The 121,896-nt window shown below is 40.7% G+C and overlaps 2 protein-coding genes across 5 annotated transcripts; one reads left to right on the top strand and one right to left on the bottom strand.

Moving 5' to 3' along the window:
• Window positions 1-55,809: 55,809 nt before the first annotated feature.
• Window positions 55,810-62,283, bottom strand: OXSM (3-oxoacyl-ACP synthase, mitochondrial). 2 transcript variants are annotated; one of them, XM_032488413.1, is made up of 3 exons: window positions 62,130-62,283; window positions 59,480-60,592; window positions 55,810-57,656 (listed from the first exon to the last, which is right to left on the bottom strand). In XM_032488413.1, the coding sequence occupies exons 2-3, from the start codon at window positions 60,457-60,459 to the stop codon at window positions 57,254-57,256; spliced, it is 1,383 nt and encodes a 460-aa protein (XP_032344304.1). In that variant the 5' UTR covers window positions 60,460-60,592; window positions 62,130-62,283; the 3' UTR covers window positions 55,810-57,253. The 2 variants fall into 2 exon arrangements, with proteins under 2 accessions (XP_032344304.1, XP_032344299.1); XM_032488408.1 differs by lacking the exon at window positions 62,130-62,283 and adding an exon at window positions 61,126-61,259.
• A 5,752-nt stretch (window positions 62,284-68,035) lies between these two features.
• Window positions 68,036-116,209, top strand: NGLY1 (N-glycanase 1). 3 transcript variants are annotated; one of them, XM_032488392.1, is made up of 12 exons: window positions 68,040-68,222; window positions 74,665-74,779; window positions 79,207-79,452; window positions 88,121-88,286; window positions 96,818-97,040; window positions 99,147-99,268; window positions 100,263-100,408; window positions 102,024-102,134; window positions 103,334-103,498; window positions 107,704-107,889; window positions 114,711-114,888; window positions 115,268-116,209. In XM_032488392.1, exons 1-12 carry the CDS (start codon window positions 68,092-68,094, stop codon window positions 115,441-115,443), a joined length of 1,965 nt encoding a protein of 654 aa, XP_032344283.1. In that variant the 5' UTR covers window positions 68,040-68,091; the 3' UTR covers window positions 115,444-116,209. The 3 variants fall into 3 exon arrangements, with proteins under 3 accessions (XP_032344293.1, XP_032344287.1, XP_032344283.1); XM_032488402.1 differs by lacking the exon at window positions 114,711-114,888 and having other exon boundaries at window positions 68,036-68,222; window positions 115,268-115,333; XM_032488396.1 differs by lacking the exon at window positions 107,704-107,889 and having other exon boundaries at window positions 68,038-68,222.
• Window positions 116,210-121,896: the final 5,687 nt, after the last annotated feature.

Genomic DNA, 121,896 nt, shown 5'->3' on the forward strand with positions numbered 1-121,896 from the left:
TGAGGTTTAGCCTCTCCCTCCATGGGTTTTTCTGTGGGCATCATGGATAAAGACATTTGCAAAAGGGGACAAGCATGACTAGGCATTCCAGGGGCAAGAGCTGTCAATCAAGAGACCACCTCTGAGACAGGGGACCAAACACATTGCTAGCCACCCTTGGATCCGCCTGCCTCCCATTCTTGGAGGTGCACATTCCCTTTGCTAATTAAAACCTTTAAAATCTTTTGCTACACAATGCTCTGTCTCCCGTTTGAATTCTTATCTTCCAGGTAAGACAAAGAAAATGGGGTCTTTTCCCTTCCCCTTTTGGAGTAACATGATCATGGGGGGCAAACCCAAGTTGGACATGTTCTTTTCTGTGTACAAATGGTTCTATTTGGTTTTAGAAAAATCATTGTCAATGGAGAGAGCAGTTTGTAGAGAATGAGAGAAAGAGAAATTCTATTCAGGAATCGCAACGTGGAGCGCTCACAGAAGCCTGAGATGAAGTCTCACCAAGTAGCATGTATTTGAGCTAAAAGAGAAAAAGATAAAGGTCTCCTTAGCCGCATATGAAGGAAGCTAATTAAAGCTAGATTAAGAAAAATGAGAATGTGTCATAAAATGAGGAGATAGCTCATGAACTCCAGGTGCAGAAATACAATCTGGCCTCCGAAAGGGACTGAGACCCAGGCCTCACGGTCCTCACAGCTGCTGTCTTCTGGGTTTTGCTCCAACCTCCCTCTCTCTCTCGCTCGCTCAGTCTCCCCAGAATTCCCATTTTGCTGTTTCTCAGGCCACAGCCATGCATGATGGGCACCTCACCTGAGTTTATTTTCCCTCATGAAAGGACAGATTAGAGGAGGCTAGGAGCCCTTAGTTGCAGTTCTTAGCTCCGTGAGATATTGCCTTGCTGGCCCCCTCTGCTGCAGTCAGCAGTGGCCCAGCGCGCAGGAATCCTATCAGTGCAAACATGGTGCCACTTCTTCCCCAAGACTCGGCTCACCCCTTGGTGGGTGTTGAGCCAAAAGACACAGCCAAGTCAAAGATGGCGAGAAAGAAGGATTTATTACCTGCAGCAAGTAAGGAGAACATAGAGGATCTTTCCCAAAGCAGTGTCTCCCCGGACAGCAAAATCGGGGAGGTTTCTAAACTAAGCACACATGCACATTCACGGAGGGGCTTGAGCAGAGGAGAATTCAGCTTAGAATTGGGGCCCAGGTGGACAGAGGGCAGGTGTTGGTTGACTGAAGTCAGGAGGGTCAACAACATCATCCCATTGTGGGGGCCTTAGCTCCTGCAGATCTCAAAGACCATATCAGATTGTGATCTATATTCCTGAGGAGGAACTAGGTCTCTGTTTCATCACTGAGCTATTGTTTCTTGACTGCTTTTCCTTTGCTCCTGCATTCTCTTCCCTTAAGATCACTGATGACTGAGACCTGTTCAAGGGCAAGCACTGTGGCCAGGCTTATGGCTTCTTTTATGTCAGGAAAGCCGTGCCTGGTTATCTTTCCCTGGGGACCCCTACCCTATCGCTTACACCAGGGCCTCTCTATGGGTCAAGGAGGCAGCTAAGGAGCCATCTGTGAGTTGAGAAGCTGCCCCAGAATGTGGTTCTGATACCACTCCATTTATTTAGTTTAGGGAAAAATAGTAGTTGCCCTGGATAAATGACAATATCTAAGAACATCTCTCCAGGCTATGTGATAGTTTCTAAATTTAATATTTTAATAAATTATGTGAAGAGTGAATGCTCAAAAAAAACCTCACATTTGCAGATAAATGAAAATCTCTGGAGTATAAGTAAGCCAAGGTGATAGAGATAAAATGCCAAGAGATGAACTCCAATAGATGTTAAGACTCTAAGCAGGACCCATGGGGCCCTCCTGGGTACAAAAGACTTTCCATGTTCCTGTTTTCTTGTTTGTAGGGAAAAGGTTTCAACCTCCTGGACCTTCCCTGAATTCCAAAATGCAGGTTCAAATAGATACTAATCAGGAAAGTAAGGGGAGGCAGAAAGAAACAACAATGCATTGAGGGGGCAGGGTCCTGGTTCCTCCTCAAGGGACCTCCATCTCTGAGTTCTTCTGCAGGAGCTAAACCCCTACCCAGCTGGAGGATGGTAACTTCAGGCTGAGCACAAGAGTCCTGGAGCTCGGCCCTGTTACCTCCCCACCACCCAGTCAGAAGGAAGCCACACCCCCTGCAGCCCTCACTCCAAATTTTGCCTATAAAACTTCTCCTCAAAAACCATCTGGGGAGTTTGAGTCTTTCGAGCACGAGCCACACATTCTCCTTGCTCGGCCCCGCAATAAATCTTTCTCTGCTCCAAACTGACATTTCAGTTTGTTTGGCCTCACTGTGCATCGAGCACACAAACTTGGCATTTAACAACGTAAGAGAAAAGTAATAAACTCAGGGCAGAGTAAATCCAAATTATCTAAATCCATTGATTCTAAGAAACCAAAGGAACATAATCTCAGATGAACTGAAGAGAATTTCCAGTAGATAAAGACCTCAGGTATTCCTATGACCTAAAAGATTAATGGGAACTTTTATTTATTGAATAACTTCAAAGTCACAAACGTTAGTTTGTGTTAGTAGTTAGTACTCCTTTACTAATCTTCCTATTCATTAGCATATGAAATTGCTGAGCCCATAAAACCTAACAACCCACACCTCATGGTCATGGTCGCTCTCTCTCTTACCTTCTGAGACAGCCTGTACTGTCTTTGCAATGTGGATCTACTTTTACTGTAAACTAAACCCCCCCCCACGCCTCTCAGTCTCTCTCCCTCTCACCTTTCTGAGATGGTCCACATTCTGCCAATGGAGTGTCTTTCTCCTGAGCCATTTTCCCTTCTGAGTTCTGTCCAGAAGTGTGTGTCTCTCTAAATAAACTTGCTTTCACTTTACCATGCCTCGCTCTTGAATTCTTTCCTGTGTGAGGCAAGAACCTATTCTCACAACACAAAGACAGCAACTGCTTAACGAAAGTTGATCCCTCCACAGGTTAAAATTCTTTGCAACCACTAGAAAGTTCAGCTTTAACAGAAAATCAGTGTTCTGAATAATTAAGTGGAAAGGGAAAATTATGAGATTGTCTATACATTCCTATACAATTTTTGATGTATAAACATTACATATAATATATTATTATCTATAAATTATAGATATATAGATAATTTTTAAATACTCATCAGGTTACACCAAAATATTCACAGCAGCTCTTTCTGGGTAGTAGGGTTCCAGGAGACCTTCACTTTGTATCTCTATCTTGTTCTCTGTTTTTCAGTTTCCATTATAAATTAAGTTGCATTATTTTTATCATCAGAAAACAATTACTTTTACATTAAAATGCCAATTCTTCAAAGAGGGAGACACTAGTTCTGTCCATCTTGCCTGTGTGAAGGGCCAATTCAAACAAGTTTCAACCCTGTCAGAGGAAGTCAAACGGTAAGCAGCATACCTTGGGTGGCTGGAAGTAGGCTCTGCCTTCTTCACAAAGTCACAGAGCCTTTCATATATTCCTTCCCAAAGCAAAACACAACAGGACATTTCTAATAAGAGTAATTTGCTTGCACAGGTGATGTCCTACCCAAATAATCAAGACATTATTCAGAATCTTCAAAAGCAACAATACGAACAATAACAACAGCATAAAGTGCACAATAAAAAGCTTAAAATGCAAAATCAAAACAAGGTCATTTCATTAAAAACAAGAGATTCTTGTTAAAAATGTCTAGGCTTTCATTTGAGGGAATTTACTTCCTTTAATAATAGTTTTGACTTGGGAACCTCAACGCCAAAAGGACTTAATTTTCCTGTCTCCACGGTGCTTCCACGGTCGTGTTTGGGTGTCTCTAAGAGTGCTCACCAGGGGTCTGCCAAGAAGAGTGTGATTGGTGGGAGAGGAAATGTACTATTTGCACTATTCAAAAACAAACCAAACCAAAACAAACTATATGCTTATAATTTAACACATATTATATGTTTTATTTCCTACCCACATAGTATGAACTGACTTTAGGCAAGGTTAAGCAAGTCTGGCCCCTCTCTCCCTCTCTCTCATAGCCTCTCCTTCCCAAATATTTCTCCCCTTCATGCCAAAGTGGCTAAAATACACCACTATCAAGTCATTCCAGAGAGTCCTGAAAGCAGTTACCTTATCAAGAATGCTTCATTATTTAAAAGCAAAAACTCCCTAAGCCGAATTTAGCTCGGTCCTTGGTTAGGTGCAGTCATCGGAGAGGAAGAAAGTAACCAGAAAGAATGTACTTACAGTGAGGGGGCTGTGTACCATGGATAGACAAATGGGAAGGACTACTATGGAAGCAAATGGCAAAGTGAAAGGATTATAAAAGCAAGCACTGCTAGTTATCCATACACAGAAGACAAACATAATCATCAAATTCCAGGGGAAAAAAAGAGATGTATTTTTAAAATCAAGGAAGCATCCATGTTGTCCTCTCCTATTAAGGAATAGAAAGCAAAACACTCACTCCTGCAAATCAAAACTACAATGAGGTATCACCTCACACCAATCAGAATGGCCATCATTCAGAACTCCCCAAATGACAAATGCAGGAGAGGCTGTGGAGAAAGGGGAACCCTCCTACACTGCTGGTGGGAATGCAGTTTGGTGCAGCCACTGTGGAAAACAGTATGGAGATTCCTCAAAAAACTAGGAATAGACTTACCATATGACCCAGGAATCCCACTCCTGGGCATATATCCAGAAGGAACCCTACTTCAGGATGACACCTGCACCCCTATGTTCATAGCAGCACTATTTACAATAGCCAAGACATGGAGACAGCCTAAATGTCCATCAACAGGTGACTGGATAAAGAAGAAGTGGTATATTTATACCATGGAATACTATTCAGCCATAAAAACAGACAACATAACACCATTTGCAGCAACATGGATGCTCCTGGAGAATGTCATTCTAAATGAAGTAAGCCAGAAAGAGAAAGAAAAATACCATATGAGATCGCTCACATGTGGAATCTAAAAAAACAAACAAACAAACAAAAAACACAAAGCATAAATACAAAACAGAAATAGACATAGAATACAAATTTGTGGTTGCCAAGGGGGTGGAGGGTGGGAAGGGATAGATGGGATTTCAAAATTGTAGAATAGATAAACAAGATTATACTGTATAGCACAGGGAAATACATACAAGATCTTATGGTAGCTCACAGCAAAAAAAAATGTGACAATGAATATATATATGTTCATGTATAACTGAAAAATTGTGCTGAACACTGGAATTAGACACAACATTATAAAATGATTATAAATCAATAAAAAATGTTTAAAAAAGTTTTAATAAAAAATGAAATTAAAAAAAAAAAAAGCAAAACACTCACTCCTGAGATGAGTCCTTCCTCTTCTAACCACAAGGTGGGGCTCTCCTTGGGATCTCCAAGCTCAGATTCAATACTCAGCTGACACAGTGGGGAGCTTGCATTGGAAATCCCACTTATAAACCATGTTCCTCCAGTTCAGTTCAGCTTTACATAGAACTTGCTGCTATTGAAACGTTAGACTCTGTCCAATTACTGATGCTGTACTTCAATGGGCAAAGCCACCTCTAAATTTTAGCATCAGTAGTCAAGAAAGGACTCGAAGCCAGCTGTGGAGAGTGCAATCACCAGGTCGTGTGCTGCTGGCAGCTCTGTCACAGTCTTGGCTACAGAGGACACCTCACTCAAGCCCATGCCTTCCCAGAGCAGCCGGCATCAGGTGACGATGGAGACCCCATCACTTCCACTCAGTGTGGGACGACTCTAACAGACAGCATATGCTCTACAGCCTCTCTGGTCTCCACTGCATGTCAGCTTTTTCCTCTGGTTAACTCTGCTTCTTAGCTGTTTCCTTTCAGAGGTCCTAATCCTTCATAAATATCCTGCACCATAAGCTACATCTCTGTGTCTACTTCCAGAGAACACAACCTGAAACAATGCAAAAATAAATTGCTCAGATCCCCTGACAATAGTTGGCCGTTAAATACTTTGGAACACTAAGCTTTTGCTTTTTACTTTTGTAGTTCAAATGTTTCCACTGAATCACCATTTTACTCATTTATTCAATAAGTATTTATTTGTTCTGGAAACATACAGTCCACTAAGACTGAATCAAGAAGAAATAGACCACTGAAACAGACTGATCATTAGATACGAAATAGAGTCAGCAATTTAAAAAAAAAAAAAACTCCCTACAAACAAAAGTCCAGGACCAGATGGCTTCACCAAGGAACTCTATTAAACATACAAAGAAGAACTCATACTGGTCCTTCTCTAACTCTTCCAAAAGATTGAAAAAGAAGGAGTACTCCCAAACTCATTCTATGAAGCCACCATCACCCTGCTACCAAGACCAGACAAAGACACTACTGTAAAAGGAAATTACAGGCCAATATCACTGATGAACACACATGCAAAAGTCCCCACAAAATATTAGCAAACAGAATTCAACAGCACATAAAAAAGATCATACACCACGATCAAGTTAGATTCATCTCAGGGACACAAGGATGGTTCAACATACACAAATAAGCCAACATGATACACCACATCCACAAAAGAAAGGACAAAAATCACACGATCATCTCAATAGATGCAGAAAAAGCATTTGATAAAATTCAACACCTACTTATTATAAAAACTCTTACCAAAGTGGATATAGAGGGAACATATCTCAACATATTAAAGCTATTTAGGACAAATTCATAGCCAGCATAATACTCAATGGTGAAAAACTGAAAGCATCCCCACTAAAATCTGGAAGAAGACAAGGATGCCCACTCTCACCACTTCTACTCAACACACTCTTGGAAGTCCTAGCCACAGCAGTCAGGCAAGAAAAAAGAAAAAAAGGGATCCAAATTGGAAGAGAAGAGGTAAAATTGTCACTATATGCAGATGACATGATACTATATATCGAAAACCCCTAAAGCTCCACACAAAAACTACTAGAGCTGACAAAAGAATTTGGCAAGGTAGCAGGATACAAGATTAACATGAAAAAATCAGTTGCATTTCTTTACACTAAAAGTGAATTATCAGGAAAAGAAAGTAAAGAAACAATCCCTTCTTAAATCACATCCAAAACAATAAATACTTAGGAATAAATCTGACTAAGGAGGTGAAAGACTTATACATGGAGAACTACAAAATATTGATTAAGGACATTAAAGATGACTTAAAGAAATGGAAAGATATCCCATGCTCTTGGATTGTAAGAATCATTATCATTAAAAATGGCCATACTGCCCAAGGCAATCTACAGATTTAATGTGATCCATATCAAATTACCCAGGACATTTTTCACAGAACTTGAACAAGCAATCCTAAAATTTATATGGAATCACAAAAGACTCAAAACTGCCAAAGCAATATTGAAGAAAAAGAATGAAGCTAAAGAAGTAACCATCCCAGACTTCAGACAATTCTACAGAGCTACAGTAATCAAAACAGCATAGCACTGGCATAAAAAAACAGATATATGCATCAATGGAACCGAATAGAGAGCCCAGAAATAAATCCACATACCTATGGTCAATTAATCTTCAACAAAGGAGGCAAGATATACAATGGAAAAAAGGCAGTCTCTTCAGCAAGTGGTGTTGGGAAAACTGGACAGCTGCATGTTAATCAGTGAAGTTAGAACACTCCCTCACAACACACACAAAAATTAACTCAAAATGGCTTAAAGACTTAAATATAAGACAAGACACAATAAGTTTCCTAGAAGAAAACATAGGTAAAACATTATCTCACATACTTCTCAGCAATGTTCTCCTAGGGCAGTCTACCCAGGCAATAGAAATAAAAGCAAGAATAAACAAATGGGACCTAATTAAACTTGTAAGCTTTTGCACAGCAAATGAAACCATAGGCAAAACAAAACAACAACCTATGGAATGGGAGAAAATATTTGCAAATGATGTGACTGAGAAAGGCTTAATTTCCAGAATATATGAACAGCTTATACAACTTAATAACAATAAAACAAAAAAAAAACTCAATGCAAAAAATGTGCAAAGGACCTAAACAAACACTCCTCCAATGAAGACATAACAAATGGCCAATAGGCACATGAAAAAATGCTCAATATTGCTAATTATCAAACAAATGCAAATCAAAACTACAATGAGGTATCACCTCACACCAGTCAGAATGGCCATCATTCAAAAGTCCATGAACAATAAATTATGGAGAGGGTGTGGAGAAAAGGGAACCCTCCTACACTGCTGGTGGGAATGTAGTTTGGTGCAACCATTATGGAAAACAGTATAGAGATTCCTCAAAAAACTAAAAAGAGACTTATCATGTGATCCAACAATCTCACTTCAGGGCATATATCTAGAGGGAACTCTAATTCGAAAAGACACATGCACCCCAGTGTTCACAGCAGTGCTATTTACAACAGCCAAGACAGGGAAACAACCTAAATGTCCATTGACAGATGACTGGATGAAGAAGCTGTGATGTGTTTATACAATGTAATACTACTCAGCCATAAAAAAGAATAAAATAATGTCATTTGCAGCAACATGGATGGACCTAGAGATCATCATTCTAAGTGAAGTAAGCCAGAAAGGGAGAAATACCATATAATATCACTCATATGTGGAATCTAAAAAAAGAAAAAAAGAGAAGAAAAAAGAGGACACCAAAGAACTCATCTACAAAACAGAAACAGACTCGCAGACACAGTAAACAACCTTATGGTTACCAGGGAAAGGGGCTGGGAGGGATAAATTTGAGTGTTGGAGATTTGCAAATTTTAGCCGCTATATATAAAAATAAAATTTTTAAAAAAACAAGTTTCTTCTATAACTATTTTCAATATCTTGTAATAACCTGCAATGAAAAACTATATGAAAACAAATATACATATGTATATGCATGACTGGGACATTGTGCTGTACACCAGAAACTGACACATTGTAACTGACTGTACTTCAATTAAAAAAAAGATTTAAATAAATAAATAAATAAATATCTGAATGCCTCCCATCAGCTGAGCACTGTGCTTGGTAGAGGATACATGAAAAAAGTCTGGAACACAGACCCAGTGCTGGAGGTGAAGCAGCCCTCTTGCAACCATGAAAATGAAAATGCCAGTCTAAGGGAGGGCTGCAGAGAGAGCCCGAAATAGCCTCCACGAAGCAGCAATCACTGCCCAGGATTGCCTTTTGCTGGCCTTCCCATCATCAGAAATGTAACGTCCACCTGGGTTTTCTGTTACCTGTGTTGGAGAATAAATCCTAGCTGATGGAATTCTCCCAGTTGGCACCAGGTGTCTGCTACTGTTTGTTAATTTATTGATTGACTAATGAACAAAGGAAGGGGTAGTTCTTCATATTATTCTACCCTACGTTTCCTAGCCAAATACAGAAAGCCAGACAGCAGTAAGGAATAAAGCCCTGCGAGGAGTCTGGTCCCTGCCTGCTCTCCCCTTGGCTCAAATCTGCTTACCTTAATCTTCCTTTTTTCACTGCAGAAACATTTCATGTTATTCCTTTTTTGGTATTATCGCATGAAAATGAACAACAGGTGAAGCATTTCTGCAGTAAGATGAGTTTTGACTCTTTTTTCTCCTATATCTCATATCCAGAAGAGAGGAAAATTTGACACATGGGATGTGGGGCTGCATAAACATATAGCATATTGTTTAAGTGCTTCAGTTTCAGAGGAGCTGAGAGATAAATGGCATGTCTGTAATTATCCCTCCACCATCAATATGCTTCGAATTACTATCTGTTCTCAAAGGTAGAGAAAAATGTAAAGTATCTTTCTTATGAAATTTCAGAAGTTGCATCATATTCAGTAATTTTCTATTTCATGGACTTCTAGATATAGAAGGTGCCTTGAAATTCTATTTACCTGAAGGGAAGTTTTCAATCAATCTAATTTGACAGGAACATAAGAAGACCACCAAGGAAAAGCATGACCACCAAGCAAACCCAAGGTCTTTGAGGTCCGCGAATGCTTTCCACCAAAATCACAAATCATGGATGGTATTAACACTTAATTCAGCTTATCTCCCTATTAATTTCCTTCTTCCCAACAATCTTTCTTCTTAATATATTGATTTATATTTCTATTCAACAGATACTCATTAAACACCAAATATGTACAAACATGGTGCCAGGCTCTAGAAAGAAATAAGGCAATGGTCTTAGGGGGAGGGTATAGCTCAAGCAGTAGAGTGCATGCTTAGCATGCACAAGGTCCTAGGTTCAATCCCCAGTACCTCCTCTAAAAAATTATAAAACCTAATTACCTCCTCCTAACAAAAAAAAAAAAATTAAAAAAATAATAATAATAAGGCAATGGTCTTGGATCTTGAAAAAAGAATTCACAGACAGATAGGTACAGACACATAATAAAGCATTTCAATAAAATATCAAGGGAGCATGGGTTGCTTGGGGAAATCACAGAAAAGGGAAACCCAACCTAGCATGGAAGAACAACTCAAGAAATATTTCTCAGAGAAAATGGCTTCTGAGTCATCTCGCACAGTGCACAGAAGTTATCTCTACCGACTAGAAGAACAGTCAAATCCAACTGCTTCCCAGCACATCCACCTCTACCAGCCTAGTCCATTATCCATCCACCTGGATCAATGCAATAACCTCCTAAAGGTCTCCTTGCTGCAAATTCCCACTGGTACAGCAACCAGAGGGAGCCTCTTAAAGGGTAAATCAGATGATGTCACCCCTCCAATCCCTTTCCTACATTCTTAAAGTAAAAGTCTTCACCAGATCCATAAGAACCCATATGATCTGGTATCTGAGTCCTATTGGATTTCATTTCCTATTATACTCTTCCCCTGCCTGACTGCTCTCCACCTATACTTTCACCATAGACAGTCTTCAAACACAACAAGAAATCTACCTCAGGGCCTTTGTACTTGCTGTTCTCTCCATCTAGAAATATTCTAATGGCTTACTCACTTCATTTGGGTGTCTGCTCAAATGTCACCTCCTTGGAAAGGCTCTCCACAACCATACCATTAAAAATAATACTTTTTCTTCCCTTACTTGGCTTCATTTTTTTCCTAGCAAGTGTCACTATCTAACATTACATATATTTATCTTTTGTCTTTCTCCCACCCTAGAATGTAAATCCTACAAGAGCGAAATTTTATTTCATTCACTGTGGTATCCCCAGCCCCTGCAGCAATTCCTACAGATAACAGGCATGCATTAGACATCTGCTGAATAAATACATCCATCCCCTGTCCCCACAACCTAGGAGGAAGAGGGAATAAGAGTTGTGTGCAGAAGTTGTTTACATTTAAGGTCCTGGCTCTTTACTCCCATTCTGATCGAGCTAAACAGGCTATTCTAGCTAACATCATAAAGCCAAAGAAAAGGTAAACTTCAAAGTGAGACAAGGGTTGGCAGGACTACGTGTCTAGAAAGCTTTGGAAATAGTATTGTCGAGACTCAGAGCCATGATACTAAAAGCTTTTTTTACATCCTTCACGTTCTAAGTGACGGTAAGGCCCTAGTCCATCTGGAGACACATGTTCAGACAGCTCTGCTTGATGTCAGACTCCAAAGTAGGGATTTTCCCGTAGACGAAGGTTCCTGGAGAACCTCTGTTCAGCCTCAGTAGGGGGCTATGTCAGAATCTCCTACACGCAGACATAAGAGTTCTTAAAATGGCAACCCAGAGGCCCATTCTGTACGTAGGGACTGGGGTGAGGGTGGGTTACATTTTCTTTTCTAATTTTTAATCAGTTGCCTGCATTCAACATTAGAAGATTTCATATCAAAATCCATATTTTCTATTATCTCTTGAGAATATGATCTAGTGGCATGTGACGGTCAGCAGGAGCCCAGTCGCAGCTGCTCCCTTCCGATGGGGAGAGGTGGCAGCCCGCCACCCGCCTCCCACGACTTCTGCATCAGCTCAGATGGGATCTCTCGTGTATTTGTCATCTCCGGGCCATGTAGGCAGTTAAGTTTTGACTCCTGGCCTTCAACATGATTGGTTACTTTTCCCAGGCAGAGTAAGGAAGATCATAAAAGTGAGATAGGAGTGAACAGGACAGGGCACAGCCATTAAAAAAAATGACACAGCAATTAGCACCAAGATGGCAGAAGATTCAACGCCCAGTAGACCTTGAGTTTCAGTGTATGCTCATTGTAATACAAGGGCTGCTGAATGACACTCCCACAGGCGCCAGGACAGTTTCAAGGCTGACCATGAAAGGTCAAAGGGTGAGTGATGGCCCAGGTCCTGGGAATCCCAGCCCCTCCCCCAAAGTAGTTGGAATAATCTTCCCACTTGTTAGCCTATGAAGTCACCAAGCCCATAAAAACGCACAACCCAGCACTTCACGGCCTCTCTCTTGCCGTTTGAGATGGCCCGCACTTTGTCTATGGAGTGTGCATCTCTGAATAATTACTTTTACTCTACTCTGGCTCACTCTTGACTTCTCTCCTGCACAAAACCAAGGACCCCGCCTTGATGGGGTGCATCCCAGGGACTTGTCCGGGACCTGGGACATGGCCGTCCTCTTGTGCCCCATTTTTCCAATATCAAAAGGAGCAAAAATATTCATAACGCCATGAAGACCCACAAGCTATTAAAACGACATATCGCTTTAGAAAAGGGGAGCTGGACGGGACCTCGGAAATCATCCAGTCAGCTTCAGTATTACAGACAAGGGTACAGAGGCCCAGGTGGGTCACACTTTGAATAGATCAAAGATGCCTCCCACTGAATGACTGCCAGAATATGTGTTTGCATGTTAACGAACATTGCCGTGTAACCCTGGTCAGTGTCATGGCCTTTTAACGGCCCCCATCCCTAATGTTTTGAAAACATTTTTCTAAATCTAAACGTTAAGAAAAGGCAGCGTTTCTAACCATTTAAGGACAATTGAGAAAAATCTGTGAAAGCAAATTCTCATGAGGCCAGGACAAGATTTGGAGAACCGAGTTGACCTACATCAGAGGTGAGTGAATTCTTTTGGTAAAAGATCAGATAGTGAACATTTGCAGCTTTGTGAGCCAAGTGGTCTCTATGGCAACAATTCAACTCTGCTACTGCTTCCGGAAAGCAGCCATGGATAGTAAGTAACAGGCATTGCTGTGTCCCCATAATACAGCCATTACTATGGACACAGAAAGTTGAATTTCATGTAATTTTCCTGTGTCATGAAATAATATCTTTCTTTCTTTTTTTTTTTTTTTTTTTTTTTTGAACGACTTAAAGCTGTAAAAATCATTCTTAGCTCACAGGCCATACAAAATGGCAGGCAGGATTTGGCCCGTGGGCCCTAGTTTGCAGGCCTCTGGACCAGATGGTGAGAGTGGATAAAAAGAGCCGCCAAACCTGTTTGTCCTAGTAACCCAGGGTTCCTCTTGGTTCAAATGCAAGAGCTCTACTCCTAGGTAGACCAGCCTGACTCTTGAATGGGAGGGTTTGAATTCTCTTACAGTTTATCCAGTTTACACAGTCTCTTATTTGATCTTCACAATGATTCTGAGACAGGAAGGGAGGGGGCAGGGCACGGCCATTCAAGGACTGACACGGCAATTAACACCAAAATGGTGGGAGACTCAACTTCGAGTAGACCTTGAGGCCTAAGACAGCGGGAGATTTGACTTCCAGTAGACCTTGAGCTTCATTATACGCTCGTTGGATTATATTAGCATGGTAAATGGCACTCCCACAGGTGCCGGGAGAGTTCCAAGAGTGACCATAAAATGTCAAAAAGTGGGCTGTGGACCAATTCCTAGGAAACTCAGTCCCTTTCTTCAAAGTAGTTGAAATAATCCTGCCACTTGTTAGCATATGAAGTTACTGGAACCTATAAAAATTATCAAGCCCACACCTCGTAGCCATTCTCCCTTCTGAGTGAGACGGCCTGAACTCTGTCTACGGAGTATGTATGTCTCTGAGTAAATCTACTTTTACTCAACTGTGGCTCCCTCTTGAACTCTTTTCTGTGCAAAGCCAAGGACCCACACTTGGCGGTGTATGTCCCAGGGGCTCACCCAAGACCTGGGATACAGCTGTCCTCTCTCCCCACATTCATTTTCCTGTATCAGTTCTATGAGTTACACAGGCAGGTGTATATAGGTAAAATTTCAAACTTATTCATTTTTCATACAGATTATAATGACAATAATGGAAGAAAAATTCACCCAAAATATCACCCCCTCAGGAAAAAATATTTGACATTTTTATTTGTATCGCTCTACTCTTTTCTCATATGCAAAATTGTACAGAATTAGCATCATATGTTGATAAAATGGTAAATTCCAGTTTTTCACATAATGAGTGAATTATGTGAAAATTATACTCCATTACTAAATAGGCCTCATGGTGAATATTTAAGATTCTGTGTCCTCTCTCGTTATTTATTTACTCTTGTCTCATTTGTTGGACATTTAGGAAGTCTCCAATAATTTACCAGGAGAAATAATGCTGCAATGAATGTTTTTATCTGCTTTTATAGGCGTATTTTCTTATAATATTCCCAGAAGTGAGATTACCAGATAAAAAGATAGTAACACTCTGTAATTATTAATATGCTTTGGAAATTTCTTTCTGAAAAGTTACAGAAACAGAGTTTTCATTAGCACAGGGTTAAAACAATGGGCCATGGAGCAGCCCAGTTCAGTCATTGCCTTCTGCATGAGCTCGGGAAAGTCAGTTCTACTTTAAGCTTCAATTTCCCCATCTGTCAAAAGAGGAAACTAATCTTTGCTTTCTGTGAGGATTAAAAGAGATAATCTAGGCAAAGGTGACCCATAATAAGCAGCTTCCCAGTACTAGTGAGGATGCTGTGATGAGGATGATGATGGTGATAATGGAGGTGGTGATGGTGATGACGGTGATGAGCTTCAGTTTTTTTATGAAAAACTGAGGTTCAGACTTAAGCATCTTGCCCAATGACACACAATTGGGGACTAGCACTTCAGACTCTAATTCATGCCTTTTGCTGGTTTTTTTGTTTTTGTTTTTGTTTTTGTTTTTTTTTTGATGACACCCAAGGATCTCCTGAGATTCTGAATACAGAAATAGTTTTGATTTTGCGTTCACTCCCAGGGGCATTTCATCTGCAGATGGACTTCTAAGTCTCAGATATCAACTAATCTGTTCACCCCAGATCTGAGTATGCTGTTGGTCCATCTCTAATCTGCTCCACAAATCCAGAGGTGACCATTTTTTCCTTTTTAGCTTTTAAATTAAACAAGTAACAAATGAGTGTTAGATGACATAATATTTGTGCCTTCAAACCCTCACATCAGCCTAGTCACCAAACCTGCCACAACAGCCCCTTCCCATCTGACAGATTTAGATTGCTCTTTAAAGTAGATGTCGACAAGTTCTAACTCTGAGTTCATTTATATTCATAATCCTTTACCTACACTCTGATTTTCCAAGGTTAATGAAATCAGTACTCCTGAAACTGAGAATTAATATCCAAGAAGAGTTCACATATAAAAAATATATTACTTCCTCCTCTCCTCTTTATTTCTTCTTTTACAAAAATTATGTCCCTAAGAAAGGTCAAAAATTATAGTCAATAACAACATGAGAATTTTGATAAAACCTATCATTTTTGTCTATTTAATATTCCATACAAAAGGCAAAGATGGAGTCTAGAAACCCTCTTGGCAACTTTTGCCAGTGCTCAATCACTCCTCTCAGATGTTTTCTGTAAGTTTACTCATTGACCCAGTTGCACTTCTCAATGTTGGTTGGACTTGGTAGCAACTTTGATTTAAAATATTTGAGGCAAATCTAATTCTAGGAATTAATGACACTTGTGATTATAGACTGGGAGCAACTGGGGGTCTAGAGCAAATGTCAGCAAACATTTTCCTTAAGCAGTCAGATGGTAAAGATTTTTAGGCTTCATAGACAAAAGGTCATTGGTGTAACTAGTCAATTCTGCTGTTATTGCACTAAAGCAGTCATAGATGGTGTGTCCATGAGTAGGTGTCATATGGTCCAATAAAACTTCATTTACTAGAGCACACAGTAGGCCTGCAGGCCACAGTTTGCTGACTTCTGGTCTAGAAACTGGTAGAACTTGCACTTCTAGATGTCGGTGACACTAGCAGTGTCTTGACACTTCATGGCAGTCCATAACACTTTAAAGGCACATACAATTCTAGGTTTTGGTGTTTTCTGGCACTTTGTGGAACCAGCACTTGGAGAAGGCCTCTGGGGTCTTGGTGGAGTTTGCGATTCTAGATCTTGTTAGCACGTGAGAGCTTATGCCTGGTAATTCTTGTGCCTATGGCTCTTGGTGGCATTTACACTTCTAGAAGGTGGTTATGTAATGGCATTAAGGGTCACTTGCCAACCCTAAAATTATAGCCCTGATAGTAAACTCTCAGAGAATGTTTGTTCAGGGAATAAATGACCCCCTTCTTGGGTCTCCAAGGTGTGCTAAAAATTACATCTCTAACATTTCCAAGTCTCTATACTCCATGATTTTTCATTCGATAAAAACTGGCTACTTAATTTGGAAAAAGTGACAGACTCTGGCCAACAGGTGGTTCCGGTTTTCATTAATTCATATTTGCTGTCACCATGTCAGCAAATATTAATTTAGAGTCTCCTATACACAGGGTACAGAATGTCCTCTAACTAACCATTTCAAATGCTGTCCGGAGCTAACTGGGTTCATGAGCGTCACAAATATCTTTTATTGAAGCTTAGTATGCCTTCTAAAGTATTATGGACAAATTTCTGCATTCTCTAATAAATGAGGCCAGCATTCTTAAATTAAAAAATATAGACTTTCATCCCTGCTCTGCACAACTCTGAGAATGTACTAGTCTGGGTTAGAAAACTCCAATTTTACAAGAATAAAATAACAAGAACTAAGTCAGGTCTACCTATTGATTTAAGAACATGATTAGAAAGAAAATGCTATTTTGAAAAATACAAAAAAAATTTATTTATGCTCAATGAATTTGTTTGTTTTTTAAAATAAAATAATTAAGCCAAGGTGGCAACATTTCTGTAGAAGGGATTTGCAAGCTGGTCTGAAAAGCCATATTGACTACCAAGGTTTTGGCACCATCATGTGGCCGTTTGATTTACCCATTAAAACCTGAAGTTCTGTCCTAACCAGTATATTCTCACGACCCCACGCCAAGCATAACCGACCTCTGGAAATAAAGAAGAAACTCTTCAAAACAGTGTTTCAGTCAAACCTGTTTTCTGTCTGGTAGGGAATAAAAGATTATTATAATTAAATCATTATCTGACTTATAAAGTTATCTTGTCTATTTTGCATCGAACTGTTGTCAAGCCTTGTGGAATTTACTGGCTGAATGTCCCCTGAATCTTCTGTCTTCAGTCTTTCCCTGCTGCCAACACCCTGGTCCAGGCACTTCCGTCTGTCTCTCAGTTGATCTGTCTCCCAGGCTCCTCAAGCAATTCCCCTTCGTGCTCTCTCCAGTCCCTCCCCTGGTTCTCCACTCTGCTGCTGTTAGAGCAGGCAGATAGTTAAATACGAGCAGAGAAAGAGGGGCACAGGCCAAACGGCAGGAACTGGCCAAAAAGGAGGGGCACGGGGCCAAATGTGGGAAACCCTACACCATGTAAACAACAGGGGTCCCTGGGCAGACAAAGAAAAGCAGGAATCTTTGGCCTGATAAACGGCCACACATTTGGGGGTGACAAGTGCCCTGGAAGCCAACAAAGAAAGGTGGGAAAAGGCAGGACTCTCCAGTGTCCAAAGGTAACCTTTTGCTTATTATGTCCAAATTTCAATAAAACTAGCCTTGCAGATCAGAAGTACCCATCATGCGCCGACACCATGACACTTCTGATCCAGACTACACAAGGACAAAAATCCCTCCTCCCTTAGGAAAGTGGAAGCTGGTATGAAAATCAGGGACTAGGACTCCAAACCCTTCCCTCCCCAGTGAATATTCTGCCCATTCATTTTTACACTCTGTGTAAACAACTTATCAAAGAAACTCAGGGCAGCTGCTCACCTGAGCCTGCCCGCTCTCCCCGTGAGAGTGTCCCATCCATCCCTTAATAAATCCTCACTTTACTTTCTTAATCTCTGTGTCTCGTCTCTGAATTCTTTCTGCAACGGGACACGAACCTAGTCACCGGCAACACTGTCACTGTGACTTGTGCTAAAGCAAAGCTGACCATGTCACTCCTAAACACTACCTAAAACCCTTCAATAACGTCCCACTTCTCCCAAGAAAAATGTCCCAGTTTTAGCTTAGCCTGCAGGACACACAGCACTGCCCAGTACGGGGGGGACCTCCAGCCACCTGTGGTTACTGTGCACTGGAAATGTGGCTTGTGCAAACTAAATATTCTGTGAGTGTAGAACACACCCCAGACTTTGAAGACTTAAAACATAAAAAACAATGTCAACTATCTCATTAATAATTTTATAGTGAAATGATAATACTTCGGATATAATGGGCTAAATATAGTATATTATTAAACTTATTTTCACCTGTTTCTTTTTTTATTGACGTATAGTCAATTCACAATCTGTTAATTTCTGGTGTACAGCATCAGGATTCATTTATACATATATAAATTATACATATATATATATATATATTCCTTTGCATATTCTTTTTCATTATAGACTATTACAAGGTACCGAATACAGTTCCCTGTGCTATACAGTAGGACCTTGTTTATCTAGTTTATATATAGTAGTTAATATCTGCAATCACCTGTTTCTTATTACTTTTATAATGTGTACCTAGAACAAATAGGAAAAATTCCTTTCCCTATGGCGTTTACAGTCCGAAGAGAGAAACGGGAGATGGAAATTAGAGTCTGTCAGATAGAACATGTAAGATAGTGACTCATGCTGAGGAGAAGGGAGGTACAAGGTGCCCACACAGGTGGCTGGATTCTAGGTAAGCAATTTTAGGCAAGGTGCCATTGAGTAGTGATTTTGAGTCCCGGAGAAAGTGAGAAGAGACACTCAGGAAAATCACTGGAGGCAGAGGCGTAAGGGTGAAGCCAGTCAGGCAGGAGCAGCCCTTGCTTTACTTAACAAGGAGCAAAGGGCGTGTGGCTTAAGCTCACTGAACAAGGACAGAAGGGGGAAGTGGAAGTCAGGGAGATAACGAGGCGGATCATTGAGACTCTTACAGGATGTAGTGAGGACTTCAGCTGAGGAAGAGAGGAGCTCACCAGAGACCTTAAATAACACAGGTCTGCTGGCTGAGAAATTTTTAGTTTCCAGCCTCAGCTCTTTCCCTAACTCAAACCCATACAGCCAACCACTCCATACCTTTGTCTAAAAGCCCTTTTGAACATGACTGATTCCTATCTCTGCTGTATGTCAGAAACTAACACAACATTGTAAATCAACTATACTTCCGTTTAAAAAAAAATAAATTTTGAGTGAAGGAAATACCAAATTAGATAATGTATATGAAAGTAGTTTGAAGACAATAAAATAATGTAGAAATAAAGGTACTGTTAAAATGAAAAATAAATAAGTAAATAAAAAGAAAGAGGGGTAGAAGACGAGGGAAAAGAAGGAGAAAGAAGAGTGAAGGAGAAGAGAGGAGGAGGAGGAGGAAGAGAAGGGTGGGAAGAGAGAGATGGAAATGAGTTAGTCCAAATAGGTCATCTCTGGTTAGTAAGATTGTTGAGAACTTTATCTTTATTCTTTGTAAATTTCCACTAAAATCTTTTATACAATGTTAATTTTATAACTACTAAGGAAGGGAAGGTATTTTTAAAATGACTGAATTTCTGATATGCCACCCCCAAGAGCTGCTCCTCACCCAGGATTCCTTCTCTTACTAAATTACATTTACACAAATTTACTTAGCACTTAAATAAAAGTAATTTACAGTAAATGTGTTCTCATGTCAGTCCCAATATATAAGATTAAAAGCCATCACTCTCTTCCTGCAAAAAGCAACAGCTGAACAAACTGAAAGTCAGTGATTTTTCTTGGAGCTGTCTGAGAACAGAGGAAGGGAGGCAACTAGCACTCTGAAATCTGGAGACAGGTGCACCCAGAGGGTCACAGCCAAAGCCAGCTGACTGCAGGCAGGGGCCCCTGAAGTTGTAAACCGCAGTTTCCACACACTGGCTATGATTAGATGGAGAATTTGACTCCTAGGCACCTGCCAGGTGCCAATGGCTTTCCGAGCAAGAAATGAAAACCCAAAGTAAAATGTTTACACAAGCCATGAAACCTAAAAGACAGGTTTTTGATTATGTACATAAAAATGAAGAAGTTCTGTACAACAAAATGGGAGACATTTTTTGAAATGACTAGGAAACTGGAGGAAGCTATTTGCAGCATAGGTAACAAAAGATCAATGTCCATGACATATGAACAGCATCGACAAATCATTTTTTAAGTATGAGCAAGTTCTTGAAACGTTTCCAATTCAGAAAACCTGGAATATATTCACCACAGGCAGGGTATAGCCATCTGGGAAAGTTCTATGCAACTGATAAAAGGACTTCGGTAACTCATCTTCTATCTTAGAAAAATCTCCACGATTTGTATTTAAATGACAAAAACATGATAAACAGTGACAGTCTTATCTCAAAACAAAGTAGTATTTAACTTGTGTGTTCAAGACTTCTTTTATAAAACACCTGCACCCCAATGTTCACAGCAGCACTATTTACAACAGCCAAGACATGGAAACGGCCTAAATGTCCATCAACAGATGACTGGATAAAGAAGATGTGGTATATATTTATACAATGGAATACTACTCAGCCATAAAAAAAAGAATGAAATAATGCCATTTGTAGCAACATGGATGGACCTAGAGATGATCATACTAAGTGAAGAAAGTCAGACAAAGAAAGATAAATATCATATGACATCACTTCTATGTGGAATCTAAAAAAAATGACACAAATGAAATCATTTACAAAATAGAAACAGACTCACAGATGTAGAAAACAAACCCATGGTAGCCAAAGGGGAAAAAGGGTGGGGAAGGGATAAATTGGGAGTTTGGGATTAGCAGATACAACCTTCAATATATACTATATATAAAATGGATTAAAAAGGTCCTACTGTTTAGCACAAGGAACTATACTCAATATCATGTAATAACCTGTAATGGAAAAGAATATGAAAAAAAGAATATCTATGGTTACATATAACTGAATCGATTTGCTGTACACCAGAAACTAACACAACATTGCAAACCAAGTATATTTCAACAACTACAACCAAAAAGACTTCTTTTATGGCTTCACAATGGAGTTCTACAGTTTTCTCCCAAAAGGTCCTTTACCCATTTTGTTAGGTTTATTTCTGGGTATTTTATGTTCTGTGATGCCAATAAGAATAGAATATATTCTTCCATTATATTTCCTATATAAATTCCTGTACAGCCTATATAAAACTTGTTCATATTTTTATATAAGAAATCTGCTGGGTTTGGCATATTAATTTATAATTGGACTCCTTGATGAATTATCTTATTGTTTCTAGTAATTTAATAACTGTACCTATATATTCTATTTCTTATGTTTCCTTCTCCAAAAGGAGTTGTTAAATTGGACTGTAAGTCAGGGGAATTTCACTGCTAAACATCTGGGAGAAGAGAGGGGGGAATGGTAAAATTAAACATATTTAAAAAGAAAACAGTTTTGCAAAATCAAGTAAGTCAGTCTGTGATTCCTGAACTAAGGTTCCTGAAGTCATTCTCAGGCGAGGTGATGGTGGTCACACTCTTCAGGCAAACAGCTCTTTCTCTGAATGAAACCTTAAGCAAGAGCACAGTATCTAAAACTGCGCTTGTCTGATTGACACTGGGAGGCTGGGGAGGGGCTGCAGCATCCTGGGTAGAAGAAGAAACCTCCTTTAAGTGAGAGACTCCCCCAGAATAATGCACTGAGTGCAGCCTGAAGGCCCTTCCAGCCTCCCTGCCTTTTCATACCTGAGGATTGCACTCAAAATTATCATCTTTCCTAGTCCCCTACTATTCTCTCAAATTTATATTCCCCTTCTGCCAAAAAATCACTCTTTTTCAATGCATGGGGCCCCAAGATAACTTTTGGACACAAAAATAGGGCATTTGTTCACAGTCCCAATGATCCAAGATCATTGTATTCTGAGATTTGACTCAACTTCAAGGAACCAGAAAACAAAAAACTGCATGATGACTTTTTGCTTTAAAATGTATTTAACCAATTCTCTAGAATGCCTGCCTGCTGACCTTAAAAACGTGCCAAGTGAGCGATTAAAATTCCATTGTTTCTGCTGATTTTATGTCTTTATGAAGGTTATCATCCATTTAACCAAGGTCTGACTCTGCATATCCACAACTGCTTGAGGAGAGAGAACCTCTCCACACATCAGGAAAATCAGATCAAAACAAAACTGGAAAGGAGGCAAAGAACTTTTAAAACATTCTAGACCCAGGATGGGGCTTTAAATAGCCGGGCTTTCCTATGCCTGGTACAAATCATCCTCCCGTTCCATTTGCAAGACTGGCAAACCGAGAGGGGTCTGCTGTCCAGCAGGCACCCACAATCACCCACTTGGGCATTTGGTTCTTCCAGTGCCGCGCTCAGAAGAGCTGGCAGCTGTACCTGGAAGCTCCTTTTACTGTCCTGGCACGCCTCTCTGTGTGCTTACATAAAATCCCCATCTGGTGCTCTACGGGTGATTTTAATTACAAGAGTGAATTTGGCGAGTAGATGAGATAAAGCATCAAAAGTTTTCCACATGATGAAATTGCATCTCCTGGCAATTTACTTTTTGATTAACTGACTCGGCTAAACTACGTTGTTTTTGAGCTAAAGCCTTTCCACTGAAATCATGTCTTGGGGCAGAAGGAGCTATCTAGAGCTGAGCAATCCCACTGACCAGCAGGCTTTCTCTAAAGTAAACCCTGTCGGCTGCCAGAGGCTCTCTCATAAGTACAGTGTAGCACAGGGATTAAATGAATAGCTCTGCCACAGGTGATGTAAAAAGAACATATACACAGTTGAGGAAAATCCTAAGTGTCCAGATTCACAGTATTTAAGTAGCTTAGCCAAAACTGGATACACTATTTCCAATTCTCTTTCGTAAAAGCTTATTGTAATCCCATCTCCAGGCTTCGGTTGAATATTTAGTTTTCTGTCTCAGTTAAAGTCAAGACTTGCAAGCTGAAGGGTGCAATGCATGTCTCTTCTAGTAGCCAAATGATGCATACATGACTTCTATTGGTGTCCATCTCTTTCTGTCTGCAGAGCTGTCCCACTGATTCTGGATATACTGCACATTGGTTTTATGTATCAAGCATTGCTGATGAAAAGTCTGATATCATTCTGATTTTCTTTCTTTTGTAAGTAATTTGTTTTTTATCCTTTAAGCTCTCCTTTATATTTCAAGTGTTTTGAAGTTTCACTATAACGTGTTAATTTTTGTGAAAGGTATAAGATCTGGGTCTAGGTTCTTTTTTTTTTTTTTTTTTTTTTTTTTGCATCTGGACTTCCAATTGTTCCAGTACCGTTTGTTGAAAAGAGTATCCTTTTTCTATTGAATTGCCTTTGCTCCTTTGTCAAAGATCCGTGAGGGTTTATTTCTGAGCTCCTTTATCTGTGTCATTGATCTCTATCAGTCTACGTATCTGTTGCCAGTACCATGCTATCAGCTTGCCCTGCAAGAAAGGGTCACCAATATACTCTCCAACTAACACTGTTTTATCTTTTCTCCATATTCCCATCAATACCTGTCTTTTAAATTTTGTTTTCTATTTGCTGGACTCTTCTCCCCACCCCAAATCTTTATTTTTGCAAAATGCCTAATATATTATTTTTTTAATGATTTGTCGGTACTATTTACATATTATAGATATTGACCTTTTGTTACTGATATTGCAAATAGTTCCCTCCAATTTCCTAGTAATCTTTTAACTTTGTTTCCCTTTTATTACACAGAAGTTCTTCGTTTCTGTGTAGTCAAACCCATCTTTTAAATTGCATGGCTTCTGTAAATGTTTTACTTCTCGGTTTCATTTCTTACTTAGAAAAGTCTTGACACCTGCCAGGTACCTAGGAATCAAATTCTCAATCTAATTGTAGCCATTGTGTGGAACTTGCGTTTTATGTATATTTTGCTTTCTCGTATCATGAATCTACTTTTCTTAATGTGGTCTAACATCCAATTTAGCTAATATATCTAATGCCACCTCAGAAAAAGTTTGTGTCTTACGGGAAGTAAACTTAGAATAAAGTGGATAAAAATAAATGTACACTTCACTCTTAGATATAGACCCCAAAGAATTGAAACCAATTGTCCAAACGGAAACTTGTATACAAATGTTCATACAGCACTATTCACAAAATCCAAAAGGTAGAAACAAGCCAAAAGTCCATCCAATAATGAATGGATAAACAAAAGGTGGTATACTATCCAATGGAACAGTATTCAGCCACTACTAGGAGTGAAATGCTAATCCACGCTACAACCTAATGAACCTGGAAAACGTCGTGCTGTGTGAAAAGAAGCCGGCACAGCAGTTCTCATAGGGTGTGACCCCATTTACATGAAACACCGAGAATAAGTAAATCCAGAGAGATGGAACGCGAATTAGTGGTTGCTAGGGATTGTGGGGAGCGGGTAATGGAGATTGACCGGGTAATGAGTAAAGGGTTTCCTTAAGGATGATGAAAATGCTTTGGAACTAGATAAAGGCCATGGTACAACATTTGTGAATATACTCAATGCCACTGAATTGTGCACTTTAAATGGTGAAGTTTCTATTATGTGAATTTTACTTAAGCATTTTTTTAAAAAGTAAAAATATATCTATAAACATTTCTTCCTAAGGTGGGGATCTTAATCTCTTCCCACTGCAAATGATTGTTACAATGCAGGCATGATACTCAGGAATTTAAAGCACCATACAACTGTATCATGAGCAAATACATCACAATTACAATTGTTTTCCTCCCTGGGACAGATTTTTGCCTTTTTTTCAAAGCCTCTCAGCTGTGGTATGTCATTGGTCAATCTGTTAGGACAACAAATTGCTTGGTTTTTTACCACTGCTCCACTTGCATTTCGATATTAGGAAGGTCATGGTTAAAATTCTAGCCCATCGCTGTCCAGACTCCAGGGAGGAGCTGGCAGCTGGTGTTCCTATTGACTGGAGCCCACGGAAGCACAAAAGGGAGAACGTGAGCCCTTCCCTCAGGGCAGAGCTCACTGCAGGGTTCCCACTGCATAGTGTTGCTGTTTCATTTTCTTATTCCAAATGTCAACATCTTTTGAGCACTTCTCATTTGCCAGCCACTGTTTTAGGTACTTGGAATACAGTCACCAACAAACCAGTGAAAGATGCCAGCCCTTGTGGAGCTTGCCTTCTGTAGACAAAGACAGAAAAATAAGTGATAAACTTAATAAGGAAGGAAATTGTTTAGAGTGTGTTAGAAGTGATGAAATGCTACGGGAAGAAGGACCGGTAAGGAGCAGTAGGAGAGCCTTTCTAGTAGGTGATCAGGCTAAGCCTCTTTGGAAGAGTGATGCATGAACAAATCTGTGAAGGAAGAAAGAGTTAGGCCCCTAGGAATCTAACACTCATCCTCGATGAGTGATTCCGGCAGAGCCCAGGCAGGTGACCTGGGGCAGGAGCACGTCGCAGCCTCAGTGAGGAGACCAGTGCAGTGGGAAAGGAGTGACCGATGGGAGTGAGGCCAGACAGGCAAAGTGGGAGGCAGATCACATCAGGTCCTTGTGGCCAATTGTGAGGAGTCTGGTTCTTACAAATGGGTACAGTGGGGGCCGTGGCAAGGTTCTGAGCAGAGGCATTGACTGTGTCCGGCTTGACTTCTCATGTCTCTCAGGTGGTTCTCCCTCGATGACTCTTGGCTCAGCACATCATCTCCTGAATCAGATGCTTCTAGTGCACATTTCAGAATCTTCTTAACCCTGCCTCTTACTTTATCCAATGCTGCAGTTACTAGTTCTATGCAGGCTTTGACCTCCTTTGTCCCTGGGAGACCAGGCTCTACCTTGCCTTAAGTTGCACTGTATCTGTCTTGATTTCTGCCCAGGGATTCCTTTGAGGCTCACCCAGGATGCCTTCCAAGTCACCTGGAATTCATGCATTCATGCATTCTTGATCCAGATGTATAGGGAAGTTACCATCAGTGAGACCACTCTTGACCATGGGGAATAGATGTCGATGAGTAAATGCTCCCCTCTTGAATTCCCTACCATGTGCCCAAGAAAACAGTTGTTAGATGCATTTCATAAGGCTCCTCAGGAAGTCTCACCGGATCCAACACAAGATGCCTCCAGCTCTGGTCCAGCTCAGCGATGCATCGTTGTGTTGACTTCCCTCCTTTCCTGTTTCATTCCGCCATCCTGTACCCGTTTCCTGGGATCACATTTTCAAATAAACTGACTTCACACAAACTTATATCTCAAGTTCTGCTTTAGGAGAAACCCAGCCTAAGATACCTTCCTCCACCTTCAAATCTTATTCCTGCAGAGTGGAGCCCCCTGGAACAGGGTGCCTTCCTGGAGTCTCACAAACTGTCACGCTCCCCTGGCCTTGATGGACAGCCAGTTCTACCCTGGCTGCCCCTTCAGCTCCTTCGAGTTCCCAGTCACCTTCCCATCCCTCCCTGCCTCCTCTGTTCCCCACAGCTAGAGGCAGAAATGAACCTGGAAAATAGGTGCCCACCAGATTATGAAAGACTTTGGATGCCATGCCCAAAATTTACAGGCAGAAGAGATCCACTGGATGCTTTAATCAGGGGAGCAATGTGATCACATGTGAGAAGAATAACTAATGACAGTAGAGAAGGTAGCCGAGAAGAAGAAAGTCTGGAGTCTGGATTAAGAACCAAGAAAGTGGAGGAATATCCACTCTGATGATGGCCATCTTCTCTTCCACACTGGTCGTCTGCCAATAATTCTGGGCTGGTGGAGTGGAGCCAGGGCCCAAGGGGATGGTAGATGTGCCCCTCCCTGAGGTCCACCTGTGGAGGGCTGGGTTGCCCTGAGCTGGGTTGGCATGGAGGGATAAACAGATAAGGGAACTGCTGATGTGAGAAATGTGGTTGAAGGGATGGACCAGGGGACTCTGACTGGACAGGGAAGGTAAAGCAGCCAAGAGGCAAGGCTGACGGTCTGAATCAAGCAGTCAAACAGTGATGGGTTTGAGAAAGAGCAAGGAGGTGGAACTTTAAAATGTCCATTTTACACCTTTAGTACAATTCTGGGTGGAAGGCTTGGTGTGGACTCCATGGACACTAATCACTCAATAGGGCTTGGGGATTATCAGTAGATTACAAGGATAATTGGGCTGAATATGCAGTGAAATTCAATCCTGTTTAACTTACGGGAACTGATTATCTCATTTCAAAGTCTAAAGTAAGACAGGACAAAAAAACTTTCCATGAGTTCAGCATAAACACTAACATGGGGCCGTGGGCACAGGGCTAGAAAAATGCCACAGTCATGTTCCAAAATTTATTTAGAAAAATGCCCACTGTGGTCAGAAACTAATCACATAGCATTTGGAAGTGTTGATAAGACTGATAAAAATATAAGTAAATTAATAATCTTTTAATCCAACTTTAAGAATAAATTTGATTCACCAATTTGGCAATTTTTCCCTGTTCTGAATAATTAAAATTTTTCCTTTTCTTTCTGTAATTGAACAACTGATTATTCATTATCCCTTTTACTATTGAAAATATTTTCATATATATGGAATTAAACAGCCAAGATAAATGCAATAGGCCAAGATAGGAATGAGGTCTAGAAACTATCAAGGAGGTTTTCGTTGCTTGTTTGTTTTGTCCTTTTACTTGTAAATAGTTGTAATGGACCAACATTATCACCTCATCTAAACTTCATTTACTACTTTGAAAAAATACAGAAAGATATATCAAGGCTTTAAAAAAAGGCAAATCAATATACGTACCAATAGAAAAATAAATAGTCAAATCCCACTGCGTCCATTGTGTATTGCCACGCTAATGCTGAGTAACAAACAGCCACAGATCCTCACTGGCATACAAAACCCAGCATTTGGTGTTCACGTATCCGTGCGTGGGCTGTGTGGTTCTGCTGATCTTGCTGGGTTCACTCACGTGTCTCTGAGTTGGGTGGGTGGCTCGGATGTACTCAGAGCTTTATTGAATCAGCTTAACTGGGGAAGTTCTGCACTCACTGTCCTTCTGGAACCAGTAGGCTAGCTAGAAATATCCTTCTTATGCCAATGGCAGAAGCTCGATTGCAAAGTCCCTTCTCAAGACTCTCCTTGCATCACATTTCTAACATCCCATTGGCCAAAGGCAGCCTACTGAGCCCAGGGGTGGACATTACACACTGTCCACAGTGGGACAGTGCTGAAAAGTGGTGTGGCAAAAGGCACTCCTGCAAGGAGGAGGAAATGCAGCCAGTGGCACAATCCACTCTACCCACTTTTAAGAATTTATCCAAGGAAATGTTTTAACAAGATAAAAATAAAGTTATGCACAGGAATGTTCAGCAACATAGCAATTACAATATGGAAAAATTAGAAACTTAAATATCTATGAAAAGAGACCTGTTTAAGCACCTCATGATATAAGAAAATAAAAATGTATATGCCTGTTAAAATTGAAGTAGATCCTTTCTTTTTTAAATGGGAAGATGTCTACTACATATTGTAAAGTGGGAAGGATAAAAGAAACAGAGTGAATGATATGAACCCATTCATATAAAATGTGTATATATTTCCACATGTGTTACATGGATAAGAAATATCTGAAACAATGTCATTGGAGGTTTTCTCTCAATTGTCAAGTTTTCAGTGCTTGTTTTTCCCTGTATCATTTTATTTTAAAAATGTACAAGTATTTTTACAGAAGCAGTAAAGTGCTAAAAATAAATAAATAAATAAATTAGTCATCTTTAAAATCCAAATATAGGGGAACAGGTGAATGACTAAGGAAGATGTGGTATATATGCACATGCAATGGAATACTACTTGGCCATGAAAAAGAATAAACTTTTGCCATTTGCAAGAACATGGATGGACTTGGGGGGTATTATGTTAAGTGAAATAAGTAAGACAGAAAAAAACAAATATTGTATGATATCACTTATATGTGGAATCTAAAAAATATAGCAAACTGGTTAATATAACAAAAAAGTAGCAAAACAAACTAGTGGTTACCAGTGGAGAGAGGGAAGGGGTAGGGGCAATATAAGGGTATGGAATAAAGCAGTACAAACTACTATGTATAAAATAAGCTATAAGGATAGCTGTCTGTCTGTTAACATAGACTGCGAGAGCTTTGCATCATTACCAAGCAGCCAGACTTCCTAGGTGAGTACTGAATTGGTGATACATTCACTTAAACTTTGAATCCCAAAAACCAGCTAGAGGTAGTATTTGTTTCTTTACTCTAAACTCTTGTAGTTCATTTTTCCAGTACGACAGCACTTATGTATTACTGATTTACATTTGAAGCATTTTCCTTTGGGACCGGCTTTCCTTCACTGATTGTATATCCCTTAAAGGCAAGAACAGCATCTGTTCATCACTGAAGCCCCAGAACATCTGCTACACTGTCTGGTAAAGAGTAGACTCTCAATAAATGGTTTCTTAATAAATGAATAAATTGGAGTTCTGCTTCTCATTCTGAGCAATCAAAATTAATCTGATGAGATCAAATTAAAAGAGCACTGGACTTTGAATACGGAGATGTAGTAGACACTGTTGGTTATCAACTCCACGTTCACTTTGCAATGCTGTCATCCCTTACAGCAAAACCTGCCTCCGGTGTTGGATACTAGAAGTGCTAGATATTTACTTTCTCTGTCCTCCTTGCAATTAGAGATAAAAATGTAACCAAGTTCTAGCCAATATGATCCATGAAGAAACCTTTGGAGAATTATTTCTTGGAAAAACACACCTCCTAATTAAAGAGGGGGAGAAGGAAAGAATGTGAAAGAGAAGGAAGAGATAGAGGTGGAGAGGGAAGGAGGGAGAGAGAGATGAACTTACAGAAGAAACAGAGAAGGGGAGAGGGAGAAACAGAGTGGGAGAGGTGGGCAGGAAAAGAGGAAGGGAAAAAGGAAAAGGGAGGGGGAGAGGGAAGGGAAAGAGAGAAAGAGAGATCTCCCATCTTTTTCCTCCTGCTTTGGATTGATTCTATAATGTGAATATATGATGGCTGGAGCTGTTGCAATCATCTTGTGACTTTGAGAGACATGTCAAGAGAATCAAAGAGACACAAGTCTAGCTCCTTGAACTAACCTGGAACCACTTGCTTCCAGTCTTCTGTTTTTGTGAGATTACTAATGGTATTTTGTGTTTAAGCCACTATTAGCCAATTATTTTGTCACATGTGGCCAAAAGCCTCCTATTTAATATGGAAGATGCAGGTTTTAAGTCCCAGCTCTGCCACTTACTATCTGTTTGAACTTAGAAATTTTCTTAATATCTCTGATTCTCCATTTCTCTATCACGACTTCCTCACAGAAATAGTATAATGAATGACTACAAAAATTAATTTAAATTACAGGTTGAAGCTAAAGATATCCTCACATTTTGTCAATAATTGTTGACAGATCATGTCCTCAAATCCCAAAATCAACAGGTAAAGAAAAATATACCACAGAAACAAAATCAAAATCTGCCAACGAGCAGAAGCAATTAAAATTTTCATCTCTCAATTAAAATTTTCGTCTCTCTAGATCATCTTCTTTCAAAGAGAATTCCCAGAGATTCACTTGACCAAGTCCAAGAATTCTTTTTTCTTCATGCAATATTATACCATGATTTTAAATAATAGGAGTTTCAGTTTTTTTTAAATACTTGTTGAAAGTGGACCAGGAAATATTTTTCTGGAATATAGTTATAGCAAATATGGACAAATGACAGGATAAATCTAAGCTGTTTTCCTATCACAGGTTACACAGTAACTTACGGTGAGTAGTGGCTCAGGCAATTTGAGTATGGGGTAGAATTTCCTGATTTTCATCCCAACTCACCTTTCCAAGGGGAGGACGGATTCTTGACCATATTTAGTCTGGATCAGATGTGTCATGGTGTCAGTGCATGATGGGAACTTATAATCTGCAAGGCTAATTTTATTGTAATGAGGGTGTAATGAGCAAAAGGTTACATTTGGACACTGGAGATTCCTACCTTTTCCCCCCTTTCTTTGCCGGCCTCCAGGCCACTTGTCACCCCAAAATGTGTGATCTCTTATCAGTCTGGAGTTTCCTGCCTTTCTCTGTCTGCTCAAGGACTCCTGCTGTTCACGAGATGTATGATTTCCTGCCATTTGGCCCGGACCCCCCTTTCTCTGCTCATGTCTAGCCGTCTGCCTGCTCTAACAAAGATGCCTCTTCCTGGAAAATCCAAAAGAGCTTGTTCTATCTTTGTTGTTGTTTCTCAGTACCATTTGACCAAGTTGAACATGGCCCCTGTCTTGAAAATCTTTCGACCATTAACTCCAAGACACAATAACTCTCCTGATTTCTTCCATTTCTGGCTACTTTCAACAATCTCTTTGAGATTTTTTTCCCTTGGACTATTATTTAAATATTGTTGTTCCTTGAGTCTCAACTACCTGCCTCCTTGGTTTTCCAGGTGTGGTCTGTGCTCTAGTAGCATCGCCAGGATCTGGAGCGTGATGGAAATTCAGAATCTTGCCCCAAACCTTCTGAATCAGAATCTCCATTTTAACAAGATTCCCAGGTGATTTATGTGCACATTCAAGTTTGAGAAGTGCTTCTCTACCCCTGCCTCCTCTTATTCCACACATTTCTCCATGAGTGATCTCATCTCTCTGTGACTTCCATCACTACCCATAGACCGATGACTCAAAGGTGCTCCTCTGACCCAGCTCTCTTGTCTGAGCTCCACCCACATTTATTCAATTGCCGACAGGATATCTTCACTTGTTTGCACAACAGGCATATCAAATTTAGTATGTTCCCATGGGCAAGTCTGATCCCACATATTCAGATAAAGGGGAGATCATGAGAGAGGAATAATCATAAAAGACCCCATGTTGGAGTTGGGGTTGAACTTGGCCTGAGCCTCTGGAAAGGGAGAGTGGGGATTCAGATAAAGGGAAAGTGAAAGAAGGTATAATACATGTTCATCTTTATAACTGATATGTGACGCTTTCTCCCAAGGCAGTGGTTTCCTGCCAGGGACTCTAAGGAGGAGGTAGCAGTTCAGGGTTTCTTCAGCAGGTGTAAGAATTCACCTAGATCTCTTGGTTTCTACCTCTTCAAATTTCTTTTTGAGACAGGAGGGAGTGGGACAGGGTACAACCACTGAAGGAATGACACAGCAACTGAGGACAGGACGGACTGGGTAGAACCAAGACAGCAGAAGATTTGACTTCCAGTTGACCTTGAGCCTCATGGCACAGCCACAGGGACAGGACAGTTCCCAGGCTGACCATAAAGGTCCAAAAGTGGGTGGGGCCGAATTCTTGGAAATCCCCGCCCCTTCCCCAAATGGTTGGAATAATCCTCCTACTCGTTAGCATATGGAATTACTGAGCCCATGAAAACTAACAACCCCACACCTCATGGTCACTCTCTCTCTTGCCTTCTGAGACAGCCCGCACTCTGTCTGTGGAGTGTGGATCGGGTTTTACTATAAACTAAACCCCCACACCTCTCGGTCTCTCTTCTTCTTGCCTTTTGAAATGGCCCCACTTCTGTCTGTGGAACGTGTATCTCCTAAGACGCCCTCCCTTCTGAGCAAGTTGGATCACGCTCCATCAGTGGAGTGTGTATCTCTGTAAATACACTTGTTTTCACTTCACTATGCCTGGCTCTCAAATTCTTTCCTGCAGGAGACAAGAAGCTATTCTCCAGCAAGATCTTCATTCAGTGAACAGATGTTTATTGAGTTCCCACTATGTGTCAGGTACTGTTCTAGGTGCTGGATATAAAGTAATGAACAAAACACAAAAATTGATGCACTCACGTTCTTGGTAGAAGTATTTATTTTCAGCCCTTTAAATTAAGGGGAGTCATTTAAAAAGAGACCCTCATGCTAATCGAGTCCTTCGATCAACTTCCTGTCAAGCTCCAGGGCTCGGGAAGAATTCCAACACATCACATGAAATACTTTAAGGCAAAGGCTCTATATTGGTGAAACTTACAAGAAAGGGTCACTAGGCAAAAGGACCTGGATCTTTCACGTTCCATTGGCCCTACAGAAAGGTTTGCTGGAAGCTGACCCCCCGGAACCCCCAAATGACTGACCTCATATCTCCTAGACCCTGATTTTCAAAGAAGAATAAGATCTCTGCCCTCCAGCACGGATGCAAGGTGAGGTGTGAAGGGAACAGTGCAAATCTACCACCACCTCTGAGAAACTTTTTCCCAAGTAGATTAATAAGTGTATCAGTGTAAATAAAAACAGTGTGAAACAGTCTGTTGTGTCTCTTACTTGATGCAGACTTCACTTTGAAACATTCCCCATGGCTTTGATAGACTAAAACCAGCACTCGAGCCCGACCACAGTAGTACACCATGAAATACAAACGTGAAGCTTAGTCTATTAGAATTCAGTTAGGAGCAGAAAACATATTGCTAACAAAACACTAAACCACAGAAAATTTACAGTGGGATTTTAGATTAACTGCAAAAACGGAGCAACCCCCGACTCTTTCCTAAAGTGGCATTTTCCTCAAACCTCAAAGATCATGCACTTAAATGTTTGATAATTGTAAAAATTTGCACTGTGAGTCACCACACTTATAACTTTACTCTTCTCTTTCTATATAGCATTTTGGTGCTGATAAAATAAGATAGGGAAGAAAAAAGTAAAACTTTGATATCAGGGCCCTTCCTTTTTTATTTGACTTCAATCTCATTATGACATATTTCCAGAAATACACAACAGTGCCAAATATCTTTCTCGATTTTGGGTTGGTTTTTCTGTATATTAGCTGTTGTTGTAAAATTATTGTGCCTCCTACCTGGAAAGTAAAATTCCAGACAACGGTTACTGACAAATTTCTCTATAGTTCACGGATTCCTCAAAGAAAATGGATTTTCTACCCAGCTAAAATTAATTATCATTGTTACAGAAATCAGAATGCGTCTGACAGACAGCTTGAACAGAAAACACTGTGTGCTTTATATTCCTTTTTATCACATCAGTAATCACATTCTCCAAAATCAATTTGTATCTTATAATCTTCCTAAAGAAATAGATACCCACTATATATGCTTACTGTGGAAGAGTCAGGCACAAAAATCACCTGAACTGTGGGGTCTCAGGTTTGGGCAATGAGAGAAGGCATCAGGGAGTGTTTTATCACCTCTTGCCTGCCCCCAAGAATATGTAGGATGTGGAAAAAAATGATCCTCTGGTACAAAACAGCCAGAGATGGGAAGTTCCAGGGTGTTTAAGTTAGTAATTCTGCCTAACAAGCCCCTCAAAACAGCAGCCATGTATTATTTCCCACACTTGTATGGGCCAGCCGGGCCATCTGTGTTCTGAGCCCGCCCCCGTGGCTGCAGTCAGGGGGCGGGTGGGCTGTGCACTGGCCCATCCGGCAGTGGCTTCAGCACAGACACCTAGGAGGCCTCAGCTCTCCTCCATAGGGCCTTCTCACCCTTCAGCAAGCAAGCCTAGGCTCGCTCTTGTGGTGCTGGCAAGGGGAGAACAGAGCACGCAAAGCTGCTTGATGACTGGGGTGGACCAGAGCCAGTCACCAGTCAGCCCGGATTCTAAGGACAGGGAAACGGACTCTACCTCTTGATGAGAGGATCTTCCAAGTCACATGGCAAAGGGCTAAAATACAGGGATGGAGAAATCTTCAAGTGCTTTAGCCATAAGTCTAACATCCATGAGAAGTCCCTGGCTAGCCTCCATAGGTATTACTTTTCTACCTGGCACATCCTTGGGGACCATGTTCTTGCTGAGACTTTATCTCACTGCGACCCTCTCTTGCTGTTACTGTTACACTCTAAAGGGCAGGTCGGAGGAGATGAGCTAAGAGGGAAAGAGGAAGATGCTGCCTGTGTCTGCAGGACTTCATTGTCTCTCAGGTCCCACCATGAATGCATCCAAACCCTTGCTGCGGCCTCTTGGTGGGAGGAGTAAGCTTCCCTGCCTTCCAACTTTGGGACAGCCATGTGCCTTGCTTTGGCCAATGAAACAAGCCACCAGCAAAGATTTAAAATGTGCTTATGTTATTTACAAGAGTCAAGACATGGAAATAACCTAAATGTCCATCACAGATGACTGGATAAAGAAGTTGTGGTATATTTATACAATGGAATACTACTCAGCCATCAAAAAAGAATAAAATAATGCCATTTGCAGCAACATGAATGGACCTGAAGATCATTATTCTAGGTGAAGTAAGCCAGAAAGAGAAAGAAAAAGACCATATGGTATCACTTTTGTGTAGAATCTGAAAAAAATAAATAAATGGACTTATTTACAAAACAGAAACAAACTCACAGTCATAGAAAACAAACTTATAGTGACCAGGAGGGGAAGGAAGTGGGAAGGGATAAATTGGGAGTTCCAAATTTGCAGATTCCAACTACTACATATAAAATAGATAAACAAGTTTATACTGTAAAGCATAGAGAACTATATCCAATATCTTGTAGCCTATAATGAAAATAAATACATGTATGTATATGTATGACTGAAACATTATGCTGTACACCAGAAATTGATACAATGTAACTTGTAAGCTGAGTATAATTCAATTTTTAAAATGTTCTTCTGCATTAAGCTTATGCTATTGCACTTAGGCTTTTGCCATGAGAAAAACATACCCTGGGTAGACATCACCCCTTCAGCATGGAGCAAACCAGCCCAGATAACCCACAGCTACACGAGCCAAAGATAAATGCTTATAGTTGTATGCAACTGATGCTGTGAGGTCGTTACACAGCAAACATTGGCTGAATTACTGAGACACTGAATTAGGAGTAGATGAAGAAGACAAGAAGGAGAATGGGAATTCTGAAGGCAGGGAACCAGCAAAAAGGTGATGGAATCACCATCTTTGATCTGGGTTTATTCAACACATGAATTTTCTGGAGAGAAATCATGCAGAGTTGTTTTTGTTCGTTGAATATTACAAACATTAATCCAAGAGGATCTTTTCTTTCCGTGTGTGGGTGTGTGTGTGCGCACGTGTGTATACTTCTTGTTTAATAGTAGATGTTGGTTGTGGCCAATCCCTAAGGGAGAACATTGTATTATTTTTGTAAGCATAACACGACACATTGGTGTTGGCTAAAGAACTGTCTCATATTCCCCCATCTGTGGAATGGAGATTAACATGCTAAGATGCCTCAAAGGGTATTGTTTTCTTGGGGTTTTTTTCCCCAAAGAATAATGGAAAAGATAATTGAAAAAATGTAAGAAATACAAAGTGATATAAACTCTAAATAATAATTACTTGTGAGAATTGAAGTGAGAATTGTTTTACCAAGAATCTTGAGTTAGATTTTAACTCCATTATTTGTAAGAAACAGCTAATGACAATCCTCATTAAAATTTCTAATTTTCTACTGACTGATTCTTTGCCAGGTCAAAATTATTAGCGAATGCCTATCAGGCATCGTGAAACAGAAAGATATTCAGGGCAACCAGCTTAATTTCCTTCTGGGATACTGTTGACGAGGGTTGTCAGAAGTCACATGGCCACTGCAGACAGACGTGGTACTTCCAGTCGGAGAGGAAAACATCATCCCCCTGGCAGATACCGCTTCACAAGGATGCTAGGCTGGGGCCTTTAGTTAGTTAGTTGGAAGGCTAACTGATGTAATATTTGTACTCTCACCATTCTAGAAGACATTGCTGATTTATTTATGCAATTAGTAATAATGATAATAATATCTATTAGTTGTTGAACAACAACTGTAAGCCAGGAACTTTATATAAATTATCTTATCCCAACACCTATCATGTACAGTTCTTTATAATAGATGTCAATAAATGCTTAATAAATGAATGAATATTTACAAGGTAAGTATTGATAGCTCCTTGACTCCTCACAGATACGGAATGTAAATAACTTGGGTAGGAACTGACAGAGCCACAATGTAAAAATACTTTTTCTGAATCCAAAGCCTAGACTCTTTCTATTACATCTGGCTCCCTCTCCAATGCAGACATGAAGAACAGAATGTAAACTAATAGAATCCTTGCTCTTAGACATTTCTGGTCTAAACCAGGGGGAGACGTTACCTGCTGCATCCTGAGCCCAGCTGAGTCCAGCCGGCCTGCAAGGTGAGGTGGAAGGCTGTGGCCCAGATCAAGTGACTTTCTCTGCACCCATCTCTGATTCCTCTGAGGCTATGCCCTCTGGAAATCAGTATGAAGAAAGATATCCTGATGCTTCCAAGCAGAGAGTCCCCCGAGCAGGGCTCCCAGCATGGCCCCTGCTCTAGCTCTTCTAATTGGCTGACTGCCCTGCAGAAGTACTGACCTGCCCTTGTACCTCCTCTTCTACAAAGACGCCCCCCTTACCGAGCTGCCGAAAACACACAGGCAAGTCAGGGCTCCCAGGATCCCTCATTTTCTTGTTTAATGTTCCTCTCATCTACCACGCTGCCCAAACACTCCCCCCACCCCACATCCCTTAGCTCACCATGTGCCTCTCTAGTGGCTGCTAGGGTGTCATGAACATAAAATTTGAAGCCAGAAACCCCAGCTCTGCCATTTACTAATTGACTTTGAGACAGTCTCAAAATCATCTCAGGCTTGGTTTTCTCATCTATAAAGTGGGGACAAATCTAGACAGAAAAAAATAGAAAGTACCTGAAAGTAGGCCTTTCAAAACTCACCCAGACGGAATACCATAACAAGCTGGGGTGAAGGAGGGTGACGTTACATGAGGGAGCGTTCTCTATGACCTAAATCAGGGCCCCCAGGACCATGCCGGATCCCCCTTCCTCATTAGCCTGGAATCATGGCTCTGAAAAGAGGTAGATGTAATGAAAGGTCAGAGGGCACAGATTTTCATTTGGTTCTCTGATATATCCCAAGGACTTGGCACACAGTTGGAGCTCAATAAATATTTGTTAAATGAACAAACAGAGAAATAGCCCATAAATGACCAAACTCAGAGCAGTTCCACCCACTGGGGAAGTGGCGGACCTAGCGGTTTAAAGCCGTGGTGCAGGTGTCTGATGGATGTGAGCTCCAGCTCTCGCGCTGCATCTTACTAACTGTGTGATTTTGGCCAAGAGCTGAGTTTCCCCAGGCCTGAGTTTCATCACCTGAAAATGGAAATAATAATAGCACTTATTTTCCTAAGGGTTGTTTGAAGGATTAAAGGAGATACTACTGGAAAATATTTCACACAGTGCCTGATACACAGACTAATCTCCAAGAGGAAGAAAAGCAAAACATTGTGGGAGGGGGTGGTCACGTGAGTCAGAGGCCTTTTGGTCCATGGGGTACATTTGTTTTCTCTCTATAGGTAGAAGTGACAGAAATTCAGTTGCTCATTCAGCAAGTATAGTTTAGGCACTTTCTCTGTGCCAGACATTGACTTGGGCACGAGATGCTTCAGTCAACAAAACAAAGAACCCTGCCATCAGGAAACTTAACTCCTGGCAGGGACAAATATGTAGGCAATAGAAAAATAAGTAAATTATAAGGCATGTTAGAAGGCAACTAATACTTTGGAAAATTAAAAGGTAGAGCAGGGTGACAGTGATCGGTAGTGTGGAGGTGGGAGGCAGGATGCAATATTTAAAAAGAGGGTTCAGGCTAGGGATTCTTGAGCAGGTGGACATTTGAGCAAAGACCTGAAGGCAAGAGAACTGGTCATGTGGGCATCTGGGAGAAGAGCTCTAAAGACAAAAAGAACAGCCAGTGCAAAGACCCTCTGAAGAGATAGGAATGGTGCTCTTAAGGGTCTGCAAAGAGACAACTGAGGAGTAGGGTGAGCAGAAGTGGTGTAGATTATTTAGAAGCTTGTGAACCATTGCAATGACTTCAATATTTATCCAGAAGGGTTTGAACAAAGGAGTCATGTGACAGGGCTTAGGTTTTAAAAGGGTTATTCTGGCTGTTGAGTTGGGGACAAGCTGCAGGAAAGCAAGCACAGAAGCAGGGAGACTTATTAAAAGGCTACTACGGTGACGTAGACAGGAGATGAGGGCGATGTGGACCAGGGGGGCGGGGGCCTGAGAGATGGCAAGACACGGATAGATTCCAGATATATTTTAAGGTGATTAGAAGAGTCAGAAGTCCGAGGTGTGCCCCCAGTGAAGATCTGCTAATCTCCGCCTAGTTATAGCTGCCATGGTGCCCAGTTAATAAGGGTAAATTTGAAAAATTTCACAATACTGTTGTGGGTGGATATTCCCATATTCAAAGAAGCATCTCCTCCACTGCTGATTTTTATTCAGAATTAGCAATTTGTAAAACTCAGCCTGTCTGCTAACATCACGAAAAGAGCCATTATGTCCTATCTCATGAAAGTACGTATACTACCCTTGAACAGGGTGTGTTCTTGTACACTTGGATCAAGTTAAGTCTACAGTTCAAATGGCCAAGTTCTAGGCAATAGAGAGGATAGAGGAACATGTTAAATGACATCATAGATTTCAACAAGCAAAATACAGATGTGGGAACTCTATAGGACAAATGGCATGTTTCTTTAACAGATAAACTACAAGAGGAAAGAGAGAAAAGAGGACTGCCTCTTTTGGATTAAAAAGGACTTCAGAGATACCAATGTGTTGACCTCATTTGGATCCTGTTTTTCTCTCTTTCTTTTTTTTTAATATACCCCCCTTTTTTTTTTAATTTAAGAGACATTTGTGAAATGTGAATACCAGTTGGATAGTTGGTAATATGAATGCATTATTATTAATGTTTCTAGGTGTGAAAATGAACTGTATTTATGTTTTTTAAAAAGAAAGTCTCCTTATCTTTTACAGCAAGAGCTGACATTTTCTTTCTATAAAGGACCAGACAGTAAAATATTTACTGTCTGTCACAATCACTCAACTCCACCATTGTAGCACAAAAGCAGTTATACACAATAAGCAAATGAATGGGCATAGCTGGTGTCGAGGAAGAAAACGTTTCCTCTATCCTCTTAGATTCAGTTACTGAGGCCTGTGAATTAAAACAATTAAAAAACAGATTAGGAAGAGGAAAGACAAATTTTTATCCACATACATACACAAGAGTTCACAGAAAAACATGATTCAAAAAGCTGATTAAAATTTGAGAATCACAAATTATCTTAGTAGGGGGAAGAGGAGGGGAAGAAAGGGTACTTATGAGAAAATAAATGACTTTTAGGGAAAATGAATGGGCCCTTAGGAAGCTAGAAGACAGACATAGTCTTGTAAAATTGTTTTATTTAGATGTAGTCCCAACTTCTCATATCTGTAACAAGAGTCAGTTTTCCCTGGTTGTCAAATTCCTGGGGAGAAGATTTATGACAATTGAGTTTTTCCAGGAGGCCCTGCTCTTAAGCAGATAAAAGAGTTCAGAGAAAAAAATGAAAAAGACTATTCTCAAATGACTTCAGTTCAAAATAATTTTTATGCCACAATTGCAAATTCTGGACCCCTTCACTGTGTTCCAATAAGACTTTATTTGTAAAACAGACATTGGGCCATAATTTGCTACCTTTATTTTAGAGATATGTACTAGAATATTTATAAATGAAATATGTGATACATGAGATCTGTTTCAAAATAATCAAATAGAAGCAGGGAAGTGAGGGGCATTTAAGTAAAACAAGATTACCCATGAATGGAGAACTGCTGATGAATACCTGGAGGTTTCTTATACTAATATTTTTAAAATTTTTTAAATTTTTCTTCATGAAAGTAAAGAAGCAAAAACAAAAAGGAAACAAAGTAAAACACAATAATACTTGAGGCTATGAATTAATTGCTATTATTGAACACACTGTATTGTAGGCACCATGCTAACCACTTGACATTTATTAACTCATCTCACCTTCACGAGAACCCTAAGTAAGTACCATTATCAACTCCATTTTACAGACGAGGAACAGAAGGGACAAATAGGTTAAGTACATTGCCAAGACCACAGAGTGCATAAGAGGTCAGAACCAATATCTGAACCCCAGTAGGCTGGCTGCAGAGCCCATTCTCCCAAAGCACTGTAAGAGTTACTTAGTAGATACATGCTTACAGATTTGGAGAACTCTTTCTGTTCTCTGCTTCAAAGACGCTTTCCTAGTTAATATGCTGCTCCGTGGATAGCTTGGCTGGGGGTTACCTCCTGGGTCTTTGCATTCTACATTATTATTCATTCATCTTTCTCACCCACAATATAAAAGCTGAGCTTAGTTATTAAAATAAGCTAAATCTTCTCTATCTGAATGCATTTTTACCAACTTTCTCCCTCTTGCTTTAATCCAAAATAACAATAACAAAAAATCTCTTTGAGGAGGAAAAAAGACCCCATGGCTTGTATAAAACATGAGCATTTGAGTCCTGTTAATCTCAAATATACAATTTTAACCAGACAGGCATAGATTCAGGTCAGGGAGCCAGTATTTTTAACCATCATTGTGTACAAAGGATTTTACATCAGCAGTATTAGCATAATCTTTAAACAGACATCAAAAAACAAAACCAAAGCTACAAGGAATCTTCAGAGGTCATCTAATCCCCTGCTGCTGCGAGGACGGGGTGGGCCTGCGCCAGCCAAGAGAGGCAGCTTTCTAATCTTTCATCTCTTCAGAAGGAATGTCATAAGCTTCTTTGTTAACGTTTCTATGCTCCACAGCACTTATTTTAGGGGAAATTCCTAAAGTCTGGATATGGGGCTTTTTATCTTGACAAAGCTTTTCCCCTATTTAATAAAGGGTCGCATGGATGACACTATAATAAAAATAAATCTATATAGATACAGAATTATGAAAATAATCATAAAATCCAAAACTAATTCAATTTTCTGGACTGAGTAACCAAGCTCCCAGAGAATTCATTAATATGGAAAAGCCCACACTCAAGCTCTTAACAAAATAGCCATTCATCACACAGAGGGTATGCTTAGTGTATAGATAACCTTATTTGAGGCTCAAAACCATTGTTGCATGGGTATATTACTGACTCTGAAACCAAGCGGCACCTCCTGGGGCCCTCCTGGCTACAAAAGCTCCCCCATGTCCCTCCTTCTTGTTTGTAGAAAAATGCTGTATTCTCCTAGGCCTTCCCTGAGTTCCAAAGAGAAGGCACAAGGAGTTACTAATTCGGGAAGTGAGGGAATTCAGAAACAAAGGAAAAGCAGTTAAACAAGAAAAGTAGTGATAATAGTTCATCAATAAAACAGTCCCATTTCCTCCTCAAGGGGCATATATAACAATCTGATGCATATCTTTGAGTTGCTCTGCAGGAACTAAGACCCCCCTCCCAGGGAGAGGATGGTGACTACATGCTGAGCACAAGCACTAGACCCCAGGTGGGCTGGAACCAGAAGGCTGATGATTAAGGTTCTTAAAACACCACTCTGTTACCTCCCCACCAAACGATCAGAAGAAAGTCATGCATCCTGCAGCCCTCCCCCCAAATGTTACCTTTAAAAACTCTTCCTTGGAGATCATCAGGGAGCAGGGTTCTTTTGAGTGTGAGCTGCCCGTACTCCTTGCTTGGTGCCCTGCAATAAATGCTGAACTCGCCTTCACCACAACCGGGTGTCAGTTAATTGGCTTTGCTGTGCTGCAGGTGAGCAGACCCAGGCTGGGTCCAGTAACAACTCCATTTGCAGATGAGCAAAGTGAAGCCCAGTGATAGTGATAGAAATTTAAGTCTTTTGAGTCCAAAGCACCCACTCTTCCTGCCACATCCCTCTGGAAAGCAAGGAGATCTTCAGGCAGGTTAACCACCACCAGACCATCTTTAACAGAGCTTGGCTAGGGTGGAATTAAGCAGTGAAAGTGAAACTGAGTCCCTCTAAAACTGAGTTCCCCTGCTGAGTTTATGATAAATCTCTCTATCCAAAATGTTATCCTTTTATTGTTCCACCCCAGATCCCCTCAAGATTGAGGAGCATCAAAGAAAAGGAGACACTGAAACGAGCAGGACCTTGCAGGGCCCTCCCAGATACAAGAGCCTTTCCATGTCTCCCACTTCTTCTTTTAGGAAAGACTTCCATTTCCTAGATATTCCCTGAGTTCCAAAGTGCAGGCTCAAGAAGCTAATGATTGGGACAACAGTGTCACAGGATTCCTAGTTCCTCCTGAAGGGAGATGCATAACAAGCTGACACATCTCTTTTGTCACTGAATCCAAGTTCATGCAACTCATAACACCATGAGGCCAAACAAACGGAAACATCAGATTTTGGAGCAGAGAAAGGCCTACTGAAGGGCCAACCAAGGAGGACAGGATGGCTTGTGCCCAACAAAATCTGGAACTCCCTGAAAGGTTTCAGCAAAGCATATTTACATGTCAGGTGAGGGAAGGGAGTGGCAGGTACGAGATCAGCTCATGCACAATTCTCTGATTGGTTGATGTTGAAGTAACAGGGCGGCCAACACTATCAACTCCTAGGCACCAGAAGGTCTTGGCCATCAAGTAGTTAATTTCTTCCCTTTGAGTTGCAGAAACTAAGACTCCCACCCAGAGGGAGGATGGTGACTACAGGCTCACCACAAGCACACAGACCCCCAGACTGGTTGGAACCAGAAGGCTGAGATTTCCAAAACATCACCCTGTTACCTCACTACCAACCAATCAGAAGGTCCATGAGGTGATCACACATCCCACCACTCTCTCCCCTGACACTGTCTTTAAAACCCTTACCTGAAAGCCAGTGGGGAGTTCCGGTCTTTTGAGCATGAGCGTCCTTGCATGCCACCTGCGAATAACCCGTACTCCACTGCAAACACCTGCAGTCAGAGTCTGGCTTTCTGCACAATGGGCACAAAAGCCCTTGCTCAGTAACAAAATGATAAAGGAAATTCTCATGTGCTGTTTACTAAAGTCAGGCCAGACCAAAATGGCAACACATGTTTCAGTTACTTTGAGGTTATAAACTGTTACTGAAACCAAGAAGGACCCTTGGGGCCCTCCTGGACCCCGAAGCCTTTTGGTGTAGTTTCTTATTTGCAGGATGAAGTTTTCAGTCTCCTAGACCTTCCTAAATACCAAAAAGCAGATTCAAAGAGTTGCTAATCAGGCAAGTAAGGGAATGCAGAAACAGAAGAGGAGCAATCAAGAAACTATAGTGCAGTGATTAAAGCAGGGTCCTGGTTCCTTCTCAAAGGACACACAGAACAATACCTTTGGGTTTTCTGCAGGAACTAAGCCCCCAACCAGGTGGAGGATGGTAACTTCAGGCTGAGCACGAGATTCCTGGAACACCGCCCTGTTACCTCCCCACCAGCCAATCAGAAGAAGGTCACACACCCTGCAGCCCTCACTCTAAATTTTGCGTATAAAAACTTCTCCCTGACAGCCTACACGTTGAGAGTTATGTTTTATTTGGCGGGAGGACTAGAGCCAGGATGACAGCCTCCCAGATTGCTCTCAGGGACTGCTCCAAAGAGGTAGGGGAGGAGCTAGGACATATAGGAGTTTTACAACAAAGACCAGGTAGTTGGAACATTAAAAAATTACTTGTTGACTAAAGAAAACCAGGCATCTCAAGTTAAAGAATTTAGTGCCTTTCTATGTATGGGAGGGAGCAAACACTTGGGCTCATTGAATTCATTCCTTTGACAAGCACCCAGCTATCTAGGGCCAGTATCCTGTCCTTTCTTATTCTGAGTCCCCTCAGGGTGCACCGTTGTGAGTGGCTGCAGAGGCCGGGCTGCAGGCTTGTCTTCACTGGGGGGGGGTGACGGCAGCCTCTGACTTGATGGCTTCAGCATTTTTTGTTTACTGATACGGTTTACAGTATTTTTCATTCACAGGGCACATGAACTTTTGTTCAGTAACATTATCAGGCAGTGGTGAGGAGTGTGGAGAGAGGGCTGGCCTATACTCTTCTGCGCTGCTTTAATTTTTTAAAATGAGCATATATCACATACCATGTGATGGCATATGAAAAATGTACCATCATCATCATCAGAGGTCCTTCCTTTAAAATACTATGATGATTTTTTTAAATTATAAAGATACACTTAGATTAAATCTGGAAAGCGTAGAATAGATACACTTAGGAAAGAATCATTCTGATTTTCAAGTTGGGGGTTGGTTATCAGTCTTTATATATTGAATTTAATTTGTCAGGACCTGTAAAAATAATAATAATAATAAGTCACATCTTTCCAAATAAAGAAAAGGAGACCGTCAAGAAACAAAAGGAGATGTTCAGAAAAGTTTGCATTATTCCTTCTCTGAAATGGGAACAAGGCCCAAAAGAGGTAGGTAGCTCTGGTAGACTCTCAGCCCTTGCTCTTGTAATAGAGAATAACCTTTGTTTTGTTGGAGGTTTACGGGGACACCATGACCTGGCCCACGGGGATGCGGCTGGCTGCAAGAACAAAGAATGCCTGCAGGAAGAAGTTTGCAACCATCAACCACACCCGTCCCTCGTTATTTGCATAAAAGCCTGTATTCTGACTAGAGGATGGTTCTCCAAGACGTTAGTCTGCCATCCTGTCTGTCTGCCGGCTTTCCGAATAAAGTCGCCATTCCTTGCCCCAGCACCTCATCTCCCGATTTATTGGCCTGTCATGCAGCGAGCAGAACGAGTCTGGACTCAGCAACACTCTTTGGGCAGGTGGTATATTCATGAGGTTAAAAGCCTACTCCTTAAGAGGCAGAAGACACTCTTGTGTCCCCACTCTGTCACTTTTTTTTTTTTTGATTGTGTGACTTCGCACATGCTTTTTAACTTCACTAAATTTCAGATTCTTTATCCATACAATGCAGACATCAGTGTTACCTAAATTACATAGTTGTGACTGAGCAGGACCCGGTACCTCCCCTGTACCCTCTGCTGTGGCTCTTCTCTGCAGCACCCAGATAACAGTGTCCAATGCACATTCCAGAGCTGTTTTACAGATGTGAAAACCCCCCACCAAATGGAAGAAGTTAACTACTTGATGACCCTGAGCTTGTAGTCCCCGGGCCTTCTGGATCCTTAGCATTACTAATGTTAACCCCTGTGACACCGCCCCATTACCTCACCACCAACCAATCAGAGAACTGTGCACAAGCTGATCACACACTCTGCAATCCCCTCCCTCACCTGGCCTTTAAAAATGCTTTGCTGAAACCCAACCAGGAGTTCAGGCTTTTAGGGTATTAGCTGCCCCAGACTCCTTGTCTGACACCCTGCAATAAACACTGCACTTTCCTTCACCACAACCCAGTGTCAGTAGGTTGGGTTTACTGCTTACCTGCGAGTGGACATAAATTGTGAGGATTAAATGAGAAGATATCAAGAAAGGTGCTTGAAACACTGCCTGACATATTACATAAGCATTAGCTATTGTTATTATAATTATTGGTATTATTCCATTACTGAAATCCAGCTTTCTGATTTTATGTTGCAAAATTTCTGGATACACCACTGGTATAGAAAGACTAGCTGGCTGAACATTTCAGAGAATATGCTTCCTTAAAGAATTAGAGCAGTGGTTGTGACACCACCGCCCATCGGCCAGTCTGCCTTCCCACCACCAACGCCCTCTCCGGGCCAAGTCCTGCCACGCCCACTTGTTTCAGTTTGATTACAGCTGCCTTTGCACTACAAGGGCAGAATTGAGAAGTAGCAACTGAAACCATATGGCTCATAAAGCCAAAAATATTAACTATCCAGCCCTTTATAGAAAAAAACTGGCTGAACCCTGAGCTAAAGGCATTTTTGTTCAAGACAACATAATTAGACTTTCATAATTCAAGATGCATTGCTTTTAAGAAGTTCTAAAGAAACCAAGATAACCATGACCATTCCTCTTTGGTCCCAAAGATCAAAGCTGAGTCTCTAGGAACCAGACAGAAAAAAAGCATTACACTATGAGGTCTGCCCCTTGTACTTAGACTCTTGACGTTAATAACAACTCTCTCGGTTTTCCAAGACCATGAATGACCTGGTCTTTCCCTGTCTTCCTGAAACAGAGGCATTTTCAGTTACTGTTAGGACGGACATTTCTCTGTTTGTGTTGGTGTGTGTGTGCACATGCATGCATGCAACACAATGCTGGATTCTGGGGATATGATTTTTGTTCCCAAGATCAGCAAGATTTCTCTTCTCACAAAGTTCACATTCTAACAGGAATTTAAAAAGCCTAGAAAAAATACGTTTAAAAGGAGGTCATTTCTGATAGCGATAAGCAATGTGAAGAATCAGTGGGGAGGGCATAGCTCAGTGGTAGAGCACATGCCTAGAATGCACAAGGTCCCCAGTACCTCCATTAAAAAATTAATTAATTAAAACCTAATTTCCTCTCCCCTCAAAAAATAAAATAATAAATTAATCAATTTTTTTAAAAAAATAAACAAAACAGGGTTCTGGGATAAAGAGAGATTAGCAGGAAAAGGGGGGCTACTTTAGATTGGGTGACCAGGGAAGGCTTCTCCAAAAAGAGACACCAGAGCTGAAACCTGAGTAACAGGAGGAAGCCAATTTGCACATAAATGAAAAAGGACAAGAGAAGAGCAAGAACAGAGGTAGAACCATATACTTGAGGAAGAAAAAGAACATCAGTGTGGCTGGAATGCAAGCAGTAGGAGGTAGGGTTGGGGCGGGGCCAGATCACAGGCCTTGGGAAGGCGTTTGCATGTCACCCAATGTCAAAAGGAAAGCCATTGGAAGCTGTTCATTCAGCAGAGAAATGACATGACTTAATTTACATTAAAAAAAAAAAGATCAATTTGGCAGCTAGGACTAAAATGAATGGTGTTTGGAAAGCAGTGCAAAGCGGAGGCAGGAAGACCAAAAAGTTGGCTCTGGCAGTGACTCAGGGAGAGCTGAAAGCAGCAGCGGGGGTGAAGAGCGGCGCTCGGCAGGGGGAGGTTCAGAGCCACAACCAGGCGGAGCTTCAGAAGGAGGAGATGTGGGAAAGTGGGGACGGGTGGTCCGTGCGAGACAGGAGGGAGGGGCAGGACACAACCACTGAAAGAATGACACAGCCATTGAGAAAAACAAGATACAACAGAAACTGGTTAGTACCAACTAGGCCCAAGATGATGAAGGAGTCAACGTCCAGTGGACCCTGGGCCTCACTGCATGCTCACTGTAATACCTTAGCTGCTAAGTGGCACACCCACAGGCACCTTGAGAGTCCCCAGGCTGACCCAAAAGCCCAAAAAGTGGGCAGTGGACCAATTCCTGGAAATCCCGGCCCCTCCCCCCAACAGTGGACTAATGCTCTCACTCATTAGCATATGAAATTGCCCAGCCCATAAAAACTAAGCACCCCCACACCCCGAGGGCCCCTCTTGCCTTCTGAGATGGCCTGCACTCTGTCTGTGGAGTACGTATCTCTCTAAATAAACTTGTTTTCACTTTACTATGGCCCGCTCTGGAATTCTTCCCTGCATGAAGTTAAGGACCCTCATTTGGCAGGGCATGTCCCGGGGACTGGCTGGAGGCCTGGGATACGGCCATCCTCTCATGCCCCATTATCCTGCAATAGGTGGAGCAGTTTTCTGAGATTCACCCATGTGTTCATCCAATGAAAGTTTATTGGCAACATACTTTGTGCCAGGTACTGTTCTAGGCACCGGACATACACAGCAAAAATCCCTGCTCTAGTGGAATTTATATTCTAGGTGGGGATAGGAAATACAGAAGACTAAGGGAGAAGCAAAGAACCTGTGGAGGAAGAGGGAGGGGGTCATGTGCCAGATCCTCTGGTTCTGTCTCCTACATATTTCTTGCAGTAGTTCAAATTGAAAATAGAGGGCAGCTGCATCAAAGCCGCATTTGGGGAGTTAAATTAACTGAACGGGAGGCTGTTAGAGTGAGGTGACCCCGACGTCCTGGCGGCCTAGGTCAGCAAACCAAAATCGAAGCCTGAAATGCTCAAGGTTGTTGAACCAAAACCAAGGAAGACCAATGACAAGCAGCCCCCCAAGGCTTTCAGCTGGAGCCAGTCAGTCACGGCCTCACTTGGCTTGCCTTCCTTTTCTCTAGAAGTCTGTCCCTGAGCTCCCGTCAGTGGAGCCGCATAACCACTTGGGGTTTGGCATTGACCAGTTCGAATAAAAGATGTTCAAATAAATTTGTAAGATCAGTTTATCTTTCAACAAGGAGCAAACTTGAAAGATCCTGGTGAGGGAAAATCCTTGCAATGAGCAGAGCTGCAAACAGTGCATCTGGTCAACCACTTTGTATAGGCAAAGTAGCCCAAGAAGTAAGAATATACAAACATTCCTGGACAGTGGCCAAAGGTCTGGACTTCAGCTCGGGGTCTGGAAAGAACAAAACTGGGAGATCAGAGATAAGACTGTCTGGAGCAGCGGAACGCAGATGAACGTGTGGACAGTCCACAAAGAGTAAAGACATTTGTGTCACTCCTTTATACCCGCCAGAAAGCATCCACGTGGTGGAGGGACTGAACAACCAAGAAGGCAAAATAACTCTGTCAGTGGACACTATCAGCTTTTGCCACTGGCCACCCAGAACTTACACAAAAGGCACATGAAGGAAGTAGTCACAATGGCAGAGATGGAAGGTACATATGGGCCCAACAATATGGACTCCCACTTCCCAATGGATCTAGCTACTGCTGCCTCCACTTACTTAGCACAGTCTAGCGACTGCTGCCTCTGAATATCCAACCAAGCTCAAAAAGAAGTACCTGTGATTCATACTCAGAGGTATAGACACCAATTTCAAGGTATGGGTTTGCCTCTCCTGACAGACAGCCTCAGCCAGCACCACTAGCTGCAGGCTTATGGACTACCTGGTCTACCGGCATGGATTCCCTTACAACTTAGCCTCAGTGTTGGCTCAGAAATTCAGGAGCTTCCCGGGGGCGATCTGAAACTGGCTGGCAGGTGGCAGTTTTAATAAGCGGGGGAGCTTACATATAGGAAGCCTGTCTTGTGTACCACAAAATGAGCAGATCTCCCCACCTGACTGCCTAATCTTAATGTTTGTAAGAGACTTTAACCAGTTTGTCACGTATCCAGCCTAGATGGTCTCAACACCCCACTGCTCTCTCAAGGCTGCATCCTTGAAAACAACTCCCACTGTGGGAATGGTGGGAGGAGGTACATTTCAAGGACAGGGGAGGGGGTGAAGAGCCTCTGATCGCCCAGGGCCAGCTTGAGGGTCAACCAGTGGCCCCGTCCTCTTGACGACCTCCCCAACACTCCAGCCCTTGTGACCGGCTCTTACAACCTCACATGCACCCCCTCTTCCACAATGGGAGGTCAGCAAGGGGTTTCACTAGCATGGAGGTGGCTCATCTGGCAGCTGTCTGGCGGCATGGGAGGCAGATGCCACAGCAGCAGTACAGGCACAAGCCAGAGAAAACACAGATCAAAACAATGATGCCCCAAACAAGAAACGACTCTAAGAGTCCCATGATCCAAACCATTGATTTACTAAATCTCCTGCTCTGGGGGAGATGAACACAGTGTTCACCTGTGTCCCCATGTGATTTAATAAAGAAGACACATTAACAGACTCATTAGGTGTGATTACATGACACTCTGGTCAATGTACAGATGTCTCCTTGGGAGGCAGTAACAATGGCCAAGGCCATTTTATTTTAGAGGACAGCTTTTCTCACCAAGGACATTTCAGTATTCAGTAAGGGCCGGCTTTGCCAGCTATCATGTAAGTCTTGCTGGGTGAATTTACTGAGGGCTTCTATTTGTGCTGTAATAACCTCCAGGCCAATGGAGGGAACAAAGATGGTGGCCAAATGACTGTACCAGGGGAAAACAGAATGTGCCCCCCACTGGCCTCAAGGAGATGGAGGTTGGCAGCTTTAGGAACTTGACCTGGTTGTGCATACCATGCATGACCAGGAAGACAGCACTGTCAGGCATGGGGAGATAGACTAGGGGTGGGATATGCCAGAACAGGACGCCCACCTTCTCCCCTCTCTCAATGGTGCACGTTCCAATCCAGGAAGAGTGTGTTTCCACAGGCCCAGCTGGCAGCAGACAACAGGATCCCATGGAGACTGCATAGTTCCCCCTCACGCAGGGGGAGGAAGCAACTCTCCTGTCCTGGTGGGACATCCCATTGCAAATTCCAGTCGAGGACACTTGTCCCAAGCGTGATGGGGCTGGGGGTTCTCAGCAGCACAGCAGGTTTATCCAAGGTGAGAGTCAGGGCATGGCTGTCTCCCAAAACTTCCACGTTGATTGTCTTGACAGGGGTCCCCAGTCTGGCATATGGTCCCTACTGGTTGGTTATTTAAATGCATAAAGTCTGGGACAGTGTCTTAGCCCACCCAGCCAAGGTGGTTTTACCTGCTAGTAATTTAATCTGCTGCTTGCAGGTTATACAGGAGGTGGAACCTCCATTCAGTGTCATGTTCTTCTGCCTAATCTTGCACACCACGGCCTTTGAAATGTGATCCTTGACCACTATTGATGAGGGTTATCAGTATATGGCACTCAATTTCTCTAATCACCTAATAGTGGCAGCTTGGTTTGTGTGGTGACAGGGAAAGCTTGGGTTAGGGCAGCTGCAGTGTCCACGTGAACCGGGGCATATTTAAAACTCTCACTCAGAGGGAGGGGGCCAACACAATAAATTTGCCAACCTCCCAATGGTTGGGAACTCCAGTGGATAGCCCCAGAAGGCTTCTTTGGCAGCTGCCTTGGGCACTGTTTAGAACACACAGGGCATGTTCTTGCTGCATTAACTGACTCACTGTATCTCAAGGGCAATCCAGGATTGTTGGCAGAGTACAATCCCATCCAGGTGCTACAGTGGCCACTCTTCCTATGCACTCCACCTACTCGTGTATCTACTGAAGGGTCAGTTACTAGGGCTCATACCAGAGCCAGGGCATCAGCATCCTTATTGCAGGTGGTGGGGGTCAGCACCTCATGAGCTGGGAGGTGGAAACAGCGAAGACTGACTCAGGCTTTTGCGGGTGAATCCACACGTCCCTCCACACATCCTGACCCGACAAAGGCTTATTCATGACCACCCACCTCTTGGCTTCCCATTGTCCAAGCCATAGAATTAATTCCTTTAGAACAGCCCAACTGTCAGTGCAAAGGGTTAATGGCCAGGACGCACCGGTGAGCTGAATTTAGTCCACAGGCTGCTGAAGTTTATTCCTGTTACAAGAAGAACAGAGTCTTATTGAACCTATGCAAGTAACTAGATTGCCCTGAAAATGAGAATACTCGTTCTAAGACTTCTGCATTCAGGAGGGATCAGGTACGGAGAAAAAGATAAATGTTTCATCTTTGTTCACAATGGTGTATGTTAGCAAACTGCTGATAGTTTAGGAGGGGGAAAAAGGTTTTCTTAAATGTGGAAAAATAAAACGTAAAAGAACCACCAACATTTCCAATTTAAAAAATCATAAAAATTATAGTCATCTTGAACAGTGTTTTTCATTAGAGTTCTGTAAATTCTTATTCATTTTAGTGGTATGATTTTAGTTATCTGAAACCTATATTTTTCCATGAATCTCCTTGAAGATGAAGCATTCTTGGAGGAACACTTTTGCAAAAGCATCAGAGCATGACAAATGTCTGTAAATGACAAAAGACTTGAAAATGGGCATGGTTAAAGATCTGATGCGAGTTCATTATAATGCAGTTGGCAAGGAAAGTTGGTTATTTCTCTGACACACATCCTCTTGGTGAGCTCCGCCACTGAGCAGGGGAGCTCCTTCACAGCAAAGACAGGCTGTGGGCATATGGCATGGGTTGTATGACATCACACCACGCAGAAGCACCAGCCTCCTAGAAGGCTGAACTGCCTTCCAAAGACACACCTGAATCACCAGCTCGGAGGATGCGGTGTCATCCTCAAGATGCAGCGTATGCTTAAATCAAAGACTTCTACATGGGGCTAAGTCTCCAATAAGAAGAACACAGAGGTCCAGAGACAAAGAGGGGTGGGGAACAGGAGTGGCCCCACTTACCATCACTCTCGCTGATCCAGTCACAATGAGGAATTTCATGCTTTCCATCCTTGCAACTCTGGACTCTGCAGCGTTCAAAGTCCTGATCTCCAAAGGGCACACACACTCTTGCCAGGGGACACATCAAGTGTCTCGTTGAACAAGCTGTAGTTACCACCAGGACACTTTGGACTTTTTGTGCCCGGAAACCAGAAAGTCAACATACTGGTTGTAGTATTTGACCCTAACCAGCTAGAGGTGGGCGCGCTGCTCTGTAGTCAGGACAGGGAGAGTGTGTGTGGAATCTGGGCGGTCTACTTGGGTGCCTCCTGGCATTCCCTGGCTTCTTGTCCCGGTGCCCTAGGACACAGCTGCAAGTGCTCTCTGAAAGGGAGTGGTGTGACTGCCAAGGGCTCCCACTCCCAGGAAGAAAGGCTTGAGCCACACGACTGGGGAAGCCCCAAGGCCTGCCAAGCTAATAGCTGGGGGCCAGGGGAACTTAGAAAGAATAGTGGCTTAGGGAGAGGATGGGTACCAGTGCGAACCTAAAACCAAATGCAGCATCAGGGGCTACTGCTTGTCCCCCTTTCTCTTCTAAATGCTCCTTCAGAAAGAGGGGCCCACAGGAACCACAGGAGAGCTGCCCCCTAAACTTGCCTGGTGAAGCAGCTGTCTGTGGTACAAGGGCGGCTCCTCTCTCCTGCGGGGTCCAGGCAGCACTGTGGCCAGGGGTGGGGGCACTAATGCACGTCCACTCCTGAGAGTTTTGCAGCCCCTTCGATAAGAGATTTTAGGTCAAGATTGGGCACGTCAGCCTGGCCAAAACTTTCTTAGAGTGAGACTTCAATCTGAGACCCTTCTACCTAATCCTTCATTCCCATTCTCCCACTCTTTACAGATGCCAGACTCTTACCACAGCCTGAAGCTGCTCCCTGCCTTCTCATCCTCTTCAGCCTTCACAGGCATCTCCCCCAGTAAATTTCCTTCACAGAAAATCCTGCCTTGGTGCCTGCTTCTCAGAGCAGAACTGAATTAAAATAAGAGCTAACTATTATGACTTTTATTATCCTAAGTTGTCCACTTTTTAAACATAAAGACCCAGAGGGAGGGGAGGATATATGGCTCTTGGCACTAGACCACTGAAAATAATTCTCAAATTTCTAGCAGTTCTGTATTCTCAATGGCGTTGTATAACTTGTTATACACACATCTACCTTTCTCTATACACCGTACACACACACACACACACACACAGTTGACCCTTGAACAATGCAGGAGAGGTGCTGACACCCATTCTCCAGTGTGCAGTCAAAAATCTGTATAACTTCATAGCCAACCCTCCATATCTGTGGTTCTGTATTATTACTATTGAAAATATCCATGCATAAGTGCACCTGCTCAGTTCAAATCCATGTTGTTCAAGGATCAACTCTGAACAATTGTATCCCTGTACATTTGTGATTTTCACAGAAAGGATTCTTTGCTTCAGAAGCTATCCCAGTTCTAGAAAAAAATTTTAAATGCTTGTCTTCTGTTCAAAAGGCAATACATATCCATTTAAAAAATAACAGTAAGATAAAGTAAAATATAAAATAAGCTGAGTAGGGATTAGGAAAAGATTAAAAGTCAAAGGTATCCATACTGATTAAAAAATTTTTTTTAATCAGTAATAAAAGAGGAATGAACTACTGATACACTCAATAATATGGATAAATCTCAAAAAAATTGAGTGAAAGAAGCCAGGCACCAAAGAGTATATTCTGTATGACTCCATTTACATAAAATTCTAGAAAAGGCAACTTTTATCTGTAGTGACAGAAGGTTCCTCTGGAGCTGGGAGGATTGACTGCAAAGGAGCAAGAGGAAATTTTTCCAGTGATAGAAACGTTCTATATTTTGATGGAGGTAGTTCCACAAGTCTGTGTACACCTTTATCAAACTCACTTAACTGTACACTAGAAACGTGTGCAATTTACTATATATAAAGTATGCCTTAGTAAAACTGACTAAACAAACATGATTTTCAACTTTAGAATAACCTTGGGTCAAAACATCCTCCTTGCTATCCCTTCTGATTGGATCCCCTCCATAGGAATCTGGCCTCACCCCAACTTGTTCTCCAGTCTACAGCCAGAGTGGTATTTGTAAAAAGAAATGTGATCTTCTGCTGACAACTCCCATTCATCTTCACGTGTACCAGTCAGGGTTCAGAGAGAGAACCACCAAGACAGATACAGATTTAGACATTTGTTACAGGGACTTGACCTACAGTTATGAGAACTGGCTAAATAGTCTCTCTAAGGCTGTTAGTCAATCTATTACCGTCTGCTACTGGCAACTGCAGTCCACCGCGCAGGCAGTCGGGAAGGGAAAGTGGATGTAAACTTCTAATAACCAGCTAGAAAGCACAACCGTAAGGATGAACTGAAGTCTATCAGTTCTTGCTGCCTCTGATCTTGGTGGCACGGGGCAGAAGCTGGGCCATTCATGAAGCTCAACACAAACCTGGCCCAGGAGTCAGGGAAACTGAAGAAGGATCCAGGGCCAGGTGAAGCAGCTGGAGGTCCAGCCACTGTCTCACCTCAAGGAAGTCAGCCAGCAGAGCCAGGACATGTATGAGCTACAGAACGCTTGCTGCTTCACAACCGCTGTGCAAGTATCCCACAGGAATCTCTTGTGGTCGGCCCTAACCAAAAGCACAGTGAAGAGAATTCCGGGAAATGCAGTTCAGCCTAGCCAACTTGATACATTACAAAACCATTGTAACACCCCAAATCTTAAATGGCTTCCCATGACACTTACTGCATTAACAAAACTTTGATGTATCACTTTACCGTTGGTGGCCAGAACAAAACCAGGTCCATAGTTAGCACCCAATAAATTTTAGTGGAACAAACTGTATGCCAGTGGGATTTAAAACTGATTATAACAGAATGAATATGGCTGGAGTCTTAGGCATATAGCAAAGTCAGTGGGCAGACAATGTTGGCAGCCTATTAGTACGTGGGGAATGCTGTTCACTTTGGCAGAAATACACACATTCCATCTACCCAGTTATTAACTTTATCCCTTTGATATATAAACCGCCATTCCAACACAGACTTCCCGTCTTAGTCTGAGTTCCCCAGAAAGCAGAAATGAGAACAAAGTGGTTTGTTTAGGAAGTGATTCCTGAGCAGGATTAAAAATCAGAGCAGGAACAGGGAAGGGAAAAAAAGCCAATAAAAAGGGTGTTACTGAGCTGGTTAATGTTGGGGGCACTGAAGCTTTATCTCACTGGAAACCCCAGGAACTATACAGAACCTTAGGTATCATTCTGAAAGGAGGCCAAGGTGCTTATCCACCTCCCACCCTAGCTGGTTAAGTGCTGCCTTTAGGGAAATTGCCCCCCTCCCCCTCCCAAAAATTCCAGCCAGAGGGAGAACCCCCAAGGTGGAAGAGGTGGAGGCCCCACCAGCACTTGTGGTGAGATGGTGGAGGCACACAAAACCATCTACCACAGCAGCAACAAAGCTAGAGGTGGGCGAGGTGATGTGGCTTGTGTCCCCAAGCTCTGCTCCACTTCCCAAAGACCTTCATCTCCACTGCTCACTAGGTGTCACCATTCATACAAAAAGAATAAGAAGTGCCAAACCAATTTCACTTCCTTCTTTCAGAGCACTGATAGCTTGGAAATTTAAGGAAATTCTGTTACTTTGCTTAATTCCAGTACAGACAATAGGAATAAGAGAGCTAACAGGTAAGGGGTAAACAGATCCCTGCTGGCTGACAGCTATATTCAAAGAGTGCTGACGAGTGATAAGAAACTCACGGTTGTATTTGTACTCCTTCCCTATACGCTGGCTGGGAATGGTGTGCCTGGAGTTGGAATACCTAGCACAGAGCAGCTATTTGCCAAATGTTTGCAAAAGGGACAAGAGTGGGTGAAATGTTGTGAAGAGTCGTTTGACCTAGAGCATCAGGAAAACACAGATCAGTGCTTCTCATGTGGGGCTCCTTCCCCCCACCTCCTGGAAACATGTGGCAGTGTCTAGAGACATTTTTGGTTGTCACAATTGGGGAAGGAGGTGCTATTAGAATCTAGTGGGTAAAGACTAGGATGCTGTTAATATAACACAGCTCCCCTCCCCTTTCCCCAACAAAAAATTCTCCTGCTCAACATATCAACAGCACCAAGGTTGAGAAACCTTGACAAAGGTAAAGGATATCTGGGTATGGATATATAAGGATATTGATTTATATAAACATATTATTTCTCCACTGAATGCAGTTTATAACATTAAAAAAAAATCAACATTTAATTACAAATGATTTGACCTACATGCCAGCAATACAAAGTGTCGCATTAGTACCACCAAAGCCAAATGAATTGGTGAGTCCAATACATCTTTTCTCAGTTTTCCATTCCTGTGCCTTGAGTGGCACATAATTGAGATCAAACTGTGGTTCTGTACAATCCAGATTTAAGGTGGGTGGCAATTTTCGATGGTAACAAGCCAGGGCGGTAAAAGCTGCTTCAGCAGCACCCGCAGCCCCCAGCAGATGTCCCGTGGCTCCCTTGGTAGAGGAAACTGCGAGGGCCTGTGCATGATCTTTGAAAAGACGTTTGATGGCTTTGTTTTCAGCAGCGTCTCCCAACGGTGTAGAAGTAGCATGTGCGTTGATGTAGGATACCTCTTCGGGTCGTACACCTGCATCTTTTACAGCAGCAGCCATACATCTAACAAGATCGGAAAGGAAATTGGATGTATCAGAACCACATTTAATTTTAACAAGAAATTCATTATCTGCATGGCTTATGTAAAAGCAATAGCCAAGTACACTGGATGAAAAGAATTTTTTATGCTCTAACAACAGCTCTAGTAATAGAACAGCATCTTGGATCAACATGTGAGCAAGAATGCCACCTGCATGGGAATAAAGTCACCCCCAGAACCTGGGACTGATTCATCACACGTGAGAAACATACAAGCCTGTGGATTTTATAATCTGTAACTTTTCATTGTATTTGAAATGCCCTTTTGTCCTTGAGGAAAAATCCATGAAAATTAAGAATTTTTTATCAGTGGGGTATGTAAGTAGAGTTAAAATGGGGAGAAGAAAATTTATAACTATATTTTAATTTTTTCTTTCATATTTAAATGTAAAACTTGGCCAATAAACTAAAAAATTTCCCAGTAAGCTAAAAAATGTCTGTACCATTACTTTAGTGCTTCAAATAACCTTTCAAAATCCTCTTATTCAGGCTATAAGAATCTAAATAAATGAAGTATAACGCTAAACCAAAAAAACAAATCCAAAAATAAAACATTTCTCTGGGAAAACCCTTGAAAAATCCCACGGATGTTAACACCTTCTCTTTTAGTTCTTGATCTCTGGGCTGCATATACTTCCTTCAGAGGCAGCTCAGAGTATAATTTGAAGTGTGCTGAAAGGATTCACCTAAACATAACTGTTTCCTCATCTAGCTGGCTACTATGTTTGACATTTCCAGCACCAGCAACTACTCACTAAAACTAAAAAGTATAATTCAGGGGTCGGTGAACTATGACATTGGCTAGATTCCTGTTTTTGCAAATACATTTGGCCCTTCAACCACACAGGGGTTAGGGGTGCTGCCCCCTCCCCTCAGCACAGTGGACAATTCTCTGTAACTTGACAGTTGGCCGTCCACATCCCCAATTCCACATCCACGGATTTAGTGCAGATCACGCAGTACTGCTGTATGTATTTAGTGAAATAAGTGGCATGTAAGTGGAACCAAGCAGTTCAAACCCGTGTTGTTCAAGGGTCAGAGACTATGGCTCACAAAGCAAAAATATTTATTTTTTATTCCTTTAGAGAAAAGGCTTGCCAACCCGTGGCTAATTTAACTGATTAAAACACAATATGATCTAAGTAAGCTAAACTATTAACTAACATATTAACATACTATCAGAGGGATTTTGGGGGCTTGGGGTTTTTTGTTTGTTTTGTTTTTTTTACTTAACTCACTATGTCTTCTACAATGATAGCAACTTGCTTTTCTAAGTGTGGTCCATAGACCAGCAGCAGGACCTAGGGGCTTGTGAGAAATGCAGAATCTCAAGCACCACCATAGACCTATAGTCAGACTCTGCATTTTAATAAGAGCGATTAAAAGTTGAGACGCACCAATTTAATAACAGCAGAACCCTGCTGAAATGGAGCAGAGACCAGATGCATCTAGATCAAAGGGTTAACCTTCCTGTCTAAGTCTGATGAAAGGCTTGTGGGAGGGAGCACCCTGACAGCTGTTAAGCACAACTGAAGGTATGTGAACATGGCCTTCTTCACAACTTCACTGTCCTTAACTAAAAATTCAGTTTTCTTAAGGATAATCAAATGTTTTCAAATATATCGAACACAGTAAAGCAAAGAATTCAAAAAAAACTGTTTGGCCTAACATGGAAAAACAACAGAGATACAGTACACTAAGGCCAAATACTACAATTTTTCCTAAGTTGAAACTCCAATAAAGGGTTTTATCTGAAGAAATATTTGGAACAAACCACCAGTCTTTACCTGAAGGCACCTTCTCCTCCAGGATCAGGGGCGGTTATGTGACCAGCATCACCTGAGAGTCCGTAGCCCAAAATTTCTGCGTAGATCCGGGCCCCTCTTTGAACAGCATGCTCACGTTCTTCTAGCACCAGCACGGCGGCTCCTTCTCCCATGACAAAACCATCTCTCTCTGGATGAAATGGTCGACATGCCAACTTAGGATCAGAGTTTGTGCTCAGAGCTCGGGCTCTGGAAAACCCAGCAAGCGATAAAGGGCTGATGCAAGAATCTGTACCTCCAGCCACCATCACATCAGCATCGCCGTGGGCTATAAATCTAAAGGAGTCTCCCACAGCATGAGCTCCGGTGGTACAGGCTGTGGACACCGCATGGTTGGGGCCCCTGAGTTTATGTCGAATGCTGACCTGGCCTGCGGCCATATTGACCAGAATCTTAGGGACAAAGAATGGGCTGACTTTGTTGTAACCTTTCGTCTGAAACATCAAAGCAGTTTCAGAAATAACTTCAAGAGGAACCATTCCCATGCCGATTGCAACACCAGTAGCCAGCTGATCAGCTTCTGACTGGGGATGCCAGCCGGAATCTTTCAAGGCTAACTCTGCAGCCCCTATGGCCATGATGGTGGGAGAAGACATGGCCTTGACGTCTGATTTGGTCACAAAGTTTTGTTCATTGAATTGCCCTTCATCACACCCTCTTGGCACGTAAGCAGCAACACTGCAAGGGATAGTCTTGTACTCTTCACCAACCAGCGGAACAATCCCACTCTTTCCCTGGATTAGACGATCCCATACCAGCTGAGTTCCAACACCAAGTGGAGTCACTAAGCCAATGCCTGTAATGACAACCCGCCTACGCAAGCTGGAGGACGGCGCAGTTCCGGAAAACCTCCTTTCACTTATTAATCGCTGGCATAATCGTGTATGTATTAGAGGAGAGTTTGTCATTTTTAGAAAATTTTGCAAGCAGTTTGACAGCATGGTTGAGATTCAGATGATCAGAAACATTCCTGTAACAGACCACAGCACGCCCAGCAGGTACCCACTGTCGCGTAAACAGCTTAAAGGCCTAAGAAACGATAGCCAAGATGTTCTTTCAGGAGCTTGGTGTGAGCTGTTAATGAGCAGAGGGAAAATAATGTTACGTCATTTTAATTCATACTTATCATCAAACTACCTGTTTGGACTTAACCCTTTTTAGACTCTCAGACATTCCAAAACAGGTGAAAGGACGATTCAGTCCATTTACCACAACAGAACTCTACAATGAGAAACACACGGGCACCCCCAACCTGATCCAGGCTGCGGGAAGCACCCTCTCACAGGACTACCGAGGCCTTTTTATGAATAGTATTCCTGGCGTCGGCGACACAAAACACATTTCAGGGCCTATTCTTGGGGTAAGGCTGAGTGTTTTGATCTTCAACGTGGAGATAATCAGGGTTTCAGGGACCGCGAAAGTCAGGGGCGGGAGAAAGGGGGAGCGCAGGGGTGGGGCCAACTCCCCGCACCGCCCCTCACACCCGAGGAAAGCGCGGCGAGAGGAAAAGACGCCAGGCCCAGGCCCTCCGCCCCCTTCTCCGCGCCCAACCTCGCCCCGACCCCGCGGGGGAAGGCGGAAGGAGAAGAACAGCCAGCTCCTGCTACCTGCCCCCGGCCTCGTGCGTCTCCGGCGCTGCGCTGGCGTGCGCACGCGCACACGCACACGCTCGTCCGCACAGGCGCGCGCACGCGCACACGCTCGTCCGCACAGGCGCGCGCGCGCCTGACGTGCGCGCCGGGCCGGCGGGTGCCCTTCGTCCGCGTCACCTTGGCAGAGGTCAGACCGCGGGAGGAGGCGGGTGCGGGCTCCGCTGGGGAAGGCTCCTCTCGCGTAACCTCAGCGACTAACCAGGAACGTGCACGTAACGCGAAGCGATAGCTTTTTTGCCTATCAAAGAGGATTTTTGTGTGTGTGTTTTTTTGGTAATAATAATGCCCAAACATCCCCCTGCTGTGGGAAAAGGGACATCATCCTATGCTACTGGAATCCTAGAGAAGAATGAAAGAAGTGACTGTATCCTTAGAGTTATTACTGTATCTCCCAAAGCTATTAAAAATAACAAAGTAGAACTAATCAAAATGCCCAACATCAGGAAATCGGTTGTGTATTTTGTGATACATCTAAATGCTGTGCAGCCAGTTAAAACAATTTTATAACTGAACATTAATGTGGAAAGATGTTGAAACCATGTTAGAAATTGCAAGTTGTAACTTTTTCCTTTTTTTTTTAAGATTTTTTGGGGGGGGAGATCTGCAAGTATGAACAATAATTGTGATGTTCCTCCCCCCTTACTTTTGCTTAGCCTTGTTTACTATTTCTCCAGTAAACAAATAATGCTTTTGTAATGATAAAGGTATTTTTGCATTTAAAAAATTGTTTTCAGATCTGGGGCAGTGCTCAAAATATTACACCCAATGTCTGACTAGAATGGAGACAAGAATAGAATAAAGAAGAATGTATATGTTTATTTCTAAATGTTTGAAAACGTCACTAAGTTTTATTTGCTCAGAGCTGGCTGTGACTCTATCAAGGGAAAAATAACATGAAAATATAAAAAAGCAAGAAATCAACAAAGTGGTATTTATTTAGATGACTATCTACTGCTCACCTGCTGTCCCAGGTGTGTTTTGTGTCCTTTTTCCTTCTTTAAAAAGATTGGCCATTTAATCTGCATCTGAACCTTTCAGCGTATTTATTTCTTCCCGGGCAATGCTCTTGAAGCGCTCATTTCCAAGTAAAGGCCTCTGCCTTCTTTTTTAGCTCTAGAGAAGAATTTGGGAGAAGCTTAGCTTTTCCTGGTTAGTACTGGATTAAAATGTGTTTGGAAATACACTTATTCTAAAGTAGTTCAGGGAAGCCCAGTATGACCTTGAATCATCCTTGATCCAAGGCCTGTTCATTCACTTCTTAGCACGACCTTCATTCAATACAACAGAGTTACTTTAAGAGGAATTAAAACAAACTTGTGGTCATAAAATACAACTAAAACTTAATGAGTGAGAAGTACCCAAACTTGTTCTTTCCTCTCTCCATTGCTAAACAATATTTTAAAATCATAGTGTGAAAAGGCCTATGATATTTTCTTTGAGACCAAACTTATATGAAACACATAGTTTTAACATGCTTTTCTTTTTCCTTTTGTAACATCATAAAATTATCTTGGATAAGAAGTGACAAATCACCAACAAGTCCGATCTTTCCTTTAGTCTGGAAAGGGGCGAGAAATTTTATGATATTCTAATTGCTGTATATAATTTAGTACCATATTCCTTGGTAAAATACCAGGGTCTTTTCTTGCACCAAAATCTTCAAAGGGGCTCTACTACCATAGCCTCCTAGTCACACTTAGGTTTACTTAAATTTTTTGTAATCTGATTCAAAACTATCTTTCCAGATATGATTCCCATTCTCTATTAAAATAGATTTCTACCCAGCAAAACTAATCTATTTCTAGATTGACTTCAGCTTTTCTTTTTTCATCTCTGTATCTTTGCTTGTACTTTCAACATTCATTTTCTTCCTAACTTGTGCTAGAAGCTGGCATATGAAAATTAGTAGGGTATGGTTCTTGCTTTCAAGAAGTTTCAAGTTCACAGTCAAGTAGAAGCTGACAGCCTTGGAGACAGATATGTGCAAACTACTGAAACAGATGCTGTAACAGAAGAATGTAACAGAATTATTATAATAACACAAAGGAGACAATGGGGTCTGTGCTACCTTCCAAAGTCAGAAAAGGCTTCAAAACAAGTGAACTTTGAACTGCATCTTGAAAATGAGTAAATGTTTGTAGCTAGTAAATTTGGCAGGAAAAGGGCATCCTCACAGGCAGAGTAGAACAAAGACCTGGAGCCCTGGTATCTCCCACAAACTGCTGGTAGTAGTTCCACGTGATCAATGTTGGATTTGAGGTGTGAGTGAAAGTGACACACAGACTGATAGGAAAAAGTCTTGGGTGTCGTGCTGAAAACTCTGGATTTGATCCTGCAGGTCAGAGATGATATGCGGGCAGCCCTGGTCTAATATGGACTGCAACATTCTTTTGTTGAATCTAAATTCCTCCAGGAAGGAAATGGTAAGCTCCCTCATTCCCTTCACCAGGGTCTCTGCTCCTCCTTTTCTTCTTGAACAAAGCCACTGAGGACATTCAAGTTACTTGCCTGACTCCTGACATCATTTGACTGTACGATGTGGGCAAAGATTAGCCATAGAAAACTTGTCACCAGAAGAATAATATGATCAGCTGGGTGGTGTAGAAAGATCACCATTGCAGCAGTGTGCAGAGGGGATTTGAGATGTGGGAATGGACGTGGGGAAGAGAGTTAAGACTGGTGAGGCCCTGAACTGAGGCAACGGCAAGGAGGAGAGATGGAGACGATGTTGAGGGGGAAATGTGGCTGGGATCCTGTCCCTTTGTACATCGGGACAGGGGGACAGTTTATCTCACAGCTGGGAAGTCCTCCTCTTCGTCACCTCATGAACCTCCAAATTTAAGGGTTCTGTTCAAATTCTTCCTCTTCCATGAAACTGCAACCACAGTGGAATTTTCCTTCCTCTAAACTAATAGTTCTCAAACTTTACCTTGCACCAAAATCATCTGAAGGGCTTACCACACAGATTGCGGGGCCTCACCTTTAAAGACGGGGCCTGAGAATATTCTGCCGAATTCCCTGATGCTGATACTACTGGTGTAACTAGTCACAATGACTCCCATGAAAGCAGGGCCTGGGCCCATCTCCTCCCCTGCTTCATAGTGCCTAGCACAGTGCTTGGCTTTCAGTAGCCGCTTCATAAATGTTTGGTGAGTGAATGAACTATGGAATGAATTCATAAATACATACCCTTATATTGGCTGGTATTCATACACCACTTTGTGTGTTTCTTACCAAATGACTTCTATTTTTCTTTTCACAAAAACTTTTTTGTTTCATCAACTAATGGGCTATCTGTATGTAAGGTATTCTTGGTTTTGCCCTTCCTACTAGATAAAAATTATCTTAATGTTATCTATCTCAGACTGCTTTGCACAGAGCAGGTGTGTGATAAATAGTTATTGGTTAATTACTGTAATCAATCACACGACAGTGAATCACCAGATCAATTCCTGAAAGGCTTCAACCCCTCTCCTTGCTGATGGTCTTTATTGAGGTCAACATTTTCTTTTTTTTATGACAAAACCTCTCCTGGGGAAATTTTAGTGAGTTACTTCTTTATTCTATTTCATTTAAGAATAGTGTCAGCTCTAAAAATGGTGTTCTTAATAAGCTAGAATCCTTAAAAAAAAAATCATTACTTTGGAACAAAAGAAAAGTGAAATGAAAGAATAGGAAGTTCAAAGCTGATTGAATACTAGAACATCCTTTCATGTGTTTGAAGCAATGGGGGATATAAAGAGATTAAGAGTAGCTTAATATCTTCACCTTTTCTAAAGAAAACTGAAAAATAAAAATATTTTCAACCTGACTTAAGTGGAAGAAGCAGAGAGGGAAAAGAGTGAGTCAAGTCCCCTATAATAAATTCCCCTAAGAGCTTCATAAGTGGTGCTATCCAAGAGAGATTGTAGTTACTCAAAGGAACTCAAAGAGTAATTGGAAAGAATTTAAATTTCAGGTGATTTAAAATAAACAATAATTTACTGAATTCCCCTTAAAATGAGGATTTCTATGATATTCTAGACTGTACATTATTATCACAGTATTAATTTTATGGCGTTGCTTTTCAACTGTGGTTGCATGTTCCCCACAAAATTACCCTAAGGCCATTATCTCTGTCAAGGGGAAAACTGGACTGATAACCTTCGGTTCCTCCTCCCGCCACACACACGCACGCACGCACGCACACGCGCTCGCGCGCACACACACACACACACACACGCGCTCGCGCACACACACACACGCGCTCGCGCACACACACGCGCTCGCGCACACACACGCACACTCCTGCTTCATTTCTAGAGCACTTCCACTGGTGTTCTGTATATACTGTGTTTCCTCTTAAGGATTTTATTTGGAAAAAAGTGTTCTGTTGCTTTAAAAAATATACTAGAAAATATATAATAACCTTATATAATTAATATAAGGATAAATAAATGTGCTGATGGAAAAAAAGAAACTGAAATTAAGGAGAGTATAGTTTGTGATAGAGACAGCTAGTTGCAGCCCTAGCCCCGCACCTTCCTCCATCCTTTAGGGTTGTGAGTGGCCACATCCAGCCAGGGACTGCATTTCCTCATCTCCCCCCTTTTATCTGGATGGCGCTTCATTCTCACCAGCAATGTGGTAGAGAAAATGCTGTTCCTCATTTCTGGGCCATGTGCTTAAGAACCAGGGATACTGCCCTTTTGCCCAATCACTAACTAAATGCAGAGGTCTCTGAGGCTCTGTGGCAGCAGTAAGCTAAATCCAGCAGGCTGCCTGTTTTGGTAAATAGTTTCATTGGAACGCAGCCATACCTGTTCATTTTAAAATATAGTTGCCCCTCAAACAACACGGGTCCACTTATATGCGGATAGTTTCCAGTAGTAAATACTACAGCACCACACAGTCCACCGTTAGTGAACTCCTCAGATATGGAACCACAGATACAGAGGAAGCCTGTATGCATACCCCGGAAGTTATATGCAGACTTTCGACTGCACAGAGGGTTGGTGCCTCTAACACCCCGAGCTGTTAAAGCATAAACTGCACTGCTGATGGAACCACAACCACACAGGCAGAGTTACATAGTTCAAACAGAGACCCTATGGCTACAAAGCCTTAAACATTTACTATCTGGCCTTTTACAGAAAATGTTTGTTGACCTTTATGTTACGGGATGGAAGGAGCCTGGGGCCCTGAATCATTATTTGGAGGAAAGCTGCTCTCTGACAAAGGACACCTGTGCTACTTACTCAATTTTTGCGTGAACAAGAAAGCCATTTATCTTGTGTTAAGTCACTGAAATTTTTAGTTACAGCAACTAGCAATACACTATCAGCTGAACACACTTTTTGGAAGCTGGTCCCCAAAACTACATATGTATTAAAAAAAAACTTCTCACATTTATCTGGCAAATGAATGGTAACTGAAGTGGGTGGTATAGCTCAGGATTTTGCTCAGAGATATTGGAAGAAAATTTCAAATTTAAAAAGCAAATAACATTTAAAGAAGCTACTTAGGCAAATAACTTATCTTAAAAACATAATGTCAAGAAAGATATTTGTTGAGGTTTGGAAAGGAATTTTTGCCAAGAAAGGAAGCCATTGGTAAAGTACACTTTACAGAGCATAGTGAGGCAGAGGATGAATTAAGGGGGTTAGGGTTCATCTTCCAAGAAGAATAAAGGACACTGATCACATGATCTACCCAGAAAACAAAGTCACAAATTGATACATGCCCTTACTATATGGGATGCATCATTTTGCTGTATTTCCTTTCCATTCCATTCTACTCTATTTCATCGTTATTGTGTGTTTTATTTTGGTCAATTTAACCCACTATGTTGCAACCTGTGGTTTTGAAAATCAGTTCTTTACAGAGACATCATACTATCTGAGCTGGGGCTTATGAAAGAGATTTTCTTTTCTTTTATTTATTTATTTTCAGAGGAAGTACTGGGGATTGAACCCAGGACCTTGTGCATGCCAAGCATGCACTCTACCACTTGAGCTATACCCTCCCCCAAAAGATTTTCAATCATTTATTTAATTCTAAAAGGAATCCATATAGCAGAAACCTAGCGGTGTTTACAGCCATGCGTTAGGTGAACATTGTTTGCTCCTTCCTTCTGGGGTCTTTCATCCACATTTATTTAAGGCCTGACAACCTACGAGGAAGCTGTAGGATAGTTTCATTTGGGAAAAGGGGGTGGTTGGAAATATAGGGGGGTTCTCCACCTGCCTGGCTGCATCATTTGGGGCTGGCACTGGGGCTGGGAGGAACCCTGGTTTCTCTGGTGCACCAGCCAACACTCGCTGGCCCTGCCCGAAGTCTCCCGCCCCTACGACCAGCCTTCCCACCCGACCCCGCGGCCCCGACCACCAGATATCTTAAAGCCTCTCCGCCCGGACGACCAAGACCACGCCCCCGACTGGTTGAAGCCCCGGGGCTCTTACGATCCGCGCCCTCCCCCTACCCCGTCCAAATCCCCGACGCTCCCCTAAACAGCCCCTAGTCCGCCTGACTGAGCCCCGGCCCCTCCTGGCGTGCCCTCGCCTTTCCCGGACTAGGCCCCCGCCCCTGGCGACCAATCCCAGCCCCTCCCGGCCGAGTCCGCTGCCCTCGGGGACCAGGCAAACGCCCCTGCCGGACAACCCGAGCCCCTCCCCGCCGAGCCGCTAGTCCCCCAAGGCCGAACCCCCGCCCCTGGAGACCAGCTCCCGCCCCTCCCGGCCGACACCCCCCGCCCCTGGAGGCCAGCCCCCGCCCTCCCGGCCGAGCCCCCGCCCCTGGAGACGAGCCCTCGCCCTCGCGGCCGAGCCCCCGCCCCTGGAGACCAGCCCCCGCCCTCCGGCCCGCCGCAGAGGCGCGGCGCACGGAGGCGCCTGCTCAGTGCGCACGCGGCGCGGGGCGCGGCGACGGCCGCGGCGCTCGAGCATGGCGGCGGCGGCGCTGGGCAGCTCCTCCGGGTCCGCGTCCCCGGCCGTGGCCGAGCTGTGCCAGAACACACCGGAGACCTTCCTGGAGGCCTCCAAACTGTTGCTCACCTACGCGGACAACATCCTCAGGTGCGGGCTGCGGCTGGGACGGGTGCCGCGCGGGGCGTAGCGCCCGCTCCGCCGGGGTTTGGGGCGCCTGGCCGGCGCCAGGGGCGGCGAGGCCGGGAGGGGCCCGGGCCTGGCTGTCGCTCAGGGGCCCAGAGGCCGGCCGGCCCCAGCCCCGCCCGAGGGGAGAGAGTCTCTTTGCACCTGTGACCTGACACCTGCTGTAGGGGAGCCCGGGGCGAACTGAGTCCTGGGACGGGGCGGGGCGGGGCGGGGCAGAGGAGGCGGGAAGGCGCGCCCCGGGGTCTGGCCTCGGGTCCCGCCGTTTAACCGTCTTAGGTGTCAGCACCGAAGCGGTAACAGCGTTTAATTCTCACGGCGTGAGTTTTACCCAGCAGCGTGCCTTAAATTGGCACATGCTTATCAGAAGTTAGTCATGGACAGAATGTTTTCTTCCCAGCATTTTGTGACTATCTTAATACTAAACCATAATACTGCTGTAGTATTAGTGAGGATAACCTTGACTAAAAGTAATTTTTTTCTTTCTCTTGTGAGCACCAGTCCACTTCTAGATCTCTAAGGGACCGTAACAGATTTTGGGATATGGGAAGCAACTTTGATTATTCAATCTGAATCATTACTCCCCTCAATTCTTAGATCAGATGGTGTGGTGTCTTGAGGGATGGCATGTGTCGGGGAGGGAAATGCAGCGGGGTTAAAGGAGCACCAGGTGCCGGTGCTTTAGTGATGTTACCTCGTTTATCGGCTCACCATGATTATATAGGTTCTCGGTCCCCCCTCAGCCCGTGGTGCACTTGCTCTTGTAAGTGGTGGATATATTGGCATGGAGTCTAAATGGAAAGCCTCCTCAATTTCAAAGAAATAGATTTTCACGTGAGCCAATTTTAAGTGACATTAGTTACAAGTGCAATGTTTTAAACAGCAGCAGTTATAACATTGTCCATATAGGTAACATTAATGATTTTAAAAGTTAATTGAAGGCAAAATATATTGAGCCCTTGATATGCTCCAGATGCCACGAGGGTTGCAGCATGTGCACTGTACAGAGATGCACAATTGTGACCTATGTGGGGGCTGTCTTCCTCCTCTGTGACACCTTCTTCTCTACCTCATCTTCTCTACCCTGGAAGGTCTAACAGCTCTTCAGAGCACAAGGATGCCACAAGCCTCTGCATGAGTGAACTCATGAGCAGAGAGCCCTTCAGCTGGGACCTCCCACCTGGAAAGCCACCAAGCTGTTTAAACCCCACTATTCAGAAAAGTGGGTTGGCCTTGTAATAAGGGTTCACTTCTGCTTTCAATGCAGCAAAACCACAAATACTAACATTAAGATGTTTTGAGAAAGGAAATCTTTTGCATCATAATCATCATTATGAATGTTTACCAAACTCATAGAAGAAGCTGGGCATGCTGACATTTCATGTTACAATCTTTACTATGGCTTATGTTTCTCGTCTTAAAAAGTTTTTATCAAAAAAGGGAACTAGGAGTGTGGAACTCATGTAAGTGGAGATAGTGTGGAAAACTACCCTTTTTAGTTCGTCTTAAGGAATAGTATTACTTCCTTCATGTTCTTACAGTTCAAACTCCTTCAGTCTTTGGGGGAGAGGGGGGACCCGCCTTTTCTTACAGTTCCAAGTCCAGTGACCTCTTAACAGAAAAGCCTCAGACCTCTTCTTGATTCAAGCCACACCACGTTACAGACATGCTAGTCTAACTTACCCGAGGGTAGAGAAAACCAAGGTTTTCTGTTTCTTTTGCTGTCTTAGAAAATCCATTAGTGTGAGAGATAAGGGACTGTGTAAGGGATGTTGTCTCCATATCCCTTGTTCCTGCCTCAGGGTCTGGCATAGCATAGTATTTTATAGGATGAGTGCTCAAATGAGAATTTAATTAGCAGGTTTTGTTTTGTTTTGTTTTAAACAGTGGTATTTGTCACTATATGCAAGTGAAAATAATACTTTTGGTTAAGTTTTCAATTTCTGCTTCAGATAATGTTTACCCTGTTTCCCAATTAAGAGTCATAAAGCTAATGAAATCAGGGAATGAAATATACACTGATTTGCCTGCACAGCATGCCATGGGTTTGAACCATTTTTTTCAGTTCACTAACTTCTAGATAAAGATGAGCTGTCCTCAACTTTTCAAAAACCTGTAATAGTTTCATTGCTATTCCACATGGGTCCCTTAGAAAATGTGCTTCATTCATTCTTTAAAAAAACATATTTGATTTTCCACCAAGTTCCTTTGCAAACTGCATACAGTTACTGGCTACACACTGCATTGGGTGTGTTTGGGAAGGGCCAGGAGGGGAAGGTGGTTTCTTCCTTTGAAGAAAAGAAATATGTTTGGGAGAAAGACATAGGTATGGAAAATATCCACAGCATAAAATCTAGAGAACAATATCAAGACGATGCTTAAACACTTACATGTTTATGTGAAGAGATAGCAGGGGGATCTAAAGTGGAACAGTTTTGAGAACAAAAATTTGATAAGAGAATGTATATTTGACATGGCAAGAAAAAGTGATTGTAGTGATTGTAGTTTCTGGACCCAAAGAGAAACATAATGAGAATTTCATGTAAGAATAATGATGTTAGGAGATACAAGGCATGGTTTCATCTCTGAAGCCAAGCATAACTGAAAATGGAGAGGCAAGAATTGGAGGTTCTTGATGACTGAATGCCAGGAGTACAGCTGGTAATGGGGGGACTCAAAATACTTGAAATAACTTCAGGTTTCTCATCTGCGCTACTATTGATGCCTGGAGAAATTCACCGAGGTAGTTAACTGAGGATGAGTGAGTTTGTTCGCATCTTATATGGTGGAGGGTATGTAAGCTTTGGAATCAAACCAGTGGGTTTAAATCTTAATCTACCATCCTAAGAAGGCGATTATAGGCAATTTATGTGAAGTCTGAGATTCAGTTTCCTCCTTTTTAGAAGGAAAGGACAATACCTATATTATAAGATTGTTGCAAAAGATTGAAGTGAAGGACATGGCACATACGTTATCTGTTGTTAATTCTTATTCAGTTTTTTATTTTGAGCTAAATTACATGTTTCCCTTGTCAGCTACAGGGAAAGATAGAGTTAGAGCCAGAGATGGTTATCAGCTGGTTCTAAAGGCAGGTAGTTGTTTTTGAAAGTTTTACGTGTAAGTCAGAATAACAGATTTTCAGAGCTAGAAATAATTTTTTAAATGACCTACAAACCAACTTTTGTGATTAGTACTAAAAAGACAAGATTATAGGATGCACTTAGGTACTAAATTTCCATTGATGAGAACTCTATGGGATTAGGCATTCTAAAAAGGAAGAGGGCTAGTGAATGATTAGATACACATAATTCTCAGCATTTTTTTTTAATTGAGGTATAGTCAGTTTACAATGTTGTGTCAATTTCTGGTGTACAGCACAATGCTTCAGTCATATATGAATATACATATATTCATTTTCATATTATTTTTCACCATAAGCTACAAGATACCGAATATAGTTCCCTGTGCTGTACAGTATGGACTTTTTATGACCATTTCTGAAATAGAAACATTTAAGTTTTTTTCTGATGAAAGGAATGCTGTGCCTCAGTGGGAGGCTTATTGTTAACATATCTTAAAATTTTAGAAATATGGTAGATTATGACTTTTAAGGTGAAAAGCAAGACTTTTTCCTATTACTCAATTGTAAAAACAAAGACTAATTTTTCTATAAATAAAACCATTTGGTAGGACAACTATAAAGATACCAAAATATATTCAAAGTGATGGTTGAGTGAGATATAGGAAGTTTTTGCTGCCCTTTCAAACCCCATTTATTCAGCAGCAGCATCCCACAGCCAGAAAAAGAAACCTCTTAATAATTGCTAACAAGCAAGATAACTACTAAAAGTTGTAGGGAAAAAAACCAACAAAAGTTTAAGAAATAGTTAATGGTCAGCAGAGATAGAAAAAGAGACATCAAAGAAAATACTTGAGAAAAGTCGTAGAGAAAATTAAGTTAATGGAAGAAAAGGATGAAACAAGACTAAAGGCGATCCTCAGGGGTAGTTTGTTTATTTATTTATTTTTAAAATTTTGTTGTTATTGGTTGTGGGGGAGGTACTTAGCCTCAGGGGTAGTTTAGACACTGCAGGAGGAGAGTAGTGGTGAGTTCCAGGAGCGCAGCCACACTGAGATGAGGCTGTGGAGCCAGAGATTCAGGTTTGTATGCCCTTTCCCAAGGGCAGGAAATGGGAGCTGATGGATTTGGGGTCTGATGGCCTCATGGCCACGTTCTTGTCTAAGCCTTTGAGGCAGGGCTTTCACACCAGTCTGTGCTCCAGACTGTAGCTGGTCTGCTCAACATTTCTAAAAAGAGGAAGATAGGATTTGGATAACTGGACGTTACTGCCTTTGTTTATCTGTTTGCGATGTGTGAGAATAAGTAAGAAAAACAGATAAATGATATGTGAGCTCCACAGATGTTGTACAAAGTAGAAAATTACTCATTAGAAACTAAAGAGGAAGCATCTAAACTATACAAAGCCTGGGGCAGAGAAGCTACATCAACAGTTACTTTGAAACATGTATCAAAATAAGCTCTGTCAGAACAACTGGTGTAAGTTTTATAGGAATTTTAAACAGTAGTGAAAAAGGAAAGAAAAGTTAGAAAATTAAGCCCAGTTAAAGACTTTGAGTACGTAGAAATCTGGAAGCTAATGGGAAAAAAAATAGATTAAGATAGCTCAAGCAGTTTTGCACCAGGATATATCATCCTGGTGGCACTGATAGGTTTATCGGGAATGTGTTGAATATCATGAAAAGATGCCTCATTTACCTGTTACTAGTTTTGACAAAAGTACGATTATTTTTTAGTTTAATGTTTAAGTGGTGAGAAAGAGAGGCATGCTTACGATGCAGTGTGGCATAGAAGCCTGGGATGCTGAGTATGTCACTGTGCCCAGGACAGCTCCCCTACAACAAACGCCTGGTATGTCAGTATTGCCAAGATTTTAAAAACCTGATCTGATACATGGGATAAAACTAAGGCATCTGTTTCTCCTTGTGTTTCTCAACTATCTGTAATTTTCAAGTGACCTGTGGTGGAAAAGTCTTTTTGTTTTTAATTTCCAATCATTTGTGGACCTATAACTTTTGTAAAATACAATGAAAATTTCATGGCAATATCAAATTACTAAATAATTTCTGAATCCTCTCAGTTTCTGCACTCCTTATGAATGAGTAGCAAACAGTTTGTAGATCAGCACCAATCCAGATATTTTAAGTAACACTATTTTAGAGCTTTTGTTTCTGAATATTCTATAATAAACTTGTATAATTTTTCAAATTAAGGAAAGAGGTTTAAAAAAGATTCATGTGGTATTTATGACAATTTGGGAACAGGAATTGCTTGATGGAAAACAAATGTGAAATTTGTTGAAACTTCCACAATTAAAAATCCTTTTTTTAGTTTTGTTTTTATATCACAGTATCCAGAGAACGTGTGTAAGTTTAGAACAACGATGGTTGTCATTTGTCCACCCCCTCATTCCATACATACCATAGGTGGTTAATCTCAGCACTCCTTCTGTGGACCCATCTTTCTTAATATAGTGCTGATGGAAGCCACTAACATTTTAAGGGAGTGGATATCAGATGTGAAACCTACTTATGATCCTAAATTATGTTCAGAAGGTCTTTTGAGTATAATATTGTAATTATCTTTAACCTTTTATTTTCTTTCTGATTTATCAAGGTGATTAAAAATCTCAAAAGGTTTTCAAGTGCTGGTCTGGTCCCATGTGTACTATTCAAAATCTTTATCTTGGTAAAAGAAATTCATATCTTCATTTTATTTTATTACCATATTTGCTGTGACAAAAATATATCTTGAGCAGAACTTGCAGTAAAAACAATGGTTGGTCTAGGGAAGACAGAAAAATCAGGTGACTATAAAGGTATACCTAGGTTCATGTTTTGTCAGAAGTGAAGTCTTTGAGGAACTTTGATTCATTTTTATATGGCTTCTTAGTTTCTTTTATCCATTCACGGCATAAATATTCATTAACCACCATCCACACATCAGGCACTATTCTAGATCCATCAGAACAAAAGAAGTAAATCCTTCTGCCCTGTCTGGAGCTAACATGGATTTTTTTCTTAGCAACCTAAAAACTCGTAAAGGTCTCTAGCTCTAACAGCACAGAAATAAAATGTCACATGGCTTTCCCTTATGGCAGTATTAATATTATCAGCTGTGAAATTAAACAGTGATGCTACAGTAAGTGTATACTGTGGTCAGGTTCACAAAATCAGGCTGTATTTCCAGACTCTGCTTCCTCTTTCTTTAAAGGTGGGATCTGAACTACCTTGTAGGAGTATAGTCAGTATAAATTGTGAAAAGGAATGCAAAAACACTGCGAAAAATATAAATTGTTACATATAATCAAATTTTTTTTTTAATCAGAAACCCTAATGATGAAAAATACAGATCTATCCGGATTGGAAACGCAACTTTTTCTACTAGACTTTTGCCTGTCAGAGGAGCTGTTGAATGTTTATTTGAAATGGGCTTTGAAGAGGTAAGTATGTTCAAGAGTTTCTTCTTCCCAGTTTATGTACAAACATTTGTTACAGTGTTGATAGATAATTTCTAATTAAGATAATGTATTTCTGTTTATTTTGGCAAACTATAGAACTAATTATTTCTTCACTTACTGGACATTACAGATTAGTCACAGTAAATGTACTTTAAGATCACACTAAAATATAACAACTCTGCCACAGGGAGAATTCTTACAATCTCAGTCCTTTAGAATGTCAGACATGCAGTGCTACCCAAGGACTGAGTCAGTGGCTTTAGACTTTTAGCTAAAACCTGATCTGTGGGTGCACAGGAATTACTAGTGGGGTCCAACCACCTGTCTCCAGTAAGCAGTGAAACAAGTGAAAACAGAAAAGCTGAGTTTAGTTGCCACACATAAGGCTTCTCTTCTGTGATGGAAGAATCTCAATTTTATTTATTTATTTATTTATTTATTTATTTATTTATTTATTTATTTATTTTTTGCTTGTTTGTTTTTAGGTCAAGAGAAAAGTTTGATGTGTCCATCTTGTGACACAATGAAAGTAGCTAGCAAGGTGATGAATTTTTCTGTTTGTGTGTGCGCTTAACCATTTCTGGTTTATGGAATACTGGGAGAAGTCGCACAGGTCGTGGAGACCCAGAGGGCGGGGCTGTGACTGCTGTCGAGGTGACATGCTGGGTTCCTGCAGGAGGTGCTTCCCTCCCGCCTCTCTGCTTCCCTCCCCAGAGCGCGTTTCAGACTTTGGGGAGATGGTAGTGACTAGATGGATAGCAGTTCCCGTCTCATGTGCAGCTTGCATTGTAATAGGTCAGCCAGACAGGAGATGTGGAAACAAAGGTGAGCACCGAGAAGGCATGGGAAGACGTATGTGGTGGCGGGCAGCTCCGTGAGGACGAGTGGGCAGGGAAGGCCTCTGAGGGGGTGACGTTTGAGCTGGGAGCTGAGTGACAGGCACTTCAGGCACCTGAAGCCCTCTGTCAGGTGAGAGTCCTTCAGCAGGAAGACTGGCATGTGCAAGAGACTTCTAGCAGGAGTAGCTTAGGCTCAGAAGGTAGCCACTTGCGGGCAGAGGCCTGGGCACGGGGTTGCGAGAACTGTGATAAAGACTGGACTTTATTACAAGTGAGCTGGGAAGCCACTGAAAGGTTATAAGCGGGGAAGGATTTTTTAAAGATTACTTTAGCTGTTGTAAAGAAAATGATCTGGCTGTTGTGGATGAGGGCAAGGGTGAAGCAGGGAGACCAGCTGGAAAGCTGCTTTACTGGTCTGCGTGAGAAGTGGCAGAGGCCTGTGCGGGTTCCGTGAGGGCTTTGTGGCTGTGCCGTCGCCTGTGTGCCAGCCCCCGGGGAAGAGCCAGTGCCTTTAGGCATCCTCTGAGTAATTGTTGACTTCAAGACTGACAGCAGTGGAGATGGGGGAGTAGAGGGGTCCAGGATTTTTTCTGAAGCAGAGTCTGTGGGCCTTTCTGATAAATTCAATGTGGAGTACAAGGGAAAGGAAGGAATTGGATACTGGAAGAGTGGATGAGAGTACCATTTATTGAAAAATCTTGGAGAGTAGCTGGTATCAGTGGAGAAAAAAACTACATATTTTTTGGATAATTATAACTAATACACTTAAATATTCAAGAAGAGGTGGCAAGTAGAGAGTTGCATATATGAGTCTATAATTCAAAAGGAGAGGTTAGAATGGAGGTATAAATTATGTTGTCATCTGCTTGTGGTTACAGACATCTGAGCATAAAGAATTTAAAACTATAGACAGGGAAAATTGAGACCATTACTGATTGTGTTCAAGAGAATGCAGATTTTTGAGAGTCAAATGACAGGAAAATTAAGTGAATGACAGCTGGAGACTACTGATTTCTTTGTTGAAGTGTCACAGATTTGGTGGAATCAGATTTGTCTTTAATTCAACAAATATTTGAGTGCCAGGAGGGATGACCAACCATTCTAGTTTGCCTAGGACTGTCCTGGTTTTAGCACTGAAAGTCCCACACCGCAGAAACCCCGTCGATCCCAGGCAAACTTGAAGGTTGGTCACCAGTGCCAGGTAACAAGCCAAACTGCGACTTGCAGCAGTGTGCGGAACAAATGGAATTGTAGAAAAGATTATCATGTTTTAAGACTATTTATACTGAAAATTTCTGGCTGGCTTTGAACTTTACACTTCAGGCCATGTATGAAGTAAACGTTTTTTTCAGTGTTAGCTTCTGGAGCTGAAACTGAACTCCATCACCAGAAAGACACTTGGTGCCCTTTGAGATGAAGTTGGAATCTAAGAACTATCCTGAAATTTTTGGTTGTACGTTAAAATCCTGGACATTTTTGGGCTCACTTGTCCCTGAGGCTGCATTCTTTTTTATGAAAATTGTGAGAAGGAGGTTGGAAAGACTGGGATTCAGATGGATTTGTGGCCCGTCAGGCCAGCTTGGTGGAGTGGTTCTCACCGGGAGCTGTACCCCCCGCAGTGGGGATGGGGCATTGGAGGAGTCTGGTTTCGGTTGTCTTGGTGACTGGAAGAGATTACCAGCATTTAGTGGTCAGGGGCTGGGTTGACTCATGTCCAGCAATGAGAATTATCTCAGCAAGAATGTGTTGAGAAACATAGATTTGTTCAATGCAAGAATCCTCACTGATTTCTTAAAATATTGTTGGGTCTAATGGATTAAGCCTGTAGTTTTGCCCTTTTATGAAAATTCAGTGCTGTTGATTAAATATTTTTGGTAGACACTTTGGCCATGATCATATTTTTTTTAGGACTGGTCCTGGAAAGGTGGAAGGGGTGGGAGCAAGACAGGAGCAGCATCTGTCTCCGGGGCCCCTCTGAGACCCACATACCTGTCCTGCTCGTCTTCCATCTCTGTCCGCATGTCACCCAGCATCCTCAGTGCTGCTCCACAAACGGTGTGAGATCAGAGCCCTGCATATTTGGTTTTAAACCAGTCTGGCTTCTCTTCCCAGACCCCATCGTGCATATGAGGTGGTTTCTTTCTAATGTCGGAAAATTCACTGTGTTCTAGTTTGTGCCAGTTGTCATGTATGTAATCATCACAACTGTGGAAATATTTTTTGCTCAACCATTCCAGCTCTTTGTAGGAGCTTGCGGGCTTTGATCTCTGTTCAGTATCAGGTGGAGTCAGCATAGTGATGAAGGCCATGCACTTGAAATCCTTGCTCTTGACGGTTATTCTGTAGCATCAGGCATGTGATTGAACTTCTCTGAGCCTTCGTATTTTCATATGAAAAGTGGGGATAAACCTGATACCTGCCTTTCACGGTAGTTGTGAGAATTCTTGCAGTAATATATGTAAAATGCTTAGCACGGTACCTAGAACACATAAAAACAACAAATGGTAGGTTTTTTTTTTTTTTTACAGCTCTTTTGGATAATATATTGAGATGGCTGGCCTCTTCCAGCTTTTTAAAAAGGATTCACTTAGAATTGATTTTCAAGTCATTGTGAGTAATGTCTTGGTCAGTGGATTCCTGTGGGTCTACCATCACCAGGGAAATAAGATCCTTCTCTCTCAGTTGTGGAGTTTAATTCGAGCACTCCCAGTCTGCAAGTTGGTCTGCTGCACATTGTAACAACTTTTATCTCATTTGCAGTTGGTGGAATTACTGGTTTACCACTGTTGCTTCGCATCACCTTTAAACTTGGTTGAATGTCTTTTCATTTCCCTTTTTTGTTGTTTTGTAATTTGCTGACTATTTTACATTTTGAGCTTTGTTGTAATGTTTATTGTATCTCAAAGCACTCTGATTATATTATGCAAATTCATTAAATGAATCTCTTCTTAAAGAATTGGACTTTCATTGTTTGATTGTTTTGTTCGGACCACCTTTGTATTACTAAGAATAATCCATTGTTTTGAATTGACCATCAGAGTGTACTTTTTGTTATCTTGGAACAATTAGTGGACCCCATACACATTCTAATCATGTAGCTATTCTTAAAGACTTGGGTTCAGAAGATTCAAAAGTTGTTATATGACTTCTTACTGGTTTTATGTGACCAATGATCATTTCATTTGGTTTAGTATCATTATTTCATAGGGAATTTCATAGAGAATAGTAGTTTCATATACTATTGCAGGAAAATGGAAATACGCATTTTTGCAATTCTTATGAGGCTTTCTGACTTATTACAGTGTTCCCAAAAGATAAAATATTTTTCTGAAGGGCTTTTGAACCAATAAAATAGGCTAAACATTTTATGCCAACCACGGGACATATTTTCTTAATTTTGGTATACCTTTCCCTGGGTTAAAAAAAAAAAAAAGTGCCATAATGGTAAGAAAACAAGAATGTTCAAATATGATGTATTCTATAGTATTGGCTCCATTTTATATACACTGTATAAAATGACTATCAGTATAAAGCAGAGGTTGAAATTTTTCCTAATTTTATAAATTCCAGGGAGAAACACATCTTATCTTTCCTAAGAAAGCTTCAGTGGAACAGCTGCAAAAAATTCGTGACCTGATTGCCATAGAGAGAAGTAGCAGATTGGATGGTTCGAATAAGAGCCACAAAGTGGAAATACCTCAGCAGCTTGCAGCCAGTACCCAGCTTCCTACAACACAGTCTTCAAATCCTAATGCGTTAACCCAGCACCCAGGGAACAGTGGAGGGCAGTCATCAAATCCACCATCTGCTCCAATGGTAATGTTAAAATTAAACCTCCTTGACTGCTCCTTTCAAAGTATTGAAATAGCAGAAGCTTTGAAATATGTTATGATTTATTCCTGAATTTATGTCCCAGTCATTCTTGATTCTTACAGTTCTAATACATTCACATTTCATTAGCTCTTTAAAAAATTGTAAAATTTATAACGAAAGTGGGGAAATGGCTGTCTTTTATTTGTATTTTCAAATCTTAACCTTGTGGTTTACTGTTCCTGAAGCAGCTAGATTTTCTTTAATTTATCATTTGTAAATATACCTGTTGCCTTGGCACTTAAATCAGTTACACAAATTAGCATATGTCTTTAACCTAAAAAAAGTAATGGACTTGCTAGACAGGGGTATGGCCATGAAATAGGATTTTCTATATTGCTTTAACACTTCTTATCTAAGCTTTACCTACTGCCATTCAGCATGAGAATTATTAATTCCAACAATCTAGCCATTATCAGCACAATAAAATATCAATAAAATATTTGATATTTTCAAATAAAATAAAATTTATTTGTTCAATAAAATATCAGCTTCTTTAGGCTTCAGATAAATAATCATTAATTTACTGATAGTGGTGCTAGCAAATTAGTGAAGTTCAGTGATTGGCATACACATGTATACTTCTGAAGAACTGAAATCAAATTTCTACTGTCTTACAGGCATTCTTAGCATACCTAAATGATCTCATTTAGTGGGAAATTATCCTGTGTACAAAAATCCCTTTCAATAAAGGTCCTTAAGTATTCTGCTCCTGAATTTTCACTGTTAGAATAATTTTCATGATTTTTCTGTAGTAATTTTATCAATAACCAGCTTACACTCAGATCCTCTTTTTAATTTTAGTAAAACACCTTGTCCCTGCCCTCCATACAGTGGAGCTTTATATAGAGTCAGTGGTTAAATCTACCTTTAATTTTCGCCAGCTGAATACTTCTAGAGCCTTTAGCCTCATCTCCCTGGTAGTTGTTCCTTAGTGTAGATTGGGAAGGCCCTAGGCTTGTCTTTAAAAAAAAAATAAAGAATAAAGGTGGTAGGGGCCGGCAGGGGAAGAGACAGAGTTACTGTCCTTTTATTTTGTTAGTGTTCTGGCTCAGGAACTCCATTCACATTTTCAAATCTTCTTTAACTTCTTTCTTTTTTTAAAAACTTCTTAACCTTGCAGTTCAGATATAGTTTGAGGTCTTTAAAATTCTGTCCAGAAAGCATCTAGACACTGAAATAAATGTCATTCTATTGTCAAAACAGATTTAGAGTTTAGAAGAAAATAAACTGTCTTTCTCAAACACATATGCTCTTAGGAGGCTAGTGTATATTAACTCTTATTTCTCTAGTGTCTGGGGCAAAGTCTCTTTTACTGTGTTCCTTAAGGGAGTTAGGAGAAATTACATTTTTATAGCCAACTCCTGGTTCCATGGATCACTGAAATACACATTTTAAAAAGTGTTTTGTTATTTAAGCTTCTATCACTGTTAATTGCCATACTACAGAATTTGACAGTTATGTTCTCCTGTCTTTCCCATTTTGAGTGAGGATACTAATTGAGAGTTAAAATGCACCAAAGTCAAGCGGCAGAAGAGAGATAACAAAAGATTTAACTGCATATAAACTAGACAAATCCTGAGCACTGATGAACTTGATAACTAATATATTACTACTTTGGTTAAAACTATATCAAGTAAAATTTTGAAATACAAGATTAATAGTCACTGATGTTAAAGTTTGCCAGTACGTTTTTCCCTTAAGATATAAGGTACTGGAATGAATGGTGATGTATTAGAAACTTACTTTGTTCCTTTTTCTGGATATTTTGTGTAAATAGAATTATATACTATGTAATCTTTTGCTTCTGCCTTCTTTTACTTTTTGTATGTTTTTGAAGTTTATCCGTATTGTAGAATGTATCAATATTTTGTTTCTTTTTATTGCTTAATAGTATTCCATGATGGGCATTTGGGTTTCCCATCTTTGTCTGTTATGAACAATGCTGCTGTGAATATCCACATATCAGGTTCTGTGTAGACAGATGTTTTCATTTCTCTTGGGTAGATTCCTAAGAGTGAAACCACTGGATTATATGGCAAGTTTATGTTTAATGTTTTAAGAAATTGCAAGCTGTTTTCCAGAGCTGTTGGCACCATTTTACATTCTTACCAGCAGAGTGTGAAGGTGCCAATTTCTTAATATCCTCACTGATACTTGTCATTGTCTTTTTTAGTATAGCCATTTTAGTCAGTATTAAGTAATATCTCATTGTGGCTTTAATTTGCATTTCCCTAATGATTCAACTGACTCTTAAATTTGCTGGTTATACATGCTGAGTATTTAGTGTTCCTATATGAAATGCCTTCCTGATAACCCTTTATGTATTTCATACCCTTTGCCTTCTGAAAGCAGGTTCAAAACAGCAAGGCAGTCTTCAAAGACATAGTCTCAGAATGTCAGAAGCATTATGTTTACAATTTTGCAACCTTGTCTAGGTTGAAAACGTGATTCTGAAGTATGATTTACTTAAAATAAGCATTTGGCAGTTATTACACAACTGGTCTAAATGTATGCTTTTCTTTGACACATGACTCCTATAGAATATGTATGAAATTATTGCCTATTGTGTATATGGGTATATATGTATTTATTTAAAATAAGTATTTGAGATTATTTCCTTGAAATCATAAAAATAACAGTATTAGGTAATGATAAGTAATAAAATGAGTTAGTTAACTTTTAAACTAATCTCATAGGACAACTTCTTAGTCTGGATCTATATGCGATCTTTGTAAGAGAAAAAAAATCTCCTATTTGGACATAATATTTAAATGTTCAATTTCTTGTTTGTGAATTTTTTTTAATTTTATTTATTTTATTATTTTTTAAATGGAGGTACTGGGGATTGAACCCAGGACCTCGTGCATGCTAAGCATATGCTCTGCCACTGAGCTATACCCACCCCCCTGGCCCATGAACCATTTTTAAAGGTAAAATATACCTGCATACCTTTCAATAAGGAATTAAAATAATGACGCATCTTTAAATTGACATTCTTAATAGCCATTAAAAATGATGAAATGGTGTATTTTGAAATGAAGAGAATTATGTGAGGAAAAAGGTAAGAATTCCAATATTAAACAACATATGTTGTGTGTATAATGTTTTAATTTTTCTTACTAAGAATTCTCATGCATAAATATGGTCATTTTTAAAGGTCTGGAAAGCTATACACAGATATCTTAGCCATAATTTCCCCTGAGTACTGAAGTTAGAGTGATTTCACATTATTTATGCCATTCAGTATTTCCTGAAATTTTTTTGCAACATTTATTAATGTTATAAACAGAAAAAATGAGTTTGTGTAAGAAATAAGTTTATTGAAGTCACAAGTTGATTAAAACTATCATTAGAAATTTATTTAACAGAACTTTTGTTCAAAAACCAGTTCTATAAACAGCAGGATCCTATATATATAGCACAGGGAACTATATTCAGTACCTTGTAATAACCTATGATGAAAAAGAATATGGAAAGGAATATATATGTGTGTGTGTTTGTGTATAAATGAATATGCTTTACCCCAGGAATTAACACAACATTGTAAATTGACTATACTTCAATCAAAAAGCAAACAAACAAAAAACAGTTTCTGAACTTAAAAGCCACAGAAGTAAAGGAGTGTAAAAAGATAGAAAGAGGGCAAGTGGACTTGGGAAGTCTTGTCCTTCACTAAAGAAGTGAATTTGCTCATCCAGCTTCCACTAGTTCTGTCACATGATTTGACAAAAATACACATTGTATTTTTTTCTTACAGTCTTAAATATCTCACAGTAGAAACCTAATAATTGGACTCCAAGTATGATTAATGAAGAAAAAAATCTTTTTGATCTAAAACAGACCGATTTCACATATTAAACACCCATTCGTACTCCGTGTAACTTTAGCTCTTAAGCAGTTCACTGTTGCCTTATGTGCATAGTTACCCAGCTCCTCTAGTTGCCAGGCAATCAGCAAACTTCTATTCCTATGACTTAGTTTTTTTTGGAGTTGTGCCAGTGAATATATAAAGAAATAAGGCAAGAACCAAGCTTTATTGTTCAAGACCGTTTAAGTGCCATTAAAAACCACAATGAATGAGGTAATTGCCAGAGTAAAAAAGTATTAAATTGAAAGTAAAAATTCTTTGGATGAGTTCTTACTCTCTCAGGAAATGAAAATCTGCATTAAAAAAAAAATACTGTAAGTGTCTCATCTTTATAGGAATTCTTTCAAATAAAAATGGAGACATTCTGTTTTTTTGTGTTCCTGTAGCGATTCTGGTAAAAAGCATACTTCTTCCTGTTGTGAATACCCTGCGTTCTCATCGCAGGTCTGCTCCAAGTTTCAGTCATCTGTTGCCCCCATCCCTTCTGTTGGTGAAGCAAATGTGTCTGCGCCTAGTAAGGGCCAGTCCCTCCTCTGTGCCTGTGTCCCTTCTCATCTGTTCACCATGGAACCGCATGTGAACTGTGCGGTCTCGACCTGCCTCTTTTCTTGGAGTGTCTTCTCAACACTTGGAGTGTCTTGCTTTAGGCCAGTTTTCGTCTAAGGGTGGACCATTGTTATCAGAATAACCTGGACGTGCAGATTCCTAGACAAACCCCAAATTGGCTGAACCAGAAAGGGAGAGGGGGAACCTGGGAAACCTGCATTTTTCACAGGCAGATCAATGTTCAGGAACCTTTCCTGTAAGCTCTTAGAAACAGGCCAGCACACGAATGTCCCCGGATCCTGCATGTCCTACGTTCTCCCTTCCTCTTCACAGCAGGTTTCAGAAACAGTCCCCTGTGCTCATCCCTGCATCTTTACCCCTCATATCCTTGACTAGCAGGACTCCATACTTTAATTGTGTGACCCATCATATTCCTGAGCATGTCCTCTCAATGTATATTTACTTGTTTATGAATTAGATACATATGCTGCTATGCCAGTGTATTAAATACGTTATAGAACAATGTAAAGAGGAGCTAGAAAGTAAATAATAGTTTTAATTTTAAGAATGTATTAACACTATATCATTTAATGCATGTAGATATAAATCTATTTTTTAAATACCCTTGATAATTTTGAATTTGGGGGCATACTTTGTCAGGTCTCAGTAGATTGATTTTTTTTTCTTTTACATTAAAATGTAGCTCTTGAAGGGACGCATGCTAAAAAAAAGTAGATGTGTTACCCCTGCCATTTTCTTCTGGTAAGCAGTCCGCAGTGTGCTTACATCATTACTGTCAGCCTCAATGCCTTTGTAATCTTTTTTAAGCCAGGTTGAAGGTTAATTCAGTTAAAACTCCATAGTATAATCTGTAAGTCCACTAAACCAGGCACATGTGAACTGCGAAAGTTTGTGACATGATGAGAGTAGAGGTAGGAGTGAGCCTGCCACTGTGAACCCCCTGCTTTGTGGTACTTTCTTCCCTCAGGATCACTCCTGTAGCCTGAGAGGGAGCCACTGTTGATCCAGATATTAAATATTATTTAGTTTTTTTGTGTTGACCCAGTTGCTCTTATCGAAAATCTGTGGGCGGGGGAGGGTATAGCTCAGTGGTAAAGCGCATGCCTAGCATGCATGAGGTCCTGGGTTCAATCCGCAGTACCTCCATGAAGGGAAGAAAGAAACCTAATTACCCCCCCCCACCACCAACAACAACAAAAATCTGTGGATCATTTCCACGTATTTTTCTACTTTTCTAACTACCCTCTGACTCCACAGTGCAATCACCAAGACTTGTTTCTGCTTCCTACTTTTTTTGTGTGTGTCCGTTCACTTTTCTGCCACCACTGTCACCACGCTAGTTCAAGCCACCGCTCCCCCAGAGTTCTGCAGTTGTCCCCCGTTGTGCCTTCTGATGCCTGCTCTCTCTACACGGCAGCCTGAGTGACACTGAAAACACCCCCTGGTTTAGCTCTCTGATCGCTTCCATTCCAAAGGGGAGAGGCAGCAGACCTGTCACTGCTTCCCAGCCCGGCTCCACACTCCGCTTTCTCCCTCATCATGTGCCCCTCGGTTCTGTGCTCTAGACAGCCTGACTTTCTCTCTGACCTTCTACAGCGTATTAAGCGTGTCCCCCAGTACACACAACCCAGCTACCTACATGTTGTTCCTCTGGCAGGAATGGTCTTTTCCCTTCCCTGGTCGCTAGCTTCTCATCCTTCATATTTTACTGTAAATATCATTTCTACAAGGAATTCTAGTTTTAGAGCCCCTGGTGTGCCGTTACACTACCCTCTGCTCTGTAACTCTCACCACATGTATGAATAAACTGTCTCACTTACCATCATGTCCCCGGTACCTAAAAATAATAAAGGCTCATTAAATAATGGAGTAAACTGACAGTGTAGTGTTGTTTGTTTCTGTATCATGGACTATTTATTCTGTGAGGATAATGTCCTTGTTTGTTTTGGTCTCCATTATTTTTCCAATATTTAATGCATATGCACACACGCACACATTTACACACAAACATTGTTGACTTAATGTGATGATTCTGCTATTATTCATTTAACGCCTGCCCCCCCCCTTAGGCTATAAAGTGATTATATCTATTCTGTGCACCCATCCTCAGTGCTTAATACAGTGCTTGACGTAAAAGTATTTGGTAATGGTTTTTATTTTTAATCCATTCCTGCTTACTGTAATTACTAACATGTTTGAACTTATTTCTGACATTCTATTTTATTTTCTGTGTCCTTTGTTTTCTTTTTCTTTTTCTATTTTTGTTTTGTTTAGATTGATCAAGTTTTCTTCCACTGTTTTCCCTCTAAAGGTTAGGAAGTTAAGTATCCTCTTTTTAGTCTTCTAATTATTGGCTTTAAATTCTTAATGCAAATATTAACTTTATATTTTTCTACCAACATCTTACAAGAAGACAGGAACCTCAGAATGGGTTTACCCTTCTACTCCCTTCCCTGCCACCTTTCTTAGGTGATTTTGCTTTTCAATTATTATTGTTTATTTATAAAAATCAGAATTTAAGTTTTACTAATTTGTTTAGTTTTTACTTAACTCACCCCTGCTTCTTTTTTCCTGGCATCTACTCCTTGATGTCCTATGTATTTATATTGGCTATATTATATTTTGTGGGGACAGAAACTTCTCTAATAATTTATTTAGATAGGATTTGGGAGTCGTATATTTTCTGCACTGTTACATATGAGAAAATGTGTTTATATTACCATTCTTTGTAATTACTTTGCCTGGGTATGAATCATACGTTCTCATTTTCCCTCAGTATTTCAGAGATTTTGCTTCGTTGTTTCCCATGAGATGTCTGATACCATTGAAAGCTTTTAGGATTTTGTTTTTATCCTTTCTGTTGTGAAATGTCACTATTATATACCTAGTTTAGTTTTGGGGATTTGTTTTTTCTCCATTCATACTGCCTCTTTCTACAACTCTCAGAAATTTTCCATTATGTGGGAAGTTTTTCCCTTCCATTTTTTTTTCTACTTTCTAGACTTCCTGTTAGCTGGACTTGGGCAGTTATGGGTTTATGTTCAGTGGCTATTTGTTCTTTTGCACTGCAGTCTCAGAAAATGTCTTGGCTCAGTCTTCTAATTGATTGATCACTTAGCTTTGTTTGTTCTGCTCTTTGAGACCATCTGTGCTTTCTTCTTTATTTCAGCGTTTAAATTTTTTATTTCCAAGACCCGTAGTTTTCTTTCTCTGAATACAGTATACTCTTGAATTTCTAAAGATAGCCTTTTTTCAGTCTTCTTCTGTACTTGCTGCCATTGCTACAGGGTTTGTTCTTCTGCTGTTGATTTCAGTGCATCTTCTCAACAACATGGGTTGTTGCAGACTCAGGAATTTGCGAGTTCCTGCTCGCCCGTCTGTGAATAGTGCATCTGGTTCTAGCAACTGCGAGGGCAGGACTTGGCGCAAGGCGGGCTGTGCCACGCAGCACCTGTTCTCCGCTGGGACACTCCTCTTTCCTTTTGAGAATCTAAGCATCCTCCCTCACTGCTCAGAGACACACTTTTTTGTTGACAAGGAGTGATGGAGGGTGGGGACCAGAATGTCCGGCTGTTCCCCGTGCAGAGCCCAGCAGTCGTCTCAGTGCTTACTGCAAAGCCCCTTCCTGCTCGGTGGATCCTGCGGCTCCTCTCTCCTTGGGATTATTTTGAGAATTTTTTTTAGTTTTTATACCTTCTCTCTTCAGAGAGCATATTGGCATGGTTTCTTCCTTTAGACCATTTTTATCTGCCTTTCCTCTTTTGGGAATTTCTCAAAATTCCTGATGCCCTAAGAGTAGTCCTCCGTAGCTAATGCTGTATAAAGTTTTTTAAAAAGTGTTATTTACAGGGACTTGAAGGGGAAAGGGCTGCCAGATGCATTGTTCAGAGTGCTATTTTGATCCAGGCTTGTGGTCAAGAATTCAGTATGTCCCTGTTTAAATATATCCTCAATAACATAATATATTCAGATGAAAACATAGATATATTTTAGACTGTGACATATATATGGCTGTCTGCTAATAATAATTTTGCAAAGGTTTTGAGTATAATTATTATATTTCAGTGAATCCATACATTCTTCTTTATCTGTGAAATCATAGAACCAGTGTTTTTTCACTGTGTTATTTTTATAGCATATGCAATAAAGCTAATTTCACTATTTTCTTTCTATTAGGTTACTGGTGATTCAGTCATTCTAAAAGTTCTTCGGTCCAACATTCAGCATGTACTGGTCTATGAGAACCCTGCTCTCCAGGAGAAAGCACTGGCTTGTATTCCAGTCCAAGAACTAAAAAGGAGATCACAAGAAAAGTTATCTAGAGCTAGAAAATTGGATCAAGGTAGTGGCTTTACGTAACCATTCATTGCTCAATAACATCATTGCTAAGTAAACCCTGAGATGGTGCCTTTCACTGTATCGCAATTACAAATATGTAAATATTTACCTAGTTCTATTTGGATTTTTAAGAAGTACAACAGTAGTGTAATTTTTTATTGCATACACCTCACGCACACATCTGTTAAATTTTTTTCTTTTTTTCCACTCTAATATGTATTTGCAGCTTGATCATTGGCGTGTGATTTTTTTTTAATAGATAACAGTAGAACTTTAGTCTGTGGAATATAGGATGACATTGTTAGTGAATTTTAATGTGAATCTGAGAAAAGCCATATCCAAAATTAATTCATATGATTAGACCATGAACTGTGGACAGAGACTGATTAAGAGTGTGGACATTGAAGCCGGCTGCCTGGGTGTAAATTCAGCTCTGCCACTCGTTGTGCGTCACTGAGCAAGTCATTTAATCTCTATGCCTCAGTTTCTTTATTTGAAAATAGGAGTGATAATTTTAAGAAATAAATGAAATAGTCCATGTAAGTGGCTCAGAGCAATGCCTGCCACATTCATCAGCCAATAATTACTGTCATCATTAGTGGGCTTGGGCTTTTAGTTGTTCAGTTTTTCCAACTTCAGCATTTCTACTTTGAGTTTTTATATCATTGGTTTTTATCCATTAAGTCATTTCTTAATACAGTATTTTCTAGGGGGTTCTGTATTTTTTTTTTATAGTTGCCGTAGTTTGCAGTACACATTTTAAACTAATCTGTGTTCACCTTCGAAAACATTATCCTGCTCCACGTGTAGAGTAGATACCTTGTAACAGAATTGTCCCACTTCCCTCCATCCCTCATTCGTTTCACTTACCCATGTGCTGGGGTCACCCAGGGCGCTGCTGCTGTTACTGTTTAAGTCATTACTTTAAGACTAAGTAAGAATAACAAAAATAACAGGTCTTATTCGTTTCTTCTCTGATGCTCTTCCTGTCTGCAGGTCCAAGTTCATGGGTTTTCTTCTTCCTAAAGAACTTCTTTTACTGTTTCTTTCAGGGCAGGACTACTAGAGGTGAAGTTCCTCTGTTTATCTTTTTCTGAGAAAGTGTTTTCTTCTCCTTCGCTGTTGGAGGATAATATCCCTGGGATGGAGAATTCTGGGTTGGTGGGTCTTTCCTTTCAATGACACTTTGAATATTTGACTTCACTCTGTTGCCTACATTGTTTATGATGGGAAGTCCACTGAATCTCTGTCTTTGTTCTTCTTTAGGCTTCCCCCACCTCTGCCCCCCATGCCCAGCTTCCTTCAGGATTTTCCCTTTGTGTTTCGTTTTCTGCAGGATATGATGTGCCTGGTGTAGCTTTTCCATAGTTATCCAGGTTGATGTTTTCTGAGCGTCCCAGGTCTGTGGTTTGTGTCTCATTAATATTGGAAAATTCTCTGTTATTATTACTTCAGATGTTTTTCCTCCTCCGTTTTCTCTTTCTTTTCCTTCTGGTATTCTAAAACAGGGGTATCCTGTGTTTATCTCTGCCTCAGTTTCCCACAGTTCTTAGATGTTCTGGTCCATTTTTTAAGTTCTCCCATGGTCGTTTGAATGCTCTAGGTGTTTGTTTTCTCTTTGATTTTCAGTTTGGGAAGTTTCTGTTGACCTGTCTTCATGCTCACTGACTGTGTGTCTGGTCTACTGAGGAGCCCATGAGAGGCGCTCTTCATTTCTGTCGCAGGGTTTTTGATTTATAATGTTCCCTTTAGATATTTTTTAGAGTTTCCATCCCTCTGCTTATATTTCCTGTCTATTCTTATACGTTGTCTGCCTTTCTCATTATAGCCCCTAACATATTAATCATAGTTATTTTAAATTCCCTAATTCCAAAATTTGTGCCATATATGAGTGGTTCTGATGCTTGCTGTATCTCTTCAAACTTTTTTCTTGCCTTCAAGTTTTTTCCTGCCTTTTAGCATGCCTTGTAATTTTTTGTTACAAGTTGGATATGATGTATTGGGTAATAGGAACTGAGATGAACAGGCCTTTTATGTAAGGTTTAAATGTCCGTTTAACTAGGAATTGGACACAATTAATTAAATTGTGTTAATGTTTGCTGTGTCAGGGGCTTTGAATTCTGGTGTTCTTCAGGTCTGCTTGTATGTGGATATTGTCACTAAATACATACTATAGTGCTATGTGGTCCAAGGTTGGTTGAATCCACTAATGTGGAACCATAGAGGGCCAACTGTAAAGTTATACACGGATTTTCCACTGTACGGGGGATCAGCACCCCTAGCCCTTGAGCTGTTCAAGGGTCAACTGTACATCCTTTCACATCAAAAATAAGAGCAGTATAATGGAGTTTCACTGTAAGCAGGGGAGAAAGAACACATCAGGTTGTTTGTATGGTGTTATGAAAATTAGTGAAAGATTGGGCTTTTTTTTAAAGTTCATGAAGGATAAGTTGAATTTATAACCTGGGACGCTAAAGGACATGTTAAGTCAGGGATCAGGGATTTTCTTCCAGATGTGGTGGACAGTGTACATGGAGTTAGAAAAGTGCAGGCCTTTTATGGGTAACAGTGAGTAATACAAACCGACTGCGTGTGGGGTAGGGAGCGAGGGATCAGGTAGGCTGAGACAGTATTTTGGTTGACATTGAATTTCAGGCAGAGCAATGCATACTGAATTTCTTTTTATATTTTCAATATTTTAAAAAAGAATTAGAGGTAAATGAAACAAAGGATACTTGTGATGAGATTTTGAAGTAGAAAATAAGAACCAAGAAATCTGAAGGATGAACATATCTTGGTCATAAGGCTGATGTTATCGTGTTAGTGGGATTGACTATAGAGCAGAAATGTTATATAATCACTCATTTACTAGGACAAATGTTCTTGATTACTTAATTCAGCAGGGTTAACCATTGAAGCTTTTGGCAAGTGCGTGATATCAGAGGTGCGCTCAAGGAAGATTAATGCAGAGCAATAACTTGTGAGATGAACAGAATCAAGAGAGTACAGGGAGAGAAGAGTTCAAACACAATAGTAATAGAATTTACATAAGAGAGATAAGGTGAACCAGCTATTGTGACTACAAGGGAGGAGATGGATGTGAGAGTTGGGGTGACAGAGTATATGGAATTTGCAGATGATGGTTATACAGTTGATAGGACATGGGGTTAAGTACGTATAAGGAATATGTCAAAGAATACTGCCTAGTTTTAAATTTAGGCAACGAGCAGATGAGAGGAGTCAATAGGAACAGGCGTTGAGGGGAAATGAAGTGTCTGCATTAAGACACCTGCTGGACATCGTTTGGACTCCAAAGTGAACGTGGGGGCCTGGAGCTTCACTAAGAGGTCAGGCCTTGAAATATACTTTAGGGTGATAGGTAAAGCCATGCAAGGAAGTGAGAGTGCCAAGATCGAAAAGACGAGGGGGGAGGGGAAGTATTGTAGAGGTTCTAGAAAGCAAGATCGCACTAGCCACATGTGGATATTTACATTTGAAATAATTTAAATTAAATAACACTAAAAATTGAGTTTTTCAGTTGCATTCAGTACCTTTCAAGAACTCAGTAACCACAAGTGATTATTGGCAACCCTAGTGGATGGTGCAGATGTGAGTTACTTCCATTATTACTGGAAGTCCTATTGGATGGTGCTGTTGTTGAAAACAGTAAGATGCTGAAAGAGTAAGAGGAGTAAGTGAAGGAAATTTAACCCTGTGGTGAAATAAGCGGTGTGGTAGGCATATTGAGTGTATCAGTTAAGAGTTACGTTGGGCTGTGAGTAATAATGACTTGACCCCAATGGGTTAGTATTTATTTTCTCATGTAAGAAATTATTGAGGTAGGCAGTCTGGTGCTAGTGGTAAGCTCTAAGACATTATCAGAGGCCTAGGTTTGTGTCTTTCGACTCTAGCATACATGGTCCATCCTCTGGGTAACCTCACAGTCCAGGATGGCTGCTAGAGCTCCAGCTATTACATCTGCAGACCAAGCATCAGAAAGAAGAAAGGGAGAAAACAAAAAAGTTCACCTCTAAGATGAGCCTGTTCCCCTGAATCAGCCTGCTTTGCCATCTCACATGAAGCCTAGTTCTTGGGCCACACTTAGCTGCAAGGGAGGCTGGAACCTGTAGTCTTGTAGCTGGCACACTGCCATCCCAAATAAATTGGAATTCTGTTAAATAAAGAAGTGACAAGCAGATACTGTGTGGCAACAAGCTGTCTCTGCCCCAGTGATTCTCAGGCACTGAGATGATGATGATGACAGGGCCTCTTCTGTCCAGGCTGGTGGGTTTCTTTCTTCATGCATCCTTTTTCCTCCCCAGACAAAATTTTTTTCTGGGTTTCTGAGTGAGGAAAAGTATTCTGATTTGAAGCAGAAATGGGGACCATAGAGCCCTGCCCCCTGGCGGCACCTCCAGAAGTAGTTCAGGCTCAGAGAAGCATGATTTGATGGTTCTGGCCTGGAAGACTGAAGGTTTGTCGTGTTTAATTGTTCCAAACACAGATGAAACATCCTTTTGGAAGAGAAAGAACCCTGTCATTTTGGAAAAATGATAACAAAATACATTTTGGCTTACTAGATTTTTATGGAGACCTGGGAGGCAGAATATTGAGTCTTAAAGATGTGTCTAAGGATGGGCCTCCCTCTTCTGATGTTTTTACCGGTTTTCTTCTTACTCCCTCTATTTGTGCCAATGTCTGTGGTTTTCATAGGATGAAGTTAAGGCTTAAACTTCTTAATTTTATTTTTGTCATTGAAAAGTTACCAGAAATCTATTTATATTTGTATGGTATTTTTGAAGATGCTAAATTTATTAATTTGAAGTCTTGATGATAATTTACAAATATGCTCTACACGCTTTAAATATTATCTTCACAGAATTTAGCATCTAAGTCAGACTTTCCTTTCACCCCCATATCTCTAAGCTTTCTGAGCTCTTATCCTGTACAGCCAGGACCCCACTGTAATTTCTCTGAGCCGTAATTAAGCACCTTGTGTAGCCCAGGTACACTGACCGTCGGGTGGGCCTCCCTCTCTGCGTGACAGGCCTCCTTCAGCTGGGCAGTGGCTGCCGTATCCCCGGGGTACAAGTGCATGGAAGCCAAAGTGTGCTGTCTCCCTTCCCCTCCTTTCCCATCTTGATTATGACTACTTGGTGAACAGCAGTGAGTCTGACTAATAGTATGAGGTTGTTTGTTCAGTTCTTCTATCCTTCATTCTCGTATTTACTGAGCATCTGCTGTGTATCAAGCACAACTCCAGTTCTTGGAGATTCAGCAGCAAACAAAACAAAGTCCTTGCAGATGGGACAGCCAAAAAGAGCTACTCACATATGGCAGGTAGTGAGAAGGCTGGGACGACAAGTTGGCAACAGAACAGAGAGCGATTAGGAAGGGTGCAGTTTGCTGAGGCTTGTCAGGAAAGGCTTCTCTTGAGAGCAGTGATTTCCTTCTGGTGGAGGCACTGGCAACTGCAAAGGCTCCCTGAGTGGGAGTGAGCTGGCCATGTTTAAAGATGGCAAGGAGGGCGTTAAGGCTGTGGCGGAAGGAACACGACAAAAAGAGGTCAGAGGGGCAAAAGGGATGTATTAGTTTCCTTTGGCTGCTGTAACAAATTATCACAAACTTGGTTCCTTAGAACAACAGAAATTTATTCTCTCATGGTTCTGGAAGCCAGAAGTCCATAGTCGGTATCACTGGGCCAAAATCAAGGTGTCGGCAGGACACGCTCCCTGGAGGCCCTGAGGGAGAACTTTTTCCTTGGCCCTGCCAGCTTGTGGTGGCCACCTGCAGTCTTTAGCAGGTTGCTGCTCTCTGCACTCTTCAAGACCAGCATCTTCAAGTCTCCTCCTCCACCTTGGCATCTACCTCTGTTTGAGATCTCCCACTGCTTCCCTCCTCAAAGGATACATGTGACTGCATTTAGGGCCCGCCCAGGTAATCCCAGATAATCCCTCCCGTCTCAAACCCATCTCAGAATCCTTAACTTCCTTGGATCTGCAAAGACTTTTTGTTTTGTTTTGTTTTTGCCGTAGGTGGTACATTCAGAGACTATAAGGGTTGGAATGTGGATATCTTTCGGGGGGCCATTTTTCAGCCTACCCCAGGGGCCAGCTGAGAGAAGAAGAGGAGAGACTTTGGGTTGTATTCTGAGTGAGACAGAAACCCACTGGAGGGTTTCAAATGACATAACCACCTTGCGTTTTTAAGATCACTCTGCTGTAGGGACTGAGTGGAGAAGGCGGTAGTGCTGTATTTCTAAAAGTTCATTTTCAGTCTAACATTTATGAATATCTCTTTGTTGGTAAGTTTCTTGTTATGCAGGGAAGCGAAACTCTTCCTGCCAATCAGTTCTGCTCCCCCTCTTGCTTAGCGACAGCGGTTATCACATGATGTGTTCCTTTTCATATCTTTTCCTCTGTATTTACACCCATAAATAGTTATCTATAAAAATAAATAAGTTGCATGGGTTTACAGAGAATTTATCATCTCCTGTATATTCAGCTCCTTGGTGCTTTTCACTGATTGTGTCTTGGAAGTCATCCCCTGTCCCTGTGCTGTACGGTGTGCATTCGCTGTTTATGCAGATCTCCACTGACGGACGTCCAGGTTGTTTACCACTCTTCTCTCTTCTGAAAGCTGCTGCGGTGAAGATTCTTGTAAAGCTTGCCTGCGTACATGAACAGTTGTTTCCCTGGGACAGATACAAAAGTGTCAAGGCTGTGTGGTACTTTTATACTGCAGTGGATCCCTGCCGAACAGACAACCTTCCAGTGTGTACCAGAAGTGTCTGAGAGTATTTGCTTCCACTTAAAGAAATTATTGAACTTTTTTGTGGACTTAAATTAATTTTTCTAATGGCTTTGTTAACATTCTTACTGATCTATAGAAGTTCTTTATATATTCTGGATACTTTTCTTTATTAGACACATTATATATTTTTTCTCCTAGTGTTCTTTGTTTAATTTCATTTAGTGTATCTTTTGAAATACAAAAGTTATAAGTTTTAATGTAAGAAAATGAGTTTTTTCCCATTATTGATTTTATAATTGTGTTTCATTTTCTATCCCAAAGTCATAAACATAAATTTCTACTATTACTTTTATAATAGTCTCTCTCTGTATATAGTATTTATATATTTGTGTGTATGTATATGTGTGTATATATATACACACACACATATGTATTAGAATGAATGGAGTAGAGATCTGATATTTGGATAGCTGCTTGTCCCAGTTCCATTTATTGAACTACTTTGAAAGGCTAACTTTATTAAATACTGTGTATCTTTTAGAAATCTGTCTTTCAAGACTCTTTGTTTCATTGATCTATTTATCTATTCTTTACCAATGTCACAATATTTCAATTATTGGAACTTTGTAATATATTTTGATGTGTAGTGAACAAATTTATCTCATTCTTATTCGAAGTTGTGTTGACTATTTTGTGCATTTTCTCTTTCACATGAATTTTTCAGTTAGCTTGTCAAATTTTATGAAAAATTATTTTTTATTATTTAATTCATTTCATTTATTATTTATTAATATTTATTAAATTGAGATTGCATTAAAGTACAAGTAAATTTATGGAGAGTTAACAACTTGAGAATATTCAGTAGTTCCCATTCAGGAACATAATATACTTTTGGCTTTTTAATATTCACTGTAGTTTTTTATTTTGAAATATTTCAAACATAAATATAAAAATAGAGTATATCAAACACCTGTGACCAGCATCAGACTTTATTAGATTGTAACATTATGCCATATATTTCCTTCATATATGTGTTTTATTACTTATTAATAATAAGATATTAAAGATAGGAATGAGAGCCCCCTCTATATGCCTCCCAGATTCCCCTCTCCTTTCTTTCTTCCCAGAGATACCATGGTCTAGCATACGGCAGAGAGAAATTTTTTATTTGATAAACTGGATATAATATTATATGTCATGCTTACTTGCTAGGGTTGTTACATATAGTGTACACATGGTTGTGCTTTTATGTGTTTTGTGGTGAGTATTCATAGATGAATTATATTGTACAGTTGAACCACTAATTAAAAAAAAGCTAATAGGATGATTTCTAAAGTGTCCAGAATTCTGTGATTTCTGCCTGTAATTTTGTGGCTTCATATTTACTTATGTATATATCTAATAACAAATTTAATATAGTCGTTTAAAAATGTTTTTCAAAATCAGACTTATTTTGTTACCTCCCGCGTGCTTGTGGATCAGTTCCCAGCTGATGGTAGTTCCCTGAGAGGCGCTGGTGTCCGGCTCGCTTGTGAGCGAGTGGTGTCAGGTGGAGGATGCGGTGATCAAGCCCGACTGCGCTGACTGTGCCGTGGATTGTGTCCCTGCACTTCAGCCTGCTTCGCGGCACCTGGCAATTCTGTCTGCATCTTATCTCTAAAGACCCTTTAGGTCATCGTTTGTATTCATGTATTTCAGCTTCATATTTGAGAAGAAAGTATGTATGATGTTTTTCGTTTTTTCAGCTTTAGATCTTAACTTGGTTCTGTCTTAACATCTCAGGTACCAACATAAATGATGAGGATTTTCTTTTGCTGGAGCTTTTACACTGGTTTAAGGAAGAATTTTTTCACTGGGTGAATGACATTGTGTGCAGTAAATGTGGTGGCCAGACTAAGTCCAGAGGTGAATCACTGTTCCCCAATGATGATGAGCGGAAGTGGGGTGCGAACAGAGTAGAAGATCATTTCTGTGACGTGTGTCAGCTCAGCAACCGATTCCCAAGGTGAGTGTCCCCTGGACAGTGAAGTCAGAATAATCTCTTATTGGAATGGTTAGGAGAGAATCTTTATTAAATCAACTTTTTAATCTTCATTTTAATTATTAGAAATGTATTCCTCCAGGACAGGGGTTAGCAAGCTATGGCTGACAGGCTGAGTCCAGCCCACATCCTATTTTTGTAAATAAAGTTTTACTGAAACACATCCATGCTGCTTCATTAACTTACAGTCTGTTCCTGTTTTCACATTATAATGGCAGACTTGATCACTGGAGACAGAGACCATGAGGCCTGCAAAGTCTAAATATTTACTCTGTGGCTTTTTATAGGAAATGTTTGTTGACTCTTAAATATAAATTGAATGTAGTCCTAGCAGTTTAGTGCTGTAAATCTTATATTTCTCTTCCCTTAATACATAAATTTTAACTTTTTGATAACTTTGATAGCAATACTGACAGCGCATAATATAATGCTAAAATGGTAATACTGATCATTGTGATAGTAAATACAATACTGTCCCTAAAGTCATCAGATGGAAATGTGGAAGGATGGAGATACAGAAGGTGAAAATGTAGTATCATGGAATTCCACTGTATTTTCTTTCTAAGGACAAAATTTGTTTTAATTAGATGTGTCCCCCACCAACCTAACTTACCCTCATCTAAATTTTAAACTAAGGAAATTGGATCTTTTCTATTACCTTTTTCCATCCATTAATTTACAGGTCTCTTACCAGATATTCTTAACTGGCAATGCTTCTAAAGTTTGGTTGTATCACCAGGCAAGAAGAGATCATTTTTGAAATATCCAATTTTGGGGGCTCAGGGACTCAGTTCTGTCTTAACCAGGAATCAGTCCTGTGATATACAGAATCTAAGATAAACAGAATCCAATATCCAGTTATTATCTGAAATCATTGCAAGTTACTTCATCGCTCAGCATACATTTTCACAGGCACTTTGCAAAAATTTGAAGACAAAAAATATATGTAATTAAATTCCTCTTCATAAACGCTGGGCAGTTGGGTGTGGACTGACAATGCAGCGTGAAAGGGCACAGGCCAGCAAAGATGTTGATTTATTTAGAGTTTCATTTGCTTGTCTCTGTAAGCTGTTCTCTGTAGAGGGCTGGGAGGATGAACACTATTAGCTGACCTTTCACCTTGGCACAGGTGGTGTACAGGAGATGGAGGCATAGGATGCTCTAAGTCTGCTGTTACTTCTTCATGTGAATGTACAACTTTTTCCAGTAGCTACATTACTTAAATTACAAATTCATTTAACTCAGCTCAGGCAAGAGCATCTGCTTAATGTAAGACCACCTTGTCATTGCAGAGCCAGTTCTCTCATGAAACAGTTTCCTTCCTGACCAAGCTCGTGGCCGACACCTCTGCTTAGCCGGGCACTTTTCCTGCATACCAGCCCCAAATCCTTCTCAACACAATATGCAAAACTTTAATGTTCTTCAGCTGATAATTCTATAATTGGAGTAACTTGTTAAAAGAATGTTGCAAACACATTTCAAAAAACAGCTTCCAACTTAGCAAGCACCTTTAGTTCAGGAGAATAAAATTTCAATCAAAATGATCATTAGAAGGAAAAATAGTATTTTAAGTAAAATTGAGTTCAGCGAAGCTTTAAAATCTTTATTGAGTGGTTTGTTAAAGTTGTTAGCCTTTTAAATACAGTGAGCTAATTATACCACTTACTAGAGTGATACTGATGCTCACAGCAGATTAGTTCCTGGAGACCCTCTGCCTGTCCAGATCCCGCCTCCCTTCGAGGTCCAGCTCAAATCCAACACCCCCCCAGCCCCGCGCCCGTGACACTGATTCTCACCTGCTGTATGGTTTGGGTCTCTTCCTGCCGTGTATTTAAGTTACTTGTGTTCTTTCCTTCTCTCTCAGGACTGTAAACTCCTTGAAGGCTGTACCACTGTGTAATCATTTCCACCCCAGAGTCTAGCGCAGTACCTCGTGTATGCTAGGCTCTTTAGTTACTATTTAAGAATATGAAGTTAAGAAGTACTATTGTTTAGCACAAAGGTAATAGGAATTCTTCAAAGTTTTGATTTTGATAATGAATCAGAGCTTTTGTTGTTGTTTTAAACCAGGTATAATAATCCTGAGAAACTTCTGGAAACAAGATGTGGACGATGCGGCGAGTGGGCCAACTGTTTCATGCTGTGCTGCCGAGCCTTGGGGTTCGAGGCGCGCTACGTGTGGGACTACACAGGTGCGAATGTGCTGCGAGCTGAGACGGGAGGCCTTCACACGTAGGGACTGGGCTTGCGGTCCGGCCGTGTCGTCTCTGTCTGTCACCGTCTGGTCTCGTCAGTCTGAGTTTCCATTTGCCTTCTGTAAAATGACAGTAATAGTGGCCTCACAGGTTTTTTTATGGAAATCACAGGATGTTTGTAGTACCTCTAGCATTTTGCCTGGCCCTTCGCTCTAAAACATTCTTGTATTAACAGTTTATCATGACATTGTTAGTAATGCAGTTTCTATATGGATAGTAACGTGAAATAATGTACTGTAGAAATCTTCACTTTTGTAGAGAGTAGTGTAAAAGATTTAGTAATCTTAATTCAGTATACAGTAAAAATATAATGAAAACCATATGAAATTCGTGTTACTCTTATTTATTTAGTTATGACTTGTGTCATTTACATGTTAAAATGGGTTTCCTTCTCCTTAGATTTTTTTACTCGCATTTCTCTTGTTTTCTTAGGATGAAATGAAACCTTCACTTAATAGTTATCCTTCCCTTACAGTCAGATGTAGACCATCAGTAACCAGAGATCCTCTGTTGGACTGCTCGCTGGTCTGCATCTTAGAGGTCTAGAGAGACTGCAGTTTCAAAGTGGAATGAACGCCTTTACATTAGCAAACTGTGTGCATTAGTCCTATGTTTTTGATGCTGTTCTTTATATTTGCCTTTTTTAGAGTTATAAAACCCACATTGTTTTTAATTAAGCCTAAAATGGTATTAAAGGAGATTTTCCAAAACATTTTCAAGGATTTCAAAGAGATAGAGAAATGAAAACAAGTGTTCTAGAGTTTTGTGTGCCACAAAATGTTCAGCCTTAATGATTAAAATTTAGAATATTGGAAAGTATTATGTGGTTCTCATCTTGGGCATTTGTATATGGTTGTTGGAAGTCATTCTGGCTTCACAGACTTGACTTCTATTTCCTTTTTTGTTGCTGTCTTGTCTCTCACTTGAGTAGACCACGTCTGGACAGAAGTCTATTCTCCCGCTCAGCAGCGGTGGCTGCACTGTGATGCGTGTGAAGATGTCTGTGACAAACCGCTCCTCTATGAAATAGGGTGGGGCAAGAAGCTGTCCTATGTCATAGCATTTTCGAAAGATGAGGTAGGAAGTAAGAGAAAAAAATGTTTTCTAAGAATAAGATTTTTTTTTTTCCTTTTTTGACAGCTTTTGAAGGTATAATTGACATAAAGTAAGCAGCATGTATTTAAAGTGTACAGTTTGATAAATGTTGTCATTTGTATACGCCCGTGAAATCACCTTTGCAGGCGAGGTAGTGAACACGTTCACTATCCCTGGACGTTTCCTTGGATTCTTCCTTATCCCTCCTCCTCGTCCCTCTCCAGGCAACCCCTGATTGACTTTCTAAGACTAGATTCATCTTCTTTTCTAGAGTTTTATACAAACAGAATCATATATAATCTTTTTGATGGGGGAGGGGTTATTTTGAGATTCATACCATGTGTGCCATGTATCAGTATTTCATTGCTGAGTAGTATTCCATTGTGTGAATGTACCATAGTTTGTTTATCCACTTGCTGTTGATGGACATTTGGGTGCTTTCCAGTTTTTACTATTTCAAGTAAAGCAGCTATAAACATTCAGCACAAATCTTTAAATGGACATATGCTTTCTTTTCTCTTTGGTAAATGCTTGGAAGTGGAAGGACTGAATCATATGGTAGGTGTATGTTTAACTTTTTAAGAAACTGCTAAACTGTTTTCCAAAGTGATGGTGACATTTTACATTCTCACCAGCAGTATGTGTGAATTCCCAGTTTCTTCATATCCTTGCTGACATTGTCGTCTGACTTCTTCATTTGAGTCCTTTTGATAGATGTGTGGTGGGATCACGTTGTAGTTTCATTTGCATTTCCCTGTGGACAATACTGAGCATCTTTTTATGAACTTACTTGCCATCCATTTGCCCTCTTTTGCCCATTTTTTTAAAAATTAGGTTGTTCATTTTTTTATTGTTGAGTTTTAAGAAGTCTTCATGTATCCTGAATACAAGTCCTTTTTCAGATACATGCTTTGCAAAAACTTTCTCCCTGCCTGTGGCTTGTCTTTTTATTCTCTCAATGATTTTTGAAGAGAGGAAATTAATGAAGTCCTGTATATTTGTTTGTTCTTTTGTAGATCTTGCTTCCTGATATTATATCAAAAGAACTAGGCTTCCCAGCCCAAACCACAGTGATTTTCTCCTGTATTTTCTTTTAGAAGTTTTATACTTTCAGCGTTACATTTGTGTCTGTGATCCATTTTGGGTTAATGTTTGAACTGAAAGTCATCATTTTGCATATGGATAACAAATTGTTCCAGCGCCGTTTGTTAAAAAAAATTATCCTTTCTCCACTGAATTGTCCTTGCACCTTTGTCAAAAATCAGTTCATAATATATTCATTTACATTCATAATTTACATATTCAGTACAGTGAAAATGGAGTTTTTATTTGTTGAATTTTGTGAAATCAGCTTTGTAGATACATTTTAAACAGCTACATGTTCTGAAAATTTTATCCCATAATCATAGTCTTTCTTGGAAGTGTACCCATTAGAAAATGAATAAAAAGTACATTGTTTTCAATTTTTTCCCCACAGGTTTTAAACAAAGGATACTATTTTTAAAATTCTATTTAAGAATTACTTACATTCTAGGTATTTAGCAAATTAAGGTTGATGATTGCAATCTTGTTAAGTATTTGTATCTTGTAATTCAAGGTGGTTGATGTCACTTGGCGATATTCTTGTAAACATGAAGAGGTAATCTCCAGAAGAACAGAAATTAAGGAAGAGTTACTTCGAGAAACTATTAATGGACTTAATAAGCAGGTATGTGATGGGCATTTGTCATTTTTGAGAGGACATTTGAAATTCTTTAATCAGGAGTAGCCAATTTTTAACCTATTGAAGTTCTTAAAATAGTAGCATTATTTTGCAAACAAAAACATTTAAATATGTTAAATATCTTCCTGTTCGTTGAAAATTTTGAGGACTCATTTTAAATATCATGGGGGTGGGGTTTTTTTGCATTAAATTGTCACATCTCAAAGATTAGTGAAACAGAATTTCAGTATATGTGATACTTGACATAAAAAAAGTATGTTGCCTTGTTTTTCAGAGTAATTGTGTCTCGAATATAATTGTACACACTCACACTCAGCACTTGTCCATGTATGGAAATTTCTGAAACAAGGCACAGGAAATTGTTAACAATGACTATTTCTGGGAATAGGAATGGGAGTCCAAAAGGGAAGTTTCAGCTTTGATTTTATACCACTTCGGCAGCACTGAAGGTTTCACTATATAGATGCATGTTATTTTTCATGATTTAAGAAACAATGAATTTTGCTTCCGGCAGGCAGTTAGAGTAGGGAGGATCACCTTGCAGGGCCTGAGACTCAAGGTGGATTTCATTCTACCTGGAATTTCACTTTTCTTCTAGTGTGTGGCCCTTCCGAGAGCCTAAGCTGAAAGCCTGGAGTATTTACTAGAGCCTTGGAAGGCCCTGAACTCCAATTATTTACTCCCCAGCACTGAAAATACTGCTGCAAATTCTGCTTTGTGCTTTAGCCTGTTCTGTGCCTGGCTTTTTGTGCCACTTAATAATTGGTGGATGCCTGGGGAGAAGAGGCGCTGTTCAGGTCACGTGTTTATTTCTTCCCTTGGGATCTTAGCCTCCTCAGTTCTGGCTACCTCGGTAGCTTTCTGCTGTGTTCAGACGGGGGTTGGTATGTGCGTGTCGTGTGTGTGTGTCCTGCCTCCCTCGCTGTTGCTAGCAGGACAGTTGGTCTGACACAGGCATGGGAAGTATGGGTGTTAAATGATTTCTTCACATAAAATTGGTAAAATTGTTTTAAGTTTCCACAGTGTGTGCCCTATTTTCCAAATAATTATGTGTATGAAAATAAAAGTGGTTACTTCTTTCAAGATCCTGTTAAAATGCAATGCCTTAATTATATTCATACTTAGAGATGGACCTCTACATTCCCCTAATTTTAATGACTCTTTTTTTCAAACATGAATTACAGAGGCAAATATCTTTGTCAGAAAACAGAAGAAAAGAACTTCTCCAGAGGATAATTGTGGAGCTTGTTGAATTTATATCTCCCAAAAGCCCTAAGCCTGGGGAACTTGGTGGAAGGATATCTGGGTCATTGGCGTGGAGAGCAGCCCGAGGTGAAACGGGTCCAGAGGTATTTAACTCATTACAGCGTGATGATCTCCTCACTTTCCCACTTCCTGTCCAGTGCCCTTTACGTACAGAAAAATGCATTGGCCATGACCTTTCCATGAACTTTTCAGAGTAATTGTTTAAAAATGTAAACATTTGAAGAGAACCAATTATTGATTGGCATAGTATAATTACATATAAGAGTTTAACAAAGCAGTTAAAAGAGTTTTTTTATTGATTACCTTATGTAAATTTCTAGTGCCGTGTAACTGTTACCGTAGTACATAAAAATGCACAAAGTGTAAGTGTACAGCTTAACAAATTTTCACAGATTGTGGTTACCCCCTAACCAGAATAAGAAATAGACAACCAGATGTCAGAAACAACCATGATTTCTTTTCCAGTCACTACCTTTCACCCCTAAGAGTGACCGTTGTCCTGATCTCTAACATCTTGGACTAGTTTTGCTTGTTACTGTGCTTTATGTAAATGGAATCATATAGGATGTACTCTGTTGTGGGTGGTCTTTTTCTCCTAACATTAGTGAGATTCATACTTATTGCTGCATATTTATAGTATGTTATTCTCATTGCTGTATAATATTCCACTGTGTGAATATACTATAATTTATCCGCATCACTATTGGGTATTTGGATTATTTTTCGATTTTAGTTTAAAGCTATGCTGCTATGCTATTTGTAATAACCAAGACGTGGAAGCAGCCTAAATGTCCATCAACGCTCACACAGTGGAATATTACTCAACCATAAAAAAATGAAATGTTGCCATTGGTAGCAACATGGATGGACCTATAGACTGTCAGAACAAGTGAAATAATGAGACAGGGAAAGACAAATATTATATGATCTCACTTATATGTGGAATCTAAAAAATAGTACCAATGAACCTATTTACAAAACAGAAACAGACTCACAGACATAGAAAACAAACTTACGATTACCACAGGGGAGGGAGATAGATTAGGAGTAGGGGATTAACAGATACACACTACTGTATATAAAATAATAAAGCAACAAGGATATATATTTACCATATAGCATAGAGATATATTCAGTATCTTATAATAACCTAGAGTGGAAAATAATCTGAAAAAAATATATATAACTGAATCACTTTGCTGCACACCTGAAATTAACACAACATTGTAAATCAACTGTACTTCAATTTAAAAAAATTGTGCTGCTGTAAACATTCACAGACGTGTTTTCAGTGAATGTGTGCATGCGTTTCAGGTAGGTGCATACCTAGGTGCAGAACAGCTGGGTCGTGGAGTATGAGGACGTTCAGATGCTGCCAAACAGTTTTCGAAAGTGGCTGTGCCAGTTTACACTCTTAGCAGCAGCAAATGAGATTTTTCTACATCTTTGCCTATGATCTTTTTCTTGTTAGCATATCTAGTGGTATATAGTATTATTATATGGTGGTTTTTAATTTGCATTTTGGTGCTGACTAATGATGTTGAATGTTTATTCTTTAAACTTTTGGATATCCTGTGTTGTGAAGTCCTGTTCAATTCTGTGAAAACTTGATGAAATGCAGTGGGATAAATAATAGAATCTGTGTAATGCAGCTGAACAAAATGTTTATTTTTTATTATATACTTGCATACATCTGGTTTTGGCTAGAAATTGTTGATGTGAGTATTATTACATAGTCAAACTTATTTTAAGATATTATCATTTGATTAATCCCCTGAAATTAAATAATGCACAATGAAAGTGTAATTTCTAGAGTTAGAGGCTAGCTGAAAAGCACTGTGCTCTGTGATGGGCGTTAAAGACGTGCAGTAGACTGTCCTTTGCCCTTAGGAAGCTTAAAGTTGACTCACTAAAAAGCATTTAATATAAATGTCTAAAGATATATAATGAAAAGTGCTTGAGAAGAAAATAATCCATCACAGTAGCAATATCAAAGGGTTCCAAAGTTTTGTTTTTCTTAATTTGTGACAACTAATTTCTCTAATAAAGAAATATGTCCCTAAGGGGTGAGTTATCCCTAATAAACTATATTTGCTTTTTAATTTATCCCATCATCTTTAGCTGGCAGTTCGAAGTATTGGTTGAACCATAGAATTATAAGGTCTAAATTCAAAAATATTTCAGATCACTGCTGATGCAGTGCAAGTTACAAGTATAAATCTAAATGAAGCCAATTTAAAAGAGCTACTGTAATTCACAGCTGTGTTCAATTTAAAACATGGGTATTTAGGTCTTCGTTTCTTTTTCTTTTTATGGATGGGTGTGCTTCCTCTTGCGTAGCATATAAATTGATTAAACTTTAAAAATATGAACTGGGTCATGTGCTGCCCAGATTGTTTTCGCTTTTGAAAATTTCTAAAATTTCTCAATTACTGGAGACCATATGAGGACCATGGATTTAAAAAATGATTCTTGTCTTTAGAATTAGATGTTCGTTTTAAAAGTATATTGAAAAATATCAGTCCTAAAAATTTAGGGAACTATACCTTGAAATCAATCGGAAAAAAAGGAAATACTGGTGATATCATTTTCATAAAAAAAAAGTTTTATCCTAATGTTAGTGTTTAAAGAATTCATGAAAGACTAAGTTTATAAATGATACGTTCAGTAACACTTATTTTTCTTTTCTCTTTAGTAATCAGTTAATTTTGGTAAAAATAGTAGATAATGCTACCTTAAAATTTTAATTCCATTTAGTTATTGTCAATGCTCTGAAATATCTTTGCTAAAGAAGAGAAAAAAATGAACTGGGAAGTATTGTTCTATGCTTGTTTTAAAGTGCAGTTTACTAATTCATAGTGATAAAGTCACTCTCTAAAAATGATAGACTGCTTTTTTCTGACCTTATCTGTTCGGCAGTAATAATCACGGGCTCTACTAGGGATTGTCGTTTTGTTTATACATTTGTAAATACTCTTCTCTTTCCAGCTCTAAGATGTTTTATAGTCTACTTAGTGATCCTTGTACATTTGAGATTTCTATATTGTTTAATACCTACTACCCAATGTTTAACAAAAAAAAAAGCATCATCTATTACCTTGATTGATTACTAAACTGATTAGTAAAAAGCAAGACGTTGACACAGACTAGAGCAGTAGTTCTCAACGGTGGATGATTTTGCCCTCCAGGAGACATTTGGCAACGTCTGGGGACATTGTGGGAGTCACTACTGAGAGGGGCGGTACCACTGGCATCTAGTGGGTCAGCGCTGCCAAGCAGCCCGCAATGCACAGGGCCCCCCCACCAGGTGGAACGGCCTGACCCGCAGTGCTGCTGTGCTCATGTCCAGAGGGGCGGGAACGTTGTGTCGGGCACGTGAAGACACAGGATAGATACATCGTCTTTCTCAAACTCTAGAGCCACTCAGTGATTTCAGGGGACTATTTACATTAAAATAAATGTTGATTTATTTTGTAGTAGAATACAAAATTTGCCTGGAATTTTAAGGTAAAACATGAGCTTTTGTAGCAGTTTCAGACGTGCTGAAGATTGTGTCCAGCTGTCCCTTCCAGGCACTCTCCTACCTTTAACTGTCAGGAAAGGACACTGATGAAGTGGCCTTAGGCTGAGGCCTGAAGGATGAGAAAGAATCAAGTATATGAAAAGTAGAAAGAATGGCATTCCAGACAGAGGGAACAGCTTGTGCCAAGGCCCTGAGGCAGGAAGGAGCTGACCCTTGTAAGGCACTGAGGGAAAAGTAGCATGGTGGGAGCACAGAGACAGGAGAGGTCTGGCTGGAGAAGGAGGCAGGGGACGAGCCTTTCAGGGCCCTGTGAGCCTTGGTAGAGGTTTGGAGCTTCGGTACAGTGGGAAGTCAGCAGAGCGAGTTAAGCAAGAAAGTGATGTATCCCAGTTTACATTTTTTAAGTCACTTTCATTGCTCTGTGGAGAGGTTAAGCCTTGAAAGTGGAGAGTGAGCTTTTGGAGACAACGGCAGTAGTCCAGTTAAAAGATGGTGGTGGTGTAGGAATGAATTCACGCTGACACTAAGTCACAAAAGTGTAAGCCAGAGCTACAGTTTACATCTCTTGTTTTCTGCTGAGTGGTGTTTGATGCTGTGTCAGCATCATACTGATCATATTTAACCTATAAAATATTTTCCAGAGTTTCCAGTGGCACCGATTTTTCATTTTGAAGTTGAAGGAATCTCTTAACTATTATACATAGTGGTGCCTCTATGTATCTGTTTTCCATTACATTAAAAAACTAATTCTGCTTTCTTTTTAAGAGTAAAGAAATCGTGTTCATCCCCTCTGAAAATGAGAAGATTTCTAAACAGCTCCACCTTTGCTATAATGTTGTAAAAAACTGTTACGTCCGAGTTTCAACTAATAACCAAACCATTTCTGGATGGGAGAATGGTGTGTGGAAAATGGAGTCCATATTCAGAAAAGTTGAAACAGACTGGAACATGGTAACTTAATGCATGGAACTGTTTCAAACCTTAGTCATTTTTTCAGACAAATATAGATTGGCTTCATTTTCCAGCCGTGCATAATGTGAAAACTGGTATTAGAATTATTTTTAGTAATCCTTAAACCTGGAGAAGAAAACTCTGCTCCCAACGTTTAATCAGAAGTCTATTAGAAATTTGTGTGTTTATATCAAGGAAGTATCCATTTTCATCAAAGAAGAATTTAATTCTTTCATGGGGAAAAATAATCAAGTGTATGACCAACTCATGTGACTGATTTTCACGTGAGTATGTAGAGTGTATTTTTATCCAGTTCCTTCACAGATATGTATTGGTTGCCTGCTAAAGGCCGGCTGTTAGGGACTGCAGCAGATCTCGTCCACGGTCCCCGAGAGCTGAGCATCTGACATGCTTTCATTTCATAAGAATGTGGATGATCGAGCAGCAATACTGGTCATTTCTTCTCTGTGTTTTAAAAAATAAAGCAGAAATGGATGCTAGGAGTGTAGTAGTTCATTATAACAACTTGAATGTTACTGTCACATGTCATCTGTAACAAGTAAAGAGGCTTTGCTTTTAAACTGCCCTACCCCTTAGACGCACCAAAAGTAAGCTCAGAGCTTTTCGCATGACCGCAGGAGAGCCAACCATATTACTGATAGATTTCATTGGAGTGAATGAACTTATAAGGAGCTTTAACTTGCTGAGTGAAGGGTGAGAAGGGAAGTTGTTCAGTTGTAAGACACTGAATAGATTTAAAAAGTGAGTCACAGATTAACAGCTGCTGGTGCATATGAGAATCTACAGCATGGTTATCACTGTACCAGCCATTAATCAGTATAAAAGGCTTACAAAGGTGAGGTCCCTGTGGTTTTTTTTAATCATAGTGTTTTGTTCTAAACTTATTTTGACCATCTTTTTTGTAGTAAGCCAAGAATAATTTATAGGATTATTGAGATTGTAGATGTAGGTACTTTCTTCTTTAGTTAAAGAAGGGCATAAAGTGTAAAACAAGATAAATTTTAAAATTTCAAGATGTGTGTGTCTGTAATTGACTATGTGGTTGCTGAGAGAGAATGAACTACTTCTGAAGACTATCGTTACCTTAAAAATTGCTCTGAAAAGAAAGCAGGACAGGATAGACATGGTATTTATCCAAGGACTAGTCTATGCTTGCTGAACTGGAGAAAAAGCACGCCTTCCTTCCAGCCCCAGTGCTGATGGAGAAACCAGCGATGTGCCTAGAAACAGGCCTCATCTGTGGCATGTTCTTCTGTGTCCTGTTGATGAGTTTGTTCATCTGCAAATGTGTACTGGGTGCGTGTTGCACCAGGCGCTGTTCTCAGCTGCGTGGATGAGAAGATGAAGATACAGTTTCTGCCCTCGCAGTCTAACAGGAGAAGCCGAAGCACGAAGAGCCGTCTGAACCGCGATGCAGGGAGCAGCAATGAGGAGATCGCACATTGCCATGGAAACAGCAGGAGGGAGTAATTAGACCTGGCTGTGGGAGCTGGGCAAGGCTCCAAGGAGCGGGCGACACTGGAGCGGGCGCTGAAAGCAGAGAGGGTGTTCGTGAGGCAGGGAGCAGCAGGCACGCAGCGTGGAGTCCGAGGCGTGCGTTGAGATCTTTAAATAGATCATCATAGATCATCGAGGCCAGAGAGGGTGTACCGTGTGGGAATTTACATAATGTAGACGAGATGTGAAGGCCATTAAATACAAAGCAACACCTACTTAAGTAAGTTTATGCCTACATACTTTTTTTTTAAAGCTGAATGAATATTTCCAGTTAAAATATTTTGTACTAAATGAAGAAAAATACTAGAATCATAACTACCCTTGCAGAGACTAGTGGATAACTCAGAAGTAGTATATTGCCATTAAATCTTGAATTTTTCACCTAAATCAGTATTTTTGGTTCTGTTCTAGCTTGTCCCCAGTTAGGGAGTCTCTAACTCCACTAAAGAGTAGAAGCGTATTTCCACCACACCTTTCCTTAGTGATCTGCAGGCAGGAGTCGTGACAGATCGCATGAAGCCTGCCCTTAGGTGTTTAGAACGGGTTCGTACCCCCTCAAAGAGGCAGCCTCCCAGCAGCACAGACACTCACTGCATTTTGCTACTTAGCAAATGTGCTGTTCAGTGATGTCTGGACTTGAACATAAAAAGCTAAGAAGACCAGACTACTTTTTAGGAGGAAGGTGATAACATCTTGGTAAAGTGATGTTAATAGCTTCCTATCCAGTCTCCCTGCATCGCCCTGGTCCCTTCAGAGATGTTCTCCGTGCTGTGGCCAGAAGAACATTCTCAAGACCCCATCTGCTCCTGAGTGCTCTCAGTGAGGAGCCGCTCCAGGCTCTCGGGGTCCGCCCTTGCTGCCGCCTCGCCCTCGCCTTGCACCAGGCTCCCCCTGCTCGCCACGTTGCAGCTGTCCTGCCCTGCCCCCCTCTCCACAGAACCTCTTTTCTTTCCTTTTGGTTAGAGTTGTTCCTAGAACTTAGCATAAGCCTCATTCCCTCCGGTCCAGCCACCCAGGTCCTTTTTCCCCTAATCGACTCATTGTGTCATGTACTCTCCATATGACGTTTATTCTATGAATACATGTGAGAATAGCTTGTTTATACTGTCTCCTTCTAGACTGTAAACACTTCCCGGGCTTCTCCTGCGCACTCTTGTACTCTCGGTATTCATAGATCTAGCGTAGTGCCTGGTACGGTGAACGTTTAGTAAAGCTTGGCGGATATGAGAAAGCGGTTGAGCATTTATGGCATACATTCTGCACCCGCCGGGGGCTACGTCGCGCACCATGGATACTCTCTTCTTGCAGACTGTGTCCCTTGGGTGTTCTTAGATGCTCAGCATTTTTGAGCAGTTCCATCATTCTCTTTGTCACTGGAGTCATTTTAGCACCTTTAGGTGTATGGCATTACATACACAACTGAGTCACTCAGTCATTCAGCAAATGAGCGCGTTGTCGGACGCTGTGCTCCGCACTTAGGACGTCTTGGTGAGTTAAGAGGCAAGCCCAAGGTGAGCACAGACTTGTGTAGGAGGAAGACACGTGGACCAGCTGTTCAGATCAGTGGGGTGGGCACTGGGAGAATATGGGTGTGTGTGAGACAGAGTATGAGCCACTGCCTTGAGCCAGGCCTTGCAGAAGACGTAATATCTGAGTGCACTTTTAGAGGAGAGAGTTTCTCAGTGTGGGGACAGGATGTGGAAGGGGTGGGTGTTCTGGGGTGTGAGAAATAGTGTGTGCAGAAGTACCGACGTGAGAAACATCTGGCACATTTGGAGAAGAGGAAGTCGGAGGGAATATGGGGAGAATACTGGGAAGCTGACTAGAGAGGTGAGCAGGTGTCAGGCCTTGCAGTTACACACTAGGAGACATGCAGGAGTTCGGGCAAGGGAAGGACGTGATCACGCTGGCGATCCAGAGGTGGCTCCGGGGCCTGCAGGCATGTTAATAAGATTAAGTGCAGTGGGAACTGATCGTGTTCACATTGGACCTCAGTGAAGAAAATTGGAATAACCGAAAATAAGATTCATGAGCAACACAGTTCGCCAGCATTGGATTAAAATTTCCTGAAATCCAGCTACCCTGCTGGGTGTCTGTAGGAGGGACTGACTGCATGGTGTCTGCTGTGTGGTGGACTTCATTAGAGTTCATCTTAGCAGCCTCAGCGGAATGAGAATTTTAAGCGCATACTGACGAACAACTTCAAACAGTGCAGTACAAACTGAACCTCCAGGAAATCAAAGCAGCGGACTGACCAGCCTGGCAGGTAGTAATCAGAAAATCTTTATGTGAACATCTTCCCGAGAATGTGAAATACAGAAAGAAGCTGACCTGCGGATTGTTCTCAACCTTGAAAATAGTGGTCACAGCCACAGCCCTGTATCACCTGTGTACATTGTGGAGCAGGATAACTTAGATCTGAAACCAGAGGCGCGCTGGTCTTCTTCCCAGCCACAGGCTGAGATGTGCCTTTATGTCCTGACAGAGGCCACCAAGGGGCAGGGTGGATCCCTGAGCTGGGGGCTGGTACTGCTGTATAGATCTCTGTCTGTAGGAGAGAAACCATGCCTTGCGATTGACTACCACTGCTAACGTAGGGTAATGACACTCATCCCTTAGCGGTCCCACCAATTCGGAACCGAGCATGTAGAGCTGCACACAGTAACTGACACCTGTGAATTTAACAAGCCAACAGGCAAACATCGGTCTAAGGTAAATCAAGGAGTTAGGGACAACCAGTTACCAAAATGCTTTTTCCCCCTTTAAACCAAACAGTTGACTATTTGAGAAGTTTATAAAGGTTTTTTTTCTCCTAAACAAATTATAATTACTGGTTCCATTGCTTTTACACCTAGACAGGACCACAATTGGAGGTTTATGTAAATCCTGTTGTTTTGGTACATTTCAAATTACCAAACTGAGTATATAGTTGTTTTTGGTAACATTCTACCATCTCTAAAAATGCTGAGTTAAATAAGTTGGTTAAGATGCTACAGACAGAATATATTGTATCAAAAAGATGACATGAATTTCCAGTATTAATAGGGTCTGATTTATCTCCATATGCTGTTTCTTTAGTCTAAGAGAACCTTTATTTGCTCCTAATATGTTTGAAAATTTATTTAAGCATTTAAGAATTCAGTGATGAATTCCATCTTATCCTTTAACTTCTTAAGAGTTGTAAAAACCTGATGCCTTTAGGGCTGAAAAATGTTAAGTCTTAGAAAAAGCAATTCTCAGACATGTTCAACAGCTATCATAAACCTCTGACAGTTAAAAACAATTCTGGACCAGACTCACCTGATACAATTGAAGCAATTCTTGGGGTAAGCTAGAAATGGGAAGTTAACCTGACTTCAGCCTATCATATATTATATGCCTACACTTTGAGAGGGGCCATTTGAAGCTACTGAGCTCTGAAAACACACAAGCGTAGAGGTAGATATTGAGGCATAAATTTAAGTATGTTTAATTCTTAAGATTACCTCCCCCAGTCTTTTAGTTTCTTCCAACCACCTTTCTTCCAGTAACCTCTATGTTTGGCTCATCTGTTCCAGATGACTCCCTTTACTAAACACTCCTTCGGAGGAGTAATTAAGTTATAGATAGTCCCAGGTGCCCAGTAGTTTCGCATGGGTGAACCTGACAGCTCCTGGGGAGCAGGGTGCAGCCCTGAGCCCAGGCTCTCCTTAAACATAGCTGTAAGGGGAGCATGCGGTGGGGACACGCGTCAGAGGTGCCGGAGTGAGATTGGACGTGAGCAAGCACTCAGCAGTAGCACACATCGAGGTTTGCTGTGCAGAACAACAGTAGACCTGTATACACATCTAGTCTAAGGACTTTTAAGTCATTTTCCTTGGAGAGTGATTGTTTAATGGTTTATTATCTCCAGCTTACTGATTCTAAAAACTCAAATCAGCTGACGTATTTAACCTGGAAGAAAACTAGCTGTAGGTTGCTGAATAGAATATCAATAGAATGCGAGCAGTAATTGACTTTTTCTTTGGTGACTGAACACTAGAATAGTATGAGTAGATTGTTTCCATGGTGAATGTGTTTCATGTACTTCCAGTTATTTCCCCCTGAGAAGTAGATTAGGTGTTTCTGAACGGGTGTATGTATGTGTGTGCATGAGCGCACATGTGCAAATTTCTAGTGCTTAAATACTGTTTATTAGATCCCATGAATCCAGAACTATGAATCCAGTTTCCCCGGAGAGTTTGTGATTTGGTTAAGTTAGATAATATAAGCACACCTGAAATAAAATAGTTACGCATTTGGGTAAAGGAATACTGGCAGTTGAAGGTGGGATGAAATTGTGGAGGACCATGAAAGCTAATAGTTTGTGTTTAATGCATGAGGCAGGTACTTGCTGTATGTTCTGGACCAAGCAAATTATATGAAGGAAGTGGGATTTTAGAAGCATTAGACAGTTATAGAAAGAGGAGTGTAAAGTCTTGCCTGTGGTGATAAGCGCAGTCTAAATGAGGAAAGGTTCCCCCCCAAGACTTCTTTCAAAGAAATGCATGGATTATTGTGGGAGTTTGGGCATTAGGGATAAATGATGAGACAGTCAGGTTCTTAGGGGTTTGAGCCTGGGTGAGTGGAATTGCCTGTACAAGACCAAGGCCATGGATGTCAGTTTCCATGTCAGTGTTTGAAGAGTGTCGATTAAACTGTGAGAGAAGATGGGCTGGAGGCAGCCAGTAAACCCGGGTGCCTTAAACAGTACATTTGAAGCGGTCAGGGCATTGATGATGAAGGCATGGGAGCTTACTCTTCAGAGGGGCAAGCGGGGGCCTGGGTATTACCTTTTAAAGCATTACTGTTGCTTAGCAGTGACTGAGGTACCAACATGGTGTAGAGGATATGGCCCATCTCATTCGAGGAAAGCTTACCTTAAAAATCCAGACTTAGAAAAGAAGACAAATCAAGGAATAACTAACTGCATTTAAAAGGACTCTTCATTTTCAGCAGGATTCATTATGAAGTTCATTTTAAATAGCTGGACTTATTAATTGAAAAGACAGTGTGATTTACCAGAACCTGGGCAGCATGGAGCCTCAGAGCGATACTTACTGAGGCCCTCACATTCAAATAATTTCTTTCATTTGTAGCAAAAGATGCTATAGGAAAAATTGCTAATAAAATGAAAAGATGTTAGAAGTAAAAATCTTTTCAGTGGGAAAAATCAGATTTTTAATAACTGTGAGTAGTACCTGTGACAATGAGACTTTGACTGGATGTGTTTTCTGCACAGCCTCATTATTTCTGACAGTTCCTTTTTTCTCTCAACTCTGTAGGTGTATTTAACCCGAAAGGAAGGATCGTCTTATGCTTACATTTCCTGGAAGTTTGAATGTGGGTCAGTCGGCCTAAAAGTAGATGACATTTCCATTAGGACAAGTAGTCAGACCTTTGAGACTGGAACAGTGCAGTGGAAATTGCGATCCGATACAGTGCAAGTACAGCTGACAGGTGGTAAGCATTTGACTGGAGAATTAATTGTGACGTGTGTATTTAACACTCTGAAGAGTAATTGTACTTATTTGATATGTAGTTAAGAGTTTTTCTTACCCTAGAGTTCATACTGTTACAGTTAAAAAAAAAACTGTTTAAATTAAAACCCATATAACCTCATTGTAATAGAATGGCTTAACGTTTTTTTACTATGGAACACAAATGGAAGGAGAAAACTCATTTCTTTTTCAAAGGGCACATTTCCTCCATAAAGAATAATTTTTATTTATTTTCTAAGGGTTGATTTTTTTACCTATAAGGCAGATATATAAAATGCATCCCAGAACTCTCTCTTTATGTTCTTACCAAAAGCAAAGTGTCATTTTTCTTCCTCTAACAGATAAAACTCTTCGCTCCTATGGTGATTTTTCCAGTGCCACTGAAGTTATTTTGGAAGCAGAATTAAGCAGAGGAGATGGTGTGGTTGCTTGGCAACACACCCAGCTGTTTAGACAAAGCTTAAACGACCATGAAGAAAATTGTTTAGAGATAATTATAAAATTCAGTGACCTTTGAGAACCTGACCATTATAGAAAAGCTGGCCATAATCAAGGACTTAGCGTGTTCTAAAGTAGTCTGTCAGTCCCGTGCATGCTTAACTGTCAGTTTGCTGCCCTCTGCTAGCATATTTCCTTGTTGGCTATCCATCATGTAACCCTCATGAAAATATATCTTTATACTATGGACAATAATGAAACCTCGAATTAAAAACTCCCTTACATATGTGACTATAATTTGGAGTAAAGTCTTACTGCCCAACTATGAGATTTTCATCTGAAAATTGTTAAGTGTATGATTTTAAAAGTAAAATGAAGGTGTTCGTGATTAAATGCTATTCATGATTATGAAGAAATCTTAAGCTGCTAATAGTAATTTGACAGTCTCTGATCAGCCATTAATTTCTTCAAAAGTAATTGAACTACATTTCCTAAGATTTTTAATTTTTAATAAATGTGAAAGTAGAGTATCTCATAAGTTACAATGCATGAAAATTTTTATGATTGTAAATACATAGTCATTTAAGAAATAAAATGAATTATTTTGCGTTACATCTTCTTAGTGGTTACTTTGGCTAAATAAAAATCTTTAATAAGTATGTTAAACATTGAAAACTGCTTGAATAGACAAGAGTTATGAAGATATTTAACAGTGACTGCATAAATTCAAAAATACATTATAAATCTGTAATCTGTGGACACTTCAGAAAATGCTTTACTTTTGAGTTTACTTTTGAGTACTTTTATCTACCTCATTGAATAAAATGTTTATTCTTGACTTTGAAACTATGTAACTACATCATTCAGCATTTATACACTGTATCAAGAGTTTTTGTATGTGTTCTCTATAACCTCTCCAGTTAAATTTAGTGTATATTTGTTAAGTGTTTGTGGGCAAAGGTGTTGTGCTGGCATCATGAAGGTGGCAGCAGCCCGTCCGCGAAGACTTTGTGATGCTGAAAAGTGAGCTCTCAGATCTTCTGACAAGAAAAGTATGTTCTCAGACATTCTCACCCTGTGCAGCTCAGTAGAACAGTTACATGCATTATAGAATATGTACTAAAATCCTGAAACAGAGGTCTTTTATTTTCTTTTTAATTGTAGTCAAACTCTGCTGAGGATCACTTTCTTGCTAAAAAGTTACATTTTTTTTATAAAAGTAGCTTGTACATCTAAATTTAGTAATGTCTTAATATTAGAAAGTTTTCTGGAATTTTCAAACTCTTAAGTTAATCATACAATGTCCAAATACATAAAGTTGGAGAGCCTTGTCTCTTCCCTGTCTTGAGATGTTTGGTCTGAGCATGGTGAGTATTTGGATGATCAGATGGACCAACACTCTTCGTGAGAAAACCTGGAGCTCAACAAGCAGTCTTACAAAGATGGTAATAAAAATAAACTCAGTGCACTTTGTCTGTGAAAGGAAACATTCTAATTTTTCCTGTGGCTTTACGCAGAAAAATAAAGTTCAAATGTCCTATATTTTTATAGAGCTGAACTGTTAAAGAGAAAAGTAGTCGGCACACTTCTTAAATGCGTTCCATGAGTTTTAACCCCAGGGTACCTGACACGTGTTAATACTTTATTATGCAGACAAGTTTGGAAATAGTACGCGAGGTACGGGACAGGGCACTTCTCAGTAATGTGTAAAGCTTAGTGACAGTACACTGGTAAGGCAAGAGTAACTAGGGTGAAGAGGGGCTGACGGTACAGATCCCCTCAATAAACTGGCCCTGATATTAGCTGCACTTTTTATAGCAGTCACCTGGGGTCTTACTTGAGAAGCACTCAGCCTGTTGTGACTGAAGGGGGGATGCGAAGCACCGAGGGAGTGACGGCAGCAGGTCCTGGAACCACGCTCTGATTGGTTAGCCTTCTTCTGCCCTTGCTCGCTGCCTAAAAAGGGTTTATACTTTAGCCTCACGAGGGATTTTACAGACAGTCTGCTTTTTGTTGCAGTGTTTTTTTTAAAGTAAGCCCTTTGCTGGAAATCACATTCTCAAGATGAACAAGAAGTTACAGCTGATGTTTTGATCGATTTACAAGGAAAAGGAGTGCCTCAGGTTAAGGGAGGGCTGGAGAACATGTTGTCATGGACTTTCAGGGTAGGAAGCGTTGTTAGATGTAATTTAATCCAGACGCCTCACTTTTCACCGAGGAAGCGCAAACACAGAGAAGTTAAATGGCCTGTCTAAGCAGTGCAGTGGATTAGTAACATGGGCAAGACGCGCTCTTACACTCGGTCTTTGTGTCTGCTGATCTGCCGGGTTCAACAGTTCACACAGGGTCAGGATGCCTTGGAGTTGCAGACCTGTGTGTGGGCTGCTGTTCTAGTAGGTGTTTCATGAACGTTTCATGAATATAGATTCTTTGATGGCAAAGTTCAAGTTGGGGAGATACTAAAATTGTTATTAGGTACAATGATTTTTCTAACTATAGTGAAGCTTTTCTGGAGAATAAATTATAATGTGGTAATAGATTACTCTAGATATATATGCTTTGGTATTTGTGTAAATTTCTAAAAAGTTTCTACAACAGTTAATTGTGTTTTGATTTCATAGTTCAAGCACATACACTTTGTGACAAGCTCTGATCAAGGCAGTATTCCTTCCTAAAATACTCACGGGAAGAAAGAGTAAACCAACACAAGCCATGATTGGCATGATTCCCCTTAGTATGTGTTCGGGTACATCATTTATACTGACCAAAACAGTGCTTTATTTCTGATAGGAGATTTAGAACGGACCTAAACTCATAATGGCCACCTTTTCAGTGTCTGTTAAGTGCCAGTGACTTTGGTGTCTCATTGGCTGATAGTGGTCTGTATCATAGGCGGTCTGTCTGGTGCCCATGAAACGGAGAGGCTGAGTGAGAACCAGCAGCCGAATACCTGAGTGTCTGACAGCCATTTCCTGATCACGACACCGCAAGTGAAAACAGAGGTTGAGACCTTGCTCTAGTCACTTAATTTTCTAAAGACATCATCTGAGATCAACAAAATTGGAGCAGCATCCATAGTCAGCCAGAAAGGGCCTCTGAAGAGCTAAAATAAATAACCTGTCTATCCTAATCTAATAAAATAAAAGTCTAACCACGAAAACCCATGTCAGAGGGCATTTGGGGTTGTCACTCAAAGTCTGTTCTTTACCAATTTTAAATGTTTGCATAATGAAAGCCATTTGTTAAAAATTCAAATGACAATATTATAAAGTAGAAATGCTGCCTCCGCTCCCTACACGCCACCATTTTTTTGGAGGTAACGGTCAAAATTTTTGCATGTGTCTTCCTAGAGCTTTCCTCTGAATTTTCATATTCAGACATAACACACACTCAAAATCAGTATTCACGTATTTGGTTTTTTCTTTTCGTGTAAATGGAAGTGTATTTTCTTATTTACTTAACAGTGTGTCTTAGAGCTGTTTCCGTGGTCAGTCATAGATCTGCCACATTCTTTTTAACCATCGTATTCCTGAATTTATGCATTCCCTTACATAGGTTTCCCCCTCTTTTTTTGTTATTGCCAATACTACCGCAGTGAACATCCTTATATACTTGTCTTTCACATAGAATATATGCAAAGATATATTGCATTTTAAATCTTACTGTCTACTCTCAAATCACCCTCTAAATGAGGTACACCAATTTACATGCCCAGCAATAGTCTATCAGGGCTCCCATTTCCTCCCATTCTTGCCAGAACTGAATATTGCTGTTGTGGTAGCCAGCCTCCCATGATCCTCACCTCCTGGCTTCCATGTCTTTGTGTTGTCCCTTCCACACTAAATTAGAGCTGGCCTGTGTCCAATAGAATATGGTGGAAGTGACCATGTGGTATATGTGGGGCTTGGTTGTGAAAAACCTTGCTTTCTTGGACTGCTTGCTCAGGAGGAGGTCAGTTGCTATGCCAGGAGGCTCCCTGGGGGCCTCTCTCCAACCTCCAGCAGCAATTTGGCAGCAGCAGAAGTGGATCCTCCAGCCCCGAGTCCAGCCTTCAATGACTGTAGATTCATAAGAATGAGTCACCCAAGTTGGAACTGCCCAGCCAAACCATGACTGAATTCCTAATGCACAGAAACCAGGAGACCTGGTGAATGAGAATTTAAAGACACTTTCAGAGTGATTTGTTTATGCAGCATTGGATTACTGTTATGGGCTGAGTGTCCATGTACCACCCCCAAAATTTGTATGTTGAAATTCTAACCCCCAAAGTGATGGTATTAGGAGATGGGACCTTTGGGGGATAGTTAGGTCATGAGGGTGGAGCCTTCATGAATGGGATTAGTGCCCTTAGGAGAGGAGACCAGAAGAGCTTGTTTCCTCTGCTCTCCAGCTGTGAGAACACGAGAAGCTTCCACAACTGTGAGAAATAAATGTTTGTTATTTAAGCCCCCAGTCTATGTAATTTGTTTCTGCAGCCTGAACTAAGATAATTAAAACAGCCTTGCTATTTTTGCTGATCTGATGGGTGAAAAATACCTAGTTTTGACTTCCATTTCCTTGATTACTGTGAGATTAAAATTTATCATGTTCATTAGCCAGTTTTGTTTCTTTAAATGTTCTATATATACAGTCATCACTCAGTATCCACAGGGGATTGGTTCCAGGACCCTCCACAGACACCAAACTCCAAGGATGCTCAAGTCCCTTTAATAAAGTGGCATAGCCTATGCACATCCTCCTGTATACTTTAAGTCATCTCCAGACTTATTAGGCTTCTGCTGCCTAATACAATGTAAAAATGCTATGCAAATAGTTGCTGGTGTGAGGAAAATTCAAGTTTTGCTTTTTGGAACTTCTGGAATTCTTTTCTGAATAGTTTTTTTCAAAGAAATCATTTTTTTTTCATTGTTTTAATGGAATGATTCTTTAAATTCTATAATGCTTTACAATTTTCAAAAGTTTCACACACATGATTTTATATAATCTCGTAATAACCCTTTTTTAAGTCCCCTATCCCTGTATCCCCACCCCCTTCTCTCCCCACTGGTTACCACTAGTTCTCAAAATCTGTGAGTCTGCTGCTTTTCTGTTTTATTCACTAGTTTGTTGTATTTTTCAGAGTCCACATATAAGTGATATCATATAGTACTTGCCTTTCTCTGTCTGACTTATTTCACCTAGCATAATGCCCTCCAAGTCCTTCCATGTTGTTGCAAAATTTCATTCTTTATTATGGCTGAGTAGTATTCCATTGTATATACATACACCGCATCTTCTTTATCCATTCATCTGCTTTTGGACACTAAGGTGGCTTCCATACTTTGGCAATTGTAAATAATGCTGCTGTGAATGTTGAGGGGCATGTATATTTTCGAATTAGTGTTTTTGTTTTTTTAAGATGTATACCCAGGAGTGGAATTTCTGGGTCATGTGGTAGATCTATTTTCAGTTTTTTGAGAAACCTCTGTACTGTTCTCCACAGTGGCTGCACCAGTTCACGTTGCCACCAACAGTGTAGGAGGGTTTTTCTGAATATTTTCGACTCACAGTTATTTGACGCCACAGATGTGGAACCCAGAGATATGGAGGGCTGACCATGTTTGCCTGTTGAGTGGGCCCTTTGTTTTGATAATCATTTCTAATACCCAACTCTTCATGGTTGCTTTCTTTCATATTGGTTTATGCTTGTGTAAAGATTGTGGCATTCTATCTCTATAGGATTACTAATCAGAACTTTGCCAGTGGTCTGGTCTGTTAAAGAATTACCTCCATTTTCTTCTGGATCATATCATATTGTTCCTCTGGTTTTCTCTTCCACATTATGGATTTTCCTTAAATGTGGGATGGACTATATTTACGACTAAGCTGTTAATATCAGGTAGCTGGCCTGGGTTTTCTCACCAGGCTGGCTGTTTCTCCGTCAGGACTCTTCGTTGGTCTGGAGGCTGACCACACCGCACCGCAGAGCCGCATTCGTGGTGCGCGTTTCAGGCCCCCAGCGGGCTTCACGGCGGGCTGTCACCCCATCCCGCCCTGCTCAGCGTTCATCTAGATTCACTTGATTCAGGGATATTCTTTTCCCCTTTTCCCCTTATGACCTCATTTAATTTCTTCCTTAGATAAGACACATAATTCCTAAGTCAAAACTATATAGTAAGTGGGAAGCACAGAAGTCTTGCTTCAGTTGGTGTTCTGTTCTCCCACCAACCTCACCCTCATGGCTGACTATATTTATTCTGGTTTATTCTATTTTTCTTTTTGAAAATATAAGCAAAATAACTTTTTTCCCCTTTCCATCACTATAGACACTGTACTATACTCCTGTTTTGCACCTCACCTTTTTTTACTTAATGTATCGTGGCACTCTTTGTATTTTAAAAGCTTCCTTATCCTTTCTACAAACACGTAATATTCCTTTGAGTGCATGACTGTTCAACTGTTGAGCTGTTTCCAGTCTTCTTCAATCAACAATTTAAAATTATGTTAGTAGATTTACCATAAAATCTGGATTTCAGCTTACATTGTAAAGTCA

Source organism: Camelus ferus, chromosome 1 (genome assembly GCF_009834535.1).
Source record: "Camelus ferus isolate YT-003-E chromosome 1, BCGSAC_Cfer_1.0, whole genome shotgun sequence".
Classification (NCBI taxonomy): Eukaryota; Metazoa; Chordata; class Mammalia; order Artiodactyla; family Camelidae; genus Camelus; species Camelus ferus.

What these genes read in the sequence shown, in the direction of transcription:
- OXSM (XM_032488413.1), bottom strand. Translation starts at nt 60,459, where the DNA reads ATGCTGTCAAACTGCTTGCAAAATTTTCTAAAAATGACAAACTCTCCT. An exon ending in GGAGGAGAAGGTGCCTTCAG is followed by an intron (nt 57,657 to 59,479) that starts GTAAAGACTGGT and finishes CGATCTTGTTAG; the next exon opens with ATGTATGGCTGCTGCTGTAA.
- NGLY1 (XM_032488392.1), top strand. Translation starts at nt 68,092, where the DNA reads ATGGCGGCGGCGGCGCTGGGCAGCTCCTCCGGGTCCGCGTCCCCGGCC. An exon ending in CTACGTGTGGGACTACACAG is followed by an intron (nt 99,269 to 100,262) that starts GTGCGAATGTGC and finishes TCACTTGAGTAG; the next exon opens with ACCACGTCTGGACAGAAGTC. An exon ending in TTAATGGACTTAATAAGCAG is followed by an intron (nt 102,135 to 103,333) that starts GTATGTGATGGG and finishes CATGAATTACAG; the next exon opens with AGGCAAATATCTTTGTCAGA.